The sequence below is a fragment of the Acomys russatus genome, chromosome 22, assembly GCF_903995435.1.
Source record: "Acomys russatus chromosome 22, mAcoRus1.1, whole genome shotgun sequence".
NCBI classification, from domain to species: Eukaryota; Metazoa; Chordata; class Mammalia; order Rodentia; family Muridae; genus Acomys; species Acomys russatus.
In genome coordinates, this window is record NC_067158.1 from 17,024,399 (window position 1) to 17,168,577 (window position 144,179).

Genomic DNA, 144,179 nt, shown 5'->3' on the forward strand with positions numbered 1-144,179 from the left:
AAAGAATGAAGAAGTACTTCAAAGTCATCCTTGGAGGAATAATTTTCCAGCTAAGGGCCTTAGGATTGTTGAGGTGGAGGAGTCAAATGGCTGTGCACTGGTCATCTGTGTATCGATAGGTTCTCAAGAACCTACAATAACTGGTCTCTCTTTCTACTCTGGAAACATTCGATGTGTGCCAACTCCAGTGGTCTGGATCCTGGCTGAAACCATAAAAAGAAAAGCTCTATCCCTTCTTAAACAGGAAGCCAGAATCAACCCTACTCCCCTGAAGTAACTTCTTGTCAGATATTTTACCACAGAAATAAGAGCAACTAAAACATCAGCGCAGGGATGTGGTGTTATCTCATTGTTTTAATTTGCAGTCCCCTAATGACTGGCAATGTTGAGCACCTGAGCTTCAGGCCCAGGCCTCATGCTGCATATTTAGAGCATTTAATTTGACACATTGATTGAACGTGTACTGCTACCTCTTCCTCTGTCTCCCATTTTCTCTGCCCTTCAAAGGTGTTAGCTAAAGCTTACAGATAGAAGATCAAGATATATGGGAGCTTATCAAACATGCCTTGTGGGATATGTTGATATGTCTTTCTAAATATTGTCGTGGGCCAGGTAGCATTCATCATTCCCCAAGAAACCTAGTCTTTCCATTTCTCTATAAATGTAACAACCTATCAAAAAACGTGCATCTTATACCTTGAATTCATTTATCTCTTCAGTTTCAATCAATTTTCTACAATCATAGTATGGTACGTATTTTGTTTCCCTTCAAAAGATAAACTGAGTATCATATAATAGTTTCCAACATAATCTTGACATAATTTGAGATATTAAATTTTTATTTGTATGAAGAAAATGAATCAAGTTATCCCAAGTACATTTTAACGTGCATAACTTTATTGAGAGCATTTTTACTGGGATCATGAATTCTAAGTGTCCATATGACTGAGTACAGGAACAGCTGATAAGCCACCTTTTCTGGCAACCTATGTGAGAGTGCACTCTGGAAGAGATTAACATGTGAGTTCTAGACTCAAACTCTCTCACCAATGTGATGGAAGGGTCTACAAGAAACGGAGGAGGACAAATTTCCTCTCCCTCTATTTGAGTGGGGCATACATCTTTTCCTGTCAATAGACTTTGCTGCTTCTATTTTGGGAGGTCTTTGTGTTTGGACTGGAAACATTCCGCCCACTTTCTTGGGCCTTCAAGTTGCTGAGTGTAGACACAAGATTTCTTAGTCTCTATAATCCCCAGAGTGAATCTCTTGCCATGTTTGTACACGTGTCTTTTTGGTTCTATTTCTCCAAAGAGTTTGAATGGAATTACTGCTAGATGATAATGGAGTACAGTCAAGAAACAAAACCTATCAGCAGCGTATAAATCTCTCCGGAGCTTCTTGTTCACAAGCAATGTTTGTGTGTTAGTGAACAGACTTCAGATACAGGTATGAAGTATTGCTAAATGGACATATGTTATTTAATTTTAAATCCTCGTAATATTCATTTTTACATATATATGTATATATGTATGTGTATATATGTATATGTATATATACATATATATACATATACATATCAACCACTATCTTATCTATAGTGAGCATTTAGAGTTTTTTTCAATATTTTTCCTGGGAATGTTATTCTAATGAGCAATATTAAACACACACACATTTGTTTTCCTTGCCTAATCACTTATCTCTTTGAGTATTTTCCTTCAAATGACAATGTCTTGTACTTTCCACACTGGCTTGGACTGATGGGTGGTGCCGACAGGTCACTAAATTCTCCTGTAAATGGTATCACCAGACTCCATTCTCCACTTCAGTGACAGTCGTTAGTGTGTGACAGTCGTATCTCATAATTTTCTTTATCTTTTAGCCTCAAAAAAAAAGTTGAATGTTTTCTTTGTATTTGGTTCTGTATTGGTTTGGTTTGGTTTGGTTGTTCTCTCTCTCTCTCTCTCTATCTCTCTCTCTGTCTCTGTCTCTCTCTCTCTCTCTCTTTGCTGTTTTTATTATTTTTATTTGTTATTTTTCTACTTTACATCCTGACTGTAGCTCCCTCCCTTGTCACCTCCTGCTCCCACCCTCCATCTCTCATTGCCCTCTCTCCTCCCCTGGTCCTCAGAGAGGGGAGCCCTCCTCCCCTAACATCTAACCTCAGCCTATCAAGTCTCATCTGAATTTCCTGTATCCTCTTTCTCTGTGGCCTGGCAAGGCTGCCCCACCAGGGGGAAGTGATTAACGAGTGGGCACCAGAATTTTTAAATTGTGTTGTTTCTTCTCTTCTTCATTTTTTGTTATCTCTTTTTCATTAATTTTAAGAGAATCATATGTTAAGAAATGTAGTATTCTTTCACATATATTGCAAATATAATCTCAAAATAATATTTTGCTTAAATAATATTTTTCGTCTCTTGATCACAGAAAGCTTCTAGTTGGTATATAAAAATAGAGATAATTATATAATAAAGCTACATACAGAAATATCCTATCATCAAAAATTACAAAGATTTTAACAACTTGGCTTTATCTGTGAAATTCTCTTTACTGTCTAGTAAGCAAGGCTCATTTTACCTACAAGCCCATCACTATGTACCCATAATTATAAGGATACCACAACAACTACATAAAGCCCTTCTCTCAACTTACTCACCTTTAATACCAAGAAACTACCAGGTACTCCTGCAAAGCCCTTTGCATAACTTCTGTCCCTTGCCAAATCTTTCCCCGAGAGAATGTTATCTGAGACCTCACTCACTTTCACAGGTGCTTAGACACATTTCCACAACACTCATTCCCCAAATCTGTCAGCCCTGAGTTTCTTATCCTTTCACTTGGCTATTTTCCACGGACTCCAGCATTAGACGATGAAAGGACTTGAACCTGAAGTCAATGGTGATTCTTAACTTCACTGCCTTTCCTCAGAGCTACATATTTCCAATTTAAATGACAGGGCACTCTGAAATCACAAGTTCTTCCTGCTCATTTTCCATGTTGTGGGCATTTACATAGGCATTTGGGGAAGTTATGGGTTTTCCCCAAAGCATTTCCCACTTACAACAACTACCCGACTCACAGCCAACTTCAGGATTTCCCCCAGATCAATATGCTTATTTTAGCACTGTATTCGCTCATCCTCATTAAATCTCCCTTTGCCTATGCAGAAAGCAGCTTTCCCAGAATGCTGCCTTCACCAGCTGGCTGGCTTCTTTCCCTCAGGAGGACTTTCCCAGGAAAACCATGCCTCTGTACAACTTCTCTGTGACGGCGCTGCACAGACCAAGGGTAGGTGGATCTTCGTACGTTTTACAAATGCTCCAGGCTAGAAAAATCTGTAGCCTCCACCAGGATCACTCACACAGTTCTGAACTCAAGCCATATTATGGCAACACCATGCCCACACTATCTGACAGAAATAACGTAAGAGGGTAAAGATTTCTCTTCGCTCATGATTTCAGAGGGTTTTCACCCATCATAACAAGGAAGGCATAGTGGAACAGTTCAGGTCACATGGCCAGAGCATTTAGCAGAGGTTGTTCACATCACAGCAGCCCAGGAAACAGGGAGTAGAGGCTGGAACCAAGGGCCTAGCTTGTGACTTATGTCCACCAGCTGCGTCCTACTTCCTAAAGCTCACATACCAACCCAGAATAGCACCATCATCTGGGAAAATGGGCATCCAAAATATGATCCTGGATAGAGAGGGCATTTCAGATTTAAACCATAACAGTGTTTATTCATGATCAGTTCACAAATGACAAAGTTAGTGGTTGTAATTTTTTTTTTTTTTTTTTTTTTTAGAGTATGAAGTATTTTGACTGGTTGAACATAGCTACCCCTCAGGGTTTGGAGGAGCCTTCTGGAGTAGCATAACACAAAGAAAGAGAGAGAAAGGATGCACTAAGATACAATATGGCAAATACTAGCAAGCTTTTCCCAGAAGCTATTTTCAGTTCCATACCATCATTATGGAAATGGGTTGCCTAGGTGAAAACTAACCCATGGAAAGAATTCAGTGGAAAGAATTCATAGACAATATCTGTCATGGAGACATCGCAGCTTAGAGAGATGTCCTGAATGATTTGATCAAGGTTGAAAAGAAAAGCATTGCCATAAGTAGGCCTCCTGACTCTCATCTACCAAGAGAAGCCAGAACACCTCTGGTTGGTACAAGTTGCAGCACCAAACCTTTCACCCAAGCAGAGCAGGCTACCATTGCCTCTTCAAGGCATCTCATGTCATGGCAGAGCCTAAAATCAACCCATTGGTGTAGACTCCAACTGTTACACTAATTTCCAAAGACTTCAACTTTAACTTGTTCAACACGAAGTCACGTGAGTTGCAATTCTGGACCCCTGCACCAGGGACATCAACTCGACATGGCCCCGTTCAAAGTTAACATCTACTGAAACAAAAGGCAAATGTGAGCTTAAGGCTCAGGTTGAAAAAAAATAGATTTTTAAAGGCGAATAGACCTCTATCCCTGATGTCCTCAGAAAGCCCTCAAACAAAGGGTCAGTCCCATACCACCCTTGACCTGCCTCAGCCCGCAAGAACTTTATCTTTTGTCTGCAAAAAGATAACAGGAGTGGATCTTTAAAGGAAGAAATAAATAGTAAGTAGTTTTCCAGATTTTCTGCCGCTATGTCTCATATTTGACAATCTTACGCTCCCCGACTTGACAGTCTGCTTTCACTAATCCATATGCATATAAGGTGTATATTACCCCCATGTCTACGAGATTCTCACTTAGCCAACGACATCTGTCTTTGAACTGTCATGAAATGCTAGAATGATTCTTTTTCTTTTGTGGTGTCAATTCCTCTTTCTGTCATTATTAACCTTGTTAAATACCCTCTTCCCTCCCGTTCTGAAAGGCATGAACTGAGTGCTAAGTTTCAAACATACCCCCTTAATACATCCAGATGGTGGGGGCGAAGCATATCTAGCGATCTACTTAATCAAACATCTACTTTTCCTCCATCAACGGGGAGTAGGCCCTTTTGTGCATTTAACAAATTCAAGCAATTTAGCAACTGGGTTAAAGTCTATGTAAAGTACTTCAACAACATGGGAAATGAAGACACTGGTCTTCTGTCTGAGAATTGGTTAATGGAAGGCATGAAGTCTCAAAACGCGCACAACAGTGGGTTCTTACAGTGCTGCCTAATGCACTGCTGGGAAAACCTTGAGAAGTTTCCCATCACGGGGGGGGGGGGGGGGGGGAGGCGGGTTGACAGTTTTTGCCTTTGCTGTCAGTTCCACTGTGGGAGGCTCCTAAATTTATTATACCTAGGAAAGGATTCTAGCACACTCCATCTCAGAAGAAGCAAAGAAGCAAGGCACACAGCATATCCTTCAATGAGAACTGGTCCCTCCTACTTTGATTACACACAGGCCAATTTAGGCAAGCACATTGGCAGTGACCATTGAGGTCTTCTCGGTCTACTTGGGCCATGGGAAAGCTGAGCAAGAACCCAGTTGCCTTTGCCTTTGTACACCAGTCAGTTTAACTTAAATATATATAAATTCAGGTTAAAAAGCAGAATTGTGACAGTGGAATGGTAGCACTCCCCACCTGCCCGAGTCTCCCTTTCCAATCCAATTTTTAATAAATAAGCAAAATGCTCACTATTACGTTAGACAATCTACTGTGATGCATTAGTTTAGGGTTATGGAGAGGTAACTGTATTTTCTCTATCAAAAAGAAAATCTGTCATCCCTTGGGAGGCTGCTGAACCTCAGTTTCCTCATCCACAAAAATAAGAATAGTGATGCGGTCCAACTTCCTGGGGAGGAGACTCATGAGTGCTTTTTGCTGATCAGCTCAAAAGCCCTGCAAATGGCAATCTCTGAGCGCTATGTAGGCTGCTGTATTCTACCTTAGGCGCCGGGAGCTTTCACTGACATCAACAGGAGCTCCACGAGTGGAGAAGAAATATGTAGCAGGAGAGATGGTCCAGAGCGTTTCCATGGCGATTATGAAGTACACTGCAGTGCTAGAGGGCGGCAGCTAAGTGTGTGATTATCGACCGCTGCATTTGTATTTGCTGTGAGAACTGCTGCATCAAATAGTCCACTCAAATGATATCAATCATTAGGTGCAACGCTGTGTCTTATGGGCTTAATGGCATTTGAATCTAAGGGGCCAAAAAGGCTGCCCTCTGAGGTGAGCAATGGGCTCTCCAAAGGCTGGAGCACTGCTGGAAAGTTGGAACTGCCTTTTGCTTAGCTGAAAGCAGTCTAATAAAAAAGGTAGTTAAGGCAGTATGTGGGTCCCCAGCCTCACATGACTATGACCACATCTTCGCTCCTCAGCTTAACCAGTGGAACCAAATTCCCAGTTCTACCCTAAAGTTAGTCACTTGGCTTGCAACCTTTTCATGGCCACAGGAAGTATCCCCAACTGCAGTCAACTCTCTTGTGAATATTTACAAATCCCTTATTTCAATGTGTGGCAAAATACACGCTCTTCATCCTATAAATCTCTTTCCAATAGTAGCCTTTGCTGTCACCTATAAATTAGAACTATTCCTTCTCCTGGACTTCAGGGTCATTTGTTACAGCTTACTGGAAATACTGTGCCTGGCAGAAAGTGTTTATAAGATATAATCATAGAAAATAAGGGATATTCAAATGAGAAGTCAACCCTTTAGCTTAATTGCAAAACAGTGTGTAAGCTCAAGAAAATTGTGAATTTGAGCTCTGAAGTGGAAATAAAGTTGCTACTATCTGAGAAGCATATCATAGAAAATGAGTTCTTTTTCTTCATTAGAACAACATATGTGCAAGTAATAAGAATATTATGAGTAAGTATTAATGGGGCATATTACCACTGGGCTGTGTGTAGCCACAGAATACATGATATCTGTAAATAACCTTTAGATCATCAAACTCAAACAAAGAAAACTTTACTCATGGCCTTCCTAAAGAATAACCTGTATTCATTCCTACAGAAATAAAAACTTATCAGTCCCTAATATAACCAGAACATAGGTAAGAAAAATCATTATGAAACCAAAGGTTGTACTTTAAAAATCATTCTTTGTTTCCTCTTTCTAAAAAAAAAAAAAAGAAGAAAACGAACAGACTATGCACAGGTAAGAACAGCATGAACAAAACTGAGTTTTCTGTGGACGCAAGAAGGAAGGAAATTTGGAAGAGTCTTTGCTGAAACCTTTCCCTCTAGGAGAATTAAATAAGGCAAGAAGAAATATTATAATGCACCTGAGCTTGGAGACCAGGGAGGGCAAGGAAGATGGGCTGAGAAGGAGCCCCTCCTAGCTGCAAGACTGGGACAACACAGCAACCATGCACAAACACACACATTGCAAAAGTAACATGCCCAGTCTGTCACAATGTGCAAGTAAAACATAGTTCCTGCGGTAGGGAAGTCTTATAAATCCTTCAAAACACAGCACCATGAAATGCAAACTTGCTCAGTGCTCGATGTTTAAGAATCTCAATCTCTCTCTCTCTCTCTCTCTCTCTCTCTCTCTCTCTCTCTCTCTCTCTCTCTCTCTCTCTCTCTCTCCCTCTCTCTCTCATTAAAGAAAACAAAGTAAATGTTAATTAGGACATTAGGAAATACTAAGTGGTGTAAAAAAAAAAGAGCAGGGAAGGAGCAGGTGGGCTGCACTGTCAGAGAGACCTAATGCCATTCTCAGTGTCATAGTAGCAACTGGGGAAAGCATGAGGCAGGCAAGAGGACCGGCAGATGGTATCCATGATAACATTCCAGAAGACAAAACAGTAAGTGTGCATGCAGTAACCAGTGTGGAGTGTTGGAGGAGAACTAACCTGGGCAAAACGGCAGGAAGTGGAGAGTAGCTAGCCAGAAGAGGCCAGGGGAGAGCACAAAGAAGAGGGAAGTGTCTAGGGTGTCCTAAAACTGGGCTTTGGCTCAGGAGAGCTGCTTCGGTTTCTGTAAAGAAGCAATCCAACCTGGCCCAATTTCTTATGAGGCATTTCTGACCTCTGTGAGGAGCAAGACAGAGGTGACAAGTGTGACTTCAGGGAAGGCAGGAAATAAGGCTGCAAGTCCCTGCTGTGGGCAGAGAGCAACTGAGCTCCTGATAGATTGGATGGCAGAGAAAAGAGAATAACTGAGAAATGACTAAGCAATGTCTGGTTGCTATTCACTGAGATAAAGAAGGCAAGACTTGAAGAGAAGGGTAAGAAGGGGTCTGTTTGTGATACGGAAATCATGAGATGCCCATTAGTCTTCCAGGGAAAGGTGTTAAGGGGGACAGTAAAAACATACCAAGCTAGATTTTAGAAGGAGGTCCAAAGCATAGGTGTAAACAGTTGGTATCAACAGTACAGAGAAGACATTGAACTCTGACACTGGAGAGACCTTCAAGTCATTGACCAGTAAGAGGGGCCTATGCATCTGAGTAGTGCCACTGTTTTGGGAAGGAGGCTAAGTCAACAATGACACATGAGAGGAAACAGGTAAAGACACGAGTCCTGAAATATTTCACTCACGGAAATAATCTGAAACTTGTATAAGATTTGGGGGCAAGGGAATGGTTTAAAATACATAAAGAAATAACTATCTTCTTGTACCCTTGAGACAAATCACACTTGGCACCCATACCAGAATTTTCTACCTCTCTTCAGAAAGAGTGGGGGGGGGCATGCACGTAACTTAGTCTAGGTAAGAGAACCTGAAGACTTCTTCCAGACAGACAGTCTGTTTTCTTTACCTACTGCTGTCTGCTAGGTTGACTTCTTAAGACTCTTCTTAGAGATTGAGATAGATGTGAGGACATCCCTCTGGGACTCTAGGTAAGAGAAATATAGGAGATGGGGAAATAAGAGGATCCAGAGGGTCCTAGAAACTTACAAGAAGAATATCGTTATGGGTGGATCAGGGCCCAGGGGGATCTGCTCAAACTATTACACTAACCAAGGACAATACAAGTAGTAAACATTGAACCCCTACTCTGATCTACCCAATGGACAGGACATTCTCCACAGTTGTGTGGAGAGTGGGGACTGACTCTGACATGAACTCTGGTACCCCATATTTGACGACCTCCCCTTGGTGGGGAGGCCTGGTGGAACTCAAAGAAAGAATAAGCAGGCTACCAAGATGAGATTTGATAGCCTATGACCATATAGTGGGGGAGGAGGTCCCCCTCCGTCATAGACCTAGGAGAGGGGAATAGGGTGAAAGTGGGAGGGAGGGAGGAACAAGAGGACACAAGTGATGGGATAACAAACTGAGTTGCAATTGGAATAAATTAATTAAATAATAAAATAAATTTTTAAAAAAGATTCTTCTTAGGCTCCTCCAAGCAGGGGTGGGGAGTGTGAGGACCACAGAAGTGAGGCAGCTCCAGGGTCTTTGGACAGGGAGGAGCAAACAGGATGGGGGCAGGGGAAGGGGTCTCCTGGATTGAAAGGTAACTGGAAAAAAAAAAAGAGAAAAGACTGGCTTGTTGGTTGAGGACATTGACAAGATTTGTATCTTTAAAAGCTAAATACATATATACACACTTACACATGCTTAGAAGCCACCACAAGAGACTTACATTGTTGACCACCTAGACCCCCAAACATTTCTGAGCAAGGTATTACTGCTGTTGTTATCATAATGGTTATGTTTCCCATTTTACAACAATGAAACCAAGGCATAGAGAAGCCTAGTGCCTATAGATTAACCAAATAGCTCGGCTCAGGCTTCTGTCACTCAACTGCAGGTCTCTGCTTTTTCTCAACCCCAGGTAAGTGACCCTCTCTGACCTTAGATGTTATGTAGAATTGGGACAGCAATGCTGCATCTGAGCCTAGGGCCAGGCCTGGGAATGCCCATCAGAGAGCTGAGCTAGGCACCAGAGGGCATCACCATCTACTCTTAATCTTTGTGTATGTTTTGTTGTTGTTTTGTTTTGTTGCTTTAGTTTGGTTTCATTGGTTTTTGTTGTTGTTGTTGTTGATGATGATGCTGTTTGGGAGGGGACTTTTTAAGGGGCCCTGGCCAGCTGTAGAAAAGCAAACAACTCCTTTGCTCTGTGTCCTTGTCTCCCCTCCTCCCTGTGCCCTGGAGGGGGCCCAGGCATTAGGAACCGCTGAGCTCCACCCTTTGTATTCTAGGAGGATTTTGTCTGGACACAGTTGGAGCTGAAATGAAATCGTCTAATTGTCCTTTTACTGCACTAGATTCTGAGCTCTGTACAGAGCAAGACCCTATCTTCTGCCTTCTTATGATTCCTGGGGTAGCAAACACTGCCTGAAATAATAAAGAAATAATAAATACTTTCCAAACACGTGAACTATTACATGCTGCCTGAGGATTTATGTTTTCAAAAACAGAATTCCAAACCTTTCCTACCTATTAAAGTCAGCAGAGTTTGCCACGCGCCTCTGGTATCTGTGTCTCCATTCTGGTTTTCTCAGGCCAGAGGAATATCTACTCTATCTGTACTCACTGAGAACATTTTCAGAATTTTTCATCAGAAAGCTTTTTATTAAAAAAAACAACTCTTGCCTCCAAATCACAGTTTCTACGTTTAACTTTCAGTCTAAGCAAATAATGTTGATTTTTAAAAATTATTTTTGAACATCTGAGGACCAAATCTTACAAATCCAAAAATAATAAGGTGAAAAGATTTCTGAGAAGGAAGGGAAGGTGGCTGTGAGCTGTGGCACGCGTTTGGTGGGGTGTGCCTTGGATGTGTCTGGGATGTAAATCTCTGCACTTTAGAAGCAGAGCCAGGGAAAGGATAGAGATGGGCTTTTCCTGGTTGCCAAAGGAGCTCACAGAGGGGCTTCTGCTGGGTCCTCTAGGGGCATGCCCACTCACCCACTGCCAATGGGATCTTCACCTGACACCTTGGCCCACGGTTCCTTCACTTCGGCAGTAGGTGGGAGTCTGTGGTCTGTGGATAAAAGGAAGGAAACCAGGATGGGAACTCAAAGCCAGGATCAAGGACGTCACCCAGCCCGGCAGCCACCACTGCTGCTCAAACACACAGAAGCAGAAGCTGGAAGTCATGAAAACTGGGGAAAAGAAACCGAAGGGTTGGTTGCTGTCACAAGTTTCTTACAACTCCTGAGCTCCCACCACCTCTTGCTCTTGTTCATTCTCGGATAGAATTAGCAAAGGTCTCTTGAGCTAACTTGATAGAACAATGGTCAACGACAACAAAAAAAGATCTTTTCCCATTATTTTTAAATATATATATATTTTTGTTGTTGGTTCCCAATGAGCACAGGAAAACAAACATCCATTAGGCTGCTGTTTAGCAGCTTCTTTAAAATTGAAGGGAAAAAACTGAAGAAAGTATACTTGTATTAGAATGGCATATAGGGCATGGTAGTACACCTGTGGTCCTAGCACTTGGGAGGCAAGTGGAGGTGGCAGGATGAGAAACTCAATGTCCTCATCTTTACATAGTGAGTTTGAGGACAGCCTGGGATACATGCAACCCTGTCTCAAAGGAACGAAGGAAAGAGGGAAAGAAGGAAGAGAGGGAGGGAAGGAAGAAAGGAGGGAGGGAGGGAAGGAAGGAGGGAAGGAGGGAGACAGGCCATAATTTTTAGAATGAAAAAGAGCTTGCCCTAGTTTCTCCACCACGGTGGAGAAGATACACCATCACAGGCTCGAGAACGTGACACTGGGAGCGGTTAGGCGACTTCAGAAAACTGACTACTTGTTAGCTCCATCACAGTATCCCAGACACCTTTACTCTGTAAAATTCACTTTTCTTTTAAGTATAGTCCAGCCCCTGCCAGAACCAAGTCCCCAGCTAAGTCCTTCCATGGGTGGTGTTGATTCCTTCAGCAAAAACCTTGCCAACCAAAGAACTGGTAATTAAGTGATTGCTCCTGAGTACATTAAGTGCTAATACGCTAACATTTTGAAAATAGCCATACATGTTATTAATTAATAAATAAAACGATAGACATAAAAAGTATCTTGTCTGGTTGTTTGTTTTACCTATAAAGGCATTAATGTTTTAACTGACCTCTGGTCTCTTGGTATCCACCCAGGGACCCCCAAATTACAACCAGTTACCTGAATGTGGGGAAGGAGGTAAGCAGGAAGTGGGCCCCAGAACCTAACTCTGCAGTATCCTCCCTCCCCACGATCACCACAGAGAGATATTGGTGGTTAGCGGGCTGAATAATAAATAGCATTTGCTGGTACTTATGCTCCTCGGGCTTTATGGCAGCATCTTCCTATATAGATCCTTCTTAACTCTCAAATGATCTCTTGGGGGAAATTTTATCATTACTCTCTCCTCAAATTATAGCAGAGAAACAGGCCTAGAGGATGCAAGGCCATAAGATAATATCAGAAAGCCCCGGGTATCTGGACTTGTAGAGTAAGTGAAACACACCTTGCCAGGACCACCATATCTGAGTCCATTGCCAAGACTAGGGATCCCTTTAAAGAGCATCCAAGAACTAGGGATGCTTAAGGCAGTCCTTACCACCCATCTAAACTCCCCCTCTTGCACCTTGCACTTTAAGGGGTATAGCCCCAGCGAATCTTGACAGGACCGGTCTAGAGTCAACACACTCCTGGGCATAAAGAAAGGGGGGAGCTAGCCGGGGCTAACCATAGGACCCAAGAGTAGTTTACAAGTCTGGCCTCCCTGGCCTATACCCACGAGTGGACTGCCTGGAGATCTACGGACAATGTAACATCTGTGAGAACAAACTGGCAGCTGTCATCTAAGAGGCCCACGGAAACCTTTGTCTGTGTGTTGATTGGTCTCTTGGTGGGTAGAAAGGATTTCTCACAGGGATAACAGAGGCCAAGCCTGTCGTGGAGGTGCACGGGCATCAGTCAGACCACAACCATCTGGACAGCTGTGTCCCCAGCCACACTCAAGTGCCCTGGAGTCACATTTTCTGCCTGTCCCTGTGGGCTTGCTCCTCTTGCCACCTTGGAAGCCTGTGTGTTCCTTTCCACCTGCACAGACTACGCCCCCTCCCCCCCCTTGAGGCCCAGAACCTTCCTCCCAGCCACTAGAGCTGTCTGCCCTCCTCTCAGGGGCACTCCAGTTTTATTTTGCGCCTTACTAAGTAGCTTTGAAAAGTGGTGAGGCAAGGACACCACCACCACCAGCCCCTTCCCAGCAGGGACACTGCTATGTCTATGGAATTCAAGATTCTCCCTCTGTGCTCAGGGTTAACGCTTGCCTGGCCCCCTTCGGGTGTGGCCCAGCTAATCAGAACGATGGAGGGCTCTTTGTAGAGTGTGAAGGGTGCACTGTCAGAGGCTGCAGTCCTGTTTCTACGCGGGCACACTCGGTATCTGACACGCCAAGGAGAGAGGTCTGCGGCGCCGCCGAGCCTTGGTGCAGGATTGCCTTGCTCCCACCTCTGGCCACAGACCCCTTCCAAAGCTGGCGCGTGCACACAGGCCAGGATGGAAGGCGCCATCCTAACTTCTGCTGTGAGCAGGTGGGAGGGAAGAGACGCGAGAGGTATTCCATTGGTTGTCTGGGAAAATGAACTGCACCTTCTCCTCACTCGCACAGGATCAACTTTTCCCACCCCCTAGGGTGGGCATTATTACCTTGGGGCCTGAGCCCGAACGTGGGAGCCCAGGGGTCCCAGTTTCAGGAAATTTGGCTCAGCACAGGCAGTGGGTGCTCTTAGACACCGGGGAAAGTGCCTTACTGTGTCCCGTGTCCCTCGACTGGTCGAGTGAGCCTGTGTCACGACCGCCCGGCTGTCCCGCGCGTGGCGCTGCGGCCTGCAGGCCCCTCCCCCCTACCCGCGGGCCCGCACGTGCCGCACCCCTGCGGGTTGAGCGGCGGGGCCCCCGCAGTGGTGCGGCTGAACTGGGCCAGCCCCCGGGCAAAGCGCCGGCCGCCGAACCCCGCGCGGGGCAGCGGCGCGATGCTGCGCTGGAATGAGGAAGCTTGGCGGCGAGGGGAGGGCCCGGGCGCGCTGCGCGCGGGGGTGGCGGCGGCGCGCCGAGCGGGCCCGGCGCGGGTGAGCGGGCTGCAGCCGCCGGCGGCGCCAGCAGGTACGGCCGGTGCCCGCCGCCGCCCTGCGACCCTCGGCGGCCGCGCCCGAGCCCGGTGCGGCTGCAAACTTTGTGCGCGCGCGGCCCGGCGGGTTGCAGAGTTGCCGTCTGCAGCGGGACCCGGCGGCGGCGGGCGCGGGGCTTCTTTCTGCCCGGCTCCTGGTCCCCGCCCCCCCGGTGTCCCGAAGCCGTGAGGCGTGCGCGCGGGCTGGGTGGGCTGTGGGACAAGCAGAGCGGGAGGCAGGTCGCGTGCGACAGCCCAAAGTTTCCACAGTGCGGGGCGAGGGGCGCGCGCTCCGGGCGGCCGCAGGTGGAGGCGCGGGGAGCCCAGGCCAGGTGCGCTGCCCGCGGGCGGCGCTGTCGCGCGGGACGGCCGGGCGGCTAGGGGCTCGGAACCCGGTCGGAGCTGCGGGGGGCGGGGAGTGTGGCGAGAAATGGGGAACAATGCGAGTGAGCAACTTGAGGAAGTCATTGTGAAAGAAAGCTGGGAATTGCTCCGCGGCCAACTTAGCAGGGCACTCTAACAAGTGCCTGCGCGGCCGCGCCCGGGCCGGCGACAGCAGCAACCCGGCGCAGTGCAGCCCATCCCGGGACACTCGGCCCGGGCAGGCGGAAACCGGGTAGGTCCCGTGGGGTGCAGGAGCCCCAGATCCCCAGCTGCTCTTCGCGCCCCAGGATCAGTCTTGGCCCCCAAAGCGCGGCGCACAAATCCACGTGAGTGTTTTCAAATTAAATTTCAGTAGGAAAACTTGGGGTAACTGGTGGCTTTTCCTCCCTTTTAATTACAAGTAGGAAAGAAAGTAAAATCATTCGAAATCCATAGTGTTACCGTCGCTCACGTCTTTCTTTTCCTTTCTGAGGACTGAGAGCTTTGACTTAGGTCAAAACCTCTGCCTTTTTAGGCTGAGGCTGCAAGTGCGAGACCAGGCCAGTCTGGGGCACTTCTGAGTAGCCCCGGGTCCTCCTCACGGTTAGGCTTCTATCGACCTATCTAGAGAGATCACAGAAGCCAGCACTTTCAAAGTCATGGGTAAAGACTGCTTATTTTTGATGCAAGAGCTATTTGCTTTACTATTAAGATCCTGTCTTGAGTTTGCTTTGTGCAAAGCAGAAATAATATTGGAAACGTACTTTGCTCATCGTACTGTGTGATCCCAGGTCATGAAACTATCGCAGGGAGACCCTGTTATCAAATAGGCATCAGGACGTTTGCAATTTATTTGAAATGTGTTTTTTTAAATTGCCAAGCACCACTGGTGATTCCCAAAGAATCTTACGAGCCTTTGATTTCCTTCTAGTTTGGAAGCGCAGGATATGGCATCTGGTGACCCAAAGGTGTACCAATTCAAAAGATCTGAGCCAGAAGTAGTTTCTATTTTCTTTCGGGCTGGAGCCCACCCAGAGTGATTTTTTTTTTTTTTTTTTTTTTGGTTTTTCGAGGCGATTTTACCGTGCGCTTTTGCTCAAGTTAGCCACGCGTAATTTCTTTCTCTGGTGTAGACAACGTATTTCATCTTTGAGCTGCCTGACTGTAAACTTCCAGAACCAGCGTGGTGTTAGGGAAATAGGGCTTTCCTGGCCCAAGCTACCTGTAAAAGAAAACTTAAGATGTAAAAAGAAAATTGAAAATGTATAACATGTGTAGTGTTTTTCATAGACATTGAAATGCTTTTAACGATTGGTTCGTTTGGGTTATGAATTGAGAGGGTGGTAAAAATCTAAGAAAATTCCAGAGCCTGCTTCAGTTTCTTTGTTTGAAGATACTTGTTCAATGAGATTAGTTGAATTAATTGGTTTTTTTCCTATGAGATTTTTAAAGTAACAATTTAAACATTATTCATATTATGTTAGTGTGTCCAAATTGTTTCAGTGACAAATTAGATTATTTGGCATGTGACTCAAAATTTAAATGGGGACACATATTCATGAGAAAAGATTCGCCTGCTTACATTGGTTCAGCACCCTGTAATACACAGAACATGTTGAGGACGTAACATAGGCACATCCATGAAAATGACAGTAGAGCATTGCATAGACTATACAATTTGTTTTGATGAAATGTATAATTTCAACTTGTTCCACAAACATACATGGTTGTTCCTTTTTATTGTAGAATAAAATGTGCTTCTAAGACTTACAATGCAGGAGAGCTGATGGCCAAAACGTTTTGAGTCTAGTGGCTTTGAGTTTTTTGTTCACGGCAACAATTGAAACCTAGAGTTAAGAAACTCTAAAACTATTTGTTTGTCTAATTCATTGGTGCTTTAATTGAAGGGCCAAACCCCAAGTCTCCCCCCAAATTTACAAGCCCCATAGTAATAATAACCCATTATGGTGGCCTCACAAGTAGATGGGGTTGCTAATAAAAGTGGAGGGGGGTCGGGGTGATGTTTGCTTCTTTTGAGAAATTTGTGTACTGTCTCCTGAAGAGAAAGCAAATGGTGGTTGTTCTTGCAGCATTACCATTGTTGAAAAATTAACATCACAGTGAATTTATTAGCTGAAAGATATAAAGCCCAGTAGGACCATAGGCCCCTTGCCTTTTCTTTACTTGACTAGAGGTTGAGTGTAAGAATTATCTCCCTTCGGTTTGAGGAAGTTTTTTTCCTTGATTTGAATTTGTGTGTTTTATATCAGTTACTGTAACAGCACATTGCTCATGAGAATGTCAGAACTTCTGAAATTCAAAAGGATCATATGTTTTATATATATGAATTATTTACATTAATATGTAGGAAATAAATTACAAGTGTGTATATGTATACTTGCTTGCATGTGTACCCATCACACATTGTGTGGAGAGATAGAGCCTTGTGAAAGAGGCAATGAAAGGTGTTTTCACATTAAATACACCTGACATGAAGGATAAATTTCCTCCATCTTATTTACTTTTTTTGTTTTTTACTTTTAAAAGTATAAAATAAAATGCTTTCTCTGTAGTGGCAAATTTGGGCATAGATAATATTAGTTTTACGATATTAGCTAATTTTGAGTGCTTGCCAGATTTTGCATATTCATGTGCTATTACTGCAGTTAGTCAGGATTCATCAACTCTAGTGTGAACAGTGTTGTGTCCCCTGAATATTTGATATTTCAGAACAGTCCCTCTGTAAAAGAAGTGGTACTTGCAAGTTCTAAGGAAAATGATGGAGGTGATTTCAGCCTGGTCTTCTGCTTCCTTGGGAACCATTAGCTTCGGATGCCTGGCGAACATTTTGGGACATTGTGCTTCCTCCTTTTAGCTATAGCTCCTGCTCTGGCTAGTAGCCCATGAACAAGACTGTTTTCTTTTCTAGCTCTCTCAGGTTGCTTCATTTCATAGGTTTGCTGTATGGTCATTACATTTTACAGGAAATTTACACATGAAATGTAAATGCAACAAGTGAACTCTCCTGGGGATCCAGGGAGAGAAACAAATCCATTTCGCGTCTTAAAAGAGGTATTGGTTTTTGAAAAAAAAAAAAAATGAAAGAAAAAGAAAAAAAGGCACCTTTTTTAAAATCTAGGTTTAGGCTGGATCATTGTGGTGCTGATGAGCACACCGGTATTTTTTATGTAACCACTGCTTCCTCGCATTCCTTTCAATTTAATAAATGGCTTTATACCTCAGGTTATTTTGTCCCATTGCTGGAATATATGCTCCTTTTCTTAGAATTTCAGTGCAGTCTCTTTGATAGTGTTTGTTTAGTAGAGCCCTTAGCTGCAGGATGATAATGTAACAATTATTTTTAAGACACGTGTAAGCATGTTTTTGCATACAGTACTACATGCCATAAGTGAACTATATCAGCCAACCAAACATGATTTGCAAAATATTTCTAAGTGGGGAGAAATGGGTGTCTGCCCTGGTTTTGAGGGATCAACTGGTTCTTCATGAGAAAGTCCCAAAGGGAGACAGTTGGCTGAGGCACAATCTAAAGACAACTGGCAACTTGTTTTCATGGGCATTTTCTCATTTTCATATTAGACTGTGATAAATAAGTGGATGCCAGCGTGTCTTCAGCCAACCAGCTGGTAATAATTGTTAAAAAAGAAAAAAAAAAAGTCGAAAAGCCCAAGTCTCAGGTGTAGAGGCCATTGGTCTTCTTTGCTGGCCTGGCCCTGCTACTTTTCTCCCATGACCATGTCGTGCCAGGGGGAAGTCACAATTCCCGTTGACGAAGAGAACACCCCTTCCCACCCTCCTTCTGACAAATCAGACATCCGAATGATTTCTGAACTCGTCTTTTGGTTACGGCAGGAAGCTTGGGCTCCTTTCCTGTTTGAGCTTCCCTGAGAGAAGACTAGCTTCCCTCCTTCTTTGCATACTTGCCGGCTGGTTCCACCTTTCTCTGAACCCCAGTGGTGTGTGAAGGCAGCATTGGGACCTTGGAGGAAGAGGAAGAGGGACCTGAGGCCCACGCAGGGACTGGCTACTCAGAGGAGACTCAGACCAAGTCTGGATTTGTGTGACAGAGAGAGGCAGCTCTTGGTTGGCCTTGGGGAAGCACCAGCTTGTTGGTGAGTGTCACATGGTTTGGCTTCTCGTCGTGTTTCCTTGGTTCGATCTAGCCAGTGTTCCTTCCATCTCCTGCCAGGGGTTTTGGTGAGCAGCCTTCATCCAGAGTGCCTCCCTGACACCCCTGCCCAGCTCCCTGTCTTGGGGTGATGGAGAGTGCCATTAGGCTCCATCAGTGTGTTCTGCTCTCAAGTTAGACCCATGCTCCACCTCCTGATGGCTTGTGGCACAGGGCCACGGCTTAATGAATTGCTTAAAACGGGCCCTAATTAGAGCAAAGGAGCTTTCTTCATTTTTTTCTCAATCGAGTGTGCAGTGATTCATTTTTCTTCAGAAAGCAGCTCACCTCTGCCACTTGCCGCCATTTTCAAAACAAAAGTTCAAGATGATGTGTGGACAGTTACGTGTAATGGACTACAGAGTCTGAAGAGAAAGCTGGCCCGTGGTCTCAAGCTGTAGACGGTTTTCCTTTCTTTCTCCCATTCTCTTCTCCTCTTTCTTTTTTTCTGTTTTTTTTTTTGTGGTATTTTGGCTAAACAACCAATTATTGAAGAATATTCTTTAAAGTCCTTACATATATCGTGTGTGTGTGTGTGCTGTATTTTTGAGACTCCACACCGTTTCTACACTTTATGTCATTTTCTGTTATGTTTAAACTGTTGGAAGATGAACAATGTGGTTTGGAATAATCTTTTGCCAAAGCTAGGCATTCTGTGGGGACCAACTTAATAGGTTTTGATAATTTTCTGTCATATCACATTTTTAGTGGTAAATTTGAACAAATAAAATTCCATAAGATAATTCTTTTGACCTGATGGGGGAACGGGGCATGTTTAATTTAGCATCTTTAAGAGACATGAAAATGAGGAATTGACCTTTTGTAAGCTTACCTGAAGCACTCTGAAATGTGCCCCAGTGCTTTTAATGGAAACTAGAGAAAGCCATAGACCCCCTAATGCGAGCCCCACTTTTAGCCTGAGAAAAGTGACCTTCTCTTTTCTTGCTTGTGTAGAGTAGAAAACTAAAGTGATATTCTAAGAGACTGTTGTAAAAACAAGTAAATTGTGTATCCCACTTCATCAAATGAAAACAGCTGCCAGTTGTCTCAGGCCCTCAGAACAAGGTTGTCCATTACTTTTTTTAAAACCTGGTTTGGAAAGTTCCAGTTCTTTTCCACCTAGAATGTGTCGGAGCTTTAGCATGAGGGCGTATATGTTTGACTGAATTTAAAGGACTTTCACTTTAATTAAGAGCATACAGGACTTTGTCGAAGTCATGAACTTTTCTGAGAAAGACTCAGACCACTGAAAACTCATCGTCCGTGTCACTCGGAAGACTACAGAACAGTCCTAGCAGGCGTTGAAACTGAGCTCCCCTGGGTTTGGCTTTCTAAAGGACAAGAGCATTTTCTGCCCGATTATAAATAGAGACGCCGATTTTTGTCACTGAGGAAGTTGTGAGGTTCCATGTGGGTTAGCTGATGACCCTTGTCTCCTGGGTTTGTATGAGGATCTTGTAGGCTGAAGGTGGAGGATTATAAAATCCATCCAAATAGCCTGGGTTGCGTGGACACACGTTACACATGGATCGCAGTCTTGTTCATGATGTGTGCTATTGGTATCTTGAGGATGCTCCCTAATCTGGGTCAGAGGGCACTGCTACTGAGCCATATCATTTTTAAAAATGTGGACATTCCTCAGGATCTGACTGGAAAGCCAATGCAGATAGTCAAGTGGTATTTTTCCTGTCATTGTTCAGTTTATTGCTTGTAATAGTTATTAGATAACTGATTTTTACCCTGTCTGTTGACACTACAAGTGTTGTGCTTACCCCACTAGAAGCTGAGTGAACAAGGTAACTTGTCAAAGTACTAAAACCCTTAAGAGATCATGATATGATTTAGGGAACTCAATCTTTGAATCTAAATCAGAATACTTTGAACATAGTTTTGAAATTAGAAGATGCTACATGTCAGTATTGTAATAGTTTTTATTTAAAAGCTATTTCATTTTAAGAGATGATCATTGATGTTTACAGGTGCTGTCAATAAAGATAACATGGATTCCAGTATGTTAGAGAAAATGGCCGGAGTCCATGTAGCCTTCCCAACTGAGTGACGGCCACGTAGGACATCAGGAATTTGTCCTCCTCTCTGAAACAAAGGCTAGACTCTCCTTATCATATCTAGGGTGGGCCATGGTGGCCTTTTATATTTCAAAGACTACGAGGCCAGTGTATGTCACACTGAGTTCAGTGATGGTTCTGACCTGGAACATGAACAGTGTCCTGTTTTGTTGAGACGATAAGGAAAGTGAAATGCAATTGAGGCTGGCTGGTTCCTGGGAAACGCATCTCAATATCAGCAGTGGATGAGCCACAGTCAGACTGTCGTTTGGGTTACATTTGCTCAGAGTGCATGCAAAAAGTCCTGAGCAATAGGGCACCTCCACAGAGCTCTGCATGGTTTTGACTTATTTAGGCATAAGCAACATAAAGCCTTTGGCAAACAAACTGACCCTTCTAACTCAAGTAGAGTTGTAGAAATGCCAGCATCAGAGGCACATTTTTCCTAAGGTTATGGATACACAAGTGGGTTTTCCCCGCCCCCACCAGATACAGCTTTAAGATTGGATTTTCAGGTGTCCACTTGATAGCATTTACTTGGATGGCTACGTAATTTCACTGCGAAAGGTCATAATGAGATACTGCATTGTTTTTTGTGGCACCTCATTCCCTTACCAAATTAAATAATGATGATGATGATGATGTTGTGCTGGGCATGGTGGCACACATCTTTAATCCCAGCAGTCAGAAGGAAGAGGCAGGCAGATCTCCATGACTTCGAGGACAGCCTGCTTTACAGAGCAAGTCTAGAAAAGCCAAGGCTATGCAGAGAAACCTTGTCTTAGAAAACCAAAGAGAAAGAGAGAGGGGGAGGGAGGAGGAAGGAGAGAGAGAGAGAGAGAGAGAGAGAGAGAGAGAGAGAGAGAGAGAGAGAGAGAAGAAGAAGAAGAAGAAGAAGAAGAAGAAGAAGAAGAAGAAGAAGAAGAAGAAGAAGAGGAAAGAGGAGGAGGAAAGGGGTGTAAGATCACATTAATCTCTTTTGAAACAAACTAGAATAGGAACTCGGGAGAAAAGGGCTCTGCCGTCTCTTTAAAACAATTACAAACTATCAGCACTTTGGGAATTATCTGTGTGAATCAGTCTTGTGGAAGCCGTTGCTGCATTTTAAAGATAGAAATCTCATTTGTGCTGCATTTCCATTCTCTCACACTACTCCTGGCCGTGCATAATGGTCTTCCCCAGTAAGAGGGCAGACGAAAATGTTCCTAAACTAAGTGATGAAGTGTGAAAAGCCATTTATATTTGAGGAAGCTACTTAAGAAGTGGCCAGTGTTGATGGTCCGAATCAGAAAGCATGTTAATTGCAACTGTGTGTCTCTCCTCAGTTGCTGTGAGTGGGTGGCCAGTGTGTAGGGTAGACAGGAAACCCAGCTTTGTGGCATGAACACGGCTTACCTGTGGGAGGAGAGAGCAAAGGCAGTGCTGACTGTCATGTCAGGACACTTGGGAGCCTCTTGTCTCAAATTCCATTGTCTACATTTTTAGAATAGTCTTTCTTGTGTAAGATCCACCGTCTTTCCTTTTCTTTACTCTAGCCTAGACATTCACCCTGTTCCCCCAGGCTAGGCTCAAACTCACAACACATGTGGCCAGGGCCACTCTCAAACTCTTTGACTCTTTGAAAACCCTGGAATTATAAATGTGATCCACCATGCCTGGTTCTACCATTTTCTATTACACGTCACAGAGCAGGTGCTCAGTCAGGACTTCTTACTAGGAAGCGATCTTTGTTTCTCTCTCTCTCTCTCTCTCTCTCTCTCTCTCTCTCTCTCTCTCTCTCTCTCTCTCTCTCTCGTGTTTGTGTGTGTATACATGTTCACCTACATGTGCACCTGTGTGTGAAGGCATGCGTGTGTATGTGTAGAGGCCAGAGGTCAAAATGGTGTCTCTCCCTCAATCCCTCCACCTTCTATTTCCAGGCCGGAGTCTATCCCTGGCTGGCTTGATAGGCTGGCCATCTAGTCTCACAGATCTTTTTGTCCCCGCCATTACGGTTGTGGTGCCATGCTTTCTCTGTGGGTCCCTGGGATTGAACTCGTGTCTTCATACTTGCCTGGCAGGCACTTTACTAGGGTCTTCCCTTAGCCCCTTGGCTGTATTTTTTTTTAAGACTTCCTCGTTTCTCTGTGACCTTTCTCCTTTCACATATCAGTTTCTGCCCACAGAGGGGGAAAATGTGAAGCCAGGGGTGCTCATCTGAGTGATTTGCCCTGGAGAAGGGTCAAACTGCTGGACCTTCTGCAGCCTAGCTGAATGTTGGAGGAGGGGGTATGGCAAACACTAAATTGGATTCCTAGGCTCCTGTTTAAATCTTGTTGCTCATTGTTATTTGCACCAGCAAAGCTCTGGGAAATAGTCATGAAAATGTATAGATTGGCAGCTAATTTTTGAAAAGTGAAAAGAATCAGAGATGAAATAGGAGTACTCAGAAGTTTTTATGCTCTCCCAACCTGTTTTGTCAAATCGTTACACACACCTAGAAGGTCTCTGACTAGATACAAAGACTTGGCATATTGCTGGCCTTTCTCTTGGAGCATTCCTTTTGAAAACTATACAATGTAATTCACGGTGATATGATAAATTTGCAAAAAAAAAAAAGAAAGAAATATTCAGTGTACAGATGAAAAGACATGCCTCTCACAGAATAATGTGTTTTATTAAAGAGATCTATGACCTAGGCATTTTTAATAGGTTATAGTCTTGGACTCAAACACCCCCCCCCTCCCGCACCCACCCTATACACGTGTTTACTTACTGCTTTCAAAGCACTCACTGTTAAGTATTTAAGTAGCTGGTTCCATATCCCTGGGGTAGCTTCACCAACAAGAAAAAACAAACAAACAAAAAAAAAAAAAAAACACACCAAGCACGTGTAGGCAGCTGCACAACCAGAACTTAATGGTGCTGCAGAAGTTGTGTTACAAAATTTGTTACAAGGGATATTGCGAAGGGGGAGTTAATATTCTGGCCCAATCTAAGGGATACCTTTCCTCATCTATCAGACACTGCGTTGTGTTGATGGAGTTCATAGAGCCAGGATAGCAGAAGGCAGATGTTGTCATCAGATGACTGAGTCCAGAGCTTAGCTTAGTTGGATGCAGCCTTGGGCAGGCAACTCTTGCTTTGCTCTCAGCCTCGGTTTTCTCTTCTGCAAAATGGAAATGTTATCAGATCTCACTGACTAATAGGCACTGGGTGCTAGCTCTATACCAACTCTGAGCCAGCCCTCCCAATGAAATGTTGGGCAAGGCGGGAATTGTTCACAGTCTCAGGAAGCTTAACAGCTGAACTCTCAAATGCCTCACAGTTAACGGGCTGCCTAAAAGGTGCCTGTACTCTTCCTTTGCTTGCTATAGGCAAGGTCCTCAAGGGTCCTTACAGAGCATCACCACACTGGGAGATTACTAGGCCGTTCCAGTAGTCGGAAGGGCATTTGCCTTGAAAATAAATACAAAAAGTAGTGTACAGTGTTTTCAAATCTCAGAGGACATTTTTCAAAGCTTGTGCAAATATAATACAGACCAGAGAACAGGCTAATATGCACTGACCTCCACTCCTGCCAGCAGCAAGCTTTGTGTGCCATGTGCTTAACTGTTCTCTGATAGCCATACCACTTGGGTAACTTGAAATGAAAAAAAAAAAAAAAAGAAGAAGTTGTGACTTCTGACTGGCATCTAGTTTTTCATTTTGATGTAATAGATTTAGGCTCAGCTTATGAAAGTTCTGGAAAAGGCGCTGGGTTATGACTTCAAGGGCCACAGGGAGAGGTACTTACCAGCACCCTTTGAGGACTGGTGTGGTCCTGAGCCCCAGTAAGCCCTCCTCTGGGTCTCGCAAGTTAAAATTGGGCCAGCACTAACTAAGAAAGACCTGGCCTGGCTACTTACCTGGAGGCACAACTGCCCAGGGCTGTTGGACACTTCTCTCGGGAGCCAGCCAGGTTCCAGCCTGGTGGCAGTGGCTTCTGTGTAGCAAGAAGAAAGGCTCCTGGTCTCCTAGGAAGGCTCCTATGGTCTGCAGAAGCTTTGAGTCTGTGCTTCCTGCCTGATGTCCAAAGCAATGGGGTCCTTCCTTCTCAGTCTGGAACCTGGCACCTGCCCTCCTGTCTTTTATGGCTCTTCTCTAATGGTGGGTGTGAGCGGTGTGTTGACTCCTATCTGAAACAAGGCAAGGAAACCTGTGTGTCCCTGTTTCATCAGAAGAAAAGAGAAACAGAAAGGGAGAGGGACAGGGGGAAAAGAGAGAGGGAGACAGAGAGATAGAGATGAGAAGAGAGTTAGATGAAGAAGACAGGAAATGCAAAGAGATCTGGAGGGATGGCAGGTTAGTTATAAAGGAGGCCTCCTCACTGCTCCCTGTCCTAAAGGGCCAGCCTTGGGCAGCCTCTGTCACGCTGGCCTGCACTTATCTCTGCATCTATTTCCCCTTGTGCAAGATTCAGAACTCCTTGCTCCAAAGAAACAATAAACGCATTCATGTTTAGAACTGCACAAGTGAGAGCTAGTTTACTGACACTGTGGCATGTTCTCTGTTGGCTTGGCCCTTTCCCGAGACTGTTTGCTTTTCCCATGCAAAGTAGACCACCACAACACGTTTTCTGTGGCATGCTTATTCCTTCCGATGCCCCCACCCAGACCTGAAGGTCCTCATATTTCAAATGGGTCAAAGTTTGAGAAAACATGCCACTAATTTGCTTTGGTGATTAACTCTTAAGTAAAAGGAAGCTCTCTGCCCCCAACCTCCCCCACCCCCGCCCTGCCGCCTTTTTTTTTTTAAAGCTGAGACCATAACGTAACTGAGCTTGAAAATCTTCAAGGTCTCTTAAATATATTTCTCTCCTCCCCCCCCCCCGTGTGTGTGTGTGTGTGTGTGTGTGTGTGTGTGTGTGTGTGCGCGCACACACACACATGCATGTACATGTAGAGATAAGAGAACAGCCTGTGAGAATCAGTCCTCTTCTTCTACCATGTGGTTCCTGGGGATTGAACTCAGGTTGTCAGGCTTGAGGGCATCACATTTATCTGTTGAAACATCTGTCCAGCCCTTTAAAATCTCACCTTTTCCCTCAGGTGCTCTGTAGCCCCTGTTGGTCAGAATGGTACCCAGGATGGGCTAGAGTCCTTCGGGACAGTTAGGGATGTCCTTTGTAAACTTTGCCTTGAACAATGCCAAATCTATTTCCCCCTCACTTTGCCATTGGTGGATTACTTCTTTAGTCTTTACCCAAGACGGTGCCTATCTTTAGTTTCAGAACATTTGGGGAGGTCTGTGAAGTCCCTGGAGTGACGTCAGACAGGTCAGGCAGCTGAATTCATAGGACACAGGATAGACTGACTCTAGGCCTTAGCTTAAAAAGTATGAAATCTCTGAAAATGTGGTTGATGGTTGAAACCCTGCTGGAAACTGTCTCATCACAAGTCCAGGGAGGGTGGGGTTGAAAATGTGCATGAAAATCAAAGTGAGGTAGATGATGTCACAAGGGTCCATGTGCCCTGGCTGGCAGGGACTCTGTCGCTAAGTGTCCCAGCAGTGCAGCCATGTGCAGAGGTGAGCTGCTGGGATACTGACATCCACCACTATGGCCACAGTGCCCACAGGGGCATGCTCCAAGTACTGTCAGTGGCCTCACTTCTCTGTCCCCAGCTATATGAGAAGATGACTGTTCAGAGAAGGGCAGGCACTCATAGTCATGGGCCTGATCAAACATTTGTTTTCCTTTGAATTGGAAGTTGCTTGAGTATATTATACTGGGCCATCATCTAGTGAATCCTTTAATGCATCTCCATTAAAATGTAATGATGGTACTGTGTAGAAGTTAAATGCAAATGGATATTAAAGAAAACATTTCAATGGTACCTCTGGAATATGTTTAGTGCCCTATTTTATGAAAAGCATAGAAACACACAGAAAAAGCTGAAAGTTAAAAAATATAATTAGTCCTAAATGGTGTAACTTACGTGACTTTCTTTTAAAAGAGAAAGAAAAAGAAAAAAAGAAAGAAAACTAATTCATCTCACAAAAAGTTCAAAGTTCACATGACAAACATTTTGTGTTGAAGTCACTAAGTTCTGTTTCACCAACCAACACTAGGGCATCTCAGAGCTTGTAATGAGCTTCATAAATCAGTGTGTTTGTGGCCAGAAAGCCACAGGAATGAAGCCTGGGCTCTCACTCGTGCAGCCCAGCCTGCCACCCAGGCCTCTGCTTTATCAGAATCACATCCTTTTGCCTTTTACACGGGAAGGCTGTGCGACTCCAGCCACAAAGTTTTTGGCGACGCTTGGACTGGTGGTGTTCTTCTCTGGGGCTGGTTTGACTCATCTCATTGGCTGCTGGGCCTTTATTAAGGGTCTGAAGCATATGTACACCAGGACGGGGCCTTTGTCCCCTTGTGGTCCTGGGTGCTCTCCTAAGCCAGTTGTCATCCTTGAAAGACCTCACAGCTGAGACAAATGAAGTGCCTTTCAGAAAGAGGTGAAACCCTTTTTTGTCTGGAAAGCAGGGCCGCTACTTAAGTCTTCTTCAGGACTAATGCTATTCTTAAAAAAAAAAAAAAAAAAAGTACATATTCCATCCACATGTACCATCAAACATGTTAAACATACAAAGATATATAAAGTTCTAAGTATATACAGACATCATCACATAAATTACATATATAGCTATATATGACATGCATATACATACATAATATATAATACATGCATCTATGAATATATGTGTATGCTACACACACACACATATATATATACCATGTCTTACATATAACTGTGTTATATAAAACTATGTACATATGTGTCACTGCCGACACAGCTTCCCAAGCAATTGGAATCCCCCATCAGTTTCCAGGTCTCTGATAAAAGCAGGCCTCAGCCCATATCCCCAAAGAGATGGTGGTACCCAGGGAAGAACAAAAGGACCTGGCTTAGACTCAGTGGATAACCTGAGTCTGCTGGCAGGGGCAGCTGTCTAGCAGAGTGTGGTGCGCAGACTCAATGAAGTCACCACAGAATCCGCGGGCCGTAGATTTCATATCACACTACTATGTACTAATGTACTAATAGCAGCATCTAAGGGCACCCGAGTGCTCTGAGGTGTGGCCCAGTAGCCAAGTCTCACTGCCTTCATTTCTCTCCCTCTGTCTCTGGGTCCCTCGCTGGCCTTTGTGGAAGTCTGTAGCACAGTCCACTGTAGGACAGCCTCTTACTATGGGTGCTTTCAATTCAAACCAAGATGAGGAGCCAGCCAGAGGCTTGCAAAACAGGAGGTTTGGGGCCCTCTCCTGGCTTGTTCTGTCACTTCTCTCTGTAAGAGAGTCCGAGGCTAGAGCTGAGGAGTGGGGGACAAGGACAGAGCATGTGTTGCCAATCTGCCAGGCTGGAGGTGTATTCATTATTGATGGAGGTAGTGCGTTGCTGTTCAGATATGCAGCCAGCCTGGGTAAATGAGACATTCTTCAGCAAATTGCTTCGTTTTTTGATTGCTGATTGTACGCGTGTCACCAAGCTGACTCAAGGTTCATCGATGCATGCTCAGTAAATTAGAAAGAACATAACTATGGATCAGCCAAGAGAATGAATTCTGTGCCTACAATGACCCAGGGCCATTTAATTTTCTGCTTAATTTTGTTGCAGTCAGTTTGCATTTTGGGTTATTATGCAGTAGGAAATTAACAATAAATAACAAATTTGGTCCTCCTGTGCTTGTAATGATATTTTTATAAATCTTTGTAATGCTGTTTTTTAAAGGATCAAGGTCTGTGCTGGTCTGATACTCCAGCAAGTATGTGGAGAGGAAAACGCATTATTCTTGCTAGATAGCCATGTTGTTAAATAGTGTAATCTCTCTCTTCTCTCTCTCTCTCTCTCTCTCTCTCTCTCTCTCTCTCTCTCTCTCTCTCTTTCTCTTCTCTCTGTGTGTCTCGGTATTTTTGCTTTAAACTAAAATCCCTTTTTCTCTTTCTCAGATAATCTGAAGACAATGGATGCTGATGAGTGTCAAGACATGTCCCAAGTTTCAGGTGAGACCAGGGGTGATAGGTAGTCCAGAAGTTGTGCTGGCCGTGCTTAGGGGAGCCAGCAAGGCTGCCATAAAAGAAAAGATCCAGAGGCATGTGTGTCAGCATTTCCTTCACATTTTAAAGCATCCTAATTTGAGAACCTGTACATTAAAAAAAAAAAAACTCCCAAGCAAAATTAGTTTTAGTGGTAACTCTGAGAGCAACCTGAAAAGGCTTAAAGAAATACTGTACTTTTGGAGAAAATTACAATGGATTTGTCTACCAAACATCTAACCACATGCCAAAGATGGCATTTAAAAGATAAAAGCTGGGAGAGGAAGAGGAGGAGACAGCAGCTCGAAAGGAAAGTATAGCTACCAACAGGGCCCAGTCCAGAGTCTGAGCAGTTGCCAGGTGTGGAAGGCAAAAGCATGGCTCGTCTTACCAGACCTAGAAAGTGGACCACTACAGCTAGTAGAAAAGTGGAGTCAGGTTCCAGGCTGTCCGGTGGGGCAACACTGAGCATGAGCCATCCAGCAGATTCTGCCCTGTCCCCATATGTGTGGGGATAGGAAGCCCATCCCTGCCTGGCCTGTATCTGGACAGTACCTGGAAGCAGAGTTCCTGGACATGGAGGTGTATTCAGTATTTCTGTTTCAGAGCCTCCAGGCAATTCCCCAGTCCCAGAGGCCTGGCCTCTATATGGTACTGGTCAGTCCGCCGTCTGTGCCTTGGCTACACTGTCTCCTCGGGGTTTGAAGAGGTGCTTATTTGTTTGTAAGTTTGCATTTTGGTCCAGGTAGATGCTCTTGAGGGGACGTGCCCTTAATATGTCATGCTGCCAGGCTCACTAGAGGACCTGCCGGTGCCGAGGTCCACCCCTCTAGAGATGGGCTTGCAGTGAGTCACACATGTTTCTTCCTGCACTCTTCCTTTCCTTTGTAAGGAGGTTTCAGGCTTAAATTTCCCACAATGAAAAGAAGAATGAGCGGCCACTTTTAAAAGGTGGCAAAATCTGTTGCCTTCCTAGTTCAGAGTAATGGAAGTGGTCTGCAGGTCTGGTGCAAGCAAAACTTGTTCATGTCATACAGACTACACATTTTGGTTTATGGAATTCATCTTAAAAAATAATCTCTTCCAAGTGGACAAAACATTTAAGCACGCACTCACTGTGATGTTGTCACTAATACTTAAAAACTATGGTATGTGCACTAACCTGTACCCTCAGCTCTTAAAAACAAAGTGTGAATATGGAAAGAAATTTGAAATGTGTATGAAAGTGGAGAAGATGCAAAGTACGATTCCATGTGGAAAAAAATAAACTATATACATGTGTGCACACATGCATTCTACATGCTTGCATGAACAGTCACAGTGATTCTGGAGTGTGTATATTAACCTAGACAGCCCCCAGAGGCTGAGCGTTAGAAGAAAGATGGGCGCGCTGGGGGGAGGAGGAAGACACTGTTCGTTTCCTATACTGTTTAGAGTTATTTGGCTTCATTTTCTTTTATGCTTTTTAAGCAAAACAGTTAAATGAAAAGATGCTGTTTAGCTTGTCACAGCTGCTTACCCATCCCCCAAAGCCTAGGAAGACAGTGTGTGCTAAACATAATTAACAGAGCCGGGGGTGGGGGGGGGGGCTCTACATATGGAAGGTCTCACCCATGGGGCTCACCCCTTACAGCTAGATTGAATGTCACAAAAACAGGGATGTTGAGAAACTCCAAGGGCAAGAAGAGCCTCTTTTGCTGGTTCGGTTCTTCTGCTTTTCTTTGCTGCTTTGACCTCAGAGGACTTCTAAGTTTAAACTTTACAAAATGCACTCAGTGGAGTGAGACCTCTTGGTCCACACGGCACCTATGTTCCTGAGGTCCTAATTCAAAACAACAGGCTGGAGGTGAAACCAACCTAAACACCCATCGGTGGATAAATGGATAACGTGTGATATGTGTATATAACGGAGTATGTGCATATGTATGTGCATATATGTGTATATGTATATGCATATGTATGTGCATATATGTGTATATGTATATGTATGTGCATATATGTGTATATGTATATGCATATGTATGTGCATATATGTGTATATGTATATGTATGTGTATATGTATATAATGGAGTACACTATTTAGTTCTAAATGTTGGGATCCTGTCTTATGGGACAACATAGATAGACCAGAAGAGTGAAATAATCCAGGCACTAAAAAAAAAAAAAAAAAAAAAAAAAAAAAAAATCAATGGCATGCACACATGTGAAGTACACAGAGAGGTATAATAATAAAAAATAATAAGTTGATAAAGGTAAGAGCTTGAGCTGATTCCTAAAAGGTGGACAAAAAACACAAAGTGGAAAGAAAAAAACTTTTCAGAAGAAAATGCCATGATATTTTCAGTGCTTCCCAGAGATTATGGCAATTTATTGAGGTAATATGGCCACAACACTTTGTGAATAACAAAAAGAGAACATGCCACAAAGGAAAGAAATCCCCTAATCTAAGCCTTCATGCCTTTGTATAAGTCTGCAGCCCATGTTACAGTTGCATTTTTATATGTAGTTATAGGACCATTTCCACGGTGTAAGCCATGAAGGACCCGCCATTGTTTTCTCAACACTGTATAATAAGTACGCATTATGCTTATGTTAAGTGAATTGTAGGTAGATTGAACAGGTTTTGAATATTTCTCTAAAAAGGAGGTTGAGAGAATGATTTCTGCCAGTGGAGAGTGGAGGGGGAGGATAGTGGTGGAGAAGCAGGTCAGTGGATACAAATCCATGGTTAGATCGGAGGGAGAAACTCTAGTGTGCCTTTGCATAGTATGGTGACTGCTATAGACAGTAATGTAATATATTTCAAAATACCTAGAGGACAAGATTCTGAATTTGCTCACTATAAAGGAATAGTGCACCACCCACACATAAAGACTTGAGTGCTACACACTGCATGCATGACTGAAATCTCAAACATCACAGTGTACCACACAAAGAGGAGCAATTAGTGGGTGCCCATAAGAAATCAAAAACAGTAAAGACACAAACATCCCCTAGCCTTGAAAACCACCTCTAAAATATTAACTATGAGGAATAGTCAATAGTCTCCTTTTTCCATTTTGATCCTAAGGCACACAAATGCCTTAGGTCTTTGAACTTCCTTTTCTGACCCTTAACATTATTCTGAATACTTAGTGTATTGTGGGCTGCCCTAAAAGAGAAGACAGCTGGGGACAGGGACAGCAAAACAGCTTGAAAAACTCCTTTACTCTCCTTTTATTCTTTTTTTAAGATTTGGTCTGAAATTGTCTCTGTATACCCACAGCAAAAGAATGACACTCTCTCCAGCCCTGGTGTGCAGCTGCCGAGTTTGGTCCAACTTTGAGCATTCTGAACAATGGTTAGAACATCCATGAAGTATATCACACTGGGGAAAGAATTACACTTCTTTCATACTTTTATCAACCTTCTTTGATAATTTCCCAATTCAAAGCAGCATTTCCTTCTTTGTCTGCTAAGACTAGGAAGAAAGTAGGAAGGGAACACATTTAAGTAGACAGGAGTTGACTTGTTTCCTTCGTTTTGTTTTGTTTTTCATGCAGCCCTGGGGATGGAACCCAGAATTTTGTTCATGCAAGACAATCATAGGATTTCCCCCTACCATGCATAGTACTTTAAAAAACACAGTCCTCACAAGGCCTCTATTTTCAAGGCCATTGGATTCTTCTTCCCTGGGGTGTACCCTAAATGTGGACTGTGCCCCAATTGATGCCACCTATGGGCCGGGGACAATCCTAGAAGTTGACAAGCATTGCAGACCATGCTCACTGACTTGAGCCCACTGATTGGGGAAAACTTCGTGATAGGAATTAGCCCTAACTCACAGGTATATCCAGCCTTATTACACTCAGGGACCATGTATAAAGTGAGAAAGTAATCACCAAGAACCCCTCAGTGTTTTAAGCATGTTTACAAATTGGGGCATAAAAACTCTCCTGGCCTACCGCCCTCAACCTTGAGATTGGACATGTGCAAATCTAACAAAAGCTGTCACTTCCTTCAGGGCACTGCTCACTATGTTTTCTCTATCTCTTCTTCATTCATCTTTTCAAATTACTCCTGCAAATGGGTTACATTTTTTGTTTGCCTTCTAAAGAAAGAAGCAGTCTATGGGAGGAAGCTGGTGGAGGTGGTAAGACCATCTCCACTCCCATTTCTGACTGCAGTCATGGGCCACAAGCCAGTGTTCTGGCCTGCTGAACCATGGTCTGTCTCCTATAGTAGTAGGGACTCCCGCCAGCGAATCGCTGAGGCTCCTCTGGCTCCCATCACCTGAACTATGTATTGGACATTTTCTTAATGCTGTTAGTAATGTATTTGTTGGAACGTGCATATAAGAAGTACACTCTGTAGACATACATAATCTGTGTAGGAAAAAAAGGAGCCTCATATATATTAAATAACACCAGTATCCTACCTACTTGACCATAGCAAATCACATTGACTGAGCACTTTGAGTTACCCAAATACTATCCTAAGCATTTTCTCATTTTCACTTGATAGAAGCCCACTGAAGGAGGATGCAGTTATATCTCCAAGTTGTAGGAAGCTAAGACTCAGCCTATAAGAAATTGACAGGAAGCCCCATAGGAAGCCAGAAAGTATGAGCCTACTTCAACCCTAAGCTGTACACTTCTACTCTTCTCTAGGGTGGTGGTTCTGTAGGGGAAGCATCTATTTACCCATGATATTATGTTCCCTTGGGTCCCTCTTTATTAAAGATGCTGGGTAGCTGGAGGAATTGTAATCTACTTGAGAAATCACTTACTTTTAGTTTCAGATTAAGGGAACAATTTCTTTCATTTGACCACAAGAACTTCTCGAAGACATACTTGACACATAGGCAGCAGGCAAATTAAATATAAATTGGCGTATTTATAATTTAGCCAGAAGCTTTGTTTTCTAAGCCAGTGAGATTTTTACTTGCCTCTTCAAGGTCATTCCATCTGACTTATTAAAAACTTACTGTCTTGCTTTCCCCACCCCATTGCTTGTGCTGCTGGGTAAAGGCATCTAGAAGCCATATTCTATGTCTCTGTCATGTACTACAGGCTACCAAGTGACAATGTGAACTTAACAGGTTAGTTAGCATTTGTGCTCATTATTAATTTTATTTTTCACCATGCCCAAGTCATGAATTTTAGCCTCTCATTATACCTGAGGAGAGAGTTCTAAAGTGGTGGCCCTCTCTCCTTCCCGTCAGCTCTTCAATTGCTTTAATCAGACCTGTAACCCACAATCACTGTATTCATAATTGGGGTGTGTTGGCTTTACCCAGCACTTCCTTTTTGGAAGAAATGATTCAAATGGTTAGTTGGGCAAAAGTCAACACGCACAATGATTTTGCCTATCAGGAAGGTTTTCATGAAATGGTGAGATTTCCTCAGGGAATACCTCCCAGCAGCAAAAGAATGCAAAGGGCCTTGGGCACTGAGCCCCCCAGAGTGATGAATGTCTCTGCAACATAACTCACCCTTGGGGGTGCTTTTAGGCAAATCAGAGGACCTCTTAAAAACCATCAGTGAGCTGAGGTGAGGTAAGGTTGAATTAATGCCATGCTCTTGGCTGCCACGTGAGTCCATGTGGTTTTGTTACTTCTAGTCTAGTTTTGTACTCCGTGCCCCTATACACATGGGGACTGACCTGTTATTCTTCCTTCTCCCCGTGTGGCTGCTGCTGCTCTGAGAGTTTCTATTGATCAGTCTGACCCACAGTATTTCAGAATCATGATCCCTACTGTTTTCATTATACCTTGTCTTCTATGTAGGGGGAAAAAAAGTACTAAGATAAAAGACCAGGGACACTGGTGAGCTGGCTTTTAGTGTAATAACTTGAGCCAACTGTTACTGTGAACATCCTTCTTAAGATATAGTTGATATTGTTCTTTCAATGATGGGTCAGCCACACTTTTAAAACTGGGTAACTGCACTTCTTTTTGCATGAACTGGACTGAAAGTGTGGCGTGCTTTTATTAGCCCCACCTTGATCTGTATCTCTAGTGTTACATGGCATTTCCATGGGCCCAGAGGCATCACGGATGACACCAAGGTTATTATAGGAAAGATCATCACAACAAAGTAACGCAAAGCAACTTCATTTCTCCTCCCACTCCCAATAAGTATTAATGCCAGTTAGTTAATCACAGGGTCCCATAACTCCATACATTCTGCATGTGCCAACTCATGGAACAGCTTCTGAGGCAGTGGCTGTGTTACCACAGGCCCCACTCTCAACCTGATGGAGGTTCTTTTTATAATTATTTTATATTTCTATTTGAGGATATAATGCAATTGCATCATTTCTCTCTTCCCTTTTCTTTTTGGAGGCTCACTATTGGCCTTTCAGAAGACAAGTGGTGTATGACTCTGTTTATCCAGCCTTCCCCTATCCCCCTGCAATCTCTCTACATTATAAAGAACTTTTTAATAAGAATTTATCTTTGAGTGCCTCCCTAAAGTCCTCAAACTTTGAAAAACTTTATTCTGGGCCATGACACTGTATGAAAGTAAGAGCTGTCAAATAGAGCATACACTACCTTCTCCTGGTTAGAGTTTTTCCTCGCTTATTGCAAAGATGAGAACCAGTGCCACACGTCCAGCTACTGTAGCTTTAAAGGTTTTCTATTTAGGGTGAGGGAGATAGTGCTGACTAATGCACCAGGACTCTATCATAACATGAACACTTTTGATGAGTCTCTTGAGCCTTTTGTTTTTCTTGGGGAAATTATTATAATCTTACCCCATGTTTAACTATTTATCCTGTATCGGCAATCCAAATATACCCAATAATGTTCTTTCTGAAAATATGCCAATTGCTCTAATCACAGCTAACCTGGGGTATTACATTGGGATGTCTCTTTCATAGAGATTGTAACACTATCCCCAAAGCATGCCCTTGGTGCCTGTACAGCTTCTATTTTAAAGATTCCAGTAAACCCTGTCTCTTGCCTGCCTCCTAAAGTGTTGGTGCAATTCTTGTGAGCTGATCCAATCTCCATGTCTGGTCATGGTCTTAGAAAATTTTACTGATTGATGTGTTGTTTACCTATGCTCCCAAAAGTCTGGGCTAGTGTCTGTTGGGAGCTCGTTTTGCCTGTAGGGCCAAGTTGCCGACTCAGCAGGCACACAGCTGGTGTACCAGTGCTCTGAGAGCCTACCTTCAGGATCAAGCCAGACTGTCTTTTGTAAGTAGCTACCTTGGGTTGGTTAGCACAGGCTTAGTGCCTCACTAACTGTGTCTCCTATGTGGTTTGTGTCTGGTGATCTCTTTAAATAAGCTACAGAAAGGGGAGTGCTTTCAGAGTCCCAGCACTGGTGAGAAAGAGTTTTTTCTACCAGTGACAGTCTCACTGGGTTGCTGTCGGTTTCCACATCCCTAATGGAGCCAGATAGACTTCACTGTAATCCAGCCAAAGAATGCTGAGGAGAGGGGATTAGGAGAGGAATGAGGGGGTCACTAGGAGTGAAAATGACCAAAGAAGCTGTATATGCATTAATGAGACTGTCAGATAATAACAAAGAAGGAGAGAAGTGGGGAAGAAAGGACAGGGAGGAGAGAGAGAGAGAGAGAGAGAGAGAGAGAGAGAGAGAGAGAGAGAGAGAGAGAGAGAGAGAGAGAGAGAGAGAGAGAGAGAGAGAGAGAGAGAGAGTGTGTGAAGCGCCTCAGAGATACAGCTGCCATTGGCCCAGCAGTAATACTTCCAGAGATATATATAATGGTGATCTTTAAGGATGTGTCAAAATATTGGCTGGTAAGACATTTGGTACAGTGTTGTTTAAAAGCACAAGAAATAGAATATATATATATATATATATATATATATATATATATATATATATATATATATATATTCATTCAAAGCAAAACAAAAAATACCAAAACAATGGAACTAATTCCTCATGTATCCCTTATAAATAAAATTGTAGAAATAGGTCTGTATTACCAAAGTGTATTGAGAATATCTAAAAGCCAGTTTGCTCTGAAAAATAACAACATCACCACATAGGCCCTATAATGTATCACTGTTCAGGTAGTGATTCAGTACCAGGAATAGCTAAGGTCGCAGATGCTGTTTTATGTTTTGTTGTTGGTTTCCTTTTGTAAATCTCTGTTCTCTGATATTGACTTAGCACTTGGCAGTGATATGCGTTCCTAGAAATACATGTTAGCCCTAACAGAGCAGCATTCATTCGGAGCAGGCACCCTGCATGCTGCCCTAGCGTGCCATCAAGGTGATGCCCACGTACTGAAGTTCTCTCGGCAGCTGACAGACAGCGCCTGCCAGAAACTCAAGCTCTGCTTTGTGTCTGCAGGGAAGGAGAGCCCCCCAGTCAGTGACACGCCAGATGAAGGGGATGAGCCCATGCCTGTCCCCGAAGACCTCTCCACCACCTCTGGAGCACAGCAGAACTCCAAGAGTGAGCGAGGCATGGGTAAGTGGGTCACCCTGGTGTCCTGCTGGCTGCAGCACATGCGCAGTTAGGAAATGGCTGCTGTGTGGGGTAAGGTAGGTAGGCCCATTTTCTCTTGTCCTCTGACGTCAGTTACTTAACATATTTCAGGGTTTCCCATAGCTGGGACTTGGGCAGTCTGGTTTAATTGGTGTGTTTATTTTTAAGGTTGTTTTCTGTTGATTGCAAGTGATCTTGGTGTTACTATGTGTTACTGAACTGCTACCATGGTTAGGTACCTTTTGAAATACATTCACATACATTTAAAGGTTAGTTTAAGTCAAGAGACTCAGCCAGCGTTGGAGCGGATAGCTCTCCCTTGTTTAGTCCAGGAGGCACCCTGTGTGATGGCTGGGGGGGAGGGGTTGTTTTCCAAGGCAACCCAGACATAATCAGATGCTCACAACCTGTCTGTGGTTCTCATCACAAAGCAAGAAGCTCGCTCTGGGAAAACTGAAAAAAGTGTCCTTTGGCCATCCCACACAGGGAGAGCCCCTGACTTGGTTCTCATGGAGAAAGAGGTGGGCTTGCCCTGAAACTCCACAGCTGCCGTGTAGCCTCTGCAGAATCCTCATGCTGTAGGCATTCTTTAGGGAACTGAAAACGAGGCTGGTTCCTGGAGAGCAGGGAAGATGTGTGTGTGTGTGTTTCACTTGTTAGAGATGAATAGGTCACAAGTGCCAGCAAAAAATGTGTGTCCCTTTGACCACGTGGTGGGAGTGGGGCTCAGCCTTGGCTGCCACTGCTGGCTGGCTCCTTCACAGGATTATGCCCTTTGCATCCTGAGCCAAGTTCTCAGTCCCATGTGCTGTTGGTATGGGCATTCCATTGGACTTGTCGTTTTCCAAGGTCTCCTCTCCCTGACTATCACTGTGAACAAATTTTAGTTTAATTTCCTTTCAGGATGAAGTTTAGAAAGTAATCATTTCAAACGTGGGGAAGTAAAATGCCCTAGAAAGCATGTTTATCTGGCTTGGCAGCAGCAGTGGCCTTGGCCCTAAAGACAGGGGAGGCTGTTTGAAGGGACCATCACAAAGTGAGCCAAGGTTCTTGTGTCCCCACACAGGAAAAGCTGAGAGCAAAAGCCCAGAGGACAGACAGGATGCTGTGGGGAACAGGTGAGAGGAACACCCCAGCCACACGACATCGTGGCCACCTTGCCCTGTAAGGTTCCTAAAGGGAATCCACCTGTTCCCACATGTAGGCTACAGGCTGTGAGTTTCATAACTTGTGGACCATAACATTGAATAGAACAGTGTGCAGATAATCAGTAGGGGGTATTCACAGATTAAAGGAAATAAAGTTGGACCAATACCTCGCCACACTGTCTTGTGGAGTGATTCATGTGAACCAAGGATTAAGAAGGAAAGGGGACCAGGAGCCAGAAGAGTCCAGGGCAATAGCAAAAGGCAGGAGGAGGAAGCAAGCATCACCATGGATATGGGGAATTGATGGGAGAGAAGTGGTCATGCAGGAAGGCAAGTCTCAGAAGGGTCGCATCCAGAATTCCTGGTCCCTGGCTGTGACCCTCAGGGCAGAGTGTCTCAATCTCTTCAGAGCCTCGGTTTCCTCACGTGAGCAAGAACAGCTCCCACAGGCCCCAGAATGGCTCTGTGGGCCAGAGGAGAAAAGAAGAAGACAGCGGGCAGGCAAACAGTAAAAGACAGGGAAAGTGCATGTTGTGCGCTGCAAGAGTTATAGTCCTGGAGAAAAGCGCCCAGTGTGGTTCCAGGACTGAGCGGAGTACAGGCAGCGGAGCACAAGGAAGGGTTGAGTCCGTTAATTGAAAATGAAACATAAAATAAGCAAATTGAAAACAGAAGAGAGAGAAATGTGATAGAGTAGGGCAATACCAAAGGAGAGACTGATTTAGAACTAAGAGTGTGAGCCCTTGGAGTGGACAGTTCAGGGAGGCACGGTGAGAGCTGACCGGCGCTGAGGGCAGAGCAGCTTGGGTTATTCAGTGAGGAAGGCTGTTTGGAGAGTGATGGGCCTGCTGTTGACAGCTGTGAGCCATAGCACGAGGCTCTAGCAGACAGGAACAGGAAGAAGACCCAATGGTAGGACACGCTAGAAACCAGCCCTGACTGGTGAGTGGGATTTGAGAAGTGAGAGTTCCACATAATGCTGCCCTATCTAATAATGCTGGAAGGACACCATAGGCCTATGTGTAAATCCTGGGAGAATGACACCCAGAGGCAGAGCAAGACAAGCCCTGGGATTGGGCCTCCCCTTTTCTTCAAAGTCTGAAAGAAGGCACGAAAGATTTGAAGTGCTGCCTGAAGGATTTTAAGTGAGACCCGAAGGAGAACTTTCTGGAAAGCGGGGATTTAGTCATCAGAATACTCTACTTAGTGACACTGTGCCTCGTTCTTCTGAAGTGGTCTCTTTAATAGCGAGAGAACTCTCGGCTCTCTGAAGTGGTTGTATCTGAAACCATTTGAAGCTAACAAAGCACTCCTTGACCTCCCCGGGCAACCCTGAGTTTCCCGAGTCTCGGTTGCTTGCTGGAGGAAGGGCAGAGCCGATGGCATTGACACAGAACTCTAAAGCCTCCTGAAAGCCTTCCGGTGGGACAGTGTCCAGGTCGATGTCTAGAGAGCAGATGGGCAACGTATAAAGGAAAAGCAACGGCTTGATACTCTCTTTCTTTGCTCAGTAATACTCCTTCCTTTCTTCCGCTGCATTTGCTCCTGCTTTGGGTTTGCTCTTGCCCCTTTTGGCCCAGAAAGGACCAGAGCTGTGCTGCCCTTCCCAACTGGCAACCGGGGACTGTGAGAATCCAGGGTGCCACTCTGTGCTGTATGCAGCCATAGGGAGGCTGGAACAGAGAGAGGAGGGAACCCAGAATGCAGTGGGGTGATTTCAGGCTGAAAATACTTAACACTCTAAGAAGGTCAAGTCAGTGCAGCGCTTAGCAAAGAGTCCAAAGAAAAAGCCAACAGCAGCATAGACCTGCCCCATGGCTGAGCGAGACCCAGGGTGTTGTCAAGTCAACCTGAATGGGGCCTTCAGGGAAGGCTCGGCCCTTGACTGAGCAACTGGGAAAAGCTGTGCAGAAGCCAAACAGAAGGACTTGGAGAGGGTGCACTGAAGGATGGGCATCTTTCAGTCTCCCTTTGAGTGTGCCTCAGCCTGATACTCATCTGCCAGCCCTGAGAGGGGGGGACCCCGAGTACAGCATCTCAGCGAGTGGTTGGGCCAGGGTTTTATTCTCCTTAGCTTAGATGGAAGGGTGGAGGGGAGGTACAAAGTAAAATCTACACTACACATTGCCTTCTTCTAGAAAGCCTGAAATAATGAAGTGTAGAAAAGTATTGATGTTGGTTTTTATTTTTGTTTGGCTGTTTTGTTTTGTTTTCTTCTTCTCTATTCATTACCTTGATCAGCCATGAGGGCAGGGCTGAGGCAGGCCCTATAAGCAGTCATTTCAAATGTTCATTGCACATAGGGACATGTACTTGACACTGTGTTACATGAGGACGAGTAAAATATATTGTCGTCACATATTTTGTAGCTGATTGTCCTGGTGCCAGTTTCCTCTCCTGTGGGGCAGGGTGGCATTTAGGTTTGGTTTGAGTTGGCATACAAAATGTGTTTCACTGTGGCATTTTCAAACATACTTCAGCACCAGGCTTATTCACCCAGTCACTATAACCTTCTCCTTTCTCCCATCTCCAAGGTCAGCTTTAGGCAGGCATGGGTGGTCCCCAGGGTGAATGTCAGGTGTGAGGAGTCTCGTAGGCCTGAGAGAGGGGAAGGGGACTGAAGGGAGGTTTTTCAGGACTGAAAGAGAGACATTAGGCCTGGCTGGCGAGTGGGCAGCTGGCTTCAGGTACGGATGTAAGCCAGTTACCTAATCAGCCGCCAGAGGAAGTTGTTTTTATCAGTGAAATGCATCTCTTCTGAAGCGATAGCCCCACTTCAGCTTGGAAGGAGTACTATCTAGCGGCATCTGAGCAGCTGCAGCAAGTGCAGGGACTGAAGGCGCAGGCAGGCGAGGTCTTCAACCTCGGGAGCTGCCGCCACCGCAGCCACTGGGTTCCTCTGCTCTGAGGATGACTGGAGTATGCAGGTTGCCTTCCTGTGCCCCTTGCTTTCTCTTTATCCCTTCCCTCCTTGTCTTTCAGAGTGGGATGATCTGTGCTACGGTCTCAAAGGGGCAGACCTGTAAACCTCTCTACTGTTATAATGTAATTTACTATCTCCACCTTGGAGTGCTTGTACATGCCAACAGTAGTCCCCACAGACATATCCCAATCAGCTGAGAAGGAGCCCTTTTTCATGAAGTTCTCAAGACATGAGATAGTAAGCAGTGTTATAAAAACTACTTTCCTGACCTCTTTCTCTTTCCATGTTTGACTCAAGAGGCTGGTGTGAGGCTGAGGCCTTACCTTCATCAGAGAATGAGAATTGCTGACTGCTCCCAGGTCTTTGGCCTGCTGCATTCCTTAACCTGTCAACCAGTAGGAATCCCAATGATCTTCACAGGACTTCCTGACACTTGGTTATGCCTGAGCTTTGAAGTGACTCTGTATATCACTGTCATCTCGGGTTGGGCTCGGCTGTACCCAGGGAGGCCAAGCAGCAGGAATTTAGGGCCATTCCTTGGAGGAAATGGAAACTGATACGTGTCTGTCAACACCTTGTGTCTTGTGTGCATGCTTGGTTCTGTGTATGTGGGGATTACTTGTTGTGTGATAGATGGTTGGATGTGCATGGCAGATATGTATGTGCTTGTTTATGTGTGTGGCATGTGTGTGTATTTTGTGCACAGGTATAGTATATATGCTTATGGGCACGTTATATTTTTATGCATCTGTGTTTGTGAGTAATTTATAAATATATGTGGTGTGAGTGTGGTAGGTATGTGTGAAGTGTGTGAGGATTGTGTGTATACATACATACACATACATATATATATATATATATATACTGTGTGTATGTATGTGGCATGTTTTTACATGCTTTGTATACATATGGTATGTGATGTGTGTATGTGTGTTTTGTATGGTATGTGTGGTGTATATATGATATTATATGTACAATGTATATGTGTATGGTATATATAGTGCATATCTGTGATGTATGTCGTCTCATGCGTATTTGTATAATGTGTAGCAATGTGTAAGTAGTATGTCTGGTGTATGTTTGGGATATGTGATCTATGTATGTTTGTGGCATGTGGATGGCATACACATATGTGATGTTATATATGTGGCTTGTGTATGGTATGTGTGATTTGTGTAATATATGTGTGATGTGTATGTTTGTGTCTTTTGTGTTGCATTTATATGTGGGGTGTGTGTGTGGCGTGTATATGTATGGTATGGGATATTGGTGTGTAGTGTACAGGGAGGCTTTGGGTAGTGTGTGCATGTGGTGTTCATGTGTGTGGCTTGTGCAATTTGCTTAGTGCGTATGTTGTACATGGTGTTTGTGGTATGAGTGTGTCATATGTGTTTGTGGCTTGCATGGTGATGTGTATATGTGCTATGTGTTGTGAGATGAATGTGTGGTTGTTGCTCTTTAAAATATTTATTGCCCTTATTTTGGGGGAGTGTAGGGTACGATATTCATGTGCCGCTGTGCATGTGTAGAGGTCAGAAGACAGTTTTAAAGAGTCAGTTCTCTTCTTCTACCAAGTGTGTCCCAGGGATTGAAGTCAGATCAAGCTTGGCACCAGCACCCTGAGCTGCTGAGCCACCTCACTGGCCCAAATGTGTGGGTCTTGACAGTATGGCACAGCTGTTCTCTTAGAGATGGTGGGTGTTAGCTAGATGCTTTGCAAATAGTTAGAGGTCCCAGGTCTGGTGTGTCCTGGGTCAACAGCTCTGCAGTGACTACCATCTCTGTACCTAGGAAATGAGGGATTCACCTTACCCAAGCAACACATGCAGTTACACCCTGGCAAGGAGTTCACCCCAGCCAGCACTCATGAAGTTGTTAATGTCTTCATGATGTTGTGCCAGTGACAAAAATTATGTATTGGGTGACCCTGTGCCTGAGACCCCTGTTAGCAAGTGACTAGGCCCAGAAACCTTGACACTAAGCCTGACATGAAATCACACCATGGGTTCCAACAGAGAGCAACTCAAGGTCCCTGAAAGAACTTCATTAACCTTTAGTCTGAACCATCAACTCAAACTCCTGGGTGGGTGTAAGAGGCCTAAGCCAGCTCTGCTGGGTGCTGATGGAGAGACAATGTAGACAAACATGTTGCAGGTCAGTGGAGAGCACGGCCTCACACCTTGGACTAGCCTCTTTCTCTACACAAAAGCCACTCTATACCCATTCACTTCCTTGTAGCTGTAGACTAGTGGCCATAAAGCCCTGAAATTTCCTTACTATCTGACCCAAAACAGACACTTAGGTGCAAAGCATAATCCTGCCCAAACCCCTGCTGAAGTCATTTTAGTATCTGTGTAGATGTAGTTTTTGATCAGCTCCCACCTTTGTTTAGGTTGTGTGGCCCTCAGTAATGAGGGGAAACTCATCAGATCCCAGTACTATTCCTAGAGTCCATTGGTGTGCACGATGGACTCGGCCACGGCCTTGGGAACCTTGACAACTAGAGAAAGGCAGGAGACTGGTGCTTGTATTACAGTGATGCCATGTTGAACCACAAGAATGAGTTTATCTTCAAGAATATATACAAGAAAGACTCTCTCCTACCTCTGCTGAGGATTCGGGGTCACTGCGAGGTTCAGACTCATGGAACAGCTGATATGAGCAGGAGTATGAGAGGGAGCCAGCACTATTTTGACTGTAAGAATTGTTAAGGAAAGCGGGAAGGATGCTTAGAAGTAAAAGAATAGAGGCACTGGAGGATCTTGGCAGCCTGGTCTGGGGTTTGAGCAGTGACGTTGGCAAGGGGCCCTTCCCAACGTGTTGGCCTAGGTGATAGCCAGAGCTGCTCCACGTGGAAGAGCTTGCTCTCCTGATAGCAACTGTTGGGAATCTCTTGATCTTATGGATGGGTGTTTGAACCTGTGCCAGAAGGCCGTGTGGGTAAGGAGAAGAAGGCAGGTAGAGATGGTGTTTGTCTACTGTCTTGGTATATGTCCATGGGTGTGATGACCAGCTACAGTGATTATGGCAACAGTGACTATACCGAGCAAAGTGGGGAATCCAAAGCTGATCGAGATAAAGTGATAAAACCATCTAATGATGATTCTGAGACAAGGAATTAGCTAGAACGCAGGGATGGAAGAGGCAGCAGTTCTGTCTGTGGATAAAGTCAGCTAGGTCAGACAATGGAGGGAAACGTCAGGTACACGTTGGAAGCCCTGGAGGAACAGTGGCCTTTAATAGTATAGAAAGGGGGTTGTGGGGAGAGACAGAGAACAAATCCTGTGGTTCGGGTGAAATTTCTCAGAAGATTTATAGCATGGACGCTACAAAAAGGCATATAACAAAAGTGAGAAGGGGTGTACAGGAAGTGCCCTCCAAGAAGGAACTGGGCCACTTGGGCATCTCCCAGAAGTAGCTCAACAAAGTGCAAGCAGAACCCAGACTTCCAAGGAAATCAGGCTGCTGAACAGTGGGACTGGACAGGGGATGGGAGGGGAGATGGACTGATCAGATGGGGTGAGAACAGTGAGCTGGGAGAGTTGCGGGGTGAAAGGGAGGTTTTCCAGGCTGATGAGCAGTGGGATGGGGTAGAGAGGGAGTTGGGGGGGGGGGGAGGTTAGCCACTAGGGAGGATGGACACATCAGATGGGATGGGAACGTGGAGCTGAGAGAGTTGCTGGCTGAAGGGGAGGTTTTCCAGGCTGATGCTTTAGGATAAGGGTATTTAAATTCACTTTATGGAACAGGAAGGAGGCCAGGTTTGGTGGCACACACTTTTAACTGCTGCGCTCAAAAGGCAGAAGATGGAGGATCTCTCAGCTGGAGGCCAGCCTGGTCTACAGAGTGAGTTCCAGGACGGCCAAGGATGCACAGAGAAACCCTGTCTCAAAAATAAATAAATAAATAAATAAATAAATAAATAAATAAATAAATAAATAAATAAAACAAAAACAGTTCAGGGAGTAGGACGGACTGGAGAAAGGTGAGACTGGGCTAAGAGTCCTGGGAGGCAAGTAGAATGGCTGCCATGATGCCTTCCACCACTCCGTTTGGGTCTTTCTTCAGAAAGCCTATATCCCAGAAAAAGAGCTTTCTGGACCCTTTGGGTTTTGTCTAGCTTCACACTTCACCCCTACAGATGGAGTTAGCCTCGATTCCTCCCTGAGGTCCCCTCAGCACCTGTTTACCCTAGAGGGCAGCCGTGCTCCAGAAGTGTGGGTGGAGTGGTGGGGTTGCCTTATTGGGGACAGAGAAAGGAGACGAGAGGGTCAGGCGAGAGGATTCGGAAGCTGAGAAGAGGAAGCGTGGCAAGACCCGATGCTCAGCATCACCATCACTTTTGGATGCTGATTCACAGTGGCACAACTACTATGTGCGGGCAGAGAGGCAGAGCCTTTGTGGGAGGCTGTCCCTGCCACATCACCAGTGGTGCTACCCCACCCAGGTCACTGTGATACCCACATATCCCCAGACAGCTTCCAGGTGAGAAACTGACTTAAATGTCATCCACACTTCCTTCAGCATCTCCCACACATGAGAGCTCTCGAGTTCACACAGGCCACCTTCAGCTGGTTAAGACTTCATTGTGGTCAGAGTTGTTCCAAGAACCCAGCATTGAAATTAAAAGCACACTGTAGAGAATTTGAACCAAAAAAAAAAAAAAAATGTGCCAGAGTCCCACCCTCAGATGTACAGCCCTCCTTCCCGCTTCTTCTCTCCTCTTCTCTCTCTCTCTCTCTCTCTCTCTCTCTCTCTCTCTCTCTCTCTCTCTCTCTCTCTGTCTCCAGAGATACAGGTTAACTGTGGGAAGTGGTTTATTTCTATAAAGAAAACCCAATATTAATCTTATCTTCACTTTACTCTGACCACTGAAATTCAAAAATCACACGGTGCTCCATTAACATACTGAGCAAGATGAAGAAGAGTCCAAGATTAAAGGGCCCTGGAACAGTAGACAAATACTACTTTCTGTTTCTGGCTTTTGGTCTCCGTGTTATTTTCTGCTTTGTTCTCTGTGTTGAAAGAATAAGTGGCTCTGTATGTAGAGCATCAACTGACATTCCGTTAACTTTCCTCTGCATAGGGTTTCAGAAAGAAATGGAAAAAAAAAAAAAAAAGCAGGTTTTGTGCTGTGGTTGCCAGCTGCCACCTGTCCTCCTATCTGGTTAGGACATTTTTTTTTTTCTGATTTGGGAAGTGTAAATATAACCCAGAAAAAAAAAGCTTCCCTTCCTTTTATGCAAAAGTAGAAAGGTTTAAGCACAGACAGCAAGCGCCTACCCATCACCCTTCACGTTTGCACAGAAGCGGCTGAGCACAGTGCAGACACCTGCTGGGGGAGATGAAGGGTGCAGGACAGCTTTCCTCTTCTGTCCTGAGTGATTGAGTCCTGGCGCCTCCACCAGATACACAAAACAGATCACAGATCTGCCAAGAATTTTTTTTCTTTTTTTAAATTTTTATTTAATTAATTTATTCAGATCACAGCTCAATTATTATCCCATCGCTTGTACCCTCCTGTTTCTCCCTCCCTCCCACTTTTACCCTATTCCCCTCCCCTAGGTCCAAGACCAAGGGGACCTCCTCCCCCACTTTATGATCATAGGCTATCAAGTCTCATGTTGGTAGCCTGCCTATTCTTTCTTTGAGTGCCACCAGGCCTCACCACCAAGGGGAGGTCATCGAATACGGGGCACCAGAGTTCATGTCAGAGTTGGTCTCCACTCTCCACATAACTATGGAGAATGGCCTGTCCATTGGCTAGATCCGAGTAGGGGTTCAATGTTTACTACTTGTATTGTCCTTGGTTAGTGCAGTAGTTTGAGCAGACCCACTGAGCCCTGATCCACCCATTATGATGTTCATCTTGTAGGTTTCTAGGACCCTCTGGGTTCTTCTATTTCCCCATCTCCTATATTTCTCTTACATAGAGTCTCAGTAGGATGTCCTCACATCTATCTCAATCTCCTGGTAAGCAAAGACTTTCATGGGACATGCCTTTTGGGCTAGTGCCCAATTACAAGTGAGTATATACCATGTGAGTCTTTCTGCTTCTGGGTTAACTCACTCAGTATGATCGTTTCTAGTTCCATCCATTTTCCCACAAATTTTGGGATTTCCTTGTTTTTTTATAGCTGAGTAGTATTCCGTAGTGTAAATGTACCAGAGTTTCTTTATCCATTCTTCAACTAAGGCACATTTAGGCTGTTTCCAGGTTCTAGCCAGAACCTCGCCCAGGATCTTAAATCTCTTGTTGGGATTTCTCTTTAGGATAAGAGAAACTTAGAGTTCAAAATGTGTGTTCCGTTAGCAGGGAGCCAGATAGAATCAGCTGACTTCAATAGATTCATTCATGCTTCCAGACTGTTATCGAACAGCCTGAACTCCACCATGGTTACAAGTATTTACACCACAGCCATTTGGCCAATGCTATAAACTATGGCTTTTTGTTTTACTTTGGTTTGGGATTTGAGAGCTGGCTTGATACAGTTTTCGTATCTTGACAGCTACGCTGAAGTGCGGTGTGGGGGTATTTTTTGGATGGCTATCTGCACAGTAAAAGGTAAATTTGACTCACACCATTTGGCTCCCTGTGGCTCTCTGCTGCTGGTATCACAAATGGGGCCTCCTGCAGCAAGAGGCCTCTGCCTCTTAGTGAACAGAACACTTCTGTTGAATCCATGGGTTGTGTTCAACCCAGCGGTCAGTACACAGATCAAGAGGTGACTCTCCTCCCTGGTCCCGGCACCTGTGGAGGTTGTGAAGACACTTTCTCAGTAAGGCTTAGCAGTATGCAAATGTGGAGGAGAGTGACCAAAAGCTCACCTTAAGGTGGAGGGACCTGGGACTCTTAGGGTCCTGAAGATCCTGACTCTTGCTGGAACTCACTTCTCTGGTAGAAGAGCCCTTCCTGATGCCTCTCTGAGGGGTCAGGTCAAGGCAGGCATCATTGCTGGCCACAGCAAGGCTGTCTGCCAGGAGAGTACTTCCGCTGTCGATTTCCACTGAAGTCACCAGGCCAGAATTCCTGTGAAGCACTGAATGAATGTCCACCATCTTCCCCCATCCAGCAGCTGTGTGAGCTGTGATCAACGGATGGCTTCCAGGCTGACTCTTGCTGCCCGGCAGGGCCCAGGCAATTGTGGATGTTCACTTATTCCAAGTGAAAGACTGTTAGCCTAGAAGTGAAACCCAACTGAAATGAGAAAAGGAGTTTTATTACAGCCCTGCAGGCAGCTATATGATTATTGTTATTATTATTCTTAGAACCTGGCAAAATGTTGAGTGCTTTCCCAATGTCTGTACACTCCACTTGAACTTGGTTACAATAAAAATAAAAATCAGCTGTGACCCCAGAGCACCCCTCTCGGATTCTCTTTGCACCAGAATGTGTAATAATGACAATTAACTATTGCCTGGTGTGGTAACCACTTGTTTGATCCTAGTATGACAGTCGAAACAGCCTTTAGTGAAATTAGTGTTGGGTAGAGAATGCTGAGACCTAAGTGCAGTGGCCCTAATGCTAAGAAGAGGATGTTGTGTTGCCCCGTAAAGCCGTGTGCATTGACATACGATTGCAGAGGACTGTTCCTCCTCCATGGGCCTCACACTGATTTTTACATTCGACTTTGTGCTCAAGGGTATGAAAACACCTGTTAAGGGTTTGTGTTTATCAGTGCATTTTTTTCCCTATTTTAGTAACTGGTTTTTATTATCTCAGACTGTTGTGTACCTACATATCACACACATGCCCACGCTTGCTGTCACCCCGTAGAGAGTCAGACAGGCTCACCCCAGCTCTAGCCTGTGAAGCACAGCCGTGAGCAGTCTTCCTGTGAAGTTAGGGATGGCATAGATGAGTGGTAGTGGTGTTTCTGGAATCCGGTGTTTCTGGAATTCACCTATGCAATGCACGAGTCGCCTGGCCTATCATTGCACAGTCCACTGGAAATGCAGCAATCTGCAAAGGGGCTTCTGAATTCCCCGGAAAAAGAAATTCTTTTTTCAAAAAAGGGAAAAATAAGCACAGGTGAAAGTAATGTTAATATACTTATTTAGTCAATATACCTAAACAGTATTAAAAATATGTGCTCACCATAAATAATTTTTTAATAAAAACGTTTACTTTTTCCTTGGACTTAGTGTTTGAGCCCAGTGAGTAAGTATATAATGCTTATAGCCACTTTTTTTATGCTCAGGAGCCAACTAAGCCAACTATTTGGAAGAGAGTGGTTCTTGACTGTTTGTTTGTTTGTTTGTTTGTTCCCAGTGATGTGTCCAGCACGAAGCAGTATCCCAGCCCTCGGGCAGAGAGATCTTGAGAGTTCCTGAGAAAAGTATATAATTACACTATAGAAAACTCTTGTGTGAATTCTTGCTGAATTTTATTGTCTAGTTCTTCCACACTTTGACTCAACCTAAGTCCTGCCCCATTTGTGCTCTTGGATTAGTTTAGGCATCAGCGTTTTAGCAGTAGGCCCCATAGGCATTTGCTTCCAAGCAGAGAGCAGGAAGCGTGGAACAGCCGTAACTTGGAAACCACATCCACTTCCCTGAACCAAGCTGACCCACGTGTGACAGGGATAGTCTGGCTTGTTTTTCCATCCTTCATTTCATTCCTGTGTTCTCCCATGTCTTGGTGTGAATCAATGTATTTAATTAAATATCTTCAAACCATGACAGTTGCTTCATAGGCAAAGTATACTCCAGAAGAGTAACACAGGAGACAGCTCCCAGCAAACCTAGACTCAGAGGCACACTGACTGCTGTGAAACTAAATTTAAAAAAAAAAGAATATATATATATATATATATATATATGATGGCCACTGAATCCTTTTGCTACTTCTTAAAAAAAAAAAAAGTTGCTGCAACCTAATGAAGCAACAGGGAGGAAGGCATGTTGGAAAAGGATTTTTAAGGGAGAAATAGAGGCCTCAGCACCCACTGCAGTTCTCAAGGCCCAGGCCTGCATGGCTGTGGCATTCCCAGGCCTGGTGCTTCACCCCATGCCTGGGCCCAGCCTGTAGCCCAGCCTTACAGGCACCTGCACCACCACTGCCTGCTGCTCTTCTGACAGTTCAGGAGACAGGGTGTGTCCTCAAGCATGTGGTTGCTGGGTTTCCTGAGCACACCATGATCCAGAGCACAGAGATAGGATCTGTCGCTGTGGCTTTGTATTGTTATTGTCTTATGGTTCTCCCTTCCTACGTCTCTCTCTCCCTCCCTTCCTCCCCCTCTTACCGCCCCCCTGTGCTCTCTTCTTCCCTCTCTCCTTCTCTTTCTTCTCTCCATCCTCCCCTCCTTCTTTCCTTCCTTCCCTCCCTCCCTCTCCTGTTCTTGCCTTCCTTTCTTCTTCCCTCCCTTCCTTCACACATGTGATCATAGATATAGTGTCATCAAACTGTGGTTGCGCATGGATGGGTGTGCTGCATTGGGCCACCCTCAGCACTCTACTCAGGAGGCACAGGCAGGACTGTCAGGTACAGCCTTGTTGTCCTGAGTAATCCGAAGCATCTTCAGGTGCCCATTGGTGTCCTAGCAGAGTCAAAGCCACGTTTTTCAAGGTCACTAGCTCTTTGTCTTTGCTTCCTGATAAATGAGTTAGCCCAGCATTCCCTGGTTTGGGCTTTACTGTGGTGAGATAGTCTAGCTGGTTTTATCACAGAAAGCTTGCTGTGCAGTATTGATAGGTGTAAAAGGCAGGGCTCCTAAGCACATGGGAGCCTTGACTCGGTTGACTTCTGCAGACTGTGAACCTAGCTTTATTGCAGCAGATTTTGAAAAAGAAGTGGATCTGGTTTTTCCTTCTTAGTTGTGAAAACTAAAAGGAAAATCTGAATGATACCTGGCATATTCCCCAACCCTGTGTAGTCTCCAGAATGCTGCCACTGCCCCTACTTACCACTGCTGGAATGAATATCCTGAGCGTCACAGGAGGACAAGAACCTTGTTCCTTTAGAGAGGTAAATGGACACTGTGCCTTGCAGTTGGCTGCGCTTCAGACTTGGAGCTAAAAGGGGAATGCTCTGAGTGGCCTCAGCATTCTGGAGGTCAAGAGACAACAGTATTGAGACAGGCACTTGTTAAATGTCGGCTACTTCCCAGGCACCCTACTAGGCAGAAGCCACCAAGTAAAAGGATGCCAGCGAATTTCCCCTTTGATAGAACAGAGGAAAGGTGCAGGAATAGAGAGACAAGAAAATAAGAAGGGAAAAGTGAGAAATAGAATATAGAAGTAGAAGAAAAAAAGCTTGTCCCACAAACTATGCTGTTGGTTTTAAGCACTTAAAATTCACTTAAGTGTTTATGGAAATAGTTGCCTAGGTGTGCTGAAGTTCAAAGATGCTTTTATTGAATTCTCTGGTGGTGGTGTGACTATTCTGCTGAGAAAGGCAAAAATTGTCATGTGTTAGAAAATGCCATCTGTGTCACCAGTGGACCATGTATGCGACAGACCATTGATAGTATCTGCTAGTGTATCATAGGTGTCTGCATCTGAACTAAAAACACTGGATGATGAGGGTGAAACCACTTCGTTATTAACTGGTACATTACTGTAACAGCTTCGGTCTGAACCCGGAGGAGACACACAGTGAATGTCCACAGTTGGCCTTTAATGCTGATGCCTTTCGACCACGCCCAGTACTAAGGGAGCAAGGCAAACACAAACACAGCTTTCGAGCAAGATCTTGTCGCTGCTATGCCGAGAGGTCCCCGGTCCACGACACACACTGGATCAAAGACCACACACATACCATGTGGACTCAGCAGTCCATTTAAACCCATCAGGAGGCAGGTCATATACTGTAGGTGCTGGCAGCATGCAGGTGGTGGGGGTAGGTGTGGGGGGGGATGAGTCCTTTGCTTCAGTCTGCAACATCACTAGCTTCTCATCAGTGAGAGCTCTCCCAGTTGCAGGCGAGACATACATTAGGCGCGCTAAATGCCCCCTTCTTCTGTCCAATTATTCCTCCCTTGGCATATAGTGAACACAAAGGATAAAAACTACGGTGCGTTTGCCTTGCTTCACACCGGTCTCATTCGTTAGAGGGTGCCTGCCTGTGTGCAAGGCTCTTACACCAGGGTGCTGGCAGGCAGCGTGCCACACAGCTAGCCATCAGTGTGCAGTGGGTTTGCTAATCCTGACCTCTTAAACTCGTACCCAGTGTTTATAAACCTACAGTTCTGAGGACAGAAGGCCCGAGTAGGAAGGCCACCTCCCTCCCTCTTGGTGTGCTGCAAGAATGTGTGAGAACTTTGCAGCCTTGTCCTCTTGCTGGCCAGTGGCTCATAAGCAGTTTCCCCAGCAGAGGTCTGAAGACACATGTAGCTCTGTGCACCCTGGAACCTTTGACATCTGGCTAAACAATAGGATCTGCTCGTCTTCGTCATCTTGCTTGGTTTGCTGTGTCTCAGCTCCGTCTTCGGAGGTCTTTGAAGCTGCCAGATACGTGGACATTGTTGAATAGGACAGGATCCCTGCCCTTGCAAGGTTCATTGTCACCACAGAAGATGGCTGGAACATCTGGTTTTTTAAAATATGGAGATGACAAAATTAGCATTGCTGAGCTGCTAAGGATTTTGCTCTCATAGACAACACAGACACCTGTGGGAGGGATCAGCTCATAGAGCATAGTCAAAGTCACGTTTTCAAACCATTCAAAAATACGGTTCCTTAAAAGGACTCAAGACACCCCCATACACTTCAGCTAAAGGAGTAAAAAAAATACCTCACTGCCCCCAATCTTTTCAATCCTCTTATTCCAGTGAAGCGTATTTTACAAGGAGATTTCTCAAGCAGGTCTTGTATTGAGTTTCATTTTTACTTTGGCAAATGGATTTTTTTCTCCTGAAATCCAGGGTTTCTGGGAGTCAGTTGAAAAGTTTGGTGCGATGCCACACAATGTGTCAACCCATCCAAGAGCAGCTGGTGTACTGTAAACACAGAATAGTTTCTTAGAAAGTTTAAGTGAAAGGGGAACCATGTAGAAAGCATACTTGGTGACGTCGGTGAGCGGAGATGGCTGTGGCTGTTGGTACAGCCCTCCTGGTTTGTGTTAAGTGCCATTACCTTGCCATGGCTGGAGTTTCTCACCCATTCTTTGGGCAAGAAAAGTTCACTGGCCAAGAAGACAGAATGTTTCACTACAATCAAGGTGTAGCTGTTTAGTTTTCAGTTTAGAAAGAGTGACACAAATCCCAGGATTCTCCAGCTGAATGGCAGGGGCATTTCCAATAGAATTCCCGTGCTTGAGTTCCCCTCGGCCGTTCATACTTTCACACCATTAAATGCTGACAGGAGTTGTTTCAGTTTGTCAGAAAGGTTAGAAGTGTCACATCGTTGCATCCAAGGATGCCACACAATCTTTTCAGATCCACAGGGAGCCCCAACAAGAAGGATAGGAGAAAGTGTGCTGATCAGACATGGTGCCAAGAAATGGGCTGCTAGTGAATTCTCACCTCAAAAAAGAAAACAGGAGTGGAGTAGGCAGGCTCAGAAAGTCATCTGGGGTACATTCGTTGAGGTAATGCACCTCTATAAGGTACTGCTTCCCCACCACTATGTCATGGGTGAAGTAAGTGGCTTTAAGACTGTGGGTGTCACCCACAGCAAGCAAGGGCCCTACCCACTGGAACAATGAGAGAGGCCACCATTTTGTTTCAAGAACAACCAATCAGAGCACTGTACCTGATAAAGTTGCCATAGCAATGCCTCTGTAGGTAGACGGTGGTGTAAAACAAAGTCAAAATAGGAATGGAACCACTTCAACTGGCGGTTACTGTATATAATAATATTACCCAACCTTTTAATCAGATGTCCATAAACTACTCACAAATACTAAGAGATGACACCCTGAGCAATGTACAGCTAACTATGGGGAGAGGGAGGGAGTACGAGTCAATGTGGGATGTGGTTGCTGGAGGAGCCCTTGTTTCTGTGCTGTAAATGGCTAGACTCAAGGCACGTGCCCAACGAGCTGGCATAGGCTGGAAGAGTGTTGTTCGCTGTGGAGGGTTGCACAGCACCATGCTTTCTTACTTGGCAGCTTAGTGAAAGGGCTTGGTTTTTTGATCTTTGAGTCTCCCAGGACTATGAACCCGTGTTTTCTAATTCTCTAGACTGCTAGTGACTTTTCATTTAAGTCTATGTGTTCATAACCTTGGTGCCATCCAAAGACCAAATACTTGCTAAATGGCATTCTGAGGCCTGTATCTACCATCTGGTCTAATCTTGTTCAGGACATACTTGCCAGGCATATAATGAGGAAAAAGTGGCGGGGAGGTGAATGAGTGTTTCTGAGAGGCAGGATTTTTTAAAAATAAACTGTAATGCATACAACAAACAAGGGGAGAAATACATTTTGATGAGACATAAGTAAGATCTTTAGAAATAATGGCATATTATGTGTCTTCAAATATGGCAGAGGCTAGCCTGCTGGCTTTGGCTTGGGGCATGGAAGAAAGCCCCTGAAGGAAGGCTAGAGCCAGGCACGAATATGTAATGTTAAGAATCACTAGGGTGGCTTTCTCTTGACCAAATGGTCCCTAGTTTGAGGCATTTGTTCTGTTACAATCTTGTCGAAGAAATCTTAGAGCATGCCCCATCCTTATGAAAACCACTGTGGGTGAGGCACACATTGAAGGCAATGGTTCTTACATTTTAATATCTTTGAGTGGCTAAAGGTGTGGCTCAGCAGTACAGCACCTGCCCAGCATGTACAAGGCCCTAGGCTCTACGCCAGTACTGTGAAAACACAAATAAGTACATTGTGGAGTTGGTGGAAATAAGCACAGACCATTTGAGGACCATCCAGGTACAATTTGAGTCAAGGCTCCAGAACAGGAACATCTGTGTGTCTGACAAATTTATTCAGAGAGCCATGGGGTTAGGAGAATCAAAGTAAAATAAAAGAAGCCAATTAGAAGAGGCAAAATGATCTGCAACCAGGAGAAGCACCTCATTAGAGACAGGGGGCATGGGCAGTGCGAGTTATGTCGACTTGCCGATGGGCTGCTCATGGCTTCTGGGTTGCTCTGAGTAACTGTGTGCTGTGGCATCAGTCTCAGAACTCTGAAATGCTGGACTTTTTGGCCAGGTGGAGCCATGATGCATTCTGTACCTTGTCTCCTTGAGCTGGGAGTCTGGTCCCTGATACCTCACAAAGACCTATGGACTCTCCTCCTCAGCACTGGTCCAGCCCCTTTGACTGCTGGAGTAGGTTTGCAAGCTTTGGTTTGCACCCTTCTGGAAACCTAGTGAGCTGAAGCAAAAGTACCTCTCCCCCCCCCCACCCTGCCTCTCTACCCGGCTCTGTAGAGGGGCCTGCAGCTGCACTGCAGACCCCTCATCACCCAGAGATGCTAACCGTGGCCACAGGGCTCTGCCTACTCCTGACCGTTAGAAATGTGTCACCAAAGTGTGAAAATATTTATGCTGTTTAGGCTTCTCATCATTTCTATTCTTTCGATCCCTCTCATTTGCATGGGTTACTCATAAATGTAGATCTTGGGTGTGATTTGTACAACTGTCCTGTTGCTACTTCATCGAGTGCTAGATGCCAGTGAGTCACAGGTGGTGCCATAGGAAGCTGGCCTGGAGCCAGGGGCCCAAAGAAACAAGGTGTACATTTGTTTGACACGATGACAGGTTTCAAACCTGCTCTGTAACTGTAAGGACTGCTTTGGGGACTAAGGCATCCCTCTCTCAGATTCCCGTTTGTTTAATTAATCTGTGTGTTAACATCTCCGCATAACCTCGTAGACACTGACTGATAACAAACTCTGTGAGTTCAGGCTGAGGAACTCTGAACCATTCACCACTCTGCAGTTGCTCAGGAGGTGTACCCTTTATTGGGTAGTTCTGGTGACGTGGTGAACGGTTTGTGAACTTCACCATTGTATTCTTGGGTACTAGAGGAGTGGGTCGAACCGTAGTACCAATAAGGCACAACCATTTACAATGAGATCTGGTGTCCTCTTCTGGCCTGCAGACACACATGCAGGCAGAATATTGTATGCATAATATATAAATCTTATTTTAAGAAAAAAAGCATGTCCTAGCACACAGCTTAACAGCCTTGATTGAACTCAGCCTTTCATGGTTACACCTTCAGGTTGAAACACATGTCATTTCATCATTTCCCAGAAGATGCACTCAATTCACCCGTTTCCTGTTTTTAATCTCAGGTTGTTCTGTGTTTGCTCCACATCTACTCTTGCAGTAGCACGACACTGGAAGTCAACATCGAACTCTTTTGCCGCCCCCCCCCCCCCACACACACACCTGAAGTTAGTGTATTTTGCACATAGCCGCCATCCATTCTAAAGTCTCTTCGCACAGATCTGTGAGACAGGGTTGGCTGTTCCCCTGGTGTCGGAAATGTCACAGCCAGTCACTGAGCTTCTCAACACATAGGCAATGTGTGCCCTATCGGACACACAAACTCTTATGTTTCCCGTCTGCCACAGAGAGAGTCTCTTGAATCAGTCATCGAGGTGTGGGTGATGCACAAGGCCAAAGCTTCTAAACTACTGAATCTTTCCCCATTCTATATCCGGTGCACTTGAACCACTATGTGTAAAGAATTTTTGATTGATTGTGCATGCTACCTCCTGCCCTGAGAGTCTTGAGAGACGTGTATGTGTTGTTGACAGTAATGATTGGCATGTGGCATGCAACTCAGCCACACTCCCGCACCTCCGTTCATTTATTCACTCCCTCAGCAAGCATTTCTTTTGCGTCCCATGTAGCAAGAGGTATTGACCTGAGCTCTTCACTTCTTTTCAAATTTCAGATGGTTAGGCCCCTGGGGGCGGGTGGGGGGCGGGTAGAAAACACGTTGACCTTTGTTAACCCACAGGCTCTGCACACTTCACCAAAGAAAACTTGCTCTGCCTTTGGCGCGCCCTGCCGTTGCCTAAATAACCCTTGCTATGAACTGCCTTCTCTGTTCACATACTGAGTTCTGTCTCTTTCTCTGTTAAAGTGCTGGATTAAAATAAGAAAGGGCCCACAGGGTGTCAAGTCTCTTCTTGGTAGCCTGCTATCCTTCCTCTGAGTGCCACCAGGCCTTCCCATCCAGGGGACATGGTCAAATATGGGGCAACAGAGTTCGTGTGAAAGTCAGACCCCACTCTCACTCAACTGTGAAGAATGTCCTGTCCATTGGCTAGATCTGAGTAGGGAATCAAAGTTTACTGAGCATATACAGGGGAAGAGGTCCCCCTCAGTCACAGTCATAGGGGAAGGGAGTAAGGGGAAAATGGGAGGGAGGGAGGAATGGGAGGACACAAGGGATGGGATAACAACTGAGATGTAATATGAATAAATCAATAAAATATATTTAAAAAATAAAATTTAAAAGAAATAATAAGAAAGGGCCTTTTTCTCCACTACGGTGTGTAAAGCAGGAGCCTCATCCTCAGAGTGGGCGTCTTGGGGATTTGCCGGGAAATGCATGCGTTGTCGTTGAAAACACTACTAGTTCTGGTGTCTGGTTCTCCTTCCCAACCTGGAACCATTTTCATTGCTTGGTGCAGATGAAGGTGAACCGCTAATTGAGTGAGTAGACTGATGGTGGCAAGAGGGTGCATTACAAACTCAGTGCTTTAAGGCCGGGCTGCGTGGCTGCCACTCTCAACCTCTGCTCTCTTTGGAGTCTCCCTAGCTAAGCTTCTTTCCTGTTTCTGTAACTTAAAACAGAAGCCTCCAAGTTGACATGAAACACAGCTGTCTCCTTATCTGATGTCCAGGGTTTTTTTTGTTTTTTTTGTTTTTTTTTTTTTTGTGTGTGTGGCTTTTTGTTTTTTTGTTTTTTTGGGGTTTTTTTGTTTTGTTTTGTTTTGTTTTTTTGGATTTGTTAAGACTGTGTTTCACCTGGACCCCTTCCCTGACATAACTTGACGGCAGCAGCACTAGTGTAGTCATGAATGTTTCATCACTGCAGAGTATAACTTTGCAAACTTCATGCGATGCATGTTGCCCCTCGTGGGTGGTGTATGGCCTTGCCTTGCTTTCATAGTCAAATCGCTTCATTAAAAAAAAAAAAAATCACAAGACAAAAAAGGATGGGAGGCTCAGAGGCTGTAGAGGGACAGGCTTATTATACGGAGAGAATGCATTCGGGCACTAGCAGGTATTTGTAGCTTGTGCATTCAAGGCAGTTGGACTGATAGGGCTAATTTTCCTGGCGTCAGCCCTTCCCGCCAACATTTGCAAGGACAAGCTGTTTCAGCATTTGCCATCTCTCCCAGGCCTCCGTAGATGTCACGGCATGGCATGGCTGACTATCTAGTGCAGATTCTTGTGACCCAGGTTAAGTGAGCACGGGACACTGGTGAGATAGCCTGGGGATACGGGTTAAGCGATCTATGTGCCCTGACACAGATAGGACATCCACACGGCACATGATTACATCCAGTGACACAAGGTAAGTCTTCTACATGACAGTTAGGAACTTCTGGTAACAAATGGCACAGATGAGGGCATCCAGTTATCATGAGAGAGCATCGAGGTAGCACAAGTGAAGACCTAGTCTACCAGGACCAGCATGCTACCTACGCTTAGGTGGTCTGCGGGGTCGGAGACTGTGGTATCAGACCACCGGCCAAGGGCCTGGTACATATGGCTTTTGCCCCAATATTAGCTTTCAACTACGTTGCTTTTATTACTTTTGTGTTTTTATTTTCATAAATATCTAAAAATTACTAGTGAGTCACTCACATTTTGTTCATGACAGAGTTTTAACAACCCTCTTAGTATTTCTCCGCCAAGACATTCCACGTTCTACAGTTTTGGTCTGACTTCTGCAGGGAATGCACTGTTGTCCCAAATAACCCTACACCCAGAACCTTTTACCCTGAGGCCCAGCCAGCACTAAGCAGTGGTGTAGGGAGGACGCAGAGAAGGCAGAATCCCTAGCTTCTGTCTGAAGGGCACTGTTTCCAGGGCTCTGCTGTGGGTGTTAAAGGACCCTATCTACCCTCTGTGTGTACATATTTATCAGCTCTCCTGGGCTGTGAGCTGCTGATGAGGAAGAGGAGAGAGGAAAACAGTGGGAAGGGCATGTGATGGCTTCCTGGCTTCTTGCCATGCTCGCTGTAGGGGTAGCGTGGCAGAGGTGGGCAACCTCCTTTCCCTACCTGAGCGAGTGTGTGAGCATAGCTCGTTCCTCAGCCTGATGAACGCAGCACAGAAGGCAGATGACAAGACTGAGGTGATGACATTGAGTTGATGAGTGTGGTCTAGGAGGCACCAGAAAACCAAGGGACAAAGCACCCTGGGCAGCCATCTCCATACCAGGTACATCTTCTATGTACACCAACAACAAAGAGCAACATTTATAAATGAAAATGTTTGTCAGAGCTCAAGGACAAATGAAGTGCCATAGAAACTCAGGCATGGATTTTGTACATGCTCTCTAGCATTCCTGGTCCTTTACCTGGCATTGTCAGCTTCAATGTCTCCTTCAAGGACAAAAATATGATGGTTGACATGTGTCACACCAAGAAAATACCAACCTGAGCATCTGACCAGGAGAGTGCCCATCAGCAGCCTTGAGGACAGCCTGACAGGTAGAGGATGGGCCTGGAATTCTGCAGAAGGTGGACACAATAAATCTTGGTCCCCTCTTCTACATAGCCCTGTCTATCAGCCTCCATTAGGCAAATCTTCCCCCAGCCTCCGTTTTCCAGGGAAAGACTGGCACCAGAACTTTCCTTCCCACTCATAAAGAAATGTACATGCCCCAAACAGATGGATAGGTGCCTTGTACAGTGCGTCTTCTGGGACCTCGCAAAGGGCTGAACATGAGTAGAAATGCCTTGTCTGGGCAATGCAGTGAGCATAGAGGAGCCCTCGCCCACTCAGTGCATGGCCTCCTCAGGGCTGAACACACAAAACACACAGAGGAGCATGCACTGCACACTGCACTAAGCTACGAGCCAAGGCTGAGGCCGGAGCTTCCAACCTTTTCTCAGCTAACCCAAGGCTTTCTTGTAGAGTGCCTACAAGGTTTCAGATGCTAGATTGCAAAACACTAGATAAATAAATAAATAGAAACAATTCTCAGAGCTACAGGCATAGACAGTCTCCATGAGCATAAGTTTGTTGTTAGAACAACTGTAGCTCTGAGGTAGCTGACACTGGTCTGGAGCAGTGAGTGCAGGGGCAGCGTGGGACAGCAGCATGTGAACTTTATCCTCTGACTTGGTCAGGGAACTTTCCATTCACACCACACTGTCTTCTAACCTCCTCAGTGGGCCCTTCTGGCTATGCTACAAGCCTGTGGACATGTGAGATAAGGACATCTTTCTAAGTGGTGTCCACACACTACCAGTGGGAGGATGACTTTGACTCAACTCTGTGCTAGCTGACTATCTCCACAGACAGAGCGCCACACACACAAACGGGTTGATTTGCAATTTTGTCCCCATTTTTCCTGTGGTGTTCTCTTTTTGTCTGCCCTCTTCATTCAAAAACTGAGCTGTAGGTGTCTCTAAATGTGCCCTTCCTAAATATAGTTACATTTTCCTTTTCGTTAGCCTATTTTTGTTGTTGTTTGCTTGCTTTTGTCTCAGTCCTAACACTGGATTTTTTTATTATACGTAAGAATATTATTGTAGTTTTTTCACTCTGGCTTTTTAAATACAAGCGGAAAATACTTGAGTGGCTTACTAGAAGTAGTGAAAGCCCCCAGATTTCAGGATTGAACAGGTGAGACAGATATGCAGGGCCCAGTTGAGCAGTCCCTCTCAGCCAGCAAGACTATGACGGCTGTCACACTCTTCATGGACACTAGGAAAGGAGAGCTCAAACTCCCATTTTAGGTTCAAGAAAGGCTATGTGAGTGTGCGGGTGTACACATACCTATGTGTGAGTATGCATATATGGCATGTTTGTTGTTGTGCAAGCTTGTGTGTGCATGCCTACTCATTATGTGTGTGAAGGAGGTGTGTATGTGTACTTGTGTGTGTATAGGAGGTAGATATATGTGCTTGTGTGTGTGTGTTGGGTATATTTCTTTTCTTGTGTCTGTATCTATGTCTCTGTCTCTTTGTCTCTGAGTATATAGGGCATGAGTGTCAGTATGGATCTCTATCTGTGATTCTATATGAATGGCTGCATATTTTGTGTGTCCCCAAGTTTTCGACTAAGCCCCTAGTGTGATTCCCTATTCTTACTTCCCTTTCTGTCAGTCAGTTCTCCATAATTCTTTGATTTCAGTTGGGCTGGTGTCTTGGGTAGCTTCCTCTTTTCCTGTATTCCTATATTTCAATATTTACCCTTGTTCCTCTTCGCGAGCTCTTACCATACAGCCAGGAGGATGTGGAAACCCAGTTACAATATGACACACAACACAGTGTCACAATTACTGAGCCTGGCCCTACCTCCTGGGGACGGCGATTTGGATTGGGTAGGCGAGGCAGGGAGGGACAAGAACAGAATAGAGAAGTTTGTCTCTGGAACCCAGGGACTTCCTGCTACAGAGCTGCTGTTCCAGAAATGTGGTGACCAAAATAGACCAATCCATAGTGTTCTACAGTGGCAGTTTGGGTTCGCACATCTGCCTCAGGGGAAAAGGGCCTCTTAGTTATTGCCTGATAATCCTGCTTTTCCTCCAAAATGCCTGTTGGCTCCCAACTTCCCTATTTCTGCCTGTGGGGTGTTATGGTCTCCTCTTCTCCTTGGAAGCTTCTCCATCCCAAAGCCAGTTCCTACCATGCGGCCCACTGCACAAGCATCTCAGACAGTTCCTGTTGTCCAGCTTCCAGAGGGTCCTGGGATGGTTCCCAGCCTTCCCACCTCTGAATCTCAGAACACTGTCAGCATAACTGTGCAGACAGAGGATCGCTTATGTGACCGCCACAGGTCTCTCCCTGGCTTGATTTACCTACGTGACTCCTAACAAGCCACCTAGGAATCCAGGACCATCTTCCATTTCTGCTGACACTCTTGGGCAGTGGTTGGCGCAGGGAGCTGTATTCTTGTTAGTGCTGCCAAACTAAAAACTCCTGAGGCAGAGACACGTCTTCCCCTTGCAAGGTTCTCAAGTGACCTCATGGAGGCTTATAAGCGTACTTCTGGAATGCCTGCCTTTCTTGTTTCATAAAGTACTAGAAACAGAAAGTTTATTTTTTAAAAAAAATCCATGTCAGGACTTAGGGAGTGACTTAGGAGGGATGGGCTGTGAGGTCGGTCCCATGAACTTGGGCTGTAGCCACAGCTTGCTGAGTCTCACTGCTGACCTTGGGCAGCTCTGTTGCCTGTGAATCTTACTTCTCCCTTGGGCACGATGGGGAGGGAAGTATTCTCCTAAGGGTCGCTCCATGGATTAAAGAAGCAAAGGCACGCTAGATGCTCCACACAGCTCCCTCGCCTAGAGAAAGCAGACAGGCTTCTATGGGGAATGTGTGGGGAGCCAGTGGTCTTGACCTAGATGTTACATGCTTAATACGTAATATTTTTAACTGGGAAGAACACATGACTTAACCTACTCATTGCTGTAGATTTCCCAATAAAGTGCAACTGAATCATAAAATGAGAAAGAAAAAAAAAAACAGGAAAAGAAGAAAGAAACTCTTCCCATTTCAAAGAAATGGTAACGATAAGAAGGACAGGACTTTTTGAGATGCCCTGATCATAAGAAACTGCTGGCCTCTACTAGGAAAAACATGTGGTATTTGAAGGTTCTTCCCAAGAGATGTGACATTTTATGAAAGTGCCAGTAAGCTAGGGGTTTCTGAGTAATGAGATGAGCTCAGAGAAAGGTAATGGCACCTGGACCAAAGGGCAGCTAGTGTTTTCATGAGGGCCAGGTGTCTTCTCTGGTCTCTCAGACCGTGTGGAGCCAAGAGGCGGGCGTTTTTCTGGCTTATCTTGTGAGGGAACTAGAGCTTAGTGATGTCCCATGACTCTTCGGTACCACAGACATGATGATGGAGGGATAAGGCCTGATTAGAGCTTGTCTCTGTGGGCCCATTTCCATGGCAACATCCAAAGCCTGGAGGCCAGAGGTTAGGATCATGATCCCTGCTAACACCTGAGAGCTTTGCTCTGATGGCCAACAAACACAACATGGTTAGCATTCTTAGTGCTCCGTTCTTACAATGGGAGGAGTCTAGAAGAGAAGAGGAGAGGGGGAGGAACATAAGAAAAGGGAGAGCAAGCCTTAAAGACCTCCCTAAAAAAAAAAAAAAAAAAAAAGAGCCATATGACACAAAGGCTTTGTTGTGCTGAGGTAAACAGTAAGTTCCCCTAGATGGCAAAGCGCTTGAACTCTCTCACCTGCCTTCTCATCCTGTGAATTAACAAGCCCCAGATGGAAGTCTGCCACCAGCTGCAGTTCCCTGGCCAGAACCCTCTAAGCAGTGGTTCTCAACCTTTCTAATGCTATGATCCTTCAACACCGATTCCTCATGTTGTGGTGAGCCCCAACCATAAAGTTATTTTCGTTGTTACTTTGTAACTGTAATGTTGCTACTGTTGTAAATCACCATGTAAATATCTTATGTTTTCCAATGGCCTTAGGCAACCCTTGGGAAAGGGTTGTTTAATACCACCACCCCCACCCCCAGGAGGGGTCACGACTGCTCTCTAGCCATGTGTTCCTGTTACAAAACAGGGAGCTCATGCGTGCCATGTGTGACTTTTAATTAGTTGCAACTTGCATTTTAAATATACTTGATTTGTCATATACCTAAATATATATATATATATATAAAACCATCCTGGAAAAGCACTGAAACTTTAATTTTTTGTCAACATTTTTGATCTTCTGTAGTAAAGCTTTTACGGGCAGTTCGTCGTGTATGTAAAAGCTTCATATGTGCATCTCCATTTTTGCTTTTGGAGATATTGACTTGTCTCATAAAATTAAAGCATACTTCTGGTTTAAAGAAAGGCACAGAGGAAGCGTGAGTTCACGTTGACTCCTAAATGTCGCAGAGGCCCAGTGCATCATCCCCTGACTATCATCAGGTCTCCATTCCCCAGAGCCAGAATTCTGGGAAACGTGTCTCAGAGTGGGGACAAGCTGATGGCATGTTGAGAGCAATGGTGGTGGGTCTCTGGGCCTGCACTGCCTTCATCCTACATGGAAATGTCCCTGTAAATATGGGTGCTCAGCCATGAGCTGAGCTGCCGCCTTTGTGACCTCTGTGTGCTACACATGTGATAGCTCCTATATACAGGCAGCCCCCCCCCCCCCGTGCTGTAGTGCAGCAGGCCTGGTATATCCTTCCCCACCTTGCACCCCAGGCACTGATCCCAAGCTCACTCTCCCTCCTGTGCACATGGCGGCGAGCTCCTGCAGAGATCCTCTCTGTTCCTCACAGAGCTGGCGGCCCGAGAACCAGGCTTCCTGGGAGGAGCACGTGGAAAAAGAGCCAAAGCAGAACCAGGGCTTCATTGCCTCCCTGCAGTGTGTGGAGCTGCCAGAAGCCCGCTGGCCATCCCCCCCCCACCCCCCCCCCGATTTCTCAGCCTGATTTCATCAGCACCTCTCCACAGACAGGAGCCCACCCAAAGGCACACACTGCAAGCCGACCTTCTGGACTTGTGGCCTGGTGGGGCTGCAGAATGACAGACAGGCGTCCTTCCCATCACTCCCTGCTCTTTGCTGAGTCACTCTTTGCTTGGAATTCTGACAGGAACCCGTTGGGCTTCTGGAAGGGAGGGACAGCAGAGGACCCACCCTCTGTGTGTCCCAGGAGAGATTACATTATCTCTGGCCTCCCTGAAGCTCAGCCTAGGCTTCTGGAATCTTTGAGGCTGACACAAAGCCAGTTCTAAGGAGGAGAGGGAAAGGACATGAACATAAGCAGAGCCTGCTCAGAGCTAACTCATTTGGTGTCCCCTTCAGCTGAGCACTTTGGGACTTAGAGGGCTCGGCTTTACTTTGCATGTGTGCCCTCATTTTTAAGGACCAGCACATCCTACACCTCACCAATGTGAGAGCCACACATCTCTGAACTATATTTAGGACACCAGGTCAAGTGAAGCAGTCCACATGTTATTTTCAGCCCTACATTCTACCAACTGGTAGCCGGCATTAAGAGATTGTTCAGCTTGTTGCGCTGGGAATGAGTCTGCCACCCGTGTGTAATCTCTCCACTCAGCTCATGCCTAGCAGTGGGTGTAAACTCTCATTAGTTGGCCCATACCTCAGTACTCTGACAAGGACTAAGCTTGTCATGTGACCCTTCCAGGCTGCCTTCCTCCCGTACCTCTGCACGAAGCCACCCCTGAAGCTGCTGGTGGGTGCCTCTGCTATGTCTGCCCATCCTTTTCAGGTCTGGGTGTTGGGAGATAACCACAGAAGCGTTCTGGTGTCCCTCTTGCCACCTGCAGTTAGTGCTGTGGTGTGCAGCCTAGTTCTCCAGCAGGATTCCCCAGTATAGTCGACCTCAGTGTACTGGCCTGTGCCAGCTAGTTAAGATGCGTCTCATGGGCACAGGATTTCCAATGAGATGGGAAATAAATACCTCAACGTTTAACTCAGATCCCAGACCGCAAATGATGCCACTCTGCTGTGGGACACATGACAAGCACCTTCCTCATAATTGCCTTCTTCCTGCCTTCACTGCGTTCGCCTTACTCGTCAGAATCCTCCTTTTCTCTGACGTTAAAGCTTTCATTACTGTTGTTTTTAATTTTCTCCTGCTCACATGGTTCTTCTTGAATCACAGGCCTCACAGCTGATGGTTATGAATGCCCTCATGCCAGTTCTGCATACTCAGGGCCACCCAAGCAAACAAGTAATGTTTTTGGTGAAAATGAAGCACTTCTTTTACAAATACAGGAAAAGCAAGAAACTTAACAACATTCATAAAATATGTCTAAAGGTTTAATTTTTCCCCAGGCCACTAGATTTAACCTTAATTGTGGGTCTGTGAGACCAAGGACCCTGACCTAGATGACATGAACTGTGTGTGAGTGGGCAGTGAGAGAAGACTCTAGTGTCAGGACCTGGAGAAATTACATATGGTACCATGATGATGACTCGTAGCTACTCCTGTAAATATTAATAGAACCATCGCTTTTATTCTCTGCTCTTTCCTTATACTCTTTAAAGGAAATTCTGAATCCATCTCTGTCTAAGTCATACATTGGTTTTTTGTTTCTAGCCTAATCTGTTCACTGTGGCAATTTAATATTGTATTAATAAAAAATAGAAACAAACATAGGACAGGGTCTGGGGATGTAATTTACTGGGACAGTACTTGTCTCAGCTCTTCAAGGCAGGCCCTAGGGTCTGCCGTCAGCACTGAAAGTAAAATCCAGGTGTGCTACATCAAGAACAAGAGAGACACTGCCCTGTTCCGTTGTGTCTTCCACATTGTATGCTCTGGAAGCAAATCTGACAGGGGAGCTGGTAGCAAGACGAAATGACTCTGAGGGTGACACTGACAACCCCAGTGTCCGTCTACCCAACAGAGAAGATCACCTCAGACATACCCAAGCTAGGATGAGTCCCCAGAAGGCCACTTGCTGGGATTTCCAGGGTTGGGACACACAAATGGTATTTGCCCTGACATCGTCTACCTTAGCTCTATTGTCTTGGGTGGGCTGCCAAGTCCCTTCCTGCTGCTCTTCCCAGTTGAGGAAGATGGCAAACGGTAGTTGGGTGTAGCCAATGCCATGGGCCCATAGGATCCTTTGTGGACAACAAGATAAGGCGTTATCTTCCCAGCCTGTGGCTTTGTGCTGAGCACAGAGCTAACTACTTGTCCTCTCAGTGTGGCAGCCAGGCCCTTGGAGTATTATCATGAATCAGCACGCAACCCTGACAGAACAGACGGGATGATCCGCACTTGGTGGATAAGGAAAGTGAGCTCAGACAGTCAGCGCATGATGCACCTTCCAGCCGGGAGGGAAAAAGCCCAGCATCAGATGCTTCCACTGGCCCAGATATGATTGGCTGCCTCTTCCTTCTGTGAGATCAAGGCCACCTTTGTTTCCTCTATACTTACAAATGTCTAAGTTCAAGGGCCTCCATTGGATTGGAGAACCAGTAGACATAGATGTAGTAATATATGACACTGAGTGAAAATCATGTCAAATATTATTTTTTCCCATTGTTGACTTAGCTCTATCTATACATGTGTCCTGGGGCTGCATGTGAAAGCCAATGCCTTCTGCCATGTACTCTGACACTTCTCAGTTACTGAGTGGATTTCTGAAAAATATCCAACCATTCTGGTTATTTAGTAGGGACTTTTCCAGTAGCACCTTGTCACGGATACCCCGTGCCTCCTGTGCATGCTGCCAAAGGGACACTGGGTGGTAGTCAGTCACGGCCTCTTTCTGAGTGTGGCTATGCTCGATCACATGAGTTTTCAAAGCTGCACATTTACCTGGAATAGGCTCAAGAGAAGACCAAAGGCCAGAGATAGGGAGGCTTCTGAAGAAGCCTCTCCAGGCTAGGATCGCTGAGCAGGCCCTGCAGACGCCATAGTCTTGTGCAGACCAAACACAAGGAGAGTAGGGAGGCTGGTTTTAGGAAGAGATCATGTGAGTATCTCCATCCTTAGGTGACCCAGGAAGTCACTTAAGCCAGGAAGACATGTGCAAATTGAGGCTGGGGCTTAGCTGTGGAGCAAGGATGTGCACAGCTAAATGGAAACCACAGCCATTTACCAACACAGGTAATTTGTAAGCTTTGGCTGTTGGTTTGTTGTTCCTAGTTCTAGCATATTCTTAAGGATTCATCCCTTTATTTATTGAATAGCCTGATCTGCCCAAGAGACGCTCTGAAATCAGTTGCCAAGGGTAGAGGAATTTCGACAGAGGATTTCCAATTCTCCTTCCACAGCACTGTAGACTGGTGGGGCACTGGGAAGTCAGATGTGAGCTGTAAAGAGAGACAGAGTGTGACAGCCTTAGTCTGATGGACGGACATGTTGGGATGGAAGCCTGGGAGGCCACAGTCCACAATGCACACACAAGCAAGGGAAATGTGTGATGGCGAGCAGGAAGCACAGGCTGGAGGTGGCACAGACCGCAGCCTTGACTGGGCAGTGGCAGGGGGGAGCAGGACGTGGGGTGGTAGAAGCTTCATAGATCTGCTGGGGTGTGATATGGCTGGGAAATGAGGCTCCTCAGAGAAACTGAGGTAATCATTGGACTTTGCTGGTGGCAGGTGGATTAATTAGCTAGAACATTGTTCACTGACACACGTGCAGATGTAGGAAGGAAGTTAGGCTCGGGGAGAGGGTGAGTTTGGAGATGGACAGCTATCTGGGGCAAGCCAGATGCATTCTGTTGCCTGGGCCCTGGCCTAGTTTTGCTGCCTGCTCTCTCCACACTTGCGTGCCTAGAGCTGTTAGGAGCATGCTAACCTGCACGGGAGGGACCCTCAAAGCCCGGACAGGAGGATCTGGTTACTGGTGGGAAGGTCTGTGACAGCCTCACAGCTGTGCTGACCCTGCATCTGTGTAGGCGTAAGACCACACACCAGCACTCCTCTGCTGTATGTCGGCAGGCAGGACACGGGGCTTCTTTGTATCTTGGCTATCTTTTTTGCAAGGCTGGAACCACAACATCTCCAGACAGTGGTCTCAGCTAGCTAGTGTCATCTTCCCGTGAGAAAACCTCGAGCCACCCAGCCAAAAGGGAGGCTTAAGAACAAATGTATCTTGTCCACAAAGTTCTCAGATTCTCAAAGAGGACCTGCATCTGGCTTCACCCTATACTCCTATAGAGGATACCGACAGTGTCTGTGGGGACCTAGCCCTCTTCCCTGCCTGCTCTTCACAGCCCCAGCCTTATCACTCTTGCTGTTTTAACCACATCTATAGGCTACCCCTTCTTTGGATCAGTGAGTAATGCCAAGGTAAAGTGTAGACAAGTTAGTAATAGACGGATGACTTCTCTGGGATGGAGGGGCTAACATGAGTTAAAGATGAGGCTATAAAGTCAAGCTACAGTGTATTTCTTAAATTCTCATAAATACAAATCTAAGCCATTTGCCTTCTGCAGACGATGGTCATCGTCCTCCCTAGACATTGAAGTGGAGCAGAGGTCCTCCCTGTCATTCTGAAAAATCTCAAATCGTTTTCAGCCTCTCCTTGGGTGCAGCATCAGGAGCCACTCATGAGCTGCACAGCTAATGCAGACCAAAGAGTATGGTTTCTGTAATGTCAGCCTGTTGTCCATAATGTACACAGATTGGACAATTCAAACAGGGTTCAGAACCCAAGGGAATTACAGCGTATTGTACAGTGGTGGCCACAAGAATTTGGGGATCAGAAATCTCTAGCAGAGAAACTTGATAAAGATGCATTTTGTGATTCTTAAAAGACTTGTAAAAAAAATTTTCAATGCAACTAAGAGTGATGGCAGACACCACTAATCCCAGCACTCTGCAAGAGGCAGAGGCAGATGGATCTCTGCGTGTTCAAGGCCTGCCCAGTCTACATAGCAAGCTCCAAGATAGCTGGGACTTCACAGTGTGATCCTGACTCAAGAAAATTCTTTTGTTATCTGTGCTATTTCATGAAAACAGTGGCTTAAAACTAGGGGTAAGACTGGCTGAGAAGTGAGGACAAAACCAAAAGTAAATCGGGTAGCTCCTTGAGTGGAATGAGCTGTTCCTGATGGGTCAGAATATAGACTTTACAGGGGTCATAGGGCAGAGCCTGTGCCTGCAGACCACCACAAAAGAGCAAGCAGCCAGTAACTGTGTCCTGACTCATAGCTGCTGGGAGCAGCCTGGTAGTGTTGTCAGATGGCATTGTGGCCGGCCACCTCTGATAGGACAAGGCACTCCCAGTGACCCCTGAACTTACCTCCTCTGTGTGTGCATGAGGAATGCCAGGCTTGGCTGTGAGGACCACACAGCAGGCACTGCCAGGGCAACAGTATTTGCAACAACCTGCACTTTATTGGTTGGCCATGTGTTTGTCATTTGGGAAACTATGTTGTTAATTCACTGTGTACAGACAAGTATATACATATGCATGCGTGTGCACACTCGTCTGTGAATGTGTGTGGAGCTACGACAACAACTTAGACATTTCCCAGTGCCTTACAAGCACCCAAAGAAGGTTGCTTGCAAAAAATGTGTCTTTAGAATTATAAGTGCCAGATAAGTAGCCATGACCTCAAATTTTCATATTTACATGCTAAACACCATGCTAAACACAAGCTGTAGAACTTCCTTTGAGCCAAGATCATTTACTGCCAAAACAGTGATGGTGTCTACCTCAGAGGCCCACAGTGAGGCTGGGAGACTGTCTGTGGAAAGTGGCTTATATGTACCCGACGTTTATAAAGACCCACTGAGCTGCTGCTATAAGAGACTGGATTTCAGCACAAATCAGGGGTTTGCTGTTTGCTTTATTTTCTATCCACTTAGCACACCACAGAATGTGTCTTCTGAATGCAGGCTGTTGTATGAACCAGTGCATCTGTATCAATTCAACTTTGCTATGCCAAATAGAACTTAGTAGTAACTAGAGCTATTGTGTTTCTAAACTTTTCATAGATTTTTGTTAAGGATGAAAATTAGCACTCTTTTAAAACGAGCAAGTAACACACCATCATGGTCTTTACATTAAATAGTAATGTGCACAGTGAAAAGTGGCGGACACTAGGATTGGGGAACACTGTATAAATCTACATTTTCTAACGGTATGTAGACTAGAAGCTATCTCATTCTTTCACCTTCACCCCACTGTTTACCAGTAGGTGTCCCCCAACTGCTGTGTTGCCCACAAGCATACATACAGTATGTGACTAAACGGTAGCCATGTGGTCAGAGGGATGTGTTAGGATGGTGACCTCCCATCCTGACATATCAGCATTATCTTCAGCACTACCACCATCTCAACATGTCACCTACCCAAAACTTTCATATTGTTCCACCTACTGTATGCCTGTCTTAAAAAGGCAACGTGAACTCTTTTGTTGTTGTTGTTGTTGCTTTGTTTGTTTGTTTGGTTGGTTTTTGAGGGGGTTGTTTGTTTTTGGCTTTTTAAAATATGGTTTCTCTGTGCAGCCTTGGCTATCCTGGACTCACTTGGTAAACCAGGCTGGCCTCGAACTCATAGAGATTACCTGTCTCTGCTTTTGCCTCCGTGCTGGGATTACAGGTGTGTGCCACCTTACCCACCGCAATGTGAACCTTTAACCTGTAAAATACATTTGCATTTTTTCATGACTTCTAAGGTCCCTGTGATACAGAAGTAACCAAATTGGAAAAGTTTATATGGAAGGTTCTGGGTTCAGTAAGGGTGACAAGTAGCGTTCTGCCGTTGGCTGTCTATATCCCTAGCTAGACACATTGACTTATGAACACTTTGCATTACTTTAATTATTTTGGGTGGTGGAATGCCACTGTCTGCAGAACAGAGGACAACTTGCAGGGGCTTGAATTCGGGTCTCAGCTACCGAACTCAAGTCCTCAGGCTTGGCAGCAAGCGCCTTCCCCCCTGGAGCCATCTTACCGGCTCAACGAACTAAGTTACAATGGCTCTGGTGGGATGCATGGTGTTGACTTTAATCGTAAGATTTAGACCAGGAAGCAAAACAAATAGATGAAAAGCAGCTTCCAATGACATTTCCTTTACTGTGCTTCTACATTATCCCAGTATTTTATTGTTTTTTGTGAAGAGGACTGAGAGGAGGTGGAAAGTGCTTGCTGTGAAAGCGTGAGAGGCCGAGTCTGGATCTCTAGCACCCATGTAAAATCCAAGCATGGCAACGAACACCTGAAACCCCTACAGAGCCAGGTGGAGAGGCAGATGGACCTCTGAGCTTTCCAAATAGCTAGTGCAGTTGAATTGGCAAGCTGCAAATTCAGTGAAAAGCCCTATTCCTAATTTTATTATTATTCATTTATTATTATTACTATGTAGGGATCAATTATAGAAACTACAGGCATTGATGTCTCCACAGCCATGTCTACACAAGTGTAAACAGAACTGCATATGCACTATCCACAAATACATAAAGTTTTTCATGGGGGAAAGGGAAAGGGTCTGTGGCCGAGCAAATATGAGAAACAATGATTTAAGCAAAGTTTGATATCTATATCTGTTTCCTGAAGTTCTTCAGCTTTTTCCTGCTAAGTTGATAGCTGGTCCTACAAGTTTAATTTAGCCAGCTACAAAATTCTCACTACCACTCTTGGAAAAAAAAAACCATATGTGTGCACACCTGCTGTGTGTGTGTGTGTGTGTGTGTGTGTGTATTAAACAGTACACACATATACACAATATATACCAAGTCTTATAAACAGGAACTCACCAGGAACTGCCTACAAAATAGAGTCCAAGCATGGAGACTTGGTGCCATTTCTGAAGGCAACTGCTAAGGGAATGCCTGCAGCATTTCTTTTGGAGGAAGTTTTCCCCAACCAACATTTTGATTGGAAACTTAATTTCCTTTGGATACTTTCTAAGACCAAAAAAAAAAAAAGAAGAAGAAGAGCATTTGAGGTGCAGTCATCTACCTGTGAGGGGCCACACTGCTCTGGCAGAGATGTGTGCTCTCCCGTAAGATGCTGTGATGTGGCTGAGATTGTGAAGCAGCACCACTGAGAGGCTCCTCCTGGTTCTAGAGTCTCTTAAGGTACACTGCTAAAGCTGTTGAGCCCATCGGAGCTTGCTCACAGTGGTTCAACACGATGAAGCACAGCGTTGAGACCCTTGGGTTCGGAAGTCCTGTTCTGAGCAGTGGCTTTTCTGATGCCTGTATGAAGACCAAGAATAACAAATTAGCAGCTGGTGGTGGTTTTATGTTAATAATGTGCCTTTTAAAAGCAGCACTGTCTTCTAAGCTCTTACTATGTCTGTGATGATTATTACAACCTGGCTTTCTTTTTGCCTTCTTTATTGCAGTTGCATATGGGGCTGATGGCTTTAGGGATTTTCATGCAATAATTCCCAAATCTTTCTCTCGTAAGTATATGCCTTGCTTCTAGAAAACAGTAGCATGTGTTCATTTCATGGTCGGTTCCATCACACAAACACCACAACTTGCATGTTCTCTCATCAACACCTTCCTTGAGAAACATGAGATAAAGTAAATGTTTGCCATTCTGTTATTAAACACCCATCATCGGGCACATGATTGATATAATAAAGTACAAAGGTAAAGGGTGAGGGGGTTGCTTGATTGGTTTGGGTTTTGTTTGTGAGGCGGGGTCTCCCTGTTAGCCCTGGCTGGCCTAGACTGCTCTGTGATGCCCAGGCTCAACCTTAAATTTGCAATGATCTTCCTGTCTCTGCCTCCCTGGAACCAAGCACACCCACACCCAGCTCACCAGTAAGATTTTGATAGTGAGAAGTGTAGAGAACATAAAAGCAAAGCAACAGTGAAGAAAGAGCTAACGTAGCCACAGTAAGCTGTCGCCTAGAGGCTGCTTGGCAGGGCCTAGAGGCTGCTTGGCAGGGCCTAGAGGCTGCTTGGCAGGGCCTAGAGGCTGCTCCTCGGCAGGATCGGGATTAAAGCTGCGATCAACAACTTTGTGGTCCATGCTTCCTGTCAGTATCAAGCAAACCAACATCTTTTCAGATAACTTGTGCAATTTTGTGTGGCAGGGGGAAGAAGGTGCGCCCTCTTTCCCCTGCTGTGGAGTGGTAGCCTCAGAGCAGAGAGGAAAAAACTCACAGGTGTCTCCACATGAACACACACCCTGTTAGCATGCATGCGGGCTAGCCTGCTTTCCTCTTAGCTCTCATGCCAAAAACTAGATGCTCATGTAATATTTTAAATGTGTTAAAATTTGAAAGTGATAACTATATTTTGGCAACCATAGGAGTATTTTTACAAATAGAGAAGGCCTTTTTTATACAAGTGAAATTAATATGAAAGTGTTATGAATTTTTAAACCCCTTAGGTTTTCAGTCTCCAGACCTTATATCAATAAAAGTTTTAATAGTGTGATGCGGCACTAGAAAACAGGCCATGTTGATATCACTTTGAGGAAGGATTTGTGTGTGTGTGTGTGTGTGTGTGCATAGTACTTCGGGGCAAACCCAAGCACATGCTCTACCACTGAGTCACACGCTAAGATCAGCCTGTTGGCATTGTACTATTTCAACTCTATTATCTTGAGGTGTCAGCAGCAGTGAGGGGAGGTTTCTGATGTCCTGCTATCAGACACTATATGAGAAGTTCAGGGCTCAGCAGGACCCATCCATCTAAGAGTGCCCTGGTCAAAGACTAGGTTGACTTCTCTTTCCAGAATGTAAGAAGTTTATTAAAATGTTTCTCTTATTAATATCCCTTCAGTTCAACTATATTCCTCTGGCTTAACTTGAAGATAAGAACTGGGCATTTATTTATTCAATGTAGGCATGTGATGATGCACTCATTAACGTTTTTATGTGTGAGTAGATGTCAATGTGTCAGGGCAGGAAGTCATGTTAGTTGTGAGACGAACAATCACATGCTTTGGAATGTTTTGATAAGCCAGATGCACATAACAGTAAGGCAGCACAGTCTAAGACATGTTTTCATTAAGCCTGAGGAGTGGGCGAAGCCCAGCATAGCCTAATGTCCAAGCAGATGGGTGGAGTTTTCAGGGCGATGAGAGGTTTTCTGAGACATGATCGATGTTTTCATGTATTTCATGTCTATATACTTATAAAATGAGTTCTTAGTAGTAGTGCTATCTCTTTTTATTTCCCCCTTCCCCTTAGCATCCCTAAGTTGTAAATAGCTTTTTGGAACAAATGGTTGGTTGATCCTCAAAACTCCACCCAACAACAACCAAACTGTTCTGGGCCAATATTGCCACCTTGTGGTCATGCCGGAGAATTGACCCACATGTTCCTAGGCACCTCCCTTCTTGAAGCTGAACTTTTTTTTTTTTTTTTGCCTCCTCCACCATCTTTATCCTGATTTGATTCCCTAGAAACCTGAGCAAAATTAAAATATGCCTGTAACTGCTTTCTTTTTATAATTGTACACTTTTCTGGTATATTTTATCTCTGAAGTCATTGTATTTAAAATCCTAAAGTATCAAATAAGATTATTTCTAAACATATATTTAATTAAATAGGAACTCTATTTTTTAAACTATTTTTAAATGATATTAAGCTACAGAAATTTTTCTAACTAGTGATTTCAATTTGGTTTTTTTTGTTTGTTTGTTTGGTTGGTTGGTTGGTTGGTTTGGTTTGGTTTGGGTTTTTTTGAGGCAAGGTGTCATGTAGCTCAGGCTAACCTAAAGCCTCCCATGTAGTTAGTAGAGGATGACCCAGAACTCCTAACCCCTTGCCTCTGCCTCCAAAGTGCTAGCATTGCAGGTATGTACCACCATAACTGGCTTCATAAATCTTCAGAGGAAACAAAAACACCAGTCTGCACATATACATGTGTCTCAAATCTTCACTTAATTACCACAAATAAAAATATACCTCACATATTTTTATTCCATTTCTCACTAGTTACAGTTATTGTAAAGATGCATCTTGACATTCACAGCTCTCACTTTCAATGTAAGATGCTGAACACTTCATTTACCTAGTAGTCTAAACCCATGCTGAAAGGACAACTTCAGAATTTTTTTCCAATAGAAAAAAATCACATTCTAAGTTCTGAAAATCAAACTTTTCTGGTAAATAGGAAGATGCATTCTAAAAAGGGAGTGACAATGAAGTCAACGTGGCATCTGTCAGCAAGAGCCTGTCCGTGTGCATTAACACCTCAGCGTTAAGAATGTTCAATTATTCACAAGGGAACAGCACACTTGGCAGTGAGGCCTCTGGCCTCCTGCTGGCCTAAGTTCCTTGGCTTCTCCAAGTTCTTGTATTTTAACCTTTTTCTAGATGCTAGAGGCCTCGCCACACCCCGGGGGGGGGGGGGGACATTCTCTTGAGACAACAGGGCTGCTACACCCGTGGTGCACCTCTAAAATAATGAAGTTTTCCTCTTCCCCCTTTTAAGTAGCAACAGAGAAGCAAGGTGGCTTTTACTGGGGGCTTGAAAACATCCATGTTAATATACGCCCCATTAGTAAACACTCAAACGGGGCCTAATCCATTATCTATTGGCTGCTGGCTGAGCACAGGGCAGGCTGAACCTAGAGCCTTCCGGAGAAAACACTCACAAGACTCCACTCACATTCTATATTTAATCAGCTCAGTGTAGCACTTCATCAAGTTCCTTGTCATAAGTAGTGCAGTAGGGACAGAGTTTACAAAATATTTGTAAGTCGATTCCCTTCATTCAGAGTGATCGCAGGAATACCCCCGCAAAATAGCTGTAGACAGAGTCCCTCGTTTCCATGGACAGCCTCTTCGGCCGACAGAAATCTGTCAGATTTCTTCTGCTTAAGTGGCACTCACTTTGCATTTGTCCCCCAGAGATATGAGGGCCTTCCCCATCTTTGGGTCAAAAACCCCCATACTGCAGGACTCTGAAATTCCTCATGCTGACAGGGGAACTTGCCTCTCACCAACTCCTCTTCTCTCTGGCCACTCTCCCTCTCTTAGAAATCGCAGACCTTCCAACTCAAAACATGGTGGGGTATGTCCACATCACACCAGCCAGCTCCCAGCACTGGAGCACTCAGCAGTTGCCATGAATGTATGTAGGGCCTGCTGTGAGCCCCTGCCTTGCTTCTACTACTTATGGTCCTTGGCCCTGCACACACTGTGTCTTCTTTCCCAGAAATACAAACCTTCAGTCTTTTTAACTGAAGGTTAAGGGTGATGCTGCTCACCCTTCCCATACCAGTCAATGGATCTCTCTCTCTCTCTCTCTCTCTCTGTCACACACACACACACTTATATATAATTATATATATATATATATATATATATATATATATATATATATATTTCAATTATATATAGAATTCAAAACATTACCACTCCAGTATAAGTCAGATCAAGTAAGGTTGAAATTCTTGCTATATGTCCTTAGCAGCCATCCATCTATTTCTTCCCTAAGTTGTATCTGGTGCCCACACTGATCCCAGGACAACTTTTGAACAACTTGCATGCATGCCTCTGAGCCACCTTTCTCTTTTGGTTTGGTCACAGCTGGCAGCAGCACCACTCTGTAGGGTAGAAATGTCAAAGCCCAGCCTTCAGTTTCTGTAGTCACACTGATTAATGGTGGACACTGAGTGGCTTTGAGGAAGCCAGTGGCATCCATCACATGTTTTTTTTTTTTTTTCACCCGCTTCCTCTCTGACTCTCTCATGTTTTTTCTAATTTATTTATTTTGTATACAGTGCTCTGCCTATGTGTACACCTGCACACCTTAAGAGGGCACCAGATCTCATTATAGATAGTTATGAGCCACCATATGGTTGCTGGGGATTAAACTCAGGACCTTTGGAAGAGCAGCCAGTGCTCTTAACCTCTGAGCCATCTCTCTAGCCTGACTCTCCCTCATTTTACCAGCAGCCTGCTAGAGTAGAACTGCTCCTGGTATGAGAAGCCAGAAGGTCATTGGTCCTGTACCTGCTGTCCTGGCCTTCTCTGGGAAGCACCCACATAGACATCAGTGACATCTGCCACAGAATTCCCCCAAAGGATTGCACAGGAACTATGCTATTTTCATTCATGCAGAAAAAAAAAATGCTTACGATTGGCATCTGTACCCTGTATGCAGTGTCCTGAGGAAAGCAGAGTTACTTCCCTTTTGACTAGCCTCCTGTACCTTAGTGGAATCTAGTAGAGTCAAGACTCTGCTAGGGGGATTATCGCACCAGGAGTTCTCCTGCAATGTGGCTTTTGCCCAGCTGTGTGTGCTTCTGGTTTATTCACTTTGCTACAGTTCTGTATCTTAGCTGTCAAGGGCAGAAGAACTTGCCACACCAGCCATGATTTTCTCCATGGAGTCTTTGGCTACTTAGTCTAACATAGAAAAAAAATATGTAATTGAAAATAACCAGAGGTTGAGATTTTTGTAGCTTTATCATGCTTCCAAGATAGCAATTTTGATGTAGTCTATGGTCTGTCACTATAACAAAAATCCCAGATACTAGGTAACATATAGATACAGGTCCATTTACCTTGTAATTGTATAGGATGAGAAGTCGAGTGTGGCGTTTGCATCTGGTAAAGGCCTTCTTGCTCCATCGTAACTAAGATGAGGCATTATGTGGCTAGTCAGAGCCCTTGTCTTAGCCCAGGCCTGTCTTCCTCTTCCTACAGAACACACTATAGTCAGCTTTGCATTACTAAGTGAAATATCCAAGGCAAGGAGTTTATAGAAAAATGTGTATTTAGTTCTGGCTCTAGAGGTTCCAGGCAAAGAGCAGGGAAGCCATTGGTGGGAGCAGCCAATGCTGACGATGGGGAGCATGTGTCAGAACCAATCACACATCAAGAGTTGGGAAGCAGGAAGCAGCTGGGAGAACGGAGCCCCACCCCCCATTCTAAGGGGACACCACCAGCCATCTGAGGACCTCCTACTAGGTCCCTCCTCAGAACAGGTTCTCAACCAGGGAGCCAAGCCTTCCATGAATGAGCCTTTGGGAAATGTATATCCAAATCATAGCAAAGTGTGTACAGACACCGGTGAGTTCGAGCCTACCCCCAATGACAACTAGGTATCCTGATACCCAAGAGCCCAGGGTCATCGAGCACCGTTGTATAAACAGCAGACCCCTCCTCACTTGACACATAGAATCTGGCCTCTGAGGGAAGTTTAAAAGGACTGCTGATATGCAAAGTCTCAAATCAGAATCTTCAGGGGAAAGCACGTTGAGAATTCCCCATTGCAGAATTCCTCAGTGTCGTCCTGTGCATGTGCTGAGTTCGGCCTTACAGTACATTCTCACTGCCAGGACCTCAGAGCCCATGTTCCAGTCTGTCCATCTCATCCCATTATTTGTCAGCAAGTCCTTTCCGCAAAGATCTAATGGGATAATGATAGCACTAAGTGGACACTGGGGACTGCTGTGCTGTGGTTGCCTCCCACATCTGCCATTTGCTAGCTGTGTAACCACAGCAAGTCCTTTGACTAAACTGCCCCTCTACCACCACAAAATCCAGGGTGCCAGTGGTATGCCCTTGTTGAGTTCTTGTGTGGTTGAACGGCAAGTGCCATTAAATTACCAGAGGTCTGGTATAAGGTAAGTGCCACAGATGCTGTTGGTATCAGGCCGAGGAGCCTTATGCTGTGGAAGGAGTGCAAAGGGGGCAGGAAGTCATTTGCTGCACCCTGGTTCCCGTCCCAGTGACCTGCCACTTGCCTCAGTCCTCTCAGCTGCTGGAGGCTACCATAGTTCCTGCATTTATCGATGAGGAGTGGAGGCATAGAGAAGTCCAGTGACCTGCCCAAGATATCTGCGCCTTTAAATAAAAGAGCCAAGCCTCCAGGCCAACCATTGTCCTCTTGGTGTCTGGACTTCAAATGTTCCAGTCAAGAGGAATGTGGTGAGGAAGATCATCTAGCAAGTTGTGAACCAGGTTGGCCACTTAAACTGTAAAGGGAACTTGGATTTCCACCGCCCCCCAAGAGTCCATTCAAACACACATCTGAATTCACCCCAGAATCTAGAAACCAGCAAGGGCTGGGGAACCCAGGAGTACACACTTCAGACACGCTCTTGGGTCATGTTCTGGCTGCTACTCTAGGGACCAAACTTTGAGAATCCTTGGCTAAAAATGCTGTTCAAAAACTGTCAAATAGGGGCTGGAGAGATGGATCAATATAGAAGTACTTGATGTTCTTGCAGAGGACCCAGATTTTGTTCTAAGCACCCACATTTGGTGGTTCACAAATGTCTATATCTCTAGTTCCCGAGGCCCTGACACCACCACCCCCGACCCTGCACATGGTGTATATATAAATATGCAGGCACCTACACATATACACCAAATGAAATCAAATAACTGTTTCTTAATTATGTCAGATAGTCACCACACAGATTATTTTACATAGAAAAATGTAGCTCCCTAGGACTTAGAAACGTGTAAAAATATTGAGAGAAATCACTATTTCTGGTATAACTACAGTTTTACTGGCAATTGCATATGGGATTCATCAATGTACCATTAGTGTTTCTTGAAAATGTATATGCAATGTGTTATATTTTCTTTTTAAAAATAGGTGAATAATGAAACTACATGATTAATGCAGGGTTGCAGTGTCAACAGCAGTTTTTATCTTTCTGTTTGAAAAACTCTTAACCTGTTATATTCATTAACTGTTCCAGCTAACCAGGACACAGGTTGAGGCATGCCACTGTAAGATAAAATGGAAGCCAAGTGCATAGAAAGTGGAACTTGGAAAAAGGAGTTGGGATCAGGGCTCCAAACAGCAAAGATCTGTCCCAAATTCATTGTGTTATACATCAGAGGGCTTTTGGGGGCCTGAAAATCACCTCTTATGGGTTATGCTGATGCTCACTAGTCCTAAGGAGGAGGTTGACTACATATCCAGTCATTACCTACTGCTCGATGCTCACATTGTGAGCACATAGGATTCAGTCCCAGGTCCCCCACCACACCCCTGATGTCCTACAAGCCCCTACTGATATATATATATATAGATATAGATAGATATGCATAGACATATAATTTCTATAAATAGCCCCTTCCTGCTTTACCAGATGCTCCCTGCCCGGACCTGCCTCTGTCCCTGCACCCCCAGTGCATCCCATAGGTACCATCCATGCTCTCTGAAGGCCTAGTGCATGCACAGTGCAAGCTGCCCACCCTGAAGTTCAGGCTCAGAACTGCTCAGAAGCTCAGATTGTCTATTTGATGCCTTGTTGCTGCTGTGTTGCTTTCTTGTGACTTGTTTTTGCAGTGACACTGAATGGCCTCCTGTGTTGTCTCTTTCAGCCAGTAATGTTAAAGTAGAGACTCAGAGTGATGAAGAGAATGGGCGTGCCTGTGAAATGAATGGGGAAGAATGTGCAGAGGATTTACGAATGCTTGATGCCTCAGGAGAGAAAATGAATGGCTCCCACAGGGACCAAGGCAGCTCGGCTTTGTCAGGAGTTGGAGGCATTCGACTTCCTAACGGAAAACTAAAGTGTGATATCTGTGGGATCATTTGCATCGGGCCCAATGTGCTCATGGTTCACAAGAGAAGTCATACTGGTAAGGCCTGGCATAGTTTTTCCTTTAGTGTCTCAGGAGGTCCTGTGGGTGCTGAAGGAGCAAAATGTACTGTCAGGGGCTGGGGATGCAGCTGAGTAGTACAGCACCTGCCTAGCACATGCCCGTCCCTAAGTTCAAGGTGCAAGAGGAGGGTGGGTAAGGGAATGTGGTCTTGAAGCATGTTTGCACTTGACCAGCAGGACAGTGGTCATGCATAATTGGCTTCCAAATTGTACTAAGGCACAACTTTCTTATTCTGGGGCAGTATTTGAAAGGTCTTCTCATCATGTTACCCACCAACCCATCAACCCTATAAACAAAAGAGAAGGTTAACAGCATATGTGTGCCATCTTCTTAGAGCCTGATATAATACACACTTTAAAAAAAAAGTCTCAGCCACGGTGTTGACTCTTGTGTACAAAGCATCCACCCTTCACAAGACAAGACCAAGAGCTAGAGATCCACCAAGACTGACCTCACAAATTGCCCCCTGAGAAACTTGAAATGAAATACTTGTTTTAATCTTGTTGATACTTGGTGTTCTCTGTTCAGAGGTGTTAGTGAGTGGCAGCAAAACATTGAGGTTTGTTGGTTTGTTTGTTTGTTTTCAGAAAGGGTGTAGGTCAGCATGAGATATGAATTCTGGGTTAGCTGGCCATGTTGCCGTAAGTTTTTGTCCCAGAGCAGTAAGGAACCTTCTGGCAAACATCTGTTGCAGTGGGAAGTTTGCAGGCTTTGGGAAAATGAGAAAATGCAATAGTCTATTCCAACGTGGATAAGTGTGGAGTATCCAGGGTTCAAGAGCCATGCCTACCTCTGCTAGTGGCAATGTGTCAAGCCTGCCCACCTTCAGTTGGCTATGCAACTTTGTCCCACCTCTCTCCCATAAACAATCATGTTTATGCACAGTCAACTACCTCTTCAGCATAACTGTCACTCCACCATCGCTAAGGGTACTAAAGAGTTCCTAGAAAACATTAATGGTGGTTGGTGCGCTTGTTTGCATGTCATAGGGTTTCTTTAGAACTAAAGAGATATTACTCTTCCTTCCATGGAAATTTCTTGAAGGGTAGGTATAACCTGATGGGTTCACCAACTCTCATAGCCACAGAAGGCTTACATGTAAAACTTAGACACTCTGGGCCATCCTACCTATACATTGGCTTCTTTGGGGCATGGGAAGCTAGCACCTGCTACTGCAGTATCCAGGGGAAAGAAGAAAAACAAACAAAAGCAAGTGATAGCAGGTTTCATAAGACACTCCATAAGGCTTGAAAATGACAGCCTTGTCTGTTTCTTACATGGAACCCAACAAGTATGTGTTATCCAAAAGGAATCAGGAGCCAGAACATGCATGATGCAGAAATAATGTTACCAAAAAAAAAAAAAAAAGAAAGAAATAATGTTACCAAGGAACGTAGGTATTTCCAAGGCTGTGATTTTATATGTGAACAGAAACAGTTTCCAAAATTATATATCCATGTGTAATATATTTGGAAATGATATACAAGATGAATTTTTAATAGATGTTCATCTTCAACCAAAGTTTAGCTTTAAAATTAGGTAAATTTGGCTTTTCTGAAGGGACCTTTTAGTCCTCAGATTGCCCATGCAAATAGACCTGGCACAGCAGCCCTAAGAAGACCAAATGTAGACACCCTGGGTAGAAATAAAAACTGCATTTAGCCAACTAGGTTTGAATGATTAGACATGACAGGCAGGTTCTATTTTCCAGGTCTGGGTGGAATGTATCGTGTTTGGTCTCTGCATTCTTACATTTACAGCAAGTAGTTAGACTACTTCCCCCTGAGTGAAGGGAGCTGTGAATCACTTGGAATCTTGAGAAAATGCAGGTTCTAATTCAGACCCTGGGATAGTCGGGAGAGCAGGGGTTCCTAAGAAGTCCCCAAGAACACTGACCGTGCCTAGAACCTGGACCGTGATAAGCCGGTGGCGACATGCTGTTGAGGAGCAGACAATAAGCAGAGCCATCCATGCATCCTCTCAGGAGCTTATGCAGGATGTAATGCCCCATTGACAAACACAGGACATGCACCAGAGCCTCTCTGTACTCCCACTGCCCATGACCCAGTCAACCAGGCTCATGGCTTCCCAACCCTTTCCCTAGTAAACAGAGATCTGAGGGGCACAGCCCCAGTTTCTGCTCCTCTCAGGGGTTAAGTTCCACTGCTACCATTTTCTAAATGGTCGGTGGTCACCAGTATGTCACTTCCTCTTGGGTGCTCAGTTGGTTTCATGTTTGTTCAAGTGTCACAACCTCAATATCCCCACCAGGATTTTAGGGTGAGTATGAGACTCACCCTGGGGTGGGGGTAGGAAAGCTCAGGAAGTGAAGCGGGCCCCACCTAGGACATTATTATTCTGAATAGTAAAGACCAGGAAGTGGCCTGATCAGAACAAAAAAGCTGCCTCACTGTGGTCCCCACAGGCATTATAGTGACACATCTGTTCTTGTATGCCATACTTTTAAAAAATCTCTTTTCTTCAGGCAGGCCCTTAGAGGTTCTACCAACTTAAAGAGAGAGAGGATTATTACCCAAGGAAAGGATCTCAAACATTGTAACAGAGTACCTCTTCATGAAAAGTGTGGAGTGCCTGGGATAGAAATTAAATTGAGATTTTTGCAGTATCTAATTCCTCAATGTAAGTAGATACAAGCTTAGAGAAACTTGAACTTAGCTACAGTATCAAGCTGTTGTCCCTTCAGGAAGCAGGTCATTGCCACTGGCAATAGGGAGGGATGTGGTCTGTATCTTAAGAGCCAGCTCTTTGGACACACCCTCTTATGTGTACCACCTCCATTGGGTGGAACACTGTGCGGTGCATTTTGGAAACACGGCCCTCATGACTCCCCACCTTGATCTCTATGTTCATGCCCATACAAGCAATTGGAAATCAGTAGATTTGAAGGAAGCCTGCCTTACCCTGCTTTATGGCAGGGATTAAGACACCAGGCAACCAGCCCCCAGGAAGGTGCATTGACTCAAATGAGAAAGTCAGTCTCAGTCCCCAAAGAATGCCCACTTTCCCTTCCTGGAGAAGGGCAATGTGCTTTTAAGCATCAATCCTCTCTGCCCAATGGCCAGAACAGCAGCTTTGCCTTATGTTTTCCCTACCACCAAACCAGACCAGGGAACGCAGCACATGAGCACCTCCCCAGCTCAGAAAGGGGTCTTCCAGCTGGTAGGTGCCTGGCTTTGCCCACTTGGATCACCAGGAGTGTCTCCTGAACATTTCTGTTGCATGGGCTTTCCCACATAGCCTGAGGGCCCACTCCTCTCTGAGTAAAAGCTACAGTGTTAGGCATGGTCCCTCAGCTGGCTCTCCCTTCAGACAGCAGCCACTTGGTTTTCCTCCATTTATCCAACTGGAGCTGAATACTTGGTGAGCAACCTCAGCTGAGTGTGCACTTGGGACTCAAAGACTTGGTGATAGTTAGTGAGCTACTTTGGTTACTACTCTCCATCCTCCTTGACTTTAAACAGTGTCTCTATGTTCTGCTGGGTCTGATCCAGACAGGAATTTTGGGAAATACTGAATGTCTACTGCTTAGTATCAAGACCCCTCTGACTGCCCTACAGTTCGTTAAATATCATTATAATGAGTTTTAACTTTTGCATTTGCACTGCCCACTGAAAGAGACTTAGAGATAATCAGGAAACTCAAGTGCCAGTATAGACATTAAAGTTTAACCTGGCATGGGTTTTTAGCAACACTTCCTGAGCTCTTCTTCCGAAACTGTGTTAACAGCCTCTTCTTCTCCACCATTACCCAGTTGGGAAAACGTTAATTGTGTGGTTTTTAACACATTGTTTACTCTTAAGAGATATGTATCTCAGGACATTATTTTCATACATAATGGTCTTTTAAATGAAGCATGTTTGTTCTTCAAAAGCAGCTTTCAGACTAAGGAACATGACGAGCACATCATCCTGAAAGTTAAAGGCTGAGTTAGTCTGACCCCTGTGTCTACCCAGCAGGACAGCTACCCAATCCTTATTCACAAGCACCTCCTGCACCTGCTCCAGACCCAGGGTGTAAGCTGCAGTTCATGGCCACACATTGCAGGGGCCCTGGGCTATCCTAGGCACAAACTGAGCAGCCTCCTTGGAAACTGCTTCAGTGACAGCAAAATCTACCTGGAATACAACTTGTCCACTGAGGACATAAAACTGAATCTGAAGGATTTCCAAGTTGTGAAGCAAGGAAAAGGCAGGAAGTCTCAAGGGGACTCACCGTGCTGCCAAGTGCAGGGGCCTGGGAATTCCCTCCAGAGGGCAGACTGCAGATGCCCTGTCTCTTAACTTCTCATTTTATTCAATCTTTCTCCAATCTCTCCCTCTCACCCTCACACTTTCTCTGTCTGTCTCTCTCCTGATTTGCCTGCTTAGGGACAGACAGGTAATGGAGAAGAAATTGAAAGGGAAAATACAGGGAAAATGTAAATGAAAAGAAGTTATTATAACTGTTATAATGAAGTGCCTTTCATTTAAATATAAGAATGTAACGCTGAAATGAACTTGTGATCCTGAAATGCATTTTTAATGAGTTTCCTTTTTATTTTGCTGCTTCAGTGGCATATTTTAAAGACCCTTTGAAAAAAGCCACATTAAAAACCCCACCAAATGCCACAACACGCAAAATTGGATATTGGTTTATTCCAAAACTGCTGATCAGGAAGAGTGACTCTTCATCACAAAATGTTGCAGTCACTTTATTTAAATGAGTTTGAATTTGCATTGTGATGTGCCATTCTGATTTAGGGGGAAAAAATTAGATTTTCAGATCAAATTGACCCAGCCAGTGAAGCGTTAAGCAGCTGGCAGGTTTAGTCTGAAAGCCTCGTGTTCTATCAAACCTGCAGCCGGTGGAAATCACCAAGCCCATGGGAAACAACTTTCTTGCGGCCGTCCTCCTGAGCAGCTCCCGCACAGTTCTCACCAGGCTACCCTCTTCCCTTCTTGCTCAGGTGAACGGCCTTTCCAGTGCAACCAGTGCGGGGCCTCCTTTACCCAGAAAGGCAACCTGCTGCGTCACATCAAGCTGCACTCGGGCGAGAAGCCCTTCAAGTGCCATCTCTGCAACTATGCCTGCCGCCGGAGGGATGCCCTCACCGGCCACCTGAGAACGCACTCTGGTAGGTCCCCTGGGCATGGCAGGGATGCCAGGCCCTGGCTGTCGCAGATCTGGGGCCCCAGATCGTGTGTTCCATGTTTGCAGCCACTGCCCTTCCAAACGGCCCAATCCACAGCCTTCTGGGGGTGTTGGCTTCCTATCTGGTGACGAGTTTTTCCCTGTTGACCCAAGTGAAATGGGTGAGGGGTGTACACATAAGGAAACCCCACCTCCTTGATGTGTTTAAAAAGAGCTCTTCCCCCCCCCCCGCCACCACCGTGTCAGGTAAGTGGGGTTTTCTCTGAAGTGCACTGCTTATACCCTTAACTTCCCAAACACGTTTCTTTACATCCATTGTTATGCCACACGTATCACTGGCTTGTGTAGAATATAGTGAATAGCAGTAATCGACATAATTTTCCTTTCAGAGAGGACACAGGCAGGTTGATCGACATAGAACCCGCCAGCCCAGGGCATACCACCCAACCCAGACAGTAACTCCCAGGCCAGAAACCAGCAGAGGCTTTGATGGGACTGGCCGGTCTGGAGCTGTCAACAAACTGCAGACAGCAAAATGCCCCTGTAAAGATGTCTGAGATATTCTAGAGTCTCAGAACACAATCTACGTAGATGCCAGACAATTGCCAAAATGTTCTCAACCTGTCACCCAGACTCGTCTTTAACTAGATCGTGTCTTCTGCCTCCTGGGTGGCTTCCTATCCAGTAGCCCTGCAAGCCTTCAGGTCTGAGAGAAAAGGGTTTTGTCCAGCAACCATGTGTTAATGTTTGCTTGCGATATAGTCAACATGGTGTAATGTATACGGGTTACTTCCTGTTGCATGGTGTCATGTGCTACAGTGGCTTTAGAAGCACTCGGTAGATGCGCCTTATCCCTGCCCTCGGGTACCCAGCCATCACTTTGTCATTGCTCAGTGGCAGGAGGGAGGCCCTCATCCCATCTCCTTCCCGCTGCTAACCTCTTCCCAAACAGGACAGGTGCATCTCATGGTGCAAGTTATCTGCCTGCATCACATGTCCTAAGCCCCTCAACAGCATCGTGTGTGTGTGTGTGTGTGTGTGTGTGTGTGTGTGTGTGTGTGTGTGTGTGTGTGTGTGTATAGCATGGTAGAGTGCTAAGGGTCCCATAGGAACGGAAAGAGAAGAAAGCCTTTCCTGATCAGAGGATCAGGAGCGATTCCTACAGCAGGAGAGCTAGGCAACGTGTTCAGCCCAAACCGAGTTTGCATTAGGGGAACTCTAAACAGAGGAGAGCGGGACATTACTACAGTGCACATTTTAACAGGTGTTGCCTAGAGCCGGTTTATCTGGTTAGTGGTCGCCTGCACATGAGCATCTGTAGAGAAGGGAAGGACTCAGTTATGAGTCTTCTCCCCTGTAGTCTACTATCAAAGCTGACTGACAGTGAACATGCAGGAGACTCCCAAAAGCTTATTGCAAAAAGTTGTGATTTGGGCGAGTTTCTTGGCCCTGCCGACAGCGGTGCTGCCCTCCATTGAAGAGCCGCTTTCTCAAGCAGCATGTGAGTCAGAGTGTGACAGAGGACAAGCCCCTCCTTGTCCTAGGTGGAACACTAGCTCAGACCTGGGAAGGGTTTTCTGCAAGGAATGAGAAGAACTGAAGGCTTCCTGAGATGGAGGTAACACTGTCTATATGTGTAAGTGATGATCACGGATGCTCCACAAAGTGAAAGTGGTGCCGGGAAGAGAGTGGCACACATTCTTGGGTAGGCGGCAGGTGTGAGAATCATATAGCCCACCCCATGATAGCAGGTGACTTGGGAGAAAGCAGCTCCACCTCCATGTGACTTATGGAAAGTCACATAAACACAATTGACAGGCATCATGCGCTCACACTGCATCAGGCACAGCATCCCAAGCTAGTGGAATATTCAAAGACCCACCTTTAGGCTGACGCCAGCCACAGCATTATCGCCTTTTAATTACTGGTTTACAATACAAACCTTTCCTGCATATCCATCCTTAAACTGCAGATGGCAAAATAGCATCTTGTGACCTTGTGCAGGGTTTTGTGTTTTGCCTATATGCTTGCTCACTGCATCCAAAGCCTGGTGGGATCCTTCTCTCAGTGGGGCTAATGACTTGAGTAGTTACGTAAAACAGGTGGTGGACTCCTGAAAGTTTATTTCTGTCACAGAGTCACCAATAAGCTGGTAGACATCCATCATAGACCTGGGGTGTCGGTGACTCTATTGTCTGAAAATAGAGCTCTGGGGGGAAAAGAAACACTTGTTTGCTTCTTACAAGTGATTTTAGTAGAATGGTAAGACTTCAGCCTTTGTCTGCAAACTCCAGGGTAAGCATCACATTTTCCTCCTGGGCGAATGGCCATGCCCACATTCCAATAAAAGCTAGAACCAACCTTACAGCTTTCCCTAGCATCTGGCGGTGGTCTGAGGTTCTAGACTCCAGGGTTGGCCCTCCTTTGGGAACTACAAACTTTGTTAGAGATGGTTTAGTTCTTGTGTTCCAGTATTAAATAAATCATATATTGAGGAAAATCAGGCACCATATCATTTATACAGGGGGACAACTTTGATTCATTAAACCATCGAAGTTGTAAGTGTTTCAGGAAAGGGCAAGGAATAGGTCTTTATCTTGTATTACTTTCTATGACAATAGAATATAAATATGCAGCTTTAGACAACATTCATTCCATACCCTACATCATTGGTTCCTAGTGCTTGGGGTGCATCACTGTCTCTAGACAAAAGTTCTTTAAAGACTGGAGAGACGTCTCAACAGTTAAGAGCACTGGCTGCTCCTCCAGAGGACCCACATTTGGTTCCCAAAACCCACATGGCAATTCACAATCATCTGTAACTCCAGTTCCAGGGGGTTCAACTCCCACTTACAGCCTTTGCAGGCAGGCAGCAGGCAAGCAAGAGGTCTGCAGACATACATGCAGGCAAAACACCCATACCCATACCATTAAATTAAATAAAAATCTATTTTGAATTCTATAGGTGAAGCTTTGGTTTCCATGACAACTTCATAGCCTCTAATCACTTAGAAAAGACACTTAAGTAACATCAGATTAAACCAGCTATCAAGCATTCCTGTGTGGATGGCTTTATGTCATACTTAGAAATAAATCCAAAAGCATGAGAAACACAATGTTGGTGTTGAAGTTCTGAAAATCTACATTCCTCACAAAGTAACTGGAGAACGTTCTCTTTAAAAAAATGGTCTTTGCTGAAGTCTTTAAAAAACAGGCATCACACAGGCGGGCCCTTTGCTAGTTTTCTCTTAAAACGCTATTCATATATAGTACTCATATATAACTGCATTGCCCCCACTTAGAAGCCACCAGCCATATGTGGTGGCACTTAAGTGTTACTAAGTTAGAATTAAACAGGATTAACAGGTGAGTCCTCTGTAGCACTAGCCAAACTTGGAATGTCCAATGGTCCAGTGTGGCCGGGCCCTGCCCTGTTGAACAACACTGAACAGACATGCAGAGACCACTTGGAGCATCGTAGTGAGCTGTGATGGACAGAGCTGATCTGGAGGGTCCATCGTCCTAGTGTTCTTTGGGGATGGAACCGAGGCTTTCCACATACCCTTCCTATGCAAAATGCACTGTATATTCTCTATGCCTATGACAATGCAGTTTGGCTTATCCACATCACTTCTCATTTTGTATTTTCATATTGTACGCTTTTAAGCAAGAAGATACAATTTAGAGATATTCATTTCATTAAAGCCTTTTCCTGCCGTGGTTTCCCTATAACGTGACCTCATTTGACCTCCTGAATTTTCACCTTATTATTGGATATCATCCCAATGCGGGGCCAGCCTGGTGGGAGGCCCACCCGGACGGTGACTCCGTGGTCTCCTCGTGTTTCTGTCCACACTGGAGCACTGCAGTGGTTTACTTTTTCCCATTAAAAGGCACACTTGAGTGACTTAGAAAGGAGTTTGGTAGTTACTGTGACGAAGCAAGAGTCATGAATTCTTGGTAGAGTCAGTAAGACACATGAGCATTAACATTTTTAAAAATTCATTAATTTTGTCTAAGTCCATAATAGTCACAGCTCTCAAGAGAAAGAGAGTGCTTTTTTGTCTTCTTTTTTTTCTTTTCTTTTTTTTTGGTTTGCTTGTTTATAAATTCGTTGCATGCATCCCATTACCCAGAAGGCCGCTGTTTAACTATAGTCTTAAACTCAATTTGTGTTTTCTACAGTTGGTAAGCCTCACAAATGTGGATACTGTGGCCGAAGCTATAAACAGCGAAGCTCTTTAGAGGAACATAAAGAGCGATGCCACAACTACTTGGAAAGCATGGGTCTTCCGAGCACCATGTACCCAGGTAAGTGCTGAGGCTCCCTGCCGAGCTGGGCCCCTGCCCCCCCCCCTCCCAGCACCTGGGTCAGGACGGGCTCTGTCCAGGAGGAACTTCTGTCCAGTGTCCTCAGCTTTCCAAGTCCTCCCCTGACTGGACACAGCCTGTCTTAAGGCCTCCCTTAACAGTGGTGACCCTTGTAAGAGTCTATGCTGTGGGGTATTTTTGTTGTTGGGGTGGGGGTTGGGGGGGAGTGATTTTTTTTTTAAACCAAGAGGAAGTAGCTAAAATAAAGAGCCTGCCTAGTAGGCAAGAGTGGGCTTGATCCCCAGTACAAGGAAACAGACAAACAAGCCAAGCTAGAGTAGTGTAGTGATTGTTTCTTTGTGTTTAAAAGTCCAAATGAGATTCGAGTCTTTTATTTTATTTTATTTTTTAACTAATTACTTATGAAGGTCTTCAAAGAGCTGTTGGGCTGGGACTAAACCTTGGTTTAAACTAAGCTTTGAATATCCGTACCTGGGGAAATGAGGGCAGGACTTGTTAGCAGGCCTGGCAGCCATCGGTGCTGAGGCTGTGGGAAGGGTGCTAGAGGTACTCTCTGAACACTACCTCGTAGTGAGAATCGGTTTCACCCTAAATTCCTAATTTGTCCTGGCTGGCGGTCAGGTGACTCAGAACACTTCATGCTCCGGTTCTTTCTCAAGAAGTGAGAAATTACTCTTGCAAGAAGCAGCAAGCCTAACCCCGGCGTGGCCAAAGAGCCAGGCACCGGCGTTTAGTTATACCAGGTTCTTCCTATCTCTGCCACACGCCACATTAAGATACACAAGATGATCATAGACCCCTGGCAGTCAAGTTTCCATCATTGTAATGGGTGTCTTAGACAACCGGTTAGAGGCAGTTCTTACTGGAACTTTGGAGATTTCAGCCCATGGTTGGTTGGCTATATTGCTTTGGGCACATCATGTTGGGAGCGTGAGTACACTGAAATCCCTTGTCGGGGGAATAATCTTACAAGCCAGGGAGAAAGAGAGAAAGAAAAGCCTAGGGACCCATATGTTCCTCTTGGAGAGCACATCCCCAGTGAGTTAAGGACCAACCCCCCTTGACTCCACCCCCTCAAGGTTTCCAGCATCTTTTACCTGGATCACCCAAGAACAGAGGCCCCCAACATGTGGGCCTGAGGGGGACACTGTAGATGTCAACTGTACTGGCAAGGCCATTTTTCTTTCACCCTTCCAACACCTACCTTGTAAACATACAGTAAATTATGGGTTAAGGAACTTGGCATTGACAGGCTCTAGAAGTGAACCTTAGTGTATGTGCTGCCTATAAAACACATATGTTCTTGTTCATCCCCCCTCAGGCCCCCCCCCGATCTGCCATGTCCCTTGGATCACCACGTTATCCCCCAGACCCATTTATGTTGGGTCCATTGGGTAAAAACTGCCTAGCACAAGAGATGTAAGAAAACATTTGTTTTCCTGAACGTAATTTTCTTTAGTAAAAAGGTCAAGGTCTCTTGTTACACTTTGCCGATGTCGTCACAGGATAAATAACTTTGTCCTGAGCCTCATGTGCACAAAAGACAGAGGCTGGGCTCGGAGGAGTGGTATGATTTCACCTGAGAGCTGGGGCACCTTGGCTGGTGACTGAGCCTGGTTCACAGAGGGGAAAAGACATGTAAATGAGCACATTAGCCTGATAGATCACATGTACGAATGACTTCTAGAATTAGATTTTACAACTTTCTGTATTTCCTCCTACTAATCAGAGTGTGGGCTGAATGTTGAGCTGTTTAACAAGACACACTCCTAAGTCACTGTTAAAAGCATATGCCAGCAGTAGTAGTTGACTAGATAGTGCAGGCTTTAAAGTAAAGATATAAAATGCATAAGGATCCTGTTGGCATGCAGGGCACAGAATAAGGGGCAGAAAGCTACCAGATCATCCTGAGAAAGAGAAATATAGATGACAGAGGGAGAGAAGGCTGGTCCATCCATGAATACCCACCCAAGCCTAGGCATGGTTTTAACACAAAATTGTTTGTGTGTCTCGTTAACATTCTGATAACTGTTTCTATAAAAATCTATCAGAAAAGAATAAATGAAAATATTGGCAAGACTAGAGTTACATGAAGATGTAGCCATGGCTCAAGGAACTCTGAAGAATGTGGAGATGAGCCAGCATAGAACCAGATAAGCCCATGGTTAACCAACATGACCTGTCTGAGAAGGAAAACACACAAGGCAGAAACGGTTTTGGAAGAGCGGATTAAAAAGTGGAAGCTGGGGCCTGGAGAGATGGCTCAGAGGTTAAAAGCACTCACTGTCTGCTCTTGCAGAGGTCCTGAGTTCAACTCTCTGCAACCACATGGTGGTTCACAACCATCTATAATATGATCTGATGCCCTCTTCTGGCATGTAGGTGTTAGTTACAGATAGAATACTCATGTAAAATAAATAAGTAAACTTTTTTTTTTTTTTAAGTGGAAGCTGGGCTGGAGAGATGGCTCAACTGTTAAAGATTAGGCTCACAACGAAAAAAAAAAAAAGGTGGACACTGATCACTTTACCTTTTGATTTCCTGGGGAATAAAGGAATTATGTATTTCAGAAATCCGTGCTGTGCAAACAGATGAGACAATGCAGGAGACAAGCATATCTTCACCTATGGATAGGGAGAGTTAGAGGAAGGGAGATGGGTTGGGCTAGCCTGTATTTCTGCATTTCCTTTAATGACTGCTAGGCTTCCTGCCCTGTGCAACTGCTGTGTGGTGATTAGGCATTTGTTGTGTGGTCAGGGACTGTTCCCTACACAGTTGTGACCTCAGACCCTTTGTTCCTTTCTGGACTTAATGATATTTGGTTCTCATGGTTGTTGTTAGAGTTGGTTAAGATAATCTTGAGAAACGATCCTCCAAAGTAGCACAGTTAATCCATGGTGGTCCAGTCTCGGGTGGAGAACAAAGTAGCTTGTTCTTTTGATCTTAGAGATAATGTGTGTTGAACAGGTAGAGGATGGAGTGTTAGCAGGTGGCTAGTCATTGGCATTGCTACAGCTGGCTCTGCCAGGGGGGGCTGGAGGATCAGAAATAGGCTCTTGTTGGCACTTTACGGATGTGAGGTTATGGATGTGAGGTTAACACCGGACACAGCGGTATCTTGAAGTGCAAGTATTTCTAAACCAGCCTCTCTAACTATCTTTGACTTTAGTCATTAAGGAAGAAACTAACCACAGTGAGATGGCAGAAGACCTGTGCAAGATAGGAGCAGAGAGGTCCCTTGTTCTGGACAGACTGGCAAGCAACGTCGCCAAACGTAAGAGCTCTATGCCTCAGAAATTTCTTGGTAAGAGTTAAATGTTTGCTGTCCTTTTAACATACAACTATGTGGGTATTCTAGACTCAAATGAGAATATTGGAAAGTAGAGGAAAAGAAAAAATCTCACTTTTTTTTTAAAGGGGGTAAGCTTAATATTTTTTAAATATTAGAGATTTTTTTTCTAATAATTTTCTTCAAACTGATAAAACTTTTCTCCAGGAATTAGTTGGCATCTGGAGCCCTTGGTATGATGTTTCAGTGGCCACTCTAACAATTAGACCAGTCCTCTCTGAGCTCCAATTAATTCACATTTTCCCCAAGAAGCTCATCTAACACTCCCCTCAAAAGATAGTGAAGGTTAGAAGGAAAGAGCAGATCCCTGCCCCTCGGAAGATCCGCTGAAAAGTGACACAGCTAGGATTGCTATTGTGACCATTGATTTCTTTCTCATCCTTGACACTACGAGAACTAACATCCTTGCTCCTTCGGCCACTGTTGCCTACTGCAGGTGATAGACAAGTGCCTCATGCCAGTCAACTAGGGCAGATGCTGGAGAGACAAGAAGGAAGTTGAGGCAGATGCCTAAATGGAAATCACTAGCCTCAGAGACAAGCCTGAGTTCAGAACAGAGACGTTCATTAACTCTATAACCTTGAGGAGATAACTGGACCTTCCCAAGCCTGGGTTCCATTCTTTATGTGTCTCGTGGGGTAGTTGGGATCATAAAATGCCCCCCAAAGATGTGAAAATTTATAGAAGCCTTCAGTATGATGGTCAGCAACTATCATTGTCAAAGGAAATCGTATGTCCAGGAAAGAAAGAGTAAAGTGTTCATGAACCCGAGATGGACTTTTAAAAGGGGCAGGACTTCAGTGCCATGCCACACAGACATTGAAGGAGTCACAGAGTCTAGGCAGATGAGGAGAAATGACTATGCTGGTGGTGAGGTGTAGAGCAGAACAGTGGAACACTATGGAGGGACAGGTATGTGGCTCAAGTACCCACTGGAAAGTAGTGAGTGAAGTTGTCCCAGGAGGCTCTGATTATAACATTAATGGCCCTTGAGTGCCAACCTGACCAATGCAGTCTCATTCAGAATCACAGAAAAATCAGGGGTGTGTTCTCAGCAGGAGCAGCAGCTTAGAATGTAGAGACAGCATGGGTCAGAAATGGAAGATGGCAGGAGTATCCGTAGTGATCAAAAGGTGAATGCTCTGATGAAGAAGGAATGGAGGGCAGGGTAGAGTTGGTGAAGGGAATTGTGGGTTTACTTGACCAGTGTGCCATTTGCAGAAAAGACGAAGACAAGCCTGGAAAAATAAAGAGTTCAAGGATGTAATTATTTTCAAGAATACTACCCTGGTAAGGACAGCCCGTGGAAGTTAAGCTAGAGAGAACACTGAACTGAGAAATGGTGACATACACATACCTTCATACCAGGCCACCTACATCAAGGCAGAAAGACAAAGGTCAGGTTCTCGGGCAACATCCTTCCTCTTACAAATACAAACAAGACTCTAATATTATCTATTGATTTAGTAGAAGTTTCTCATAGGCTCGGGGTTGGAAGGAAGGAAGGGAAGGAAGGCTGTTAGAAAACAAAACAGAAGCCACTTATTGGAAATACTGTTCATAGACTTGTCTGTGTGCCTGTGACCCTTTGAACCGAAAGACTGAAGACTGCCCTTTCCTGAGCAGAGGAGGAGGGGATTTGGGCAAGGTGTCAGCTGTTGGGCAGCTGAGGTTTTAGACAGGCTCAGGTGCAGGGCCCCTGAGGAGTGCGCAGAGAACAGGAATTGTGGAGAAGGTCTGATGGGTGACCACCGGGGAGATTGTCAGGGATGAAGCAGCAAGTGTGTTCATGGGTTGTGAAGAGCTACTGACCTCAGGAGGCAGGGTGTGACTTCCTCTTTTCGATTAGGAACCTGAAGTTTAGAAACGGCCCTCTGCCATGTCCTTAAGCTTTGGGAGACTTCAAGTCATATAGGGCATCTGACGTTTTACCGTGGCTATCCTGGGTAAGTGGGCACTGTCTTGAGTCACACGCTTCTGTGTGAAAGGGAGCAACAAAACTAGTGAAGCAAAGCTAAGACGAGAGAGCAGTCTCTGGGGGAGAGGTTAACATAGGAGGAAGTGGCATTGTGGGAACAGAAGGACCAGGATAGCAGAAGTCCTGTGCGCAAAGAAGGGCTCCCAGCAGCTGTGCTGTGTTGGTGTTCCCCCAGAGGTGATTGGCAGTTCATGTCCTAACCGGTGCCTCTTCCTGCTCTCATGCCTGCCTTCCTCTCATTGCTGTGTGATGACATTCCTGTCCACCCTTGCTACTGTGTCACAGTTTCTCTCTAAAATGAGAAAAGGTAGATCTCAAAGGCTCCTCTTCACATTTAGGATAATGTATTATTGTTTAACTAAAATGATAGACAGCTAATAAAAATTTTGATAGCAGGGCGGGAGAGATGGCTCAGAAGGTTAAGGCTGTTCTTCCAAAGGTCCTGAGTTCAATTCCCAGAAACTACACGGTGGTTCATAACCATCTATAATGAGATCTGGTGCCCCCTTCTGGTGTGCAGGCACACATGCAGAAAGAATTTTAATAGAAATATTTATTGTCTTTCAGATAACCAAATCCAACATCCAGAAATTACCAGTATTAAATTAGAAGAACATCAATGTAAATATCTCCCTGCCATATATATATTTCAGTGGATATGATTAATAATAGGTGGGGCACAATATAGAGATATGAAGCAAATGCCTTCTAGGTTCCTGAAGATGCCACTTCAGAAAGATTGCAACTGCTTTTCCTTGGGGTGGATGTACTGTTTGCTGTGCTTCCCTGCTTCCCATGTATTGCTATGAAATGCCTTCACGGTGACCGTAGCATAGTAAACAGATCTTAGACTTTAAGAGGTGACTGATCTGACCCTCAATAAATATTCACTCCCAGAGGGGATTCTACTTTTTAAAAACAGTTACTCTCAGAAAAAAAAAAATTATTGTAAAAAAAAAAAGTTACGGGTCATTTTCATTGCTTTTACTTTTACATTATACATTTTACATTATATTATACTAAATAGAGCATTCGTGTTCTATTCAGTAATCAGTATTCTTACACAATTTAGATATTCACCACTATATATTTTTAACACAGAGAATCAGACCCAGGCCTCTTAGTGCCATCTCTGTTTATTTTGATTAACCCCTTTATTGAGTAGACTTTACATTCAAGCACCCTTCTGTGGACCTTTCATCTCCACCATTGCTTTGCGTTTGAGGATGTTCGCCTATCACCTTTGTACCTGAGGAGCATCCATCCTCAGGAAGGTGTGCTTTGGGGCCACTCTTCCTTCTCTGGTATTGGCAGGTCTTCCCTGTTGCCTAGTAGCACTGCTTGTTGGATGATGTCGGGTGCTATGTCCAGCCTGATTTTCTTCTCTTCAATGATTTTACTTTTCTCCGTAAATACACAGTGTTCTTTCCTTGAACCCAGAAGTCAAATGCCCTCAGTAAGAAGCCCCTTTGGTGTTTGACAGTCTGGATGAAACTGGGAGCTTCCTTCCTTCCTTTTTCTTCCTTGTCTTTTGGAAATGTTCTTCTTCGTACATGCCCTTTGTTCTGCCTACTGTGATGGCTATTCAAGAGGGGGTGCTTACTTTCCACTTCCTGTGGATACGTTGTCTCCCATGTCTGTTAGCATTTTGTTATTTTTATTTCCTTGTCTTTTTAAGTTTATTTGGTATTATTTTGGGTTTTTTTGTTTTGTTTTGTTTTGTTTTGTTTTCCTTGATTTGTAAGTTCCTGGTAATTTTAATTCTAGTGTTTGCTATTTCTAATTCATGTATTAAATATGTATTGGATTTAATTTCATTTTGTTTCCTGAGATTTGAACGCTTCCTCTGTTCTGTTGCTTTGGGGGTTTGTTTGTTTGTTTGTTTTTCCTTTTTTTAGTATTGTCTTTAAAATATTTTCAAATTTTGGCTGCTTGCATATTCCAAAAATTAAAATAACTAAAACTTTTTAAAAAAATTTTTTTACTCAAGTCTTGAAGTAATTATGCTGTATTTCCCCTCTTCCTGGAATTAAGTTTCTTTTTCCCCTAGGATGGACTTACTTACTTCCCTTCTTGCCAAAAAAATATTTTCACTGTAACCATGGCATTTCTTTTCATCCTGCTCATTCTACTTGGTCTGATGTGGCTTGATTGACATTTCAGTGTTCTTCCCACTGTATCTGAGACTTTTTCCTGTGAGAACTATGATTGTTTTAAATCCTGAAAGAATGCCAAGGATGGTGTTGGGGGAGTTCAGGTGAGGCAAAGTGCAGCTTTTGTTTCAAATGTTCCCCTTAGAGCTCTCTCACATTTTTCAGATTTGGTTAAAGCCCTAAGCCAGCAGGCGGTGCCTTCTGCCTCACAGGGGACATCTCAGGGCTTCCCTTCCCCTGCAGGGCAACTCACCAAGGCCTTTGCTTCTGTGCAAGGGAGCCAGCCCATATGCTAAGGTCTCCCATGTCATGTGCTTGCTGCAAGTGACACCTCCTGTTCTGTGATCAGAAAGGGGGGAGGGGGCAGAAATCCAGCCTATACAGACTATTTCTCTGTCAGTGTGAGAGTTTGGGGGGGGATGCTGAGAATGTTGTTGACCCCACCTGTTTCTGGAAGTGACATTACCCAAAGCTCTGTCTTGAGTCTTATGCAAGAATTTTCTGCTCCTTCCCTTGGTCATAAGCAGACAAATATAAATTGGAGATAGATAGATAGATAGATAGATAGATAGATAGATAGATAGATGATACATACATATATGCATGTATACACATATATACATACATACATGACAGATAGATAGATAGATAGATAAATGATATGTACATATATGCATACATATACACACATATATACATACATGTATACAACATGATAGACAGATGGATGGATGGTACATACATATGTGCATACATACACACACATACATAGATGGTAGATAGATGATAGATAGATAGATAGTAGCTTTTAATTTTTTCACATATGGGTAGAGAAATTCTAGTCGTAGATTTGTCACACTGTGCTCATCTAGAATGTATGTTGCTTTCTTTGCAACACCCACTTGTTTGTTGAAACTAAGTTCTTGAAACAGCAGGCTTCAATGGTTGCTTAGAAAACCACAGAACCACGACTCTGGGGAGAAACAGGAAAGTACCACCTTTGGCGAGACACCACACACTTGTACAGCTAACAGAACTGGGTACCACCCTCCTCCATTGCTAGGGTTTGGTGGCAAGTGAGATACAAGTACAGAAAGAATGAGTTCCTTCGGTCCATGTAACAAGTTAGGATAGCACCTAGATTTTTTTTTTTTTAATTTTGTTTGAGGAATGCTATGTAATTGCTTTCCCCCATGAATGGAGAGAGAAATCCCTTCCTTGTTTCTACCATCCGCTACACAGTGACTTTGTTCTGTCCTGTTTCTAAGAGGACGTAACAGGACAGGAACAAGTTTTCTTTTTATAGTCAGAGGATCATTCCGTGTCATTATCAGAGTTTGTGTTGGTTCTGACATGAGTAGATGAAAAGCAAAGGAAATCAAGTAGTCATGTGGTACAACCCAGTAAGACAAAGAAACACAGGGCAAAGAAAGACACTGAATCATGAGGAAGATAGTCCAGGACTACTGTCAGTGGCCACCGATGCTTCTTCAAGGACTATAGGCAGACTTATGAATTGTGGAATAGTTTTTCCTACTGTAAATAAAAGAGCTGAGTGGAGGTGATGACCTCAATGTCCGCATTGAAGGCACCAAGGTCATCTTCTGCCCACCTTCACCAGCTGCCTTCGGGTTCAACCTGTGAGCGGCCTGTCACCTTTGTGCCTCTTCAGTCTGCTGTCTCACTGTGGCTTCAGACCCTTCGCAGTTTCCCTTTTTCTTTGAGCAAAGTCAGTTTAGTCTAAGGTTCCAGTATATGACCCAGCTGCCACTTGGACATCACCTGTGCCCCTAGATCGCTGCCGCCCCCCCCCACCCACGCCCCGCCAAACCTTAGCTCCAGGCCCTCTCCCCTCTCAGGACCTTCACTGTTTGTGTCCCCAGCAGTCAGTTACAAAAACCTGTGCATTCAGCTGGCTCTCGAGAGATGAGAAGCCTATGTGACACTCTGGTGGCAAGCCTTCCTGGGCTCATGGGATTGTGCAGATGTGGATGAAGTCTGCCATCACCATTTAGTGTGTATTTCCCCTTTTCACTGGCTTTCCTTTTAGTCCCACTGTTGAGCCACATGTATCAAGGAGAGGAAAAAGGCAGAGTGGGAGGTGGTGTCAACAGTGCATCTGATTCCATGGGCTAACTCATGTATTTGCATTTACCATCACTGAGAAGGTACACAGTGGCGTCCCTGCCAATAGGAATATAAACCATTGCTTTAATGAATGAGTTTGCTGTCTGGGTCATGATTTCATATTAGACTCAACACCAGTGTATTTAGAAGACACATCTTTAAGGAAATTCATTCCATTTCATTATTAAAACATTTACTCCAAAACTAATTGCCCGAAGCCAAATCTAGGTTCATCTTATCTTCCTATTGGCAGGGAGAGCCACTGGGTACATTCTCAGAGTGGGCAGGATGTTCCCTTCTTTTGTGCCTAGAGAAATGTGTCCTGTCTGCTGTGACATCTTCCAACCCCCTAGGTGTAGATTTCACTCATGATCATCTACTTCCCACAGGAGACAAGTGCCTGTCAGACATGCCCTATGACAGTGCCAACTATGAGAAGGATGAGATGATGACATCCCACGTGATGGACCAGGCCATCAACAATGCCATCAACTACCTGGGGGCTGAATCCCTGCGCCCGCTGGTGCAGACACCCCCTGGCAGCTCCGAGGTGGTGCCTGTCATCAGCTCCATGTACCAGCTGCACAAGCCCCCCTCAGACGGCCCCCCACGGTCCAACCACTCAGCACAGGACAGCGCTGTGGAGAACTTGCTGCTGCTGTCCAAAGCCAAGTCTGTGTCATCGGAGCGGGAGGCCTCTCCGAGCAACAGCTGCCAAGACTCCACGGATACGGAGAGCAACGCTGAGGAGCAGCGCAGTGGCCTCATCTACCTGACCAACCACATCACCCCGCATGCGCGCAACGGGCTGGCCCTCAAGGAGGAGCAGCGCGCCTACGAGGTGCTGAGGGCTGCCTCAGAGAACTCGCAGGATGCCTTCCGTGTGGTCAGCACGAGTGGCGAGCAGCTGAAGGTGTACAAGTGTGAACACTGCCGTGTGCTCTTCCTGGATCACGTCATGTATACCATCCACATGGGCTGCCATGGCTTCCGGGATCCCTTTGAGTGTAACATGTGTGGTTATCACAGCCAGGACAGGTACGAGTTCTCGTCCCATATCACGCGGGGGGAGCATCGCTACCACCTGAGCTAAACCCAGCCAGTTCCCACAGAAGCACAAAGAGAGCTGCCTATGCCTCCCTCCTCCCGGCAGCTGGACCCATGGCAGACAATGTTGGTTGTGGATTTGCAGGCGGCATCTGTTCTTTTAAGTTGGTTGTTTGAGATTTGATTTGTGTTAGAAGACCAAGTTTTGATTGTTAGAGACAGGATTGCATTGTATCGGGAACATTCAGAACATCCATCCTTCTAGACGGTTTTGTTGACTGCTAGCTGAGATTTTCCTGACACTCCCCATCCCCCACCCAAAAACAAAACAAACAAAATTCACAGCCTGAATTTTCAGAGAGTTGAATAAAACAATTATCCAAGAAGGAGCAAGTGGATCGTGCCCTAAGCACAAAGCTGTTATTAAGTTATATACTGCATGGGAACATGGTGTCTGGACAAGTTGTGCACAGTGCTGCTCTCGGCAAGAAGGGAAGGGATTGGAAAGCCCTGTAGAGTCCTCATTTGCCTGGTCACACCCAACCTCCTGAGGCTTGTTGCCCAGTAAGATGAGCTCAGTGCTCCTGTGAGCATTTTTCTGTTGTTGCTCCCATGCTGTTAATGGTCTCCGAGCTCACTGCTGCATCTTAGAACCCAATCCTGAAATTGAGACCTTACTTTAAACTTCTCACACTGTAAAAGTCCTCAGAAGCCAAAGCATTCTCTCAAGCCCCAGTCTCAGTTGTCTGGGTTCCTATTCTTCCCTGGGCTAATAGCACCTGGGATGGGGACCCGTGATCCCCTGGAGCCCAACCCTTCACTTCACTTCAGTCGAATCCCTGTCCCTATTACAGTTGTGGAGCTAGCTATCTTAGTCTGATCAATGTCTTTCCCTACTCCCACTGTATGTTATTTTTGTTTGAAACCTATAAGACCATTGTTTGGAATGGCCACATTTAGATGGAGGAAATATATGATGCCAGCATCTCCATGGCTAAAACACAGAATATCCCTGTTTGGTTTTTTTTGTTTTGTTTTGTTTTGTTTTGTTTTTTTAACGAAATGTTTAAATATTCTGAAGCTCTCCAACATAAACACCCAACTAGCAGGACATGGGACCACCCATCCTTTATCAAGTATTAGAACATAGTAATGTTTGGGGCACAGTGACCAGTGCAGGTTCCCAGAGAGGAATGCCCACCAGATATCACAGGAAAGAGGCAGGTGGTGGTAGAGGTGAGATCTGGTACAGCCAGACCGTGACAGGGCTGCCGCATTGAGGCCAAGTCTGTTAGTTGGAGAGTCTCAGCGAGAAGGACCTCTCTTAACAGTCAGTATTAGGGTTGTTACCCTCCACCACCTCAACAAAACAAAACAAAAAACATGTAATTGTAAATGTTTACAACACTGACTTCACAGAAACTTTCTGGGGTGATTCCAAACTTGGGAGGAGGGGGATGACTGTCCATAGCAGCTCTTGAGCTAAAGCGGAGGCTCTTAGTCTCAGCCCTCTTCACGAATGGGGCTTGATCATTTGTGGGGATCCGTCTGTGCATTGTGGATTGCTTAGCACTATCCCTGGTCCCTGTCCAGTGGGTGCCAGCAGCATCTGGGCTGCTATCCAAAACTGCCTCCCAGGTGTTTCGTGGCGGCAGACCACTGATCTAAATTCTAAACCAGTGGAAAGTGTGGGAAGGTTTCCAAAAATAAGAACCACCTGAAGAAAGCCTTTCCCAGTCAGTCCCCTCAAGCTGTATTTATGGCTTTGGAAAATTGGCAGATAAAACTTCTTCAGATGCTCCTGAGTTCAGTTGCAGGGACAGAGTTCGCAAAGGCATCACTTTTAAGAGTGAACGTTTTTGCTTCCAGAACAGCTGAAAGTGAAAATAAAATTACAACAATAGCCATTTACAGGGAGTAAAGGGGGAATTTGTGGAACTAGAGCTGTGAACAGCTTTTGTTCAATATGCAGTTACCGAAAAGACTGGCCTTACCCAAGTTCATAGACTCCAGGTGACAACCTTCCAAGCCTACAGTTTGCTGGCAGCTTTTTCTCACTGTCCTTATCCATGAGAGCCACAAAGTCAAGCTAGTCCAAGGGAGAGGGCTCCAACCTCACCCCCACCCCTGCCACTGGCATTCAGAGGTTAATGCAGAATTGTAAATAGTGGCTTCAGGAGCTGTTTTTTAGAATGCTTTGCCCCTTCCTCTCACTGCCTTTTTTTTTTTTTTTTTTTTTTTTTTTTTTTTAGCCAACATAAATGTCTATTTGCACACCTTTTGTTGTGGTTTTATATTGTAACAGCATTTTTTTTGAAACTATTGTATTTAAGATAAAGTTTCATATTGTGTCCACAAGTAATTAAATTATGTTTGAAGGTGGCTATATTCTGTATCAAAAGTTGATGATGTTTTTCTTTAGCTGGTAAAGTAGGGTTTTGCATGACCTCACTTTTTGTTCTGTGGTTTGTTCTGTTGTGTGACGAGTGTCTTGAGTACTGTGTGATGACGTGTGCCAAGATTCCACGCCCTCCTGTTGTGTTTTAAGTAGCTATCAGAAGCAAGGGGGTTCCTAAGAGCAGGAGGACCTGCTGGTGACAGCTAGCAATCACCATTTCTCATTCCCTCTCCTTGTCACCCCAGCTCCCTGTCCCACGTTCCTTCTGTGATTTGCACGTGTATGTGTGTGTGTGTGTTCTGGTGAGAGTCAGGAACATCACTATGTTATCATTGCATTGTCACCAAGGGCATGTCCCAGCACCAGTTGCTTCGGATACTAGCAGGTTCTGTTTCTAATTTAGAAACAACCACATAATAAACTGCTAGAGTCTCCGATGAGAAGCAGAGGGGCTTGTTATAAAGATGGGGGTTTGTTTTATGCTTATATTTGTACTCTTCTTCTTTTGTTTGGCTTTGACTGAATTGTGACTCTTGTAACATCATCTTGCCAAAACAAACTTGAGATGAACTGAATTTATGTAGACATATTATGACGTATCATCTTATTTCTCTCTTTTTCAGTTCCAGCAATAAGAATGGATAAACTCTAAAACCCAGGTCTCCCACACTTAACATCCATGTTCTATGGTGGGTTTTTTGTTTTATTGTTTTGTTTCGTTTTACTTTAAAGTGAGCCACAATTAGAACTTAAGATGTACGAGCATCAAAAGCCAAGAAGCACACGTGCATTTGGTGCTACAGCGCTCACTGTGAGTAAGTGTGACCAGATATTCATATGCAATATTGTTTCCAGTCCTTTCTAATACACTTTTTTATAATGTTGTGTGTGGTGATTGTTGAGGTTAAATCTCCGTGCATCACTACAGCTTTACAGCTTCGGATCTCCGCCTCCTTGCTGGCAGGTGCAGGCAGAGGACTGTAAGTGAGAAGATGCAGCCAGCGCTGCAACCCAGGCTCTATTGTGATGCTAAATGATCTCTGTTCAGCTGTGAACGAGTGCTTTCCAATGGAAGCATAGAGTATCTTTTTCTACACATTTTGTGTTTCTTCTGTGATGATAGAACAAATAAATCCTACAAATACCTTGTCTGCCCCATCCAGTGACCGCCACACAAGCATAAAAGAGTCTGTGGTAGTCTCTCAGACCAACAGGTGACGTAATGACGTATACACAGCCATTTACCTCAGCAGGCCAGCTAGGAAGTCACTGGTAAGCCTTCTGGAGCCCAACACAATAATGGTGCAGGGGTGGCAGAAGAGGAGAATTGTGTCCTGCCTTTCACACCTTTCCATTTTAAATAAGCACAAGAATTCTTCTCAGCATGACTCTGACACCATGGAGCAAGGCTTTCTCATTCATTCATCTGCTTCTCTTCTGCTGAGCTTGCCAGAAAACTGCTACAGGCTTGACTTCTAAGGAGTATGCAAACATAAACACCAGGCCATGTTTTAAATAGGAGCCTGGAATCGGCAGTGAGAGATAAGAGGCCCCAGGTCCCTGACCCCATTTCCAGTGTTTCTCAGCCACATTTTCTATCAGCATAAAATGATGTGGAAGTTTTCTACCTCCCTGATGAAACCCCCTTGCCTTCTTTGAACCCACTCAGAGCGCAAGAAACAAAACTTTGGGCGCTGGGATATGACTCGACTAGCAGAGCACTTGGCACACGTGCACAAAGCCCTGGGGTTCGGTCCCCATGAACTGGGTGCAGTGGGTGCACATGTGAAAACCCAGTATTCTGGGGTAGAGTCAGGAGTTAGAGGTGGCCTTTGACTCCATGGGGCAGCTTTGGGTATCAGACATCCTATTTCATAAAAAGAAAGAAACAACCTTCAGCTGTTTCTGAAAGTTGACTTTTGTCATGGCTTCAACTAAGACACAGAGTTAGAAGCAAAAGAGAGAATTGAGCAATTAGTGAAAGACTCAGAGGAAGTTCTCAGGCGACCAAAGTGGGAACTCCATGTTCCTCCATCATTCTGGAAACTTCTAGCTCTTTCTCTGCACCAGAGCCCAAAGCAGCAACCAACTGGCACAGCCCCCAAGCAGAGAAGGGGTCAAATGTTGCTCTGCCTTGAAGCATCTGGTTCTTCTGTCTTTTCCCAGGCCACTCCCCTCCACTCAACACACTTACTACCTCTCAAAAAACCAAAAGAGGTTCCCATCGCCACTGGAGCACCGCTGCCTCTAGCAACCTGGTACCCTTGAGCTTCTCTATTCCACTATTAACCTCCACCCTGGAGCAAACCCACTCTGGGATTAGCACACAAGAGGCCCAGCTCCCAATTCATCAAGCATAGCCCTGCTGGGTATCCAGACTGTGTCCCAGAACTAGTGTCTCAGAAGCACCTTAGATCCCACCCTACCTCACCCCTATCGTTCAGCTGCAGCTTCTAGAGGTCACTGACTGAATATTATTTGAGTGGGGAGTATTCATGGGACAACACCACATCCCCAGCCATGACATGTAGGGCCAGCCTTCCTGCCTGTTAAACAGGTAACTAGTTCACTAAGGGCCAGTTACAGCCTTGGTTCTCCTGAGCCTAGATCCACAGTTTTCTGGATAGAGCAACAATGTCTTCCCACGTGGGTCTGAAACAGCTTACATACAGATAAAAGAATCGAATAAGAAGACAAGATGTTCGTTTTGCTGCTCGCAAAAGCCAGGCTTCCGAGTGTGACCTCGTGGCAAGAGCAGCCAAGATCGAAGACTCACGTAACCTAGCTCTCTCTCTACCTCAGCAGTTCCCCTAGTGGAGAACTTTGCCATTCTGCCTTGTTTGTGTAAATGATACAGACAGAAGGCCACATGCCAGCCATGCTGGGTTTCCCTAGTGACTCCATCTAAAACAATGTGGTTCTGTTACTATCTTGGGGGCCTCTTGCCTCCTGAGTCCCTCCCATTGCTGCAGTTCAGCCATTATGGGGTTTCAAAAGTCATCTGTGAAACGAGCACCTGACCAAGTTACTGTCCCCTACCCACACCTCATCGGTGGTTCCACTGAAGTATCAGAGTAGAGTACAGTTTCCTGGGCGGGGAACATGGGGTGGGGGTGGGGAACCTTTGCCTTAGAAGGCGTCCTTCTGGGCATGTTCCTTAAGAACTGGATTCTGGAGACCACCAAGTCTGTGTCGAATGTCTGCACTGCAGGCTAAAAGTGTGTGACGGTGGACATGTGGCCTAACCTTTCCAAAGTCCCTTTCCTCATCACTGAAGGCTGCAGGGTTGAGAAGCTAAAGTCATTAATACTTGACAAAAATAAAAATGTGAGAACTGGGCTGGGTCATTCAAATATTGCTATTTTGCCTGAATTTTTATATGTACGATCCTCTCTCTCCCTCTTATTTTATTTCATCTCTATAATAACCAGACAAGCCAGAAGCCCATCTGTATACCCATCTCAAAGATCAGATAGCTATAGTGGGGAGGCAGCGAGCCTCTCCTCCCTTATAACCCAGCCACACTGATAAGTCCCCAGTCTTCACAACTGCCCTGGGAAGTTCAGGGCCATTCCTCATTGGACACATGACAGACAGCACACCAGGGCTCAGCTGGGAGCTCAAGTATCACAGAAAAATGATGCTGGGAAGAAGCAGGTATGGCTGCAGGCCCTTTCTCCACCTGGTTCCTGCTCTATTCTGGAATGTTCTAAAATGGGTAAGATCCGATGCTCTTGAGCCACAATGTCCCTTTCAGAGAGGGAGAAAAATACCTGTACCTAGAATCCTACCTTCAAAGCAGCCTGGTCCTCACATATTCACCAGAGGTTCCACGTCACATCCATTTCTCAGTCTTGCCCTCACTGAGAGTCACTATCCCCAAGACTTGCCTCAAAGCAACAAGGCACATGGCATAGGGCCAAGACCCTGACTCACAGAGCCAAGAGGAAGAAAGAACATGGGCAGATCTGGAAGTAGGAAGCCAGGTCTTGTTTACTATGACAACTGTGGAACGTCTCTAAACCCCAGTGTATGATAGGTGTACCTGAGCCGCATTGTCCACCCAAGACTGTAATGGAAGCTGTGAGCAGAACTGGGGCTGCTCCTATAGGGTAGAAAACAGCTCTGGGAGAAGGGAGAGGATCACCAAGAGCAAGCAAAGGAAATGAAAAGAATTGTCCATGAAGGAAGGACAGCCAGTTGGGCAGGCATCCCCAGCTTTCATCTTCAAAAAGAGAAACCAGTCACAAGTTCAAAGAAGACCAAAAGAGGAGGGCAATTGAGGAAGGCCTCTGAGCCAGATGTCCGGGATGCTCCAAATGACCCTGAAGGTAGGTAATGAGTAGGAAGAGGTCATATGGGCAGAGGTAGACTCTGACCTCGGACCTTACAGAGAAGACCCAGGCTTCAGCAGCACAGTGCCAAAGCTCAGCTGGCACCAAGTTCTTGGCCAGATTTTCCACAAATGGAAGGAGAGCCTCACTAGGATGTCTCCTGGCCTTTTCCACTTTTTAACAAGGCCAAGACCAGGAGAGGAGTGAACATCTTTTGACCTCTGACTCCCTCTCCAATGACTACAGACTCTGCATGTCTGGGGAGGGGGCTACTCATGACAGGATGCCTCAAGCTTTGGCTCAAAGACCAGGTCTGGTGGGTCCTTGTACAACAATGAGCCCCTGGCCCATACTCCCTTTAGCAGCAGGCACTTGGCCTGGGGCAGAGCAGATAGAGACTCAGTGAATCGGCACCAAGGGAAGCAGATGTGCTCGCCATGGTCCCCAGGCACAACCAGGAACCAGCCACTAGAGGAGGAAATTTGCATAATAGGGATAATTTGGTACCAAAACTGTCCCCTGAAGTGAACTGCATGGATCTCGGTATAGTTCACAAATTTCACTTCTTCTTTCCCATGTTTTTTTCAAGCTAACTAGATATGAGATAGTGTGTGTCACTTGTCCAAAAGTTTGGGGGTATTGTTTTATTTTCATTGTCTTCCTTCATGAGTTAGTCCCAAGCCTTTTCTCTCTTCAACCTGCCACTCCCTTGTGCCCAAAGGTGAGTTTCTGAAAGTCCCTCAGAGACCTCTTCCAGGCACATGCCAAGTGGAAACACCCAAATGCTCTTACCCTGGGCAAAACCATGTGGTATTCCAGACTCACAAACAGCAGTAGTGGTCACCTGCCTCTTTGCTGGTGTACTTGACCAATGCTTTCTCACTCTGCTGCTTCCCTGGAGCATGCCTGAGCTTCCTCATTGATATCATCCCTGTGGCTTTCTGTGGGCAGAGGGTGGACCAGTCCCAGAGTAGGAAGGGTGTGTGGTTTCAGCACTCCCCAGTTTCATTCCCACTTCAGGCCTCCTCCTTTTGTGGTACCACCCTTTTCCCCACCCACAGAAGGCACAGCCCTTCTCTAATCCTTCCAGGGACTCCCTAATACCCCCATAAATTCCCACTTCTGCAAGCATCATGAGCTATTTTTAATACTAATTCTATAACAACTCACAGGAGGGCAGTTGTGCATTTATATCCACTGACACTGTTACCAATATTTGAGGTGACAAATACTCTAATATAAAGCATTTACAGATCTATACAGATGCTAGCCAAAAGAAAGACTAGCCGGAGATAAAACCCCTCAAGCCACCAGCAAGATGGCCAGATGGCTGTTATAACTGTCCCCTAGCAGGCTAGAGAGATGGCTCAGCAGTTAAGAACACTGGCTGCTCTTCCAGAGGTCCTGAGTTCAATTCCCAGCAACATCTGTAATGAGATCTGATTCCTTCTTATGGCATGCATGAAAATAGAGCACTCATATTCATAAAATAAACAAATAAATAATTCTTTGTTTAAAAAAACTGTCCCCCAAACACACACACATGCACACCCCTAAGCAGCCAGGGTATTTTATATAAAAATTTGGGAGAAAAGAATCATAAGCCTACACTCACTACAGATAACAAGGGCAGGACGGTGTGAGGCAGGCATAGTCTGCAACAGGAGGTTAGGCCTAGAGCGAGCTTCTACCTACCTCTTCCTGCTTGGTTGGTCCTAAAATCAGAATGTAAAGTGGCCTTGATGGCTTCAGTTCTGAATGGAAGCCTTTCTTCTCGTTCCTGCTACTACTGACTTAGCTCATGGATTCAAAGTAGTTAAAATGGGCTTCTTGTCTTTCCCCACTTCGTTTTTTTAAACATTTAATTTAATTTAAAATATTTCAGAATGCAAAACTAAAGCAAACTTTCTTTTGAGTACCAATCTCAGGACCTTCAGGAACCATGAAGTGCAGGTAGCTCGTCTTCAGGTAAAATTCATTCTCCCTAGCATGACAGTCCTATTCCCAAATCATCTTCCAAATCACACCTACCTCCCACACAGTCTTACTCCAAGAGCCCTGCTTGCCCTCAAAGTCTTCCCATGCTGCACTAGCTGCTAACACAGAATTCACAGCATCCAGTGTTTAGAGCTTCCTCCAGACCAGATCTGTTCCTAGAGTAACTTTGCATTTGGGCATCCCTGATACTGACTGTTAAGTAATAGACTCTCCCCATCAGACTCAGAGCTTAGAGGGAGGGAACTGAGCTGGTTCCAGACTTCCCAGACTCCACCCCCATGATTATCCAGTAAAGTGGGTTCTCCCTGTGTCCTGGGTTCCCTGGATACCAGATGGGGCCTGTTCAAGCTGATAGTCTGGACCCTAGACTCTGTCTTATCTTTCAAAAGTTCCTTCCCATCTTTGAATTTGCCTTCCCCTAAGGAGAGTGGTGAGTGCAGCTGCAGGAGGGCCAGGATCTCCAGGAGCTGCCTCTCCTTGTCTTGGCACTCAGGCCTCCATCCAAAGACTCCTCCTGGAACAGGCAGTGGCCTTGGAGTGAGAAAAGCAGAGATAAGGGCCACGAGGCAGAGAAGGTGGGAGCAGCCTCTTGAAAACACAGAGAAGCTAGCTATTGCAACAGCAAGCACAGGGGAGAGGGCATCATTCATGGATTGGGGACATTTATTTTCTAGCTTAACCAATTGTTATTCCTATCGGAATAGGGTGGTATAATCCTGACCTATAAGCATGGTCAAATTCCATCACACTGACTCAGATCAGGCCAGCATTTGACATGTCAGGACCCACAGCAGTGAGATGTGAGGGGACAACAGTTCAATGTCGAGGAGATGCCAAAGTTTTGCCAATAACTGCACGGTCAAGTTATTGACCAGAGTCAAGTCCAGCACTGCTCAGACAGGACTGGTTAGTCGGGATACACAGACCAAGTGCATCTAAGCCAACTCTTGAAAAAGGAGCAGCAGAAAGAATGAATAATAGAGGCATAGAAGATAATTAACAACAACAACAACAAAATAATAATTAAAACCAAAGGTGCCAAGTAGAGGGGGAAACAATAAGAAACAAAGAAGGGGGACAATAAATTGATTAGAAAATAGTGACATGTATTGTAAATGCTAATCAAACTATATCAACAATCACGTGCTGTGCCAATGAACAAAACACACCAAATAAAGACAGATACTATCAGAATAGATCCCAATATGTCTTGTCTACAGGTTGTCCATAAGACCTTCACTTTAAACAAGAGGACACATACAGGTTAAAAGGAGAGAGAGAGAGAGAGAGAGAGAGAGAGAGAGAGAGAGAGAGAAAAGAAGAAGAAGAAGAAGAAGAGGAAGAAGAAGAAGAAGGAGGAGGAGGAAGAGGAGGAGAGGAGAGAGAAGAAAAGGGAAGGAAAAGATGTGTTTGAAGAAAGTTCAATGCATAAAGGATATGCTACTCCCAGAAGCCATTGGTTATTTACGTGAAAATCCAAGTGGAAGATGTGGAATTCCTCTCTAGGAGTTGTTAGGGAAGCCCCAAAGGCCCTCAGAATAGTACAGATAATCCCATTATTTTTGGTTACCCACCAGAACTAGATGGTAAGACCCTATTGCTAAGGTCACAACACAATTTTCCTATAGGACATCGAGAAATTAATAGAGAATTCAGGTGTGACAGTCCTCCCTATGGGCTAGTTTCATAGTTCTGGGGAGTACTGTATGGACTGCTAGAGGAGAAAAGTTATTTGTGGTCTTACCCAGCTTTGGACCCTGTGTTACTACAATACCAACCTGCTAGACAAGATGTGCCCACTGGTATACTAGTGACATTGTTATGGTGATAACCAACCACTTTCTGATTGGATTGGAGGCCTACTCTGCTAGAGGAAAAGCATGCCTGGTCTAGGCTCCCATGCCTATGACTAGGGAGGTGACAGGCCCTAGCAAAGTATTTAATGAAGAACTTATGTTTTACTAAATGGGTGTGTTTATACCCACAGAATATGTTTAGACCTACAGAACAGTGCTGCTTTCAGTCTCAATCAGAGACTTCATTTTTCAGTTGGTGGAAGTAAAGGCAGAAATGTGTGAGTGGTCAAACCATTAGAAACTACTGATAGTTAAGTTCTGAGCTTTGAGTGGAATACCTATATCACCCTTCCAAGATTCAGGGCTCACCGTAGAAGAGGAAGTGTAAAGATAGCCCAAGAATCGAAAGGAGTGCTGTGACACTCTCCTCTGGAATGACCACTTACAGGAGCAGTTCTCACCCTGCACAAGAGCTGCTCCTGACTGGGCCCATGACCTCAACAGTCATGGAGTCAAGAGGTGCTCATAAGGCCCCATCTCTCCCTGAGGAGCCACTGGCAATGAATAGCCACTAGGAAAGGGGAGTCATGCTTCTCAGTAGTGTACCCACTAAATTGCCCTTGCACAACCTACCAACCCCTCCCTACCTATGGCTATGCAACCAACCATAATGAGATGCAGTAGTGCATACACACATGCAAAAAAAAAAAAAAAAAAAAAAAAGACATGAAAGTAGGAGAAGAAGTTATTGGGAAGAAAAGGGTTGGAGAGTGAGAGGGGTATAAGAGGATAATGAGGGAAATATAATCAAAATACAAACAGGAACAAAGTACGTATAGTTGTGAATAAGTAAATAATGCAAAGGAAAATGTTCAAAAACTTTTAAAAGAAAATTGTTGACCTTGAGCTAATAAAAGCCTACACATTAAAACATCAGAAGCTGCAGAACATCACAGAAATGCATGAGCCCTTCGAGGGCGGAGTTCATTCAGCTCAGCCATGTTAGCGTGCTCATTTTCCCTGTGCCCTCTATGTTATTCAAAGCACGAGCTCTCAAAAGAGAGAGAGAAGTAAGATCATAATTTGAAAACATAAATGAAAAGCAGGAGTAACTATAACAATGTCATTCAGAGTAAAGCAAGTTATCGGGAGTTGGGAGGGGCCGTATGTAATGAACAAGCAGTCCTAGAAAATACAACAATCCTGAACATGTGGATGCCTAGCAACAGAGCCTCAAGGCACATAATAGAAAACAAAAATACTACATAAACTATTTCATATGCCTTCTAGAGGCCAGCAAGACAGCTCGGCTCACTGCTGTGAGGCCTGAGGACCTGTGTGGGACTGAGTTCCATCCCAGGGACCCACTTACTAGAAGAGAACAGCTCTTCAAAGGTGTGCTTCAGCCTTCATGTGTGCCTGCACACGCACAATAAAGAAAGGAAGCTGGCACAGTGGTGCACGCCTTTAATCCCAGCACTCAGGAGGCAGAGGCAGGCAGATCTCTGTGAGTTCGAGGCCAGCCTGGTCTACAAAATGAGTTCAGAATGGCCAGGGCTCTGTGTAATAGAGAAACCATGTACTGAAAATCCAAAAGAGAAAGAGACAGAGAGAGAGAGAGAGAAAGGAAGGGGGGGAGAAAGAAAGAAAGAAAGAAAGAAAGAAAGAAAGAAAGAAAGAAAGAGAAAGAAGAGAAAAAAAGGAAATGAGTTTCTTGTGGAGGGTGGTGGGAGGAGGGTGTTGTTTTGAGGTTCTTGTTTTGTTGGTTTTGGTTTGGATTTTTTTGCTTTTGGTTGCTGGGTTTGTTGTTGTTGTTGTTGTTGTTGTGTTATTTTTTGTTTGTCAGAGGAAAGGTTTCTTTTTGTAGCCTTGGCTGCCCTGGAACTAGCTCTGTAGACGAGGCTGGCCTTGAACTCACAGAGTTCTGCCTCCCTCTGCCTCCCCAGTGCAGTATTGGTAATAAAGATGTGCATCACCAACAACGAACTAAAATCTTTTTCTTTTCTTTTCTTTTCTTTTTTTTTTTTAAGATTTATTTGTTTGTTATGTATACAGTGTTCTGTCCGCATGTACACACCAGAAGAGGGCACTAGATATTATAGACGGTTGTGAGCCATCATAAGGTTGCTGAGAATTGAACTCAGGACCTTTGGAAGAACAAACAGTGCTCTTAACCTCTGAGCCATCTCTCCAGCCCTCAAATCTTTTTCTTAAAAAGAAGTAACAAATTCAGAAGCCAGAAGTCACTAAGGGTGTACTTAACCTGAAAAATAAGAATGACTTGGGTGCCAGGTGTGGGGGCACCTGCCTGTAATCTTAGCACTTGAGAGGCAGATGCAGGTGGATCTCTGTGAGTTCGAGGCCAGCCTGGTTAACAAAGAAAGTCCAGGACAGTCAAGGCTACACAGAAAAATCCTGTCTCAAAAAACCAAAACCAAAACAAAACAAAACAAAAATGGGTGAAGAAAGATGGTGAGGAAATTTTAGGCAGAGGGGTCAGCAAGAACCTAGACTTCATGGCTTGCACCTGGACTACTGTTTTGAAGAAAGCTTGAGTCAGCACGCTTCCCAGGCCTTCTAACCTCAGTGGTACTGAGCAAGACCAGAAGAGGTGGCCACCACTAAACTGTAGATGCGCCTCCCAGCATCCTGGCCAAAGACGGGCCCCTGGGCCTGTTCTGCAGTTTTTGTGCTGCTATGGGTGGCACAGCCCCCAGAGTAAGGGTGTAAATGGGTGTGATCTCTGATTTCAGGTAGTGAAACTAAGGCCAGGGAAGAACAGAGCCTTGGTCAAGGTCACAGAGAGTCACCCTCAAGCCACATTTCCTAAAGCTCATTATGCACAATACAAAAAAGAGGAATGAAGCCAAAAGTCTCAGGAAAAGCCATGCACTCTTGTCCCCTCATAGCGGTCCACAACATCCCTGTGAAAGCCTGAGGAGAACAGACTATATATACGTTATTTAACGCAGCCTTCCACAAACGTTTTTTAACCTGAAAAGTCCCTAAGACAGTTTTTAAATTGTTTTCAACATGTACGTCACTGTAGGCAAGGAACAATTTAGATAAGTGGGACCATAGATGAAGAGCCCTAACCCATGACAAACCAATGGCAGCCTGACCCTAGCTCCCCCAAGCCTGGTTTAGGAATACACTACCGCCCTCAGGACATGAAGGTCCTCAGCACTGCTGCTCCCTTTCTGGAGAACCAGGCTCTGAATCATCAATAAAAACAGTCTCTGTTTACAGAATGGATTGTCCAATGCTGAGGTAAGGCCGGGTGATCCTTAACTTACTGTATCTGTGGGCCACTTAGCATCTCTGTTCTCTAGAGGTTCAAGACAAAACTATCTCCTTCCTTCTGGGGTCCCTTTATCATCCCATAGTGAGAAAGCTGGGATAGTTCAAAGCTGAGATTATAGAGATTATACCCACTTGGGAGGCTCCTAAGGTTTATTCTCCTTATGTCACGAAATAAGAGGTGGAGTGAACCTCTGGCCTCTGCCTATATCAGGCCTTGGCATTGAAACTGAAGACCTGACAAGGACTGAGGAGTTCAAAACAGGTCTAAGTTCTAAGTATCTGAGCTGGCCACAAGAAGTACCAACATCATTTTTCCATACAGTTTTCTAGTCTACATTTCGAGAGGCATCTCATTAGGCATGCATAGAGATTAGCTATTTCCCAAAAACAGACATCCTTGATAGCCAGGATGATACTCTTTACAATAACGAAAAGCAAAAAGCAAACAAACAAAACAAAAAACAAAAACACAGTATACCAGCTCTGAGATGGAATAAGATATTAATAGTATCTCTAATGCTATTTTTTAAAGATTTATTTATTTATTATTATGTATATAATGCTCTGCCTGCATGTACACCTGCAGGCCAGAGGAGGGCATCAGACCACATTATAGATGGTTGCAAGCCACCATGTGGTTGCTGGGAATTGAACTCATGACCTCTGGAAGAGCAGTCAGTGCTCTTAACCGCTGAGCCATCTCTCCAGCCCTCTAATGTTATTTTTAACTAGGAGTAACACTGTCAGTTTTCTGACACTTTCCTGTTTTCCAAGTTACATTCCTTATAACTTGATGCCTTTAGTTGGCATTTGGGCTTAGTTGTGACAGAACACAGGCTCTACAGTGTAGAGTTAATGATTTCGAATCATGAAGAGGAGTACTCAAAAACAGTTTCACTTGTGTGGTGCCAAGCAAGCCTGCTTAAATACTGTGTGTGAGGAAGTTGCAGCAGGTGAGAACAAAATGGTCTGGGGTACCAGAAACGAGGTAAAGGCTTTGGCTGTATTTCTACATGGGAGGAAATGTCCCAGAGTATCTGTGGCGTGTGAACGCGTTGAGGAATGTGCTTACGTGGTATGTGTCTGACTTCTGACAAATGATGGAGGGAAAAGTGCTGAGAAGCAAAGGCAGGAGTGCTGGTTAGTTCTTCCACCATCTTGTAACAGACGGGAGTCATCTGGCAAGAGGGGAACTCAACAAAGACAATGCCGCCATCAGATTGGCTGTGAGCAAGTCTGTGGGGGCATTTTCTTGATTAATGATTGATCTGAGAGGGCCCAGCCCACTGTGGATGGTGCCACCCCTGGGCAAGAGGTCCCAGGTTACTGAAAAATGGAAACTGGGTGAGCCACAGACAGCAAGGCAGGCAGCAGTGTTCCCCCAGGGCCACTGCTTCAGTCCTTGCCCCCAGATTGTTGCCTTGAGTTCTTGCTCTTACTTCCCTGAATAACTGCCTGCAATGAGCATGTGTAAGCCACAGAAAATCTCTCCTCCCTCAGGTTGATTTTTTAGTCACGATGTTTACCAAAGAGACAGAAAGCAAACTGACACTGATACCGAGACGGAATATCAGATGTAGTAAGAGCAATATTTTGGGTAGAAAAACAATTCAGAAAAAAACTTCAGCAGTGCTGTTGTTAGACTAAAGTGGCTATTTTTGAAGTCTCAGCCAAGTGTCAAATGATCCACAGCACAAGATGTCAAGAATTCATCTTCTGGGGGCTGGAGAGACGGCTCAGAGGTTAAGAGCACTGGCTGCTCTTCCAAAGGTCTGGAGTTAATTCCCAGGAACCACTTGGTGGCTCACAACCATCTATAATGAGATCTAGTGCCCTCTTCTGGCATACAGGCAAAATACTGTATAAATAATACGTCTTAAAAAAAAAAAAAAATTCCTCTTCCCAGTTGAAGTGAGGTTTAGAAATTTAAAAAGAATTTTTTTGAGAGACCTGCATTAGATTACCCAAAACCTTTACCTAACCTTAGGATAAAATTAGTTGTCTCCTGCTCGTGACAACACCCACACTGGAGAATTCATGCAACTAAGTGTGACCATTTTAAAATAGCCAGTAAAGAGCAGTTTGAATAGTCCCAGCACAGCTGTGACAAATGTCTGATGTGCAATCTGATCCTTTTACATGTTATATGTGCACTAGAATGTCACACTGTGCCCCCATCCACAGGTATGTGTCAATCATGCCAACACATATTTCAGTTATATTGCTGTCATATGGTAGGGAAGGAGGTCCCCTGCTGTCAGAGGTCTGGTGGAGAGGAGGGGAATTTAAATTTTAAATTAAAAATTTAAAAAAAACCTTGCGTTTTCAAAGTCACATATGGAGTACATGAGCCCTCCAGAGTCTGCCCTGTACCCTGTTAAGGCGTTACACCTGACTTCAGCTTCACACAGAATAAATTTGCTATTAGCGTTTTCTAAGTCATATCCTAGAATCAGTTTTTCTGTTAGTCTTAATACTGTGTAATAAAAAGTGTGTCTGCAGCCAGCCAATGGTGGCACACACCTTTAATCCCAGCACTCAGGAGGCAGAGGCAGGTGGATCACTGTGAGTTTGAGGCCTGGACAGTCAAGGATACACGGAGAAACTCTGTCTGGGGGGGGGGGGGGGGAGTGTGGCTGCGAGCAAAAACACACTGAGTACTAGATGGATTTTGCCCTACTATCCACCAGAGGAGAAAGCCACCTGCCTGACCTCTGTCAGTAGAGATCAAACAGCTTTCTCTCTGCCCTGCCTTCCTTACAGGACCTCACCCAGGGATCAACCAGCTCTCTTATCATCTGAAGGGTTGGAACACTGCCCTGTAAACACTGATGTGCAGTCATAGGAGGAGCATTTGCATGGGACAAGCACGGGGATAAAAAATGTAATACTTTTGTAGAAATGATGACAGTAATGTGTGACAAAGGAGTTTTTAACCCTTGTTCTAAGAGGGAAAAGGACCACACCTGAGCAGCCCCATTAAGCAGAAGCTACACCTTTCACCACACCAAGGACCCAGTGGGCAGCCTGAAACATAGTAATGTCAGCAGGATTATTATTAAGCATTAAAAAGGGGGTGGAGAGAAGAAAAAATTTCCCCTAACAATGAGTCACTAGTGCATGCAAGGTACACACATGCCCTTTGGGGATGTTCTGCGGCCATGGGAAGATAAAGTACAGTGAACCTGGACAGTCATGCCTGACAGAAGCAAACAGAAATCCTAATTCTTGACTTCATGCTGGGACATGGCGATGCTCTCCATCCAACCATTGTTAACATGGGATGCCAGAAGAACACATGGAGCTTCTGTTATAACAATGCTGTGCCACAGGCATGAATGGTGTGTGGCTACTTATACTTAGTTAAAATTAATTAGAACAGCCGGCCTATGGTGGATCATGTCTGTAATCCCAGCACTCAGGAGGTAGAGGCAGGTGGATCTCTGAGTTTGAGGCCAGCCTGGTGTACAGCCCAGGACAGCTAGGGCTACACAGAGAAACTTCATCTTGAATAATTAATAACAGTAATTGGAATAATAATAATTAGAATGGCAATTTCAGCCTCCTGGTTGCAAAATTCTGGGTTTTTCCATAATGTGGATTTGGCTCTGGCTGTAGTTGCCATCCACATTGGATAACACAAACAAGGAACACTCCCATGCATGTATCAAGCTCTGTGAGGTAGAACTGATGGGTAGCTGTTTGCTTTGCTCCATGGACTTCCCAGTGCCTGGTATGGGGAGGTGCATGGTATAGGAGGTGGGTACCTATCAAGCCTGAGTTACCTCCAGAGGTAAACTTATTCCAGGCCTCTCAGTGAGATTCCCAGCAAGCCATCCTGGCCTACTACATTTTGATGAATTACCTGCACTGTTCAAAGACTGCAGAAACTTTCACTTCTGTTTACAAACAGAGCCTTCACTCTGCCTGGGAGCAAAATGGCATTTGCTTAAGGTCCTCTGCTTCTGCCAGAGTGTTCACACAGATCCCACTCAAAGTGCTGGTGATGGAGGTGACCCTGGTGTAGCTCAGAGTGCTGCACCGAACTGTAAGTCTGAGCCCTGGTGGGCCCCTGACCTCCATCCCCTCCCACTAGCCAGCAACCGCTGAACAGAAACTCTGATGGGCAGCAGGCAGAGGGTGGGTTCTCCAGAAATAGGGAAGGACAAGCTACACCCTCCAGGCCAGTTCTTGCAGGATCATCCTCCTCCCGGGAGAGAAAGAGGAAAGGAAGGCAAATCACTTTCCACTTGCTTCTGCTTCTCCTAAAGAAACTGCTTGCCTAATTTCCTCTGCAGATAGAGAAATGTTCCTTGTGAAAGCCACTATTTCCACACATTCAAACTCTGTGGACTCCACAGGCCTCCCGGAGGCATTTGCATTTCCAGTCTCCCTCTGTTCCAGAAGCTTCAAAAGCTGCCACCCCCACCCCACCCCACGCCCACCCCCACCCCCGGCAGCTCTGCTTGAAGACAAAAACCAAGAGCAAGTCACTGCAGTCAGCAGGTCCTTGCACAGGGCATTCTGGCTGCACTGGACTGAGAGGTGGGCAGGAGGGAGCTCTGGAATCTCCCTCCCTAAGAACCAAGTCCTAGTATGGCCATGGGTGTGACATCCTGAAATCCTTTGGGTTTCTCAGGGTCCTGCAACAAAGGGATTGGAGAAAGTCGAAGTCACTTTCATACTCAGAACACCTCAGTTAAGTCCGCTTCCTAACCCCTGGACAGTTTGTGGACTACAGGGAGTACCCACGTAGCTAGTAAGACCCTAGCTCCTTTCACGGTTAAAAACACATTGTTGAGCCAGGCGTGGTGGCTCACGCCTTTAATCCCAGCACTTGGGAGGCAGAGGCAGGTGGATCACTGTGAGTTCGAGGCCAGCCTGGTCTACAAAGTGAGTCTAGGACAGCCAAGGCTACACAGAGAAAGCCTGTCTCGAAAAACAAAACAAAACAAAAAAAAACCCACATTGTTGCAAAGCAAGTGCAGCAAAGGTAATGCAGTCCTGTCCAGCGTCACCATGAGTAAAGTTTACTTGTGTGCTGAGGACTGGGCCACCAGAGAACCCTTAAATTTGTGTTTGCTGAATTACCAGGCCACTCCCTCCCTCCCACATCTCCACAATCCCATTGTACCCCCTTGACCCAGAAGAAAACAGTTCACTCAGGCTGGATTCGAAGCACTTTTCACGGTTATAGAAACAACCTCTGGGAAAAACACATCTGCTGGAAATCCTGCACACAGTAAATATGAGGCATGTGGTGTTAGGAATGGCACCTGGGCTTTGAGCATCTTCTTACCCTGAGTTACATCACCATAATTGAAGCAGTCTCCCTGCCTCAGCCAACCCAGCAACTGCAATTACAGGCCTATGCCACCAGACACTTCAAAGTTCATCAAAATGAAGGATGAATGTAAAAGCTATCATGAAAACCTGTGGTCCTTTGGGCCAAGTGAAAACATACTATTAGGCCCTGTGTGGTGGTGGTCACCTTTAACTCAGCCCTTGCGAGACAGAGACAAGGAGATCTCTGTGAGTTTTTGGCCAGCCTGGTCTATATAACTAGCTCCAGGCCAGCTATGTCTCCATAGTGGGACCCTGTTTCAAAAAGAATAAACAAACTATAATCAGGATAATAGAGCAAAGGTAAAATAAAGGAATGGAGGGGTACTCCAGGTTAAAGTTTTAAGTGCGGACAGGGATAGGGCAACGGAGAGAACGAGAGGAGAGGGCGAAGGGATGTCTGAAGAAGCCTTACGGAAGTGCACTAGTTTGTAAGCTAATTAAAGAATATAAAATATTTTTGAGCTGGGCATGGTAGCACATGCCTTTAATCCCAGCACTCAGGAGGCAGAGGCAGGCAGATCTCTGAGTTCAAAGCCAGCATGCTTGTACAGAGAATGTTCCAGGACAGCCTGGTCTGCACAAAGAAACCCTGTCTCAAAATACAAAATAAAAAAATTTAATTTCCATGATTAAGAGCATACTAAATGAATTTATGACCACCAAGCCATCTCTGCGGAGGATACTGAAAGCCCAAAAAACCTCACCATCAAGTAAAAAAAAATTCCCAGGCTGGGTGTAGTCACACACACCTTTAATGCAGCACTCCAGAGGCAGAAGCTGGAGGATCTCTTGAGGCCAGCCTGGTCTACAAAGAGAGTTTCAGGACAGCCAGGACTACACAGAGAAACTGTCTCGGTGAGGGTGGGGGTTGGAGATAGGACAGGACCTTAGGATAAAGGAATGGAAAAGGGAATTCTAAGCAAACTCAACTAAGAAACATTAGATTGCATCTATTCTAGTATTTGACAAAATGCATCAAACCAAATCTAGTCAGACAAGGTAAGAAGGGCCACTCTACACTCATAGAGGAAAATGCAGCCAAGAGGACACACCAATTCTGAACCCATGGACTTGCACTGCTCAGTGAGTCATGGTTACTGCAGGCTCTCATGTCTCGTGCCAAGGGTAAGTAACACGTAGGCTCAGCTGTGGATGAATCATCGATGTTAGCCTTCTCCTCCATCCAAGGCTCAGAGACCAGCACAGAAGATTGGCAGAAGGAATGTAAGATCTGGCAGATGAGGAGAACCATGAAATGCTGGCTTCTGGACACAGCATGGGTGCCAAAGAGCTGAGGTTACCTGTAGTTACCTGCCCAAGAGCAAGCCAGTAAAAATTCCACCATGAATGAGGCAGAGAGCCCCACAGAGTCCCACATTATCAGGGAAGCTATCAGCAGTTGATGGCTGCTGAGGTCGGAACCGTCTACAGACATGACCCACGCTCACTTGCATTTGGACAGCATTAAGTGGATTCAGGGGCTGTCAATAACAAAAATAACATAAAAAGGAGTACATAAAGTTGAGAGGATAATGGGGCAAAGGCCACTATGGAAAGCTGGAGGGAGATAGCAGTGGATAGATGTGATTAAAATGCAATGTTTAAATGTATACAATTTTGAATGGATAAAATTATCATTTTCTAAAGTTCAGTTATGATAGTTTCAAAGCAACTAAATTCACTATAAAAATACGAAGAAACCCCAAAATCTGAGCTTTTTTATCAAATCAATAAGCTGAAATTTTCTAACATCTGAGTTGGAATTCCTTGCAAGGGTACCAAAACTCAACTCTTCCTCAGAAGGGTGGCTAGAACCACTCCAGAGCCTTGGCTGAGGCCTGGAGAAAATCTGGGAGGCGCTCGCCCCCTAGCGGCAATGGAAGGCAAGACCAGGAAGCCGATTTCACTGGTTTCCCCAAAGATCTTAAAGACATGTTGGGAAAGCAGCACAACTTGTAGTGTGCAGCGTCCAACACCCAGTAAAGGGCTGGCACGGGGTTACCACCTAGATAAATGTGCTTTGTCATTGTCTTTTACTTGTGGGTTGATTTTGAAATTAAGACCTTGATTTTGAAACTGACCTTAAGAACCCAACAAACTGTGCCTACTGAAAACCAAGTCTTGTATATACTGTTAATGTCAGGCCCGAAGGACTATGAGGATACCCTCACTCTTAAGCCCAGAGGCCTCTAGCTGCCCCAATTCTTACCCATGGATAACCTTGACCTCTGCCAGTCAGAGTAGGTGGAGCCCTCCTACCGCAAGAACTTAGATCAGAATGCAGTTCTTCTCAGAGCTGACTGCCCACCACACTAGGGCCAGTGGCACAGAACAAGCCACGAGTGAGAATGACAGAACACGAGAAGATGTTAACATATATGGGCTCAAATTCCAAGCGAACAAATCTTTGCCTAGGTGAGTTGTCAGTGGGCTTCATTACTCCTCTGTGACCACAGTAGAATAGCATCTCCTGCCTCTGGGTGGCCTTAAGGGAAGATGAAATGCAATAGCGTTGGAAATCACAGTGCGGTGCTCCCTTCCAGAAGTCCTGCAAATCCCATCTCCCCGGCCCCCTCACACACACACATTCAGCACTGTTTAGTCTGCCATCTAGTTATCAAAATTAACTTCACCGAGAGACAGACACAGATAGTCATAAGGAAGAGGCGCATCCACTTGGAGTACGTATGTGGTACCAGCCCATCTGCTGTACGAATTTTCATGTAAAACTCTGTGAAGCCAAGTTTGACCCCAGGGTGGCTTTTATGCATTTTTGAATAAGCAACTATATTAACGCTAATCATTCAGCTCTGTTCTTACCAGTTATGTTTGTAAGCTATAAAATCCCGGGAATCCATCAATGTAGATGGATTGAAAAACAAAACAAAGAAAAAAAACTGCTATATAGCCATGTCATGGATACTAAAAACATGAACAAACTACTATACTTGCACCAACAAGTAATTACATCCCCTTGATGAAGTCAAATAATAGAGTACAGATTGCAATCCTATTATGAAAATTCTAGCAAATGCAAAAGGAATATTTATGTTATAAAGCAGTTTAGTAGTTACCTGGTGTTGCTTGGTGGTCAAGAGCAACCGGTAGAAAGAATTACAGAAGAACAGGAAGGCACATTCGTAGTTAAGACACATGCTGTGGTGATGTAATGGTTAGCTTGACTAGATTTAGAATCATTTAGGAGATTAATGATCAACACCTCCTGGTGCATCTGTGAAAGCATGCCAGAGATATATACAAAGAAGGGTCAACCTTCCCTTAATAGTAGTTGGATAGGCTGGGGACCAGGATGGAATAAAGGGGGGGGGGGAGGAAGTCTGCAACTTTGCACACATTCTTTCTCTCTGCTTCCTAGCCACCACGAGAGGACCTGCCGTTCACCATGTCCTTACTGCCACAATGAACTGAGACCTCTGAAACTAGTACGAAAACAAATCTTTCCTGCTCAGGTATCTGGTCACAGTGACAGAAAGTCTGTTTCATGTGTGAATGAGAATTCCTAGGGGAAAATCCAGTGTCTGCAAAGGCTGATTGATTGGTTAAAATGTAAATTGTGTGAGGAAGCTGGACTGTTGCTATAATATAGGTGCAGGTGATAATTATTCCTGGATGATCTTTACCCCACTCCACCCCACCCCACCCACCCCACCCCTCCTTGCATTGGACCTCATATCCTGACAGAATTAAAAAAAGAAAAACATTTTGAAATGTATTAACAAAACCATAGCTTTCTAGCACTCTAGGAGTTAAGAGTATTGTCAGCATGGCCTATAACAGCATTCTCCTTGCCTTGCTATAAGCCCCCTACCTGATGTACCTATTAATGTATTGAAAAGTGTTTTGATGTATGGCTTCCTTTGTTCAACTATTGTTAAAAGTTTCATGGTATTTTGGAGGGATTTAAATCCATGTTCCCAGTCATTTGTATTTGCCTCTAGAATAAACTATGTATTTTTATTCTTTGGAGGTGAGACGATTTCTACAAAGCAAGCCAGGACAGCCAAGACAGAGAAACCCTGTCTCAAAAACAAAACAATAACAAAGTACAAATATAACTTAATATTATTACTCAACAAATCTTCAAGTTGCCAAGTATCGTGGCCTTGTAAGGGAATCTGGGTTGGCTCATCACCATTGCTCTTTTGACTGTGTAGCAATATCAGATGTATCTGTTTAGTCTAACATAATATTTAAATGAAACGACTGGCTCTACTATAGAAGGAGACTCATTCATTCAAAAGGAACTGAGAACTCCACCCGGTGGTGAGCACTGGATTGCCTAGGCAACCCTTGACAAGAATAGTGCAGATGAGATTATGTGGCGCAACTGAAGGAATACAATAGAGCCTTTGAAATCAGTTATACACTTGGATTAAGCTTTTCCAAGGTACAAGCATGGCTTGGAAAACAATTTTTTCCCTTCTTTGTATACAGTGTTAGGGTAGATAGTGTGCATTTCTCCACTCTAACTTTGGCAAGTGGAGAGGAATAAATAATCAAACACTGACATACTCATTTTGCATCTACTAAGCTTATCCATTAAAATGGATTTATCTGCATCATTTCACTTAAATTGTAATAATGCCCTCGTTTTACAGCAATTTTTGATAGTCTGTGAAATTATGTCAGCAGATACTTATCATGCGCTGAGGGTTGTGTTGTTGCTCTGGGTCAGAAGAACGCATACAGCCAAGGCATTTCTCACAGGCATCGGAGCTCACAGAGATCTGTACCTAAACTTGGCTGAAATAGAATTTATCCACTTCTGTAGTCACAGACGTAATTTATGCATATATGTTACTTGCTCAAAGTTTCCTTTGTAAAATGAATTTTTAAACATCCAATTTCTTTAAATGCAGATGAAATCCACATTTGCCTCACAGCTACTTTTCAAAGCAGTTGTGATTGCTTTGCTCAATTTGGAGTTGGATGAATGACTCTCTACTATGGATTCTGATTCTGGGGTTTACTGTGAAATAAATTATTATATGTGTGCAAAACATGAAGACTTTTTACCTGTTTTTTTTTTTAAAGACTCATATTTATTTTGGTCAGTGTTTTCAGCCCTTTCTATATGTAATGTGACATGTTTTCTAAGAGGGACCCTCACTGCTGCCTCATTATCTTAGTCTAGGATAAAATGCACCCAGGCTGCAGCACAGTGCTTAATATTGGTGGCTGAGTTTTAAATGTCAGTGCCCTACTCTGTAGAAATGCCAGGAGGAGGAGCCTTCTTACCTGAGGCTGCTTAGCAGAAGCCAGCCTGTTCCCATGAAGCTCAGTTCTAGACAGCAATATCTGAACTTGCACTTCAAAGTTCTACAAATTATTTTCTGGTTGAATGTAAGTGGTAGGGTGACAGAGATCCCCTAGGAATTCCCAAGCTCACATTCTGGAATGGACAAACAACTGAATAAATGAACGTCTGGTACAAATAGGAGACTGAACACTGGATAGAGAAAGCCTAAGCTTTTCCCTTCCAGGAGAGTGGGGCTGTAAGACTGTAAGTTCAGAAAACTGACTCTGGGTTGGATGGTTTGGGGTTTTTGATTGGTTCATTTAGTTTTTTTATTTTGTTTGTTTTTTGTTTTGAGACAGGGTTTCCCTGTGTTAAGAACCCCACCTTAGGGGCTGGAAAGATGGCTCAGAGGTTAAGAGTACTGATTGATCTTCCAAAGGTCCTGAGTTCATGTTCCAGCAACTACATGGTAGCTCACAAGTATCTATAACGATGAGATCTGGTGCCCTCTTCTGGCATGCAGATGTACATGAAGACAAAACATTGTGTACATAATAAATCTTAAAAAAAAAAAAAAAAAAAAAGAGGGCTACATTTTTAAAAAATTAAATAATAAGAGTGCTGGCCTCAAACTCACTGAGATGTCTATCTGCCTGCTGTGCACCACCACACCCAGCTGGGTTGGATATATTTATAGAACCTTTTTGGATTCTCCCTTTTCCCCTGCTGCTCCTATTTTTTGATCCCTGCCACCAGCTCATGCCTTCTCACCATTTTCCCTCACAATGCCCTCTGGGAACAAGCAGTGACCATCTATCTCACTTTCATTGTTGACCTATGTCCTTCTAACTCTTCTTTTAAAAGTCTGCCTCATGTAAATGAACCAAAAAGAAACCACCTTACATCATTACATATACTGCTATTTTTTGTTTTTGATGTGTATGGGTGTTTTTGCCTTCATGCATGCCTGTGCACCACTTGCTTGCCTAATACCGTCAGAGGCCAGGGGTTCCCTGAAGTTGGAAATTACAGATGGTTATTAGCTGCCATGTAGGTGCTAGGGATCTGAACCCTCTCAAGTACCAGACAGTGCCTTTACCCACTGAGCCACCTCTCCAGTTCCTGTTGTTAAGTTTTTGGCCAGCCCTGGCCAATATGCAGACAAAAGAATGCTTGAAACAGGCTAACTTAGGACAAGGATGCTCTGGATATGTGAACACACATTGTGCTTTTAAAACTCAGTATTAGAAGATCCAGTATCACACACATAGTTTTTATATTCACTACCTGTTGAAATCATTGACATATTAACTTTACCTTCTTACTTTTTCATGTGGCTCCTAGAAAGTTTTTAATTACATATGTATTTCTTACTGTGTATGTTAAACATATGTCTACTCAACGGCCCTAAAATCACTCATGAAATGAAAAGTTGGTGAAGTGGTAACTACAAAGGCAGTTTCCATGATCTAACAGAGTTCGTGGGAAGAATGATCATTTTGGGCAGGACTCAAAGCAGTCATTCACAGCAGGCACAAACAAAAAAATTTATAAACATTTCTGTCCCTCCACTGATTCTACTGTCCTCAGAGTTGGTGTTTGCTGTCATTTTTCCAGTTGCAATAATTAGGTTTTTGTTTCTGTGATAAAAATGGATAACCAAGGCAACTAAAGAATTTATTGAGGGCTGGAGAGATGGCTCAGTGGTTAAAAGCACTGACTGCTCTTCCAGAAGACCCAGGCTCAAGTCCCAGCACCCACGTGGCAGCTCACAACTGTCTGTAGCTCCTGTTCCAGGGGATCTGACACCCTCACACAGACATATATGCAGTCAAAACATCAATGTTCACATAATAAAATAAATTTTTAAAGAAAGCTTATTTTGGGTTATAATTCCAAAGGAATAAGAGTTCATGATGACAGAATGGAAGCAAGGAAGATTATAACGTAGTAAGCTGAGAGTTCACATTTAAAAATTGCGAGCACAAACCAGAGAGAAACAGATACAATAGAAAATCCCATGTTCATTGGCTAGATCTGGGTAGGGGTTTAAAGTTTACCGCCTGTATTGTCCATGGCTGGTGCCTTAGTTTGAGCGGGACCCCTGGGCCCAAATCTGCCTATCATAATGTTCTACTTGTAGGTTTCTAGGATCCTTCTATTTTGCCATTCTCCCAGGCTTCTCTCATCTAGAGTCCCAATAGGATGTCCTCCCCTCTGTCCCAGTTTCCTGGTAAGTGAAGGCTTTCGTGGGACATGCCCCTTGGGCTAGTATGCAGATATAAGTGAGTATATACCATTTAAGTCTTTCTGCTTCTGGGTTAACTCACTCATTATGATCATTTCTAGCTCAATCCATTTATCCACAAATTTCGGGAACTCCTTGTTTTTAATAGCTGAGTAGTATTCCATAGTGTATATGTACCACAGTTTCTTTATCCACTCTTCTACTGAGGGACACTTAGGCTGTTTCCATGTTCTGGCTATTATGAATAAGGCTGCTATGAACATGGTTGAGCAAATTTTTTTGTTATGTGCTGGAGCATCTTCTGGGTATATTCCAAGGGTGGAATAGCTGGGTCTTGAGGAAGCCCTATTCCCATTTTTCTGAGATAGCACCAGATAGATTTCCAAAGTGGCTGTACTAGTTTGCATTCCCACCAGCAATGAAGGAGTGTTCCTCTCTCCCCACATCCTCGCCAGCATGTGGTGTCGCTTGTCAGAACAATCTCCACACTTGAGTGGAGAGTGGGATATGACTTTCTCACATACTCTGGTGCCTCACATTTGACCATGTCCCCTGGAGGGGGAGACCTGGTGGCACTCAGAGGAAGGATAGCAGGTTACCGAGAAGAGACTTGATACCCTATGAGCATATACAGGGGGAGGTAATCGCCCTCAGGAATAGTCATAGGGGAGGGGAATAAGGGGAAAAGGGGAGGGAGGGAAGAATGGGAGGACACAAGGGATGGGATAACCACTGAGATGTAACAAGAATAAATTAATAATAAAAAATTTTTAAAAATCCCATGTTCATTGACGACATACCTGCAACAAGGTAAAAAAAAAAAAAAATCCCATGTTCATTGACGACATACCTGCAACAAGGCAGTAGCTCCTAAGCCTCCCCAAACTGTACCAACCAGGGACCACAAGTTTGAACATCTTACCCAATGGGGGGGAGGGCATTTTCATTCAAACCACTATAGTGCTCTAACAAACTACTTCAAGTTTAGTATACTGGACGATACAATGTTATCTCAATCCAGTAAAGCATAAGCCTGGTCGCTAGCTCTTTGCTTTCTCTGTTGTAAGCCAGTCTAGTCACTGGGGTGGCTAGCTTGCAGGCTCCTTTAAGTTGCTGGAAGAACTGCCTTATGCATCATATTATGGACCTGAGCTCTTTCTTTTTTCTTTGAGTGTAGGAGCTGTGCTGGGCTCTGAGAGGCCTCTCTCAAATTCGGCTTTATACCATGGGGTGAGCATGAGCTTAGAGTCTGACCACCTTTTTTCACAACCTGGGCAACATCATCTGCTTTAAGGATCCATGCAATTAGATTGGTTTATATAACTACTTACTTCAAGATAATTTTTCTAACTGTATCTATAAAGCCCCTTTCCAGCAGCATCTAGATCAGTGTTGGAATAATTAGGGGTCAGGATCTTGGTACATTTTCAGAATTCTGTCCACTGTTCTTCCTACATTGGAATCTTTACTTTTTTGAGACACTCTAACTCTGGCCGGCCTGGAACTCCCTATGTATATCAGGGTAGCATAGAGATTTGCTTACCTTTGCCTCCAGGTAAAATGAGGATGAAAGGCCTGTGACATCACATCTGGCTAAAGGGATGAAGCAGAATAGGAAAGAATAAAATGTTCGCTACTAGGAAAGAATTGGAGGTTTATTTTCATTTCAACAGGAAACAATTGAAGGGTTTTTCTTATAGGGAACATAAACCAATTTATATTTTAAAATGAAGTAGTGAAAGCCTCCTTACAGTGATGCTTGCCCAGGTGTACTAGTGAGAGGGATGTGGAGAAAAGAATTTCCTTCATAGACTGTACAGAGTATGGCTTTGCGAATGGAATAATTAGACAAGTTACAAGGTAAAACAGAACTCGTAAGTACCCTGAAACTCACTGCTTCATCAAATAACTCACTTTTCAGGTCATAAGGCTCACAAAAGCCAGACTGCTCTAAATCACTCTAATGTGGGGAGCTCCTAGTGGGTCCTAGTGGAACATAAAACTCTGCAGGACCAGTCTCTGCATTTCCTTCAGGAAAGTCTGCTGCTGGCCCACAGCTTGCTCTGCTGCCTGAGCAATCGTTGAGGATTGGGCCCTGCGAAGACCAATTTCAATGGCCTTTCCATGGGCAGGCTACAAGCACAGCCTGGGAACACCAACAATCCAATACAGAAACACCTAAGCCGTGCTATTTGGAACGACTAATCTTTCTTCCCTTTTCCAGTACTACAATGCACTTCGTCATCTTTCCATTTTGTGGGCTGCCAATCCACAATTTCTTCTACTGTATAGAGCCTTTTGTTTTATCCAATCCCATGAGTCAATTGTTAGTCTTATTTCCTGTGCTACTGGAAATCTCATTCAGAAAGTCCTTGCCCATGCTTACAATTTGAAATATATGCCTATTTTTTCTAGTACTTTTGGGATATCACATCTGACATTATCCTTGATCAATTTAGTTTTGTGCAGTGAGAGAAATGCATCCTCTATATGTAGATGTGTTTTCCTCATAGCAGTTTTTAATACTTTGTCATCACAAAAGAAAATATCAACTCTTTTGTTAATTAATTATAGCCCACCTATACCATGGATTCCAAAACAACAGTGTGTAAAGGAAGATTACTGATTTATGATAGCATGCAAAATCATGATATACTTTAAGAAAAGGAACTGGCTAACTGGGCATGGTGGCACAGGCCTGTAATTGCTACAGTTGGGAGACTGAGACAGAGAGATTGTTTCATGCCAACACGGCTGCGTACCAGTTGGAAGGGAAAAACAAAGCAGACTACAAAAGGAAATAAACAGTAAAAACACAGCACTGTATAAAACAAAATAATTATAGCAAAATAAAGTATCCCCATCAATGTAATAAACTAACAATCATTTTTATTCTCTTTGCTTCTGTCTTAAGTTTCTACAGTAAACATGTTTCACAAAACAAAATTATACAATTTAAAAACTTTGAAATTTTGAAAGAGGGTGAAATAATAGGCTTTGGAGTACTATCAGATAAAATATTAATGGAAAACATCGCAGATCCTTTGAGAAAAACCACACTTAGCACCTTTTGTTGGGGCAGGCTACATCCCTGATACCAGATTACACCTTGCATTTCTTTTTTCGTTTTTTGTAGACAGGGTTTCTCTGTGTAGCCTGGACTGTCCTGAACTCGCTCTGAAGACCAGGCTGGCCTCAAACTCACAGAGATCCTCCTGCCTCTGCCTCCCAAGTGCTGGGATTAAAGGCATGCGCTACCACACCCGGCCACCTTGCTACTTCTAAACATGTTTTTATCAATTAACTTAGATAGGAAAAAAACCCACAAGTTACAAGCCAGCACAGGTTAATGTGGTTTAGTTCCTGTTGCTTTCAGTCTAGCCTTTGGTAAGATCTTATCTCTTTCTAAGCCAAGAAAGCTGTTTCAAATGTAAGCCATACTACAGTGACGTTTATTATTACCACACTAACATTCTAATATCAATTCACTTAGAAACAAAATGCCATTCTGTTTAAATGAAGTGAGCTTATACATCACACAATAACTTCAAGGCAAACACAACATACTAATATATCAATAAGTAGTCTAGCTGTTATCATTCTTATGTGAGGCACAGAGTTCAGGGCACACCCCAAGCTTCCTATGCTAAAGGTTACTAGATGACAGTTCCTCAATTGCTGTGTTCACTTTCCACAACCAAATGTTTCATTCCAGTTTTCATAAAGCTCTAAATCTTTCTGAGACACACTGGGTCGCACAGTTCTAAAAGCATTTTCAAAATCAATATAAGCTATTGGTCGAACCTGATCTGGGCTTATGGTAGCAATGTCAGCAGTGTGCAAACTGCGGATAGGACCAAGAGAGGCCTCTCTGCAAAGCTGTGTCATATCTGCTCCAGAAAACCCATCAGACTGCTGCACCACCAGTTCAATTTCTTCATCACTGAGGCAGCACTCCTCCTTCGACATGAGATTAACTACTATCTGTTTCCTGGCTGAAGCTTCTGGAAGAGGAATATAGAGCCTTTTCACCAATCTTCTCCGGGCAGCCTCGTCAATCTCTTGGGGCCGATTTGTGGCTCCCACCATGAGAATACGATCTTCAGAAGATGTAGTTGCTCCATCTAACTGAACTAAAAATTCCGTTTTTATCCTTCTTGAAGATTCATGTTCATTATCTCCTCGTTGAGACAATAAAGAATCAATTTCATCAATAAATATCACAGCTGGCTGATGACACCTTGCAACAGCAAACAATGCACGGACCATTTTCTCCCCTTCACCTACCCACTTAGAAGTCAAAGATGAAGCAGAGATGCTGAAGAATGTTGCTCTAGACTGACTAGCAATGCACTTGCCAATCAGAGTCTTACCAGTCCCTGGAGGCCCAAAGAGCAGAATCCCTTTAGGGGGCCCTCGTAATCCAGTAAAGATATCTGGCCTCAGCATGGGCCACACGACAATTTCCTTTATTATGGTTTTGGCAAATTCTACTCCAGCAATATCATCCCAATTTACTGGCGGCCCATGGTCCATAATTTCATTCATAATAAGTTCGACCATCCTTGGCTCCACGTTCTTCAGACGGTCATCAATGGGGTGTTCTGGTTCTGGAGACTCTGCCCTAGTAGACTTGTGCTTCATCTTTCTACTCTGTTCATTTTCATCTTGCTTATTAGATACAGGAGGAACAAACTTTCCAAATATCCCCCTCGATCTCCCAGCTCCCAGAGACTTTTTCACACCACCAGATGAAGATCTGGATGTATGCTGGGATCGGTGGCACTTTTTTTTTTGCTCTGCCCAAAATTGTTCTTTTGCAGTTTTAAAGGTAGGCAGGCTATCATCTTCCCTTTGGCCACTGTCTTCTGTTTTACTAAAAACCTTGTTTGGTGTTAGATTGGACAACATGTCAATGGTGCCAGGGTCATAAAAAGATTTCTTTTCTCGTGGATTTTCACAGCCAGAAGGAAAACAGGACAGATTAGATTGGAACATATTTAGTCCTGAGTTGGTTTTAGGAGAGCTGTGACTTTCCCTTTTGGTATTTCCAAATAACGGTGTAGTGTGAAATGTTGCATTGGCTGACTCACCTAAAGGTGTTGAGGAGGTGGGACAAGTCTTAGCAGTAGTGCGTACCAGAGCACTATGAAACGAGGAATGTCCCCGACTGCTCCCTGGGATGGCTTGGGGCTTGTCTGTGTCACGAACTGAACTGGACTGGTCACGTGCTCTAGAACCTCTACAAGCACTAAGCTCAAAGATAGTGTGTTCTTTACCGAAGACTACTGATGCATCAGCAGGTTTCAACAGAGACTCTTTCAGTTTCTTGCCAGCTTGCATCATCTTCTGTACATTACTCATTTTGAAAACATTATTTATTGATAATCCAGATTGCCACTTGTCACTGTCAGCCTGTTGGGATCCTGCCAAAGCAAGAAGGCTTGCTGCATAGTTATTCAAGCCAGTTTCAGCATTGTCAGAATCAATAATTGCAGAATATTTTTCTGTATACCTTTTGAACAGCTTGGTAGCACAGACCTGAGAGATCTCAGAGTTGGCACGTGCATGTTGAATACGGAGTATTAGTGCACGGTATGCATCTGCCTTCTGTGTTGGTGTACATGTGCTAGATGTAACTATAAAGTAATTCTTCTGCCATTCATCCACATGCATAGACCTAGAGCTGGAAGACTCCATGTCAAAGTTCTAGAACATGACAAAAATAAAGACAAATCAGTATGAAGAAAAACAAAAGTATAAAACTCTCTGCTAAAAAAAAAAAAAAAAATATATATATATATATATTAGATTTATACAGTTCATTTATAAAACCAGATTTATAAAAGAAACATCCAATTTATCATATATTTCAAGTACTCATGACAGAAAGATACACTGAAGCAGTTCTCAAGCTTAAGGACAACCAAATAATGATTTCTTCAATGCTAAAATGTTTTATTTATAAGGTAATTTTCCTACAGAGGAACTACTCATGGGTTTAAACAAAGGATTTAACGGTAACAAGGAAAGGGCTTGGAAATATGACTTAGTTGGTGGAGTGCTTCTTACCATGCCTGATTCCTTGTGTTTGATCCCCAGCACACACACTGGGTGTAACTATGCATGCTTATAATCCTAGCACTTGGGCAGTGGATCCAGCAAGAGAAGTCCAAGGACATCACTCTCAACTATATGTTAAGTTTAAAGGCAATCTGGGATACATGAGACTCTCCCAAAAGCCTTTGTAACCAACTTAAAGACAGGATTTGTGAAGTGATGAGTGACAGAAGACATTCGATATCAACAAGTGGCCTCTATAACACTCATGTGCACACATACAAGAATATGCACAGATTTAAAAATCACCAGTGGTTCAATACCCCACTTTTATGAGATAGGTCATCCAAACAAAATCAACAAAGAAACTTCAGACTTAACCTCCACCAGAGATGGACTCAACAGATATTTACATGCTGCTGCTTCCAACAGGGGGAAAAAAATCTCAGCCAATGAAATCCTATGAAAGATGGATCCTTCATTTACAAGTAGTCCACTAGTAAAAGACTTTTACTTCAGATTTTTCTCAAGATGGTCTCATAAGCCCCTTTATATTGTTATAGGGGAATCTTAGAAAAATACACAATTGGGCCAGAGAGATGGCTTAACAAAAGAGGACACTGGCTCTCAGGCCTGCCAACCTAAATTCTCAGGACCTACATGATTCCTGAAATAGTACCTTCCATCCATCTACACAGCTTGGCACAAATGTGCCCTACTCACCACTGAATAATGTAAAACTGCTTTTGTAATGTAGAATGCATCTATATACTAACTAGAAAAAAAAATTTAAGAAAAGCTATTGGTTTCCTTAAGTATTACAATAAAAAGAATGTCAGCGTTTTACATTTAATTGCTACTTATCTGGAACCACAACTTAATAACAGATACTTTTTTATGTGTATGAGCTATATTTAACATAGCTCTTTGTTGTTGTTGTTTCTAGTATTTTGAGACAGGGTTACTCTGTGTAGCCCTGGCTATCCTGAACTCAATCTGTAAACCAGATTCACCTGTCTCTGCCTCCAGAGTGGTGACACTAAAGGGATATAACCACCACCACCACCACCACCAGGCTTAAACTAACTTTTATCTCCGACAATGCTGTGCAAAGAACTTACCACATTACAGGTAGGGTGTTCAAAAGCCTTTGCTTCTAATAATAGGAAACTTAACATCTACTGAAACTGTAACTTAAATTGAAACTAGATCAACAGTTCTGAGACAAATAGCCCTGCTTTCATCTGCTTTAACCCTATTTTAGTCTCCATTGTACAACACCAGAAATAAAAAACCGAAAGTGACTTGGAAAATATCAATCACAAACGTTCACAGTATCTTTACAGTTTCATTTCAGTCTATAAACTAAAGTCACCAATTCTAGTTGTGCTCAAAAAAATTTGTCCTTTTCCACCACCAGCTTTTTATTCATCTCCCAAATTTTACTTCCTTTCTACTCAGTCATATCCTACAGCTACAAATACAGACAACCAAAATCTGTTTGTCACCACTGCTCAATGATACAGGTACTGACTTGTCTGCCAAGTCATTTCAACCTTTGTGGTCTTGATAAGAATCTATATTATGGTTAATGAGTACAGGCATCAGTTACATTTCAATCTTCTTTGTTAATCTTCTGATTAATAATGTTGCTTGTCATTCAAACTAGACAGTTGGCTTTCTGCAAGCAAAAACTACTTTTCATTGCATTTAGATTTTCTTCAATACCTGGACTATGGTATCCATTAAAATAATGATTAAAACTGGAGTGCCTACTACATACCAGACATCACTTTCGACCTTTATAGGACTCGAATTTACTAGTGGCAAAGTAGCATAGACATTTAAGAGCACAGGATCTGAAGCCGTAAGGCCCTCCTTCAGATACTGGATATAAAAGTTTTGTTTTAATCAACTGCATCCACTGGGAGGGTTGTGGGTTTAGGTCTAAGGGCAACTTGCAGGAATTGGGTTTTCTCTTTTCACCACACCAGTTCCCAGGAATCCTAGACCTCCAGTCTTCAGGCCCAACAGCTTTTGCCCACTAAACCATTTCCCAGGCCACGAATTCTGGGTGAATGATATACTCTTTGAGCAGTAACTTTGAGTATATCTCTTATGCTATGTCAGTTTTCAGCTGCGTGCGCACACACACGCAGTGTGTAACATTATTTAGCTGACAGATTTTTGTAATAATTGAAAGCATCAGAAAAGGTATTATTTCTTCCCTTCAGAAGGTTCCCTCAGGGCATAATGACTGTGCATGGCCCAGAACCAGCTACTTAATCACAAGTGAAAAGTATCCTATCCCAAATGCTTGGGGTCAGAAGTGTGTCCGATTTCCTGCTTAACACATATCAGGGAGAGGTCTCCATTCCAAACGCGACTCACATATGCTTAATATATATATATCTTAGACACATAACCAGAAGGTTAACTTTATATTTTCTGAACAGGAATGAAAAAAAAAATTTTTATAAAGGTTCATGATGAGGAAATGTCCCCCTTGTGATTTCTGTTGGGCCTCACATGTTGGGGCATCTTGGATTTTCAGATTAGAGAACTCCACCTGTGTTAGCACTGCCATGGCCGAAAGCACGGTGCTCAGAATGACTACATTTAGGTGGCACACCGGCTCCAGCCTTCCCTAGGGTCCTAGCGTGAGGTAGCTGCGACCGACCTGACCCCAAACCGTCACGCCCAACGGCCCGCGTCTCTCAGCCGCCGCTGCCGCCCAGAGCGACTGCCTCGCCCCGGGCTTCCCAGCACCACCCTCTCCGACAAACCGAGTGGAAAATCAACCAAAAAACAAACAAACAAAACAAAACAAAGCCAGCGCGGCAACCGCAGCCCTAGCGGAGAACAGCTGCCTGCCGGCGCCCACCTGCGCTCCCTGTCGGGCCTGCAGCCACCGAAAAGCGCGCCCTTCGGAGTGCGCCTGCGCGGCGTGACGTACTCGGCCGGCGCCGCGCATGCGTGTATGGATGGGGGGGCCGAGGAGCGCGCGCGGCAGGCAGCATGGGCGGGGGGGTGGAGGGAGGACAGGGGGCGGGGCTCGGAAGGTTTGGAGGTCGCCGCCTAGGCCCCGACGCGGGAATTCGGGCTTCTCGCCCGCCTTGTGTGAGGGAGGCCTATCCCGCGCTGTGGCGACGGTTTTACCTAAGCAGTCCAGTGGCTTCCGGTCCGCTTCAGGCTTAATTTGTTCTTTTTGCCAAGCTAGTCAAAATAGGAATAGACAGAGGCAGTGAGAGAGAGAGAGAGAGAGAGAAAAAAGAAAAGGCGCGGAATTGCTGAGAGCAGGACTCCCCTGGGAGGGCGGAAACGACCCGGGACGGGTGGAGAGGAGGCGCCTTTTGGTCGCCACTCCTTGAGCCCTAACCAGTTCGTCACCAGTCATCAAATAGGAATAAGTCTCCAAGTTCAGGGAAGATTTGTTAAGGGCCACAGCCAGCATTAGATAGACGTAAAACCGAGATTACTAAAGCTGTGGCTGGCGAGGGTCCAATAAGAACTAAATAGCTTTTTTTGTTACTAATCGTACATAACTAAACACATACTGACAAGCTTGGAAGTCACTGATGGACCTTTCCCCCCCCCGTCATAAATTACAGCTTTGGCCCCCACCTCCCATATCTCCCGACTACCAGCTAAGACATCTTGCAATTTAGGGAGAGGTCACTAAGGGTTAGGCTCTTAATTGTTTGTATAGGGCATAACAAGCCACTTGGTCAGGCTCCAAGGAGTCGGGAGCTGGTTGTCAGAGAGTAGGGGGGAGGGGGAAGTGTGCTTTTCCCCCCTCCTCTCTCCTGGTTTCTTTGTCTACAACCCTCATTGCTAAGCCTGCCTCGTTTCACTGGAAATTTTTACCTTTCCTTCATTATGTCTCCTTCAGATACTGACCAGAAACCCTAACCCCGCTTGCCCTAAGGTTCTCGGCATTTTCACTCAGTCTGAAGACCCTTCTTACCCCATGTAACCATGCACAGGCATGCATTGTTCAGCCTGCTTGCTTTTCTGACCTTTAACTCCAAAAGCATGGCCTTCGCTTTCCCTCTCATCCATCCCCCCTCCTCCCAGCGTCTGCTGAGCTGTTGCTTGTCTTATTTTTCCCCTAAACTCAAAACTGTCTTTTAGTTTCCTACTGAGTCTGTTTTGTTTGTTTGTTTGTTTGTTTTTAATTCTTTTATCTTCAAAACCAGGAGCCCTGCAAAAGGCAACATGATTCCCTGGTGTCTGTCTTTTAAAAGTTGGCTTTGTTAGAATCACAACAACCCAATATGTAGTGTGGACGAATTTAAGGCTCAAACTATGCAAGTAGTAATCTTGCTGACTGAGAAAACAAATTGCTTGGTAGACAAATGCCTAAATACAGTTCAGTTAGCTAATTTGTTTTGAGCAGAAAAATAAAATGGTCCCAAATAATATACATCCTTTCCCAGGAAAAAGGTGTTTGGGGGCTAGCAAAATGTTTCAGGTAAAGGTGCTTACTGTGCAAGCCTAGTGGCCTTAGTTTGATTTCCAGAACCCAGGAAAAAGTGAAAGGAGAAAACTGACTCCACACAGTTTTCCTTGGACTTCTTGGTGCGTGTGCCTTTTCTAGCCATCACACACACACACACACACACACACACACACACACACACACACACACTAATGAACATTTAAAAAATAAGTTTATGAGCTGGGTATGGTGGCGCATGCCTTTAGTCACAGCACTCAGGAGGCAGAGGCAAGCGGATCGCTGTGACTTAGAGGCCAACCTGGTCTACAAAGTGAGTCCAGGACAGCCAAGGCTAACACAGAGAGACCCTGTCTCGAAAACAAAGAAAAACAAACAAGCAAATAAAAATAAGTTTATAATCAGGCATGGTGGCACTTGGGGAGGCCAAGAGTTTGAGGCCAACCTGGTGTACAAAGTGAGTCCAGGACAGCCAAGGCTACCTAGAGAAACTCCGTCTAGGGGTAGGGGAGTACAGGGGGCCGGGGGAGGGTGGGGTGGGGGCGTGGGAGGAGGTGTGTGAAGCAGGCAGTGTGAAAGTAGATTGTTATTGAGATAGGAAAGAACATGAGGGGGAATTAAACATGGTTCTTTCTCTGAGAAACTGTGAGCAGGTTGGATATCTGCTGATTGCAGCGTCCCTCCACTTCCAACGTGCCTTGATGAAAGAGGCCCAATGAGGGCTGGAGATGTATCCAGCTATTCCTTGGATACACGGTCTGTGGCAGCCTAACACGAACGGAATGCACAGCTCTAATGAAACATTTTCATTATGTGATGCTCTCCCCTACAACCAGAGGCAGAATCTTAACAAGTCTGATAAAGTTCTAATTAGCCTTCTATTCATGCATGGGGCAACCTCCACTCCCACAAAACAGGATGAGAGCTTGTACTGCACAGAAGCAGAAGGATGCGTTTTGTAAAGCAGGGAAACAAGACCGTTGGAAAGAGCTGACAAGTTGCTATCAGCTTCCTTCAAGTCATTTGTCTTGTGAGGAAGCTAGAACAGAGGGGCTTAATCAAGCTGAGATAGTTTGGACTCTGGCTGCTGTGAATTTCCTGTGTTTAGGAAAAATTGGTCGTTTGTGGATCCTTCTGCTTCCAATCTGAGCTGACTAAAGGGGCCATACCATAATTCTTCCTGTGACTTTAATGTATGTCTGCTTTTGAGAACCACACAAGTATCTTTAAAATGGCCTTTCCAAAAATTACCATTTTATGCAAGCAACTTACTCTATTATTTTTCCTGTTACTTTTTACCAGGGCATGTTATGGCACACATAGAGAGGTGTTCAGGAAGCCAATTTTGATATCAAGATAAGGAAAACTATTAATATTTGGGAATTTATATTATTCATAAAAAATAAATAATGAAGTAATCCTTAGGCCAAAATGCTTTGAGGTAAGGACCATGTTTCTTCAAATGTAGACTTTCTGAGTAGGGTTATCAGTAAGACCATTTTCCAGTTTATACCACCTATCGGATTCCCTAATTGAAGTTCAATCCTGCCTTCCCTTGGGGTCTTGTCCTATATCCCTTTCCCACATTACCCTCAAGATGACGAGCTGCCACCTGGTGAGGTCTCCCTATCCTTCTCTCTCAGGCTTTTCTGCATGTTGTGGTCAGCCTGACTTGGATCTCCGGTTCCTGGAAGGTTGCTCTTTGCTACATTCTAGACAACAGGTGTTCCAGGATAAGTCTTTGTCGGCTTTCTGCTGTGTCCAGATAAGCCGACAGCTTTCTCAACACCAAGACGAAGTGCCTGTAACCAGCAAAAACCGGAGGCCATACATGCAACATCTTCTCCCAGTGCCACCAGAGGGCAGTGTGCTCTGCAGTGGACATAGATTTAAATAAAAGTGCTACACGTTGGCCATGGAATAGCTCCATCTGAATTATTTTTTTTCCTTTTTTTTTTTTTTTTTTTTTTTAAGACAGGGTTTCTCTGTGTAGCCTGACTCTTTGGAACTTGCTTTGTAGAACAGGGTGGCCGTGAAGCCTGGGATCTGCCAGCTTCTGCCTCCCAAGTGCTAGGATTAAAGGCGTGTGACTCCTCCGTGCCTGGCTTTGGCATGCTGAATTCTATGTGGACAGCATATAGTTGAGATCAGAGGCGAGATTTACCCAGACAGATAAAAATGGAGCTTGTCCCATAAGCACCAAATGTCCCCACTGCCACCTATCTTCAGAAAAATTTACTTTCTGTTGTGATAATTACCATGATCAGAAAACTTGGGGAGGGAAGACTTTATTTCATCTTACAATATATGGTCCGTCATCAAGGAAAGTCTAGTCAGGAACTCCAAGCAAGAATATGGAGTCAGGAACTGAAACAGAGGAATGAAGGAACACTGCTCACTGGCTTACTTTCATGCCTTACTCAGGCTTTTTGTTTTGTTTTTTGGTTTCTTCGAGACAGAGTTTCTCTGTGTAGCACCAGCTGTCCTGAACTTGCTTTGTAGACCAGGCTGGCCTAGAACTCAAGGAGATCCACCTGCCACCTGCCTCGGCCTCGGAGTGCTGGGATTAAAGGGGTGCACTACCATGCCCAGCATCAGGTTGGGTTTTTTTTTTAACACAACTAGGATCACTTGTGCAACTGTGCACCCCTCCCCCGCAAACACACATGGCTGCCTGGGCCTTCCCACATCCATCATTAATCAGGGATATGCAGCACACGCTTGCACACAGGCAATCTGAAGGAGGAATTTCTCAACTGAGGTCTCCTCCTCCCAGATAACTATAGTTTTGTGTCAACTTGACAAACAAGCAAAACAAACAAACAAAAACCTAACCAGCACAAAGTTAATTGCAAACTTTTGTGTAAAAGTTAACTTTTATTCCCTGTTTCAGTTGTTGTCTCGGAAGCTTACTGGCTCCTTCTGCTAACCTAGGCCTACTACTGGAAGCTTCTAACCTCTGTACAATCTACTGTAAGCCTAGACTTTTGCAGCCTCAGAGACTTACAGCTTAAAAAGCTTACCCTTACTTGTTCTTTCTGAACTCTGGGCTGGCTGGTTTAACTCAGCTGTTCTGGTTTAAACTCATCTCTCAGCTGACTTCTTTAATCTGGCTTCTCTCTCAGCCTGGAATTGCCTGCTTGGCCTCAAACTAACTCAACAATCTGCTCTAATCTTCTGGCTTCTCGTTTTCTGGCTCATTCCATCTCCACCTGAGTTCTCTCTAACTGCCACCCATCTCTCCATTACTGTCCCGGTAAAGCTGCCTCCTCTCCTCTTTGTATTGCCCCTTACATAGCTTCCCTTTCCTCTCTTTTCTCCTGAGAGTTGGATTTATCCTATTCTGTCAAATCTTCTGATTTGCCACTCAATTAGACATCACTTTCAAACTGCAAACTGATTTTTCTTCTTTTGGGATTAAAGGCATGTACCGCCACACCTGGATCTAAGCTTTTCTTTACCTGATACTTGCTTTATACCAGCTTAGCCTTGAACTCAGATCTGTTTACCTATGTCTCCTGGACTAAAGGTTGTATTCGTATTCCAGCCAGATCACACAGACCTAGAAGGTCTTTGGATAAGATCTCTTGCCAGAACAGCCATGTTCTGAATTAGCATTCCTCTACAGTTAGTCCTGGGGAGTCATGGCACAGGTAGCCATAGCAATTTACTTGGAGAGAAGGTGTATTTTAGAGCCCAACTGTCTGGATACCATCCCTAGCTCAGGTGCAGTTATCTCTGTGACATTGAAACGTGCCATTAAACTTCCCAGTGCCTCGGTTTCTCATCTCTAAAAGGGGGGCAGTAGCACAGCTTACCTCATGGAATCGTAAGATGAGTATTAAGTTGGTGTTTTTAAATAAGTGCAACAGTACCTGGCATGGAGTAAATGCTCCTGTATGACTTGGTTAACTGGGAGGGATCGCTTCTTCCTGTTTCTAGGGCTGAGTGTTTTGGTGTCTGAGCACCGTGTTGAATAAAGGCCAGTAGATGAATGTGCTGGTATGAACTTGATACAAGCTAGAGTCATTTGGGAAGAGGAAACCTCAATTGAGAAGATGCTCTCGCCAGATTGCCCTGTGGGACATGTTCTTGACTGAACATTGATATGTGAAGATGGCGCTCACAGCAGGCAGTGTCAGGCCTGGGCTGGTGGGCCTCACTACTACAGGAAAGCAAACAGCAAAGCAGTAAGCAACATGACTCCACACTCTCTTCATCAGTTCCTGCCTTGAGTTACTTTGTTGGCTTCCTTCACTGATGGGCTGTGGTGTAGAAGTGTGAGCCAAGTCAACCCCTTCCTCCTCAAGTTGCTTTCGTTTGTGGTATTTTATCACAGCAGTAGAAACATTAATAAGATAGTGGATAAGCTAAAAATGAACCACAGTTAGACAGGACTATATCCTTCATGGGTCTGACCAGAAGCTGAGGTCTTAGACTCTATTCCCTAAAAATTCAGACAGTTTTAGGAATACCCCAGTTTTTTTCAGATAATCCCTGTCTCCCATTCATACAATGTGTCCTGTGCCACATGCCACATGCCACATGCTACATGCCACCCAACCACTTGCTTCATTCTCAGGTCTTATGCATCTTTCCAGAGTTACTTTAAAGACCATGCTGAATGCAGCAACTCTTGCTGCAGAAAAAGAGGAGGATCCTATCGTTAGTAATAGTGGCTCATCTTGGAGCCTTACCTGTAGCTTTAGCTCTAGGGGATTTTATGGCCTCCTCTGGCCTTCTTGAGCACTAAACACACACACACACACACACACACACACACACACACAAATAAATTTACCCAAAAAACCCCACATTTAAAAAAAAATCAGAATGTTTCCATATAAAGATCAGAGATTATTTGAGTAAATACCTAGAAATTGAACTCCTGAGATCTAAGCAGAACTTGAGTGTTGTTAATGACTGAACATTGAGTGACATACATCAGGCCTTCGCTATACACAGGACACTAAATGTTTGAAGAGGTTAGTTAAGTTCACAAGAATGAGTGTGATACATTGTAAAACAAGATGCTTACTCAATACAGTTAGTGTTGCACACTGATTGTTTATTAAGCATTTAGCCAAACAGAGGACAAGTTAACAGCCATAGTTATAATCTGAAGGTAAGACCAAACACTGCCCTGGATAAAAAAATTTGTTTTGTTTTTGTTTTTTGGGACAGGGTTTCTCTGTGAAACAGAGCTCTGGCTGTCCTGGACTCTCTTTGTAGACCAGGCTGGCCTCCAACTCTCCGAGATCCACCTGCCTCTACCTCTGCCTCTGCCTCTGCCTCTGCCTCTGCCTCTGCCTTCCAAGTGCTGGGATTAAAGCCATGCGCCATCACTGCCCAGCATCCTGGACAATATTTCTGTAAGCCTTTCCTGCCACCAGTACCTTAATGAGCACAAAGACATCTTATTATCAACAAAAATCATAGCCACATAAAAACCAAAAGCTGGAGCCACTGACATTAGCTTTCCACACAGAAAATATTTTTCCACAGATAATACAGAAACTACTTCATTGATAAGTCACCAAAAAGTAAATCTCAGGTTTCTGGTTAATTTTGGAGACACACATGACGCCACATATAAT

General features: G+C 44.6%; 3 protein-coding genes across 13 annotated transcripts in view; 1 reads left to right on the forward strand and 2 right to left on the reverse strand.

Moving 5' to 3' along the window:
• The first annotated feature begins 13,238 nt into the window (after nt 1-13,238).
• Ikzf1 (IKAROS family zinc finger 1) lies at nt 13,239-102,407 on the forward strand. 11 transcript variants are annotated; one of them, XM_051165041.1, is made up of 9 exons: nt 13,241-13,449; nt 28,586-28,639; nt 36,986-37,105; nt 73,042-73,101; nt 80,959-81,219; nt 86,210-86,377; nt 90,580-90,705; nt 93,896-94,030; nt 100,723-102,407. In XM_051165041.1, exons 1-9 carry the CDS (start codon nt 13,392-13,394, stop codon nt 101,424-101,426), a joined length of 1,686 nt encoding a protein of 561 aa, XP_051020998.1. In that variant the 5' UTR covers nt 13,241-13,391; the 3' UTR covers nt 101,427-102,407. The 11 variants fall into 11 exon arrangements, with proteins under 11 accessions (XP_051021005.1, XP_051021008.1, XP_051020998.1 ...); XM_051165044.1 differs by having other exon boundaries at nt 13,271-13,426; XM_051165047.1 differs by having other exon boundaries at nt 13,324-13,418.
• A 28,976-nt stretch (nt 102,408-131,383) lies between these two features.
• Fignl1 (fidgetin like 1) lies at nt 131,384-137,045 on the reverse strand. Its single transcript, XM_051165038.1, has 2 exons — nt 137,008-137,045; nt 131,384-133,772 (listed from the first exon to the last, which is right to left on the reverse strand). The coding sequence occupies exon 2, from the start codon at nt 133,761-133,763 to the stop codon at nt 131,748-131,750; it is 2,016 nt and encodes a 671-aa protein (XP_051020995.1). The 5' UTR covers nt 133,764-133,772; nt 137,008-137,045; the 3' UTR covers nt 131,384-131,747.
• Nucleotides 137,046-143,994: 6,949 nt separating this feature from the next.
• Nucleotides 143,995-144,179, reverse strand: part of Ddc (dopa decarboxylase) — a 90,829-nt gene continuing 90,644 nt past the window's right edge. Inside the window, exon 15 of the mRNA XM_051165054.1 lies at nt 143,995-144,179. This exon is cut by the window's right edge and continues 80 nt beyond it. The gene's annotated coding sequence lies outside the window, so the exon portion shown is untranslated.

Excerpts from the sequence above, each read along its gene's own strand:
- Ikzf1 (XM_051165041.1), top strand. The coding sequence starts at position 13,392 with ATGGAAGGCGCCATCCTAACTTCTGCTGTGAGCAGGTGGGAGGGAAGA. Across the intron at positions 13,450-28,585 it reads GGAGGGAAGAGACGCGAGAG|ATAATCTGAAGACAATGGAT; the intron begins GTATTCCATTGG and ends TCTCTTTCTCAG. Across the intron at positions 94,031-100,722 it reads TATGCCTCAGAAATTTCTTG|GAGACAAGTGCCTGTCAGAC; the intron begins GTAAGAGTTAAA and ends TACTTCCCACAG.
- Fignl1 (XM_051165038.1), bottom strand. The coding sequence starts at position 133,763 with ATGGAGTCTTCCAGCTCTAGGTCTATGCATGTGGATGAATGGCAGAAG.